Source organism: Lutjanus erythropterus, chromosome 2 (assembly GCF_056507025.1).
Source record: "Lutjanus erythropterus isolate fLutEry1 chromosome 2, fLutEry1.hap2, whole genome shotgun sequence".
NCBI classification, from domain to species: domain Eukaryota; kingdom Metazoa; phylum Chordata; class Actinopteri; order Lutjaniformes; family Lutjanidae; genus Lutjanus; species Lutjanus erythropterus.
In genome coordinates, this window is record NC_139318.1 from 8,435,556 (window position 1) to 8,556,370 (window position 120,815).

The 120,815-nt window shown below is 39.4% G+C and overlaps 3 protein-coding genes across 4 annotated transcripts; 1 reads left to right on the top strand and 2 right to left on the bottom strand.

The window, feature by feature from the left end:
* Positions 1-208: 208 nt before the first annotated feature.
* On the bottom strand, positions 209-15,949 carry LOC146331143 (solute carrier family 41 member 1-like). Its single transcript, XM_084727375.1, has 10 exons — positions 15,550-15,949; positions 12,955-13,062; positions 11,959-12,030; positions 10,033-10,177; positions 9,771-9,917; positions 9,197-9,341; positions 8,935-9,014; positions 4,682-4,816; positions 617-765; positions 209-513 (listed from the first exon to the last, which is right to left on the bottom strand). The coding sequence occupies exons 1-10, from the start codon at positions 15,742-15,744 to the stop codon at positions 334-336; spliced, it is 1,356 nt and encodes a 451-aa protein (XP_084583501.1). The 5' UTR covers positions 15,745-15,949; the 3' UTR covers positions 209-333.
* Positions 15,950-24,944: 8,995 nt separating this feature from the next.
* On the top strand, positions 24,945-27,986 carry ppp1r3db (protein phosphatase 1, regulatory subunit 3Db). The gene is made up of 2 exons (XM_084744019.1): positions 24,945-25,298; positions 25,502-27,986. Exon 2 carries the CDS (start codon positions 25,522-25,524, stop codon positions 26,434-26,436), a length of 915 nt encoding a protein of 304 aa, XP_084600145.1. The 5' UTR covers positions 24,945-25,298; positions 25,502-25,521; the 3' UTR covers positions 26,437-27,986.
* Positions 27,987-36,508: 8,522 nt separating this feature from the next.
* phactr3b (phosphatase and actin regulator 3b) lies at positions 36,509-115,903 on the bottom strand. 2 transcript variants are annotated; one of them, XM_084727385.1, is made up of 13 exons: positions 115,649-115,903; positions 82,206-82,364; positions 82,038-82,112; positions 81,772-81,912; positions 78,933-79,160; positions 78,648-78,855; positions 76,878-77,068; positions 73,852-74,005; positions 41,190-41,245; positions 39,015-39,076; positions 38,650-38,790; positions 37,528-37,604; positions 36,509-37,067 (listed from the first exon to the last, which is right to left on the bottom strand). In XM_084727385.1, exons 1-13 carry the CDS (start codon positions 115,755-115,757, stop codon positions 37,052-37,054), a joined length of 1,617 nt encoding a protein of 538 aa, XP_084583511.1. In that variant the 5' UTR covers positions 115,758-115,903; the 3' UTR covers positions 36,509-37,051. The 2 variants fall into 2 exon arrangements, with proteins under 2 accessions (XP_084583511.1, XP_084583518.1); XM_084727392.1 differs by lacking the exon at positions 115,649-115,903 and adding an exon at positions 89,104-89,380.
* Between the last annotated feature and the right edge of the window lie 4,912 nt (positions 115,904-120,815).

Genomic DNA, 120,815 nt, shown 5'->3' on the forward strand with positions numbered 1-120,815 from the left:
GGTTGAGAGCACAAAGAGCAGAGAATTAAAGGGAAACTTTTACTATGCACTTATGTTGATAATAGCAAACATACAAATGCATTTCCTGAGCACAGAATAGATTCGCTCAAAGTAAATTATTCTTTGCATAATAATTTGTCTATAAAATAAAATTTAAGCGCTTGCAAAAACATTTTGTTGTCCCATCACTCTCAGAGAAATGAATATAACGCCATACTTACCTCCTGTGTATCACTTTCCTTCTTAAATCCAGTGAACTTTACAGTGCGTTTCAGACACTTGTATAAAGACAACATAGAGTACATTCAGTGTGTACCGGACCACACGTCTGTGTCAGACTCCAGTCCCAGCAGAACTGAACATCAGGATCAGTCTGAAGCTCAGAGCCAAGAAGCCGGTCCCCAGCAGGTCTCCCAGAGCTGTGAGGTAGGGGATGGAGAAGTTGTCTGGATCCAGTCCCCTTCGCCACAGCCACTGCACCATCAGGCTGGCCACGTAGAGCAAAATCACCACCTGGATGATGACAATAGTTGGAGAATATCTCAGGTTGGTGTAGAACTCAGTTGTTAATGAGGTCTGGTAAGAGTATACAGAGCTTTTATAGAGTTTATCTGACCTGTAGCAGAGCCGCAGACAGGTAGCAGATGATGAAGGTGGGCGTCATAGCAGTATGGCCTCCGTGCAGGAGGTGGATGGTGTATAGGAAGAGAAGGTGACCAGGGACAACAAGGATGACCAGGACTCTGGCTGACTTGGAGTTCACATCTAGAGAAACAGAATGAGAAGTAACAAGATGAGTGTAAGAGTGTCCACTTTCAGTTCACGTGTAAAGATGTTCCTGTGTTTCTTTAGATTAACAGTTTTTTCCCGTATGCTGGGTTCTGTGTAGGTACTACATACTTTAAACGAGAAATTTAAAACAGAATTTTTGCAGAATGAGTTAGTGTCTGAAATAACTGACAATCTTGTAGAAGGAGTAGATGATTGTAACTGTTAAATTGAGCAAAATGTTAATGGAGTTTGGCAGACAGTGAGGCAGACAGCCACTTAACTCATTGTCAGATTGTATTTTCAGCACAGAGGACTTTTTTTCAGGATAACAGGCTAAACTGTACATTGACAGACAATTAACAGTTATAAACAGCTGATCATCATACAGTGGAGGACTCGTCATCACTTGTTACCATCAATTTACGAGGTTTACGAGGTTGTGTGCATCCTGTGCTATCGGTGCAGCCTGCCTGTCTCTGCTGTGTCTGGGGACGGGGAGGGCAGGGGAAAAACAACTTCCTTCAATAAGAGATCATATATTAAACAGAATTACAACCTATTTAATATACAATCATTGCACAACGCCATTGCACAATGAATGTGCAACGGCTACAGATTACAGTTAGCCTGCCTCTGTGTAAAGGTTACAAAACCTGTCAACCAGCAAAATGCTCACTAACATACCTCATTTACAAATTGGCATTTACACTTTTGTACAACTTAAACAAACTAAAAAACTGTTACCTTTAGACAGAGAAATTGTTTCCTCTTGTTTCTAGAGGTGTAAGAAAATTGATACACTTGAGTAATGTGATATTCAGTTTTGTGATACTGTATTGACTCTCAAAAACACTGTATTTTTTCCTGATATTATGATACATGGAAAGATTTGTGACAGTAGTTCATCTTGCATTTTGTTTTGAGCCCCCGATGGCTAGATAGCATTTTTGTTATCTATCTTCATAAATTAATCACACACACACACACACACACACACACACACACACACACACACACACACACACACACACACACACACACACACACACACACACACACACTATATTGAATGGTATTGTATTGTAAGATGCAATGCCAATACACATCCATACACATTTTCAGTCTTTGTTTTCAGATAAGCTAACCAGTTGTTGGCCATAGTCTCATATTTTCTTGATAGTTACTGATTTTCTCATCAAACTCTGCAAGAAAGTGCATTTCTCAAAATGTCAAACTATTCCTTCACTCATAATAAAAACAAAATTTACTGAAGAAGATCAACATGTAGATCTTTTTTTTATTACTCCCTCTGCCATCTGCTATTGCTTGAGGCTCTTGCTCGAGCTTAATTTCCATTTTGGAACTGCATCCTCATATTTTATGCCATAAGCGACCCAGGAGATTAACTACAACTCAAACCTGAGGGCACATCATCTCCAACACACACAGTAGAGGTCAAAGAGAGTTTTCTTGGCAGTTGTCTATTTTATATTTAATATACTACAAGAAGTTCTTAACTGGTAATGAAACCATCTCAATTTCATAATGATGCTTCTGTAAGACAGTGAGACCATGAGTGAGGAGGCTATTTCTATATACTTAATCTTAATGCCTGCCACAGGGTTGGATTCTCCTTTGAATGGTGTGACCTGTTTGCAATGTGTCAGTGTTAGACATGTCTGTGCAAAGAAAATGAATCCAATGGCACGTCTGATGTACACACAGTCACAGAGGGCTTTGTGGTTAATTTTCAACTGTCTCATGCTGGTTGCACAAAGTTTTAACAGTAGATCTACCTTGCGTAATTGTAGTTTGTGCAACACCACTCCAGACAGAACAGACACCAGCTACCTTCAGCAGGTTCAAAAAGAGTTGCCTGTGTAAATGAAAGATCTTCTGTACAGTACCACTAACTGTCATGACAGACAGAGCTTCATTCTAACTGGCACTGAGGCCATAATCACTTGTTGAAAAATTTATCATATTTTAGAGTGAAGTTATTGTTGCCATGACAACAATTAATTATGTTATGCATAGGCCATAACCAGTGGGTGATTTAAAAAAAAATCAAAGACCTCCTCCAGTAAAAATCACATTTTTAACCTTGTTAACATGTACATGGTGTGTTTTTCATGTGTTACAAGAAATAAGCAGTAAACACCATATCTGAGCATTTCCTGCTCCTGCAGTGAACAAGGACAGTCTCCAAAAAAAAAAAAAAAAAAAAGATTCAGTCAGGCTGGGTGTATGACATCATAAACCTAACGAACCAATCCTGTTAACCGAGGGTGTGGTGCTATAGATATTAGCAGGAGCACCCAGCCCTCAACAGAAGCCAGATGGAGCTGATCACCGTGAAACAAAGCAAAACGGAGGACAAGCCAGGTGCAGCTATTTAGGGGTAGGGGTGAGGTGTGTGTGGAGAGGGCAGGGACTATTTGCATATTCATGAATACCAGGCAAGTTATCAAGCTGCAAAGGTTGAACATTTTACCAGCACCAAAATCGCCAAAATGTCTGTTGAGTATATGATACTTCAGAATCGATATTCTAATGGTTGATATAAGTTGTTCAAAATTCCAACAGGATCATGACTGTTTGAGAAGAACCGGTGGCGTCTACGGCTGCAAGCTATTAAATGTGTTGACTGGACTGAGGACGCGACCAAAACTGCTCGTGTTTTCAGTGTTCCATTGACAAGCTGTTGTGGTCCGCCGCACTTCTGCTGCCAAAATGCACACGCAGTTTTCTCATTGTTTCCAAACTGTAGAAGGGGTCTATTACTTCTTGCAGAGCATTTTATATTGTTTAAAGCATGACTGGAGGTGGACTTTAACAGAGGGGACTGCCCAGTTGGGAGGGTTAAGGTCAGCCAGGGGTCTGGGGTGTATTTTCAGCAGCACAGATGCTACTGAATGATCATAGAAATATTATAAGAATAGTACAAGAATACCAGCAGCAGCAGTGTGTCATGATCTTCTCACTCTTCTGCAATTTCACGTTGCTACTTATCGTGTTGATCATGGAGGTGACACTACTCTATACAGTATATAGGCTAAATTACTGTATAGGACTGAGTAGTTATAGTACAACTGTAGAGTTTAGAGAATATTATAGATCCAAGACAAAACTGACACTGCCATGGATTTATCAATACACAACACAGTTAGACCACTGATATTTCAGATTTGAACAACCACAGTCAGATAAAAGATCTGGGATATGATGTGTGCAGATTGGCAAGTCTGCTGGTCATCTATACTTCATTCATCATTAACCATGATTACTGACTTGGCTTTTCATCTTCCAGTGCTTTAAAATTGTGAATTTGGCTGCTGAACTTTTTGGGGATTGAGGAGATGTCAAGGACCACTGTGGTGTGTAATGTTGCAGAAGACCTACTCATAAAATGTAAGGGAGTGTGGGGTAAGTTGATCTGGTGAGTAAGCTGACCCACCCCGTTTCTAGGAAATTGTGCGTGTACATTGTCATGCAACCATAAATTCACGAGGCACTCATCATGTCTATCAGACTGAAATTGCGAGAAGCACACTGGAGAGTTGGAAAGTATTTATTTACATAAACACAATTTCAAGTAAATGCTCGGCACAGCAGGTTTGATGGAGCTGGTTTTCTCAAGTGCGGCTGGAAACATGACTGTAAACAGGAAATGCACCGCAAAACCAAAATGAATGCTAAAACTGATAAAAGCTCAGTAGTGCTGCAGAGGCTGCAAACGATCTTCAGCTGAAGGTTGCTGCATTTCACATGTAGTTATTTGATTCATTAATACAGAAAACATTGATTTATGATACTGTACTATCACATGCCTGACTTGGTAATTATTTCTTGATCCAGAGCTACAGCTGAACACTGCTCCTTTAAATCGTGCATTTTTTTTGTATCTGACCTGGGGAGCAGAAGGTAGCACAGGGTCCAGGACAGGTCCCACTCATTTTAAATGGAAGAGCTCCAGGGACACTCCAGTAGTGGAGACAGGTGGACATCCTGCTGGCCTGGATGGCCACCAGATTTCCCCCTACGCCTGCATGGACATGGAAAATAGTGAATAGTGAAATTCAAATGGCATGATCATATACAAACTGTACTGCCACCATCAGCTGTTCAGCCTTTGTTCTCTCATTTTCTTGAGGCCATACAAGAAGCTGAGCCTTCACTATTGAATATAAGTGGAAACTCTTGGAAAAATGATTCACTGTCCAAACAGTAATTATGCCTGAAATGTATTCAGCAGTTATTCCTAACTCATAGGGTCCCACGGGGCTTTTTTCTTTGAGGGCTTGGAAAAGGCAATCTGGATGCTGAGCCATATTCATTGTAACTCTGCTCTGCTCCCCCTCAGGCTGATTTCATTAGAAGCAGAACAAAACCTCTTGGCTTGCAGAGGTTTGAAGCACATGGACCATTGCATTTAGACAGAAAGCAGGAGTGTTTCTGGCAGTGGTGGAATGTAATTTAGTACTGTACTTAAGTACAAATTTGATGTACTTTAGGTAGTTTACCTGCGTATTTGCATTTTATGCCACTTTATATTTCTACTCTGGCCTGGGAACCAGGACAAATCTACAAGCTCATGTTTCATTTGCGCTGGCAGACACATCTGGCCCCCCTCCTCTTCTGATAGATTTCAACCCGTCCTGGATGTGGTTCGGCCAATCACAATCATTTATCTAATATGGTGCTGGTTTGATGATTGTACAGAGAAGCACAACCTTATAAGCCGCGGTCACATCAGTATTCATCAGAAAATGACAATATCTGTCCTTTTTATTTTTCATTTCATTTCTATGTTGAAGTTTTTATAGGTATTTCTATAGACTTTGAGTAGCAGAGTGGTTCTACAAGCAGGTCAGTGCATCATTAGGTGGATTCAGAGAGTTACAAGGTTCTGTAAATGCATCGTGAAAACAATACAGCAATGCACTGATATTAGAAAATGTACTTTGTAATTTGTACTTTTGAATACTTGAGTATTTTTAAAGCAAGTGCTTTAGTACTTTAACTCAAGTAAAATTTTGACTGAGCAACTTTCACTTGTAGTTGAGTCATATTTGACATGGAGTATCTATACTTTGGCTGAAGTACTGGGGTTGAGTACTTTGTCCACCACTGGTTGTATGTCCATCAAACAGCCCTTAGAAAGTGAAAATGAACTGTCGGGCCATTTTGACTACATTTCATCACTGAGGGAAATATTGACATATGACCCCGACTTGACAAACTACAACATTAAAATGCTCTTACATATATTCTTTAATGATCATTTTAAAAAATCCTCAATAATATAATTATTACCCTGCAATCGCTTCCATGAGTAAATGTGACATCATCATGTTCAGCTCTGTATCAGTCCTCTGTGCTCTTCTGTAAAAACAGTCTCTAAATGAAGACAACATGTTTCTCACACTTAAATACCTTTAATTAAATTTCATCAAAGTCCTCACTTCATACATTCTGGAGTCTGAGTCGACACAGACAAATCTCTGCTCCTTTCATCTGGCAGCTGTGGTGACATTGCAGATAGGTGCTTCACCATCTGTTGCCTGGTGGGGATCTGCACTCTACTGAATGCACTCTTCTAGTTTATAAAAATATATAAATATAAATTGAAAATATAACGAATTATGCTTAAAAGGTCCAGTGTCTAAGATTTCTTGTCAGAAATGGAATCTAATGTTGTAATGTGTATAATATCAACTGAAGATAAGAATTGTTGTGTTTTCTATAATCTATAATCTATAATAATATAATCTATAGATCTTTTTACATTTTCACTGTCAGTGTTGTCCACTGCTAGATGCCATTAAATCCCACACACTGTTCCTTTGACAAGGCTTTTGCATTACTTTGATATTTAAAGTACATTTTGCTATTTCTATACTTTCACTTAAACTTTTGAATTCAGGACTTTAACTTGTAAGGGAGCATCTTTGGCCTGTGGTATTTCTACTTTGATTTACGTGGAAGATCAGAAAACTTCCTCCACCACTGCTCTCTGGTCAGCGGGGCAAGGGAGGAGAGCCTTGAATTGGAATGCAAATTCACTTCCTGTACTGGGATGGCAGTACATGCCAGAGTCTTTGGTAGCACCGAGGCTGGCAGAGATGCTGCACAAACGGGAGCCAGTGAATGCATAGTTGGCATTCTGATCAGGCTTGTGGTTTATGTAAAGACCATTGTTATTGCTCTCTACTTAGTATGCTGCTTTGTGGGCAACTAACTTGAGTCAGTGAAGATCTGGCCCCACACGCCTCTCTGACAGGGAGGAGACTGCTCGACAACTTCAGTAGCACTTTAATACTTCATGACTGATTCATAGCTCAAATTTGAGGCCGTTTAAATAATAATAGGATTAGCTGCTGGGCATCTGCATGCTCCGACAATTTCCATGTAACATCAATTGGCGAGAGGCTCTTTTTATTGACAATAATGAAGCTAATTATAAAGCTTAAACACTATTCTTCAAAGATCAGGACTGATGAAACACCATAACCCCAAATCCCTGCTCTGTTTACTCCCTCAGGAAAACATATCTGCGTTAATTTCTTTGCTCACAGCAATGTGGAGAAATGTCATAAATCGTTTCATCTTTAATTAAGGGATTATATCCACTAAAATATCTGTTAATGTCAGTTTCCTAATTTCTTAACTAGGAGTCTCTAAATGAGGATCCTGTCTGACAGAGTTCAACTGAGTATTTAAACACATGCCGTGCTGCTAATTCAGTGGTGGAAGATGTATTTTGATTTTGACTTTATTTTTCATTTCTTACCACTAAAGCATATGAATCCTATCATTTGTATGTAAATGAACCTGCACACCCAGAGTTTCACTTATGTTGTCTAATTAGTGCTGTGCTTGATTAACATCACCACTTAGTACAAGTACAGTGCAAGTACTGTTACATTACTAAAATACTGCTCAATTACAAGTAAAAGTACTGGTTTTAGAAAAATGCTTGAGTACAATTACAAAGTATTAATTTCAAAAACTACTTTTGAACACATGATGCATATATAATGATGTACAGTTATTCAATCAAAGAGGTTTCTGTTTCTTAAAATCACTTTAAATTCCTCCAGTCTCTGGTTCTGTTCTGCTCAGTGGCCCTCCAAACTAGTGTTGCAAATTTTGTGCATTTTCCTTAACCTGCAGTTGAAAACGCTGACATCAACATTGATTATTCTTAATATATACAGATAGATACAAAACACGTTTGTTTATTTCTCATTTTCTTTTTTTCATATAAAGTTGAAAAAAAAGGTCAGACAAAAACATGTCAAATGAGGTGCAATTACTGCCATTCCTACACTATTGATTAAATATCCATGAAAAGATTTTTAATTTGTTAAATTCTCAATGGTGATGAGTTGATTATTGATTAATCATTAACAACTGAAATCCTTAACCCAACCCTGTGCTAAGAATAGCATCCGCTAGTGAAGTGAAGGGGCATTTCTTTGTAATAGGAAAAAAGGTAAATCAATAACACTATTTTAACCCCAAATACAGCCTTTATAAGCAGCATGTAAATACCTACCACAATAAAACACTAGATAGAAATTGTAAGGAGTTATAAGGACATTTCTAAAAAATTAATTGTTAATAACCACTGAAAAACTGCCTCTGTGAAGTATCTGGAACTAGTGAATGTATAAAGAGTTAATGAAGATTTTTTTTAATGTATTATAGCAGAACTCCACTTTCTCTATACTTCTTTTTCACAGTCAAGACAACTGATATGGAAACAGATCATGACTTAAGAAGATTTGAATCTTATAAGCTACTCAATAAATTCCAAATTGTGACATTTAATCACCACTGAATAGTAGTTCAGAAATTCAGAAAGTCTTCACATTGCTCAAAGTCACTGAAGAATAAACCTTGGAAATGAACGTCTTCATAGTTTTAAACAACTTTTTTAAACCATCCAGTGAATATTTGTGCATTGTGTGAGTTAATAAATGCTGTATAACACAGATTATTATATTATGTTATCAAACATTCAAATATTGTACTGTAGTGTGTTATAAACCATTTGTATTTACATACTGTTTTGTATGTAGTGCTTTTAAAGGCTAAATAGGAGGTTAAAGTGTTACAGGTGCAATTATTTTTGCATAGAGTTCATGTTACACTCACCATTGATGAGTGGAGTGAACACAGCCATGCCTTCGTAGCTTGGATTGCTCACGGTCTTATCCAGAATCAGACCACCAATACTGGGAAGAAGACAACATACAGTATGTGAGTCTGAGTGGGACACATGTAAAAAAAAATGTTATTTATTTATTTAAATGAAACAGACATGTATTTTAATATTTTAAAAACACTGAGACCAGAGCATGAAAAAATACAAATTTGTTGGGCCCTCTGGTAGAGATGGTGTCACAGGTCGGCTCACCTGCTGATGGACATGGCCAGAATGACAGGCTGCCAGCCTGACTTTAGGACCTCTCTGATTGGTGGAGAGCGACGGGCAACAATGACCCACGCTGGGATAAGGAGCAGGAAGAAGCCACACACCGCAGGAGGCAGGTACCACATATCTGGAGGACAACACGGCACGGGACACACCTCTCAGAATCTTTTACTATACTTACTTATAAATACACATAATATAGAAAACTGGTGTTTGAATATTTTTTTTTGAACAAACACAACAAGGCAAGGAGATCCTGTCAGAAATGATGAGAGACAAGAGGAAGATGTTTAAGACGTTGGAATCAAAGGTGGACTCTGCTGCCCCCTGGCTGAAATACTACTCAATCACCTCTATATCGTTGCTATGCAGTTGTGTGAGTTTTGGTCATTGTTTGCTGAAAATCTGCTTTAAAGACCCCTTTACACTAATCCGGTTAGATTTCAACCTCTTTTATCAATAAACTAGTGTCCATACATGTAGCAGGTGCAGACAAACAGTGTTCTGACAGTGACTCATGGAGCGAGCTCTCTCAATGTAATGGGTGACCTCTGACCTCTGTAACAGAAAAAGAGACTGCTGACCCCAGCAAGCAGAGACAGAGTGGTGAGGTCTCCGAGGCTGGCAGCGATAGGCGTGGCCACATTATCTGGGTTGATGCCCACTTTTCTGGATCCAATAATGACTGCAACCATCACCAGACCTGACAAAGCACGAGAAGAAGATTTGATATAGAAGTTAAACAAGACAGTCAACTGTCCTCTGCGTTTTCTGTGTATCTACTGAGGCCTCTGCAGCAGTGTTTGTCTTTGTCTGACCTAGAGACAGTGCAGCGATGAAAGCAGTGGTGATGCTGCTGGCGCACAGGACAGCAGCCTGGGTAACATCCACTCTCCCTCTGGTCAGACCGCCGAGACCCACTGCTACAACCGCCGCCAGGAAGCCCACAACTGTGGCCTGGACCTGGGGGTGAAGGACAGACAAAACAGATATTTATCATCTTACATATTATCCATAGTACATATATATATATGTCATTATCCGTCTATCCACCCATCTGTTTACTCCTCTATATCTGTCTGTCTCAGAGAGAAGAGAAGGAAAGTCGATAAAACAGAGTAAAAAGTAGACTGTCTGGGTGCGGTGATTATCACAGCAACAGCTTGTTTGTTGATTCAGAATAACATTGACATTGTTTGAAATTGCTATAGCCAACAGGAGCTAGCTGGCTAATTGGCTGGCTGTTGACCTTGCTAGCTTGCTAGAGGCAGGGGACATGTGATTGGCTGACGAGAAAGAGGGTGGTGACAGCATCACTGTCATGAAGAGTGGAATCATGAAAGTAACACAAATAATGAGTAGAGTTTCAATAAATTCTAAAAATATTTCACACATCATTTTACTCATATCTCTTACACATTTGCTTCAAATTATTTATTTCATGATTATTTATTAAATATTGAACAATTTAGAGCTCCATACAAACACTTCAGTGTTTGTTGCTATTCATTATTATGTTTAAAATCAGTCTAATTTGACTGGAGGGACTCCACATCCAGAGTTCAACATCAGGTATTTTACCTACACATTGATAGCAAGAATAGAAGCATAGAAGAAAAAGCTTTTTTCGATCGCAATTCTGCCAAAGTGACACTGATGAAAACTAAACGATATCCCAGAGGATCTGAACAGGAGAGCAGTAAAATACTGCACCTGATCTAATCTTATTTCAGGGTAATCTCTTCTTATCTCCTTGATAGTCAGTCTTTAATTAAAACTACTCACCAGACAGCCTCTCCATCCTATTTTTACTCCACATTCTTCTGGTATTAGAAGTCGATAAGACTGAGGTCACCTAATTAGTTCTTTATCTGAAAATGTTGTTTCTCTGAACATTTGTTTGAGTTTTAGATGTGAATCTGCCAGTTCAGTAATTTTTTTTAACGTGAACTATCTTTGAAAGTGAATTGGTACACGTGGGCATGCACATATTAATCACCCACTACTCTGCTCACTTCACAATTGGGCTGCAAAGCCAGCCAATCATTTGCTTGGGAAATATAACTGAGAAATTAGGAATGCCAGTAGTTTCGCATTATTTATAGGTATCATACAATTTCTACTGCTCTTTCCCTTTAAATTTAAGTCTCACATATAATACAATATCAAATATTACTATGATAGCACCAAATAATTCTGTCAACATCATACTGATGAAGCCCCTTAATATGTGAGAATAAATTTGAGAAATGTGAGAGCAGATACTTTTTTCCATGTCTCTTCCCCTGTGAGACTTAACATCTTTACTGCACATATTTTAGAACATATAAGGTTTCCAGTCATTCCCAACTAATACTGACAAACACTACTGACTTTAAAAACTAAGGATTTTAGTGAAATGTCTTAAAAGTAAACACATAATATGTACCCTGCTTCATGTCCAAGCTAATAGAAATAATGTTTTGGCAGGCAAGGGAAGTGTAAGCCAGATTTTTTTAATTTAATGCTCCAATATCTTATCAAAATTAGCATTTGGAAACCATCTCCTGCTGTTATCTGTGTGTTTGATTGGCTGAGATGCATTAGTGAGGTGTTCTGAATGCGAGGACGATCTTATCTCGCCAGCAAAGCTTCTCGAGTTAAATGAAATTGTCTTGAAGCCAACAGAGATGGCACCACAGTGATTGAGAGTGTTATTAATAGTATGGAAAGTGGGTGGAGGTGGAGGTGGAGTACTGTGTCACCTGAATGAGAGCCAGATTACAGGACACCATCCTCCACTGCTGCTGAGCCTCATCCAGCTGGCCTGTGTTGGCCTGCGGACAGAAAGCAGTTTCATGTTATCACATTTCTCAATCACATGGTTAAGCAGTTTTCAAGTGTTATAATTGGCCTGACAAATGTTTGGATTTGTCCACAGTGTGCATAGCTAATGAGTTTCTATCACTCAGGCTGTAGTCAGGAGGTTGTTCAGTGAAAGTCATATGCTTTGATAATCAGTTATTATCTATGGATTCTGTAGTTATGGCAGTGGCTCCCTAAAACATGTAGTTTTCCTTGTCTTATGGGGAACTGGCTTCAAAAATTTGCTGATTTTAGGAAGCTGAGAGAATAATGGCATCACATTGTTCAGTCACAAACTAAAGGGGCAGCTCATCGCCAAAATCATGATGACATTTTTCCTCTTACATGTAGTGCCATTTATCCATTTAGACTTTTTTGCAGTGAGTCACAGAGTTTTGAAGTTATCGGCCCATAGAGATGTCTGCCTTCTCTCCTACGTAATTGCACTCAATGGCACTCTTTTTTTCTGCAGTAGAATCTACAGGAACTACATTCTTTCTACAAGAAAGAAATTACTTCCTACATGAAACTGCTACTGGGTCATCATTTTGGAGAGACACTGGTGTTGAGTTTTTCAAACAGATTTTTTTTGGGCTTGACTACAAGCCGAGTGCCATTTACTTCCATTCTATTGGAGAGGAGGCAGACATCTCTATGGTCACCATCTCAAAAAAACTGCAACTCTCATAAAAAAAAAATCTAGATGGGGAAATACTACGACAGGCCAGAGGCAAAATTTGGATTTTTCATTCTGGGGTGAACTATCTGTTTAAGAGTACACAGGAAGTGCTAATACCTGCTACCTACATACACAGTTATGCCAAGTGTGAGGACGTCATCTCTTCCTGTGTGTGAGTGTGTGTGTTCTGTATGTGCATGAGTGCGTTTCCACTCACTGCTGTTGACAGTCTGGATGCCAATGTCATCTCCAGATTCCCCTTCAGCCCCACCAGGGCTGGCACCAAGATAAACACCTCAGAGATCTCCTTAAATACCTCCCAGTGCTGAAAAACACCACAGTGGTCTTTTAATGCACCTTGTGGTCCAAATGAGAAGATACAAATAAATTGTTTGAAAATACATAACAGTAAAACCACCCTGTGAGAAACACTGTCACTTGCGATGCTTGAAGGAACTGCCAGACTCTTTAGATGCTAAATGGTCAACTAGGTTCTCTAGCTAGTGTCTTGACTGTGTCTGTCTGATGTGCAAGCAGTTCACAGTTGGTTTTTAGGGCTGTTTCTCTAAAAACATGACTGCAGTGGTCGAAAACAATGCTGTGATAGCGGTGAGAGTGAACCAAAAGGGTGAAGTTACTGGAGGACAGCAAAGCAGTGAGCTGAAACTCACTATAAATTCTGTGGCTGAGCAGAGCTACAGATTCAGGCGACAGTTGTCTTTAGGTTCATCATTATGAACAAGCCCTTTCACATCGTCTCTGGATACACTGTTATTATAGCAATATAAGTTACAGACACTTTAAATTGAAAGAACCTGCCAATGGAGGTCAATATTTCTGCACTGCAAGTGTTAATTATATTATTAAAACACACTGCAATGAGCCTCCAAACATTTGCCAATACTAAATGACCCTGAGACCATCTCCACGGCCTGAAAAACTACTTTCTAAATGACTGTCTAACTCTGAGTGATGTGGTCTGACATGAACATGTCACAATAGTTCTGCCACAGTTTAACTTATTTCAAAGGAGATTTTTCTGTCTGTGTAGTTTTGTCTGGGCTGTGAAAAATAAAAATGTAATTTTACATCTAGAGACAGGGTTTGCTTGACCTCAGAGTGATCAACCATATCTGTCAATAATACCTAGTTTTTTTTCTTCAAAACTAACATCACTTATTCAGTCATGAATATTTAATGTTACTGAGAAACAAAAGGGCTTTAAGACCGTTACTGAAGGCTATTATACATAATAGGTGCTATCATATATTAAATATGTTCAAAATGACTATCAGTCTGATTGTTTGACCAGTGAGTGTTCAGTGGTTTGATAAGTGCCTGTATTTCCATGCATCTCAGATGAAACCTAATCTGTCAGCTTTTTATGTTTCAACTAGCGGCTGGCCGACCTGCTGCATAATTCAGGGTGTCAGTTGTGTCGTGCTGTCGGCGAGATATTTACAAGAGGTTAAACAGGGATAAAGCTATTACGTGGCGCACTTCTGTCTGGCTTTGTTTCTGATGCTGCTGTCTGCCTCGCCATGTTTGTCTGCACAAGTAGTATCAGTCACTGGTTATGAAAGGACCAGATATTATCAGACGTGTAATTCTTCTGTATCATAACTTTTAGCCAAAAGTTGCTTGAAAGAATGCTTAGTGATTTATTTTGCATTTCACAACAGGATCTGTCAAAACTATTAGATGACAGATTCATTACATAAGCATCCCATTCATCCTTCATCTGCCTTCCAGCATCTCACCACAACTGTACCTCAAAGGTTCAAGTAGAGATGTTCTGATACTAGCATTCGAACAATATCTTGAATAAAACAATATTGCAATTTTAAAAAATTGTCAATACTATACTAGACAGCAATAATACGTACCATGACATTACATGTTTAATTATTTTATTTTATAAAAGGACTGCTACTGACTGCTGCATTGTTTTTGTTTGGCATTTTTACATATATAACTCCAATCTGTATTGCCAAATACAATTTGCGCCATTTTTTTGCACATGCTCAGATCAAGGTACCTAAGTTAAAAACAAATTTTATATGAATAAAAAATGCTGTGCACATTAGATGTACTATTTAAAGGCAAAAAACAAAAAAAAACAAAAAAAAAAACAATCCACAGACTGAAAATAATAACAACAATAATGCAACTCGATTATCACCTATGACCCATCAGAGGTGTGTGCCGGTGCATATGCAAAGACCCAACCATTTTCTGGTACCTTCTTATTTTCTAGTTATTTTGCTGTGATCAGGACACTTTACCAACCCCAAACATTGGAATCTGAGATACTGGGAATGAGGCTCAGCAATCAACTGTCTTTTAGCTCTGCTAGGAAAACATATTTATGGAAAATCTGACGGAGTTGGCATCTTAGAGAGTTGACAAAATTTTTAATTTTTTCATTTCACAGCACAGTTGTAGTGAGTAGACATTTTGTTTTTTAAAGTAGTTCTTTTAATGCCAATCAAAATCAACACTGCCATGTTTCAAAATGCCTTTCTGTTTTTTAAACGTGGACATAAGACAGGGGTCCTTTGGCTATAGTTAATGCTTTTTATGTCTGATTAAATCATGTTTTTGTACTGAATTGCTGTCTGGGACAAGGGTGTTTTCTGGCACAGAGCAAGTTAAGTATCGGAGGCTTTTCTGATACCAGTATCAGAACAACTGCACGCATGAACGCTGAATCAAATGTACCTTTCTAACATTTAGTGTCCTAACAAAGTGATATCAGTACAATTGTGTAATCTCACATGCACAGACACACTTTGAAGCACTTTTTCCATACTTGCACTATATCCATGACTATCCCAGCTGCCACCATGCCCAGGCCAGACACCAGGTATGGCAGCAGGACCTGGAACGCGATGCTCCACGAGCTCTCTGGCAGGAAGCCGTGGGTCGAGCGGGTCAGTCTGCACGAGAAGCCCCTGAGCTTCTTTCCCTGGAAACGCAGCTCCAGAGCCAGATGGGTCACCACCATGGCCGGTCCCTGTTAACCCATCACTGTCCGGAAAATACCGGTCGGGAGCGGGCAGTTTTTCTGTGCCACAAAATTTGGCTTCTGAACTTTTGCTCAGGCCAATTTGAGAGAGATGTAATAATCCATGTCAACTGAAGGAACACAAACCAGACACCTCACTCCAGGTTGTTTCAAAAGTCACAGGAGATGGTTTCTCTGCTGAAAGTTTTCCATAAAACTGCCACAGAGGGGGATTCAACAGGCTTGTTTTGCCCTTCACCTGTCACTCCAGGACTGGCAGGGCAGCAACACAAAGTACTTTTGCAAATGGTGGACGAGGCGGAGGGAACTGCTTTCATCCACTTGAATGGAACACACACACACACACACACACACACACACACACACACACAGGTCCACTTGACTGCAGGTCTGTGAGGCCTCTTATGACACTCTGCTTCTGACAGACCTCCACACACACACACACACACACACACACACACACACACACACACACACACACACACACACTCACTACAGCCATTCACACACACGCACACTTCCTCTCCTCATGCCTCACTCTTCAGCAGCCGGGCAGCCGAAGCAGAGCGCTGGAAGCCCGGTCTCTCGCGGGGCCTGAAGAAGGTCCAGGTTCTGTGGGACAAGGACATCCAGAAGGCCAGCAGCTTCTTCTCAGCCCTCCTGTGCTGCCATTCCTTCTCATCCTTCTCCCTCCATACTTCTTTCTCCTCAGCACTGTACTGTTGCCCCATGTGAGGCTCAGTGCTCTGGAGCCCCTTCCTCATCTTGATAAGGGGAATGCCGGGATGTCTGTCCAGGCTGCGAGCTGCGTGAGAGACACTAATGGATGGTGGCGTCTCGTCTGAAGAAGCACGGCGACTGTCGTGCGGCTGCCAGGGCTTCCCTCTGATTCCAGACGGATAGATGAGTCGTGACAGCGGAGGGAGGGACAAGACGGAGGACCGGGTGTATGTGTGTGTGTGAGAGTGTGTGTGAGTGAGGGGGATGATGCTGCAGACGTCTGCCTATAAACAAGGTGACCCGACTGTATCAGGACTCTTTCTGCCTTCAGTTTTCCTTCTGGTTTCTTTTCAGACTCAGTTCAGAGGAGACTGCAGTTGTGCTCTCCCCCCTCTGTGATAGCTCCACCTCTTGCTGCTCCTCGATGTCCTGCACTATAAGTGGGTGACGCACTCTGAGCAGCAGCAGGTGCTGTACCTGTCATGAACACGTGGTGCTGCTGCTGTCTGGAAAGGACACGGTTTATCCTCTTTGATTGGAGGAACCACACAGGCTGCCACTAACTGTCATCCCCTGGACTTTTCCAGTCTGTCAGTGTTTGCTACGTCACTCATGTCTGTTTTTGTCTGTCTTTGTTATGTAATTTGCTTTTCCTCATAAGAAATATCTGCCAAGATCTGGCAAAGATAGAAATCAACAGAATCTATGCTCACCTGTACTGCTGTTCTGATACTTTTTGGCCACTCTTTACTCCTTTGTTCACACTCTATAATGATACACATGTGAAGAACAAATGCCCATACACAACCCTTGGTAAGACCATGTCCTCACACACACACACATTAACAGAGATATGCACACACACACAAACACACACACACACACACTCACAAGGGCAGTGACTCAGCTGAAAAGTGTCCTTGAGACATGGCTTGGAGGGGGTTCTCACTCTCTGCAGCTCCCCCTTCTGACTTATGGTTGCAATCTGAATTGAGGCAACAGCTGCTAAAAACTGGAAAATGGAGGCTTATGGTGTTTGCTCACGCAGATTAAAGGAGTCAAATCACTCAATGGGACTAAAGGGAACTGTCTTTCCTATTCTTTAAGTTTGCCTTTTGTCTTATTTTGAGAAACTGACACTGGAAAAAAAAAAAACACAGTGGCAATCAATACAGTGTGAGAGGAGGTGAGATGCATCAACTTTTCCAGAATCTGAACTCAGGCGTCTACAGTCGCCACTGGTGAGGCAACCGTAAGAGCCTTTTCTCATTCCTGAACCTGACATTACTTTTCATATAATGCTTGGACTGGCCTCTGTCCAACTACGGTAGCAGCCAAAGCTTCTGTCAACATGTTTCAGTGTTAGTGATAATTCACTGCAGTACTCCTTTCAGTAAGTCATTAGACATAACAAAAAGGAGGAGGAAAACCCTTTAAAAAAAAAAAAAAAAAAAAAAAATCAGATTCCTTGCTTTTAGTCCAAATATGAGCCTCATTTTTCATTAGACATAATGGAGCCCCAAATAATATCTTAAAAAAAGAAGATATCAATATCTTAAAAAAAGAAAAGAAAAATTCATATGAATTAATGTAAATATGTGTAAAATATATTAATGGAATTAGTTTGTGAAACCATTTTGGAAATTTTGCACTTTTACAAAAATATTTTTTCTTTCATAATAGTGTTTTTTCCAGTGACACTTCTATTTTATGCCAGTTTTTAATTTATGATGTCAAACTTTTCAGAAACTCTTAAGTGAGCAAACTCAACAGCTGCTACAAGATTCACATCAGCTTCTGTTAGCTACAGCAGCAAATTAATTCTGGATCATCCATCAAGCTCCTACTGTAATAAAAACAATATGCACACAGAAACACACACATTAGCTAAACATGGATCCACAAGCTACCTACATATATACACATATTTTCCTTATCAAACAGAAAAATACACCTTCTACCTCCACAGTCCCATTAACCACCAACTCTGGTTTGCTTGAAATAAACCTGTAGTTCACCCAGTATGTGAAAATTCTAGCTCTTCTGTTGTCTGGCTTCCCTCTTGCTCCTTTCCCGCTTCACACCTGCCATGTCTTTGTCGTCCCTGGTGTCAGAGTCCAGGTCGGAGCTGTTGTAAATCACCTTGGTACTATGTTCTCTGTCAATGAACTGACCTCCGTCGGTCTCTGAGGCCGTGTTCACTGGGAGGGTCCTGAGGCCGGTTCTGTTGCCTGTTTGCCTGGCTCTGGGTATGGTGTTTGTTTGGAGTACGAATTTGACAGGCGAGTATAGCATTTTAATATTATTTATTATTATATTACTAATATTTATATCTGTCCAGTAATATTCAAACATTTGAGTCTGTGTGGCTTCCTGGGATTTTTTAGCAGATTCTTTTCACAGCAGATACTGCTGCCATCTTATTCTAAGCAAAATTGAGTTTGATTAACATTGAAAGTAGCAGCCTTCACTTCTATACTTCTGTGGTGTGAACAGAATTGACACATCACATGTCTGTAAACCCAAAATGAACACAGCGTACATATGGGGATCCTACTCTCCTCCTGTGGCTGGAGCTATGTTAGTTTTTTAACCACACATTTGTGTTTGTGTAGCGTTACTTTCTGAAGACCTGAATTACCATCACTCCAAATGGATGCAGGATACATGAGACAGGATGGATGAGTAGTGGTGCCTATCCATATCATAGTTAAAAGTAAGTATATGTCCGGTCTCTAGCTCTCAGACCTATAGTTCCCAAGATGTGAGGTTCACAGTTGGGGGGCTAAGCGGGTACATTTTGTAGCAGTTGTTGAACAAAGAAATAAAATGTCAAATTAAAAGTAAATGAAAGTAAGAATGATAAAATATCATTCTATTATAGAGTTTCTCCATTTATTTCCTAAAGTTTTGTTTCATCTAACAGTTTATTCATATGATTTATTCAATACTGACCACAGAGGTTCCACAAACATAGAATTTAATATTAAATTTTAGAATTTGAGAGATGAGATGAGATGAGATGTAGGGTTTCCATAACAAATTAACTACCTGTTTCTATTACTCAGTGTGCCTAAATTCACAATTAATATGTCTCCTTATTGTGGCCTTGTTTTCCACTTTATGCATAGCTGCACAACACTAAATTAAATTCATGTGTAGATGAACTTTATCTGTGAAGAGCTGTGTATTTGTTCCCATGGGGCAGGGTCACTTAGACCCGTTAGGTCACTGTGACTTTCAAACCCAAACCAGCAGCAGCAGCAGCTCACAGCTCAGTCCATTGACCTCAGAGGACATGAGGAGACATCAGGACTCCGAGAGATGAAGACACGGATGGACAGATATGCTTATCTTTTTGGCAGTCTTCCTCCCAGGTGGAATAATTATCTGATCATGTTCCTGTTACTGTGCGCTCTTTACTAGTAAGACTCCAAATAATCTAATCTCTCTCACTGCATCCGTTACCAAGTACACTGACATTAATGTAAAAAAAATAATTCAAGCAAAGACTTCCATGTTTTTGCCTTTGAATATGATTTCTGTTGCAGATAACCTTGGACCTGTCCTACTGTTGTTCAGACAATCTGCACTGGTGTCACAGAGCTGTGTGATTCAACTGTCACTGACCTGCACCTGGTCCAGCAGCATGCCGGCCGTCACCATGCCCAGCCCAGCCAGCAGGTATGAAGGCAGCACCTGGAGACAGATCAGCCTGGATGACTCTCTGGAGGAAACGTGGAGCTTCTCTTCCTCAGGACAACTGAGATTCATGTCTGGTCTGCTGTCAGCTGCCAGCTTTCTGTGCTCATTCAAACCAAACTGCTGCCAACTAGAAGAGCCTGAAACTGTTTGTTTTTCAGTCTGTCAACCTGTAATGCCCTGTTCTATCTACCTCCATGGTCATCACAGACTTGATATCATGTAGAAATTATATTATTGTTTACATATTTGATCAATGATGACAGTTCAGTACTTAATACTGATTTAGTATTGAAACAGTCAGGTTCTCATTTTGTAAGATGGTAAAAGAACTATTCAAAATCTTAAGAAATAAGACAAAATAAATGACTATTTAACAACTGAACTTTAACATTTAAAACTACTACTTTAACACTGAGACTTTTCCAATAAAGAATGTATTGAGGTCACATTATATTAGTCATTTAAAGCAGTGGCAACACTGTGGCTGCAGTCTTGATAAATGTGAGACAAACATTAGCTGTTAGTAATTTTTAATTGATTTTAATATTCCTACTGTATGGGAACATGAATTGTGACTTTTTGTGAACCACTAGATGGCATAAATACTCCCCACAAAACAGAAATCAGACCTTTCTCTCTCTGAAATATAAGACCAGGAGGTCAGTGGTCTTGTAACACCCCCTAAATGTGTTTTCTTTTTTTAAAATTATATTTATAATTTTCCATAAAAAATACTTGTTGCTTTGATGTATGAACATTTATGCAAATGTTACACTAAAAAGTTTGTCTTGAAGCTGTTTGCAGTTTCATCTGGTAGGCCGTTCCAGATGGAGTGACAGTCAAATCTAGAAAATTTTACAGCAAATGGAATTTTTAGCTGATAATTTATGTGTCATAATATGTGAAATACATAATATGGCTGCATGATATGGCAAAAAAGGTCATATTACTCATTATTATTTGACTTAAACTGTGAAAAATCTATCACTCCACAACTGATCATATCACAAATCACAATTTTCGTTTGCACTGGGGAAAAAACACTGTTAGCATCATGATGACGTTATATTTGCTGCAGTCTGGACCAAACATCTGGAGAACAAGATTTTTCCTTTATCAAAAAATGTCAGGGCTCTAAGATTTGGATATTGCACTTTGCCATACTGTGAGTTCAATAATATTGTGATTAGTTGTGCAGCCCTAACACATACTTTCATAATGACACACGACATGAGCTACTGCCTACTGCTGTTTATTAAGATAACTAATGGACTGTTTTTTTTTAGCAGCAGACATTTTTACATGCAATAGCAGACCAAACACAGGTGTTACCAATGAATCTAATTAAGGTCAAACAGTCAGGGTGCTGCTATTGTGCATGTTGGCCCACTGGGAAGGCTCTGCTACACTAAATGGAACAGGACCTTAACCCTTAAGAGGTCCTTTGATATCCTAACACATTTGTCCCTAATGACAAACAATGTCAGCTTCCCAAAAACTGCTCTAAAAATATTATACATTAATATTTTTTCCACTTTAAACGAGTCAGTCTTTTAAAAACTATTTCAGCCTGAAATATACATATCAAATATAAATTATATTTTTGGGATTTTACCCCTTTAAAGGCCAGTATGTAATAGAACAAAATCACAAAAACTCAATATACATAAATACAATTCAAGGAGTATTTGATTATTATTATTATTATCAGAGCCTGAGATGGGTCAATGATCAGCAACAACATTGATTTTGATGCATCATTATTTTTCCTGCAGTGTAATATTAGCCCATGATACACAGGGTGTATATCACATATGTCGTATCACAGGGTGTCCATAAAGTCTCTTTACAATTTAACAAATTTATTACAAAAAGCAAATGAATAGACAAATATGTGGAAATTATTACAAAATGAAAAGTACATATGGAAGTTTTTTTTTTTGCGTCATTTAATACACCTCTATATGAGCACCATTAGTTGCACAAAGCACATGAAGACAGTACTCGATTTCTTGCCATGTTCGCTGTAGCAGAGCCTCATCAATGGTGGCAATGACATCAGTGATCTTTTACTTCATGTGTGAAGCATGAATGTGATTAAAAACTTTGATAACCACTGAGTACATAGAACAAATGTCATCAACTGCTTTTGTAATAAATGTTTTAAACTGTAAAGAGACTTTGTGGACACCCTGTATGATGATTTTCACTAGGCCTTCTCCTACTACAAGTTAAAGTTTTTTTCCCACTAAATGCTTATTACTCTGTTGTGTTCTAAAAGGATGAGGAGTCGTCCTCGCACTCAGAGTGCAGAATCATTTCCAGACCCTCCTGTGTGCTGTAATGTCTTACTATCTCCAAAATGACTACTCCTGCAGTACTGCTCATACTACTGCAGTTCACCTGGATAAACAACCTGAGTGAGAACCAAAACAAAGGTTCTCGCTACTCATCGTTTTTATTACTGAATTAGTTTATAACGCAGTGTGGGCTCACACACCATTATCCAACATCAACTGCGACACACACTCATCATCTCAGTAGCAAGGCACCCTTGCAGAAAACAGTAAAAAAGTGTGAAATTTTGCAGCATGCTTTGAATGGGAAAAAGTAGTGCCATCTGGTGGACAAATAAAAACTAAAAATTGAAAGCTAGTAGTCCAAAATGAAATCTTAACATAAAGTAATGCATTAGTTCATGTTAAGATAATTGTGGGATCAAAAAGGGCATTTTCAGTGGTCTTCAATTGGACATTTTTTGTCATTAGGAACAAATGTGTCGGTTTTTGTGTTGGAAGGAAGGAGGAAGGAACTGAGATGACAATTCTAAAATTCTAATTTTTAAAAATGAATATCATCTGTTAAATATTAATTCAACACAGCCAAAATGACTTGAAAATAAAAAAACCGAATGGCACAAATGTCCTTTGGATCTCTTAAGGATTAATTTGTATTATTGGTAACACCTGTATTTACACTACTATTTCATATCAATGTGGCTGCTATTGTTACTTTTAAATCATTACATGTACAGAGATCAGTAAAAAAACAAATATTAAAAGTTTATATCACAGACAAACAGATAGTAACCAGTAATTTAGTCATTCTACTAGTAACCTGGTACGGTATGTAGTTTGTTACACATGAATTTATGTAAAACAGAAATCACATACTGTGATGTCCAGCTGAACTTGTCTCCGTCTTCATCCTTGTGGCACACAGTTCTGTATCACCTCCATCCACTTTGCCTCTGTCACACATGTCTTTCCTGCTCTGTCTCTGCGCTCGCTCCACTCGTGCAGGACTCTCTGGCTCATGTAAGTGAGTATGTTAAACTTTATGCTGCTATCAGAAACACATACTTAATTAGTTACAGTCAAACAGAAAAGTGTGAGTGACAGGAGTAAACATATCCCGTTGCAATTGTTCAAGTTACAACCCAGGATGCAGCATGTTTTCTGTGCATGCAGCAGGTGTGTTCAGCAGCAGCGCACCTGCATCTAATTAACGGTGATTCAAGTCGAGGCTCATGGTGCGTTCCAGACCACGCCGGAGGTCGGAATTTTCCCTACTATAAAAAAACTACAACAAACGTTGTTAAAAATCGTAAACCCTACTTTTTACATTAAAATCACCATCACATTGTATAAGCCAGTTCTGGGAAATCCTGCCTCCAACGTTGTCTCAAATGCAGCATCATCCCCATGGGCTAGTTCATCACGTTTTGTGATAATGGGAATAGATGCTAATGCTAAAATATACTGAAACCGACCATTTCAAGAGAAGACCGAAGGTAAGAGAAGTTGTATATTGTTATTTTCGTTGTAAACAAAGAAACAAAAAACGCATGTGTATATATATATATATATATATATATATATATATATATATATATATATATATATATATATTCCAAATGAAGAATGAAGAAATGTTTAGTCATTTATACAACTTAAGATGTGTCCATTTCATTTCTAGTGGCTGTGTCAAGGAAACAAAATTGCACTTTTCACAATATAATCACCTTACGATTTTATGCAAAAAAAAAAAAAAAGTAAAAAGAAATAAGTAAAATAAAAAACAAACATTACCACACTGTGGAAGCCGGTAACTGTGGAAGCTGAGAATGGCCATACTTACAAATATTTCACTATTATGAGATAACAAAGCTTGTTTTGTCATGATCAAGATAACTGGTTAATTATTTTGTTATCTAGACTAGAGAAAAAAAATCTAGTTCTCGTGTTAACTTGGGATAATTAAAAACATAACTGCTATCACAAGAAAAAAAACTTTGTTATCTCAAGATGATATAATTTTCTTGTGTCCTCGAGATAACAATTTTTGTGACAACAGGCTAATTATGTTGTTATCTAGAGAAAAATGTAATTTTATTGTGATAACTTGAGGTAATGAAATAACAACCCATTATCACAAGAAAAAAACTTTATCTCGAGATAATAATATGATTAACTTGTAATCTCATGATAACAGGATTTAAAATATATATATATATATATATTTGCAAGTAGGGCCATTATCAGCTCCCACACCATACAGTGACAGTCACCGATTAAAATTTCTACATTGCTCACTGTTTTGTTGTTGTTGTTGTTTTCTGGGCCCTCTCCAAATGAAAATAGTTGGCAATCTGACAACAGGATTTATGTCAGTACCTATAAAAAAGCAAGAAAGGCCCAGCCCACCACTATCTGCTATAAATATTCACTCTACACCTCCCATCTGCAGTTAGGGTCTCATGTTATATGTCAATGGCTGAACTCAAATGGTGGCAGCCATACCTTACAGTTTGTATTCCAGATTTGGTATTCATTGCAGTTACTGGCAGCTTTGTAGGAAGGTGTTGTTCATTAAATCTTCTTACTGGATCATCTACTGACAGTGGCTTATTATAACCTCATTACATTTTGCTCAAGATGTTGTGTTTGGTTCCCTGTGGAGGATTACTGGTATTTTCTGGCAATGGCAGGCTCTTGTCTGTCATCTGGTGGCAGTTGGGTTTGTAGCAACTTTGCTTGCAGACAGTGAACAAGGTCAGTGCAAGAGACCAGCTCAACAAGAGAACACAAGGAGTCTCTGCTGTAAAGGTTTGGTCCTTCTTGAACATGTTTAGCATGCAGCAACATTTGCATTATTTTACATTTATCTGTGAAATGTAGATTTGACGGATGGTCTTATCATAAAATTGCACTTTTGCCTAGAAAACTGGTGATTGTTACAACTGTTTGCATGTAGAATTTTAAAAACTAAATGCATTTTAGGTTATGCATTGGTTGGTTTGTTTCTCAAGGTGTGTTTAATGTGACGGACATGGCCTGGGCTTGCGGGAAATGGCAGCAGAGAGATTCTGGCAAGAATATGGGGTCCCAGCCTCAGTTCATCAGTGGCTCCAGCACTAAAAACACCACCACCATCCGTCTTCGGGACCTTTACGATCCCAAGCCTCAACCTCCCAAAGCCCCAGTCCGAATCCGCCCTCCTGCTCCGAGACCGCCCTCAGTGAAGGAACTCAATTTAAAGCAGAACTCACCCAGTGATCCTCCAACCAAGACAATCATGAGGAGGCGAACTCAGTCTCTTCCTTCATCTGCATCAACAAAAAAGGAACTCCGGAGCCTGCAGGTACGCTTTGTGGACTCACTGGGCCTCGAGTTAGAGGACGTTAAAGTCTTTAAAGTTCAGGAACATCCACTGATACCCCAACATGTCATGTTCAGACTACTGATGAGCTCTGAACTGGCTTTTGGGAAGTCGCTGGAGCTTTCCCTGCCTTACTTCAAACCATGTTTCCCTGAGAATATGGCAGCTCAGCCAGACTTCCTGAAGCGTCTCTGTGCTCAGAGCGTGTGTCTGGAGCAGGTCTTGTGCTCCGAACAGGGGATAACAGGCACTATACAAGTACTTAATTTGGCTTTTGAGAAAGAAGTCACAGTGCGCTACTCTTTCACCAACTGGAGAACCATCACAGAAACAACTGCATCCTGGGTATCAAGTGGTAACCGTGCTGAATGTGATGCTCCAGGAACAGATATCTTCAGATTACGTCTGCCTGTCCCACCTTTCATTCTGCAGCCAGGAGCCATTTTAGAATTTGCCATCTGCTACAAAGTAAAAGGACTTTGTTACTGGGACAACAATGATGGACTCAATTACAAACTGTCATGCCACAGTTACAAGGTGACTGTCCCAAGGGAGTGTGAGGACAGCATGCTGCATTTTACCTAACTGTCCACACGGGGGAGCTGCAACACCTGCACACAGATGTGGGTGACAAACAAGCAAAAAGGTTAACAATAACTATGTGTTGATGGGGAGAGTGAGCTACATGTAATTAGTTACACATGTTTACATATGTTTTGCAGTAACTTGCTGGTAGTTCAACTACATTCATTCTTGCATAGGGATTCAAGTAGTTACATTCTGTTTTGCATTTCTTGTGTAGTTAACTACTGAAACTAAACTAATTTTTGGGCCATAAAAGCACCATTGACTACTGACTGCTGGATAACTTAAATAAAACCAAAGCTGACATTCCATGCACTTTCCCATGAATAGTCGGGTTTTTTAAAAATCAGGATAAGAAATACTTTATTCATCTCCAGGGGAAAATTGGGTCTTGTTAGAGTTGCTCCCACGAAGCAAGAATGGAAATTAAGTACAGGTAAGAAATAGAAAACAACAGTAATAATATAACAAAAATATGAATCAAATATCAAAATAGGCACATTTTACATTTTATATATGACCTATGATGAGTGGGCATTTTTTGCAATAAAGTCAAATTGAGTGGCATTTCTTTCTGGCACGTAACTTTTGTGTTATATCTTATAATGATATTGTATCATGTGATTTGACAATTGACATGTTTTTCTGAGTAGCTTGAGTTAACCAGACTAGATTTCTCCCTAGCGTAGCTTTGCTGTAGTTCCACTTCTTTCAGTAAAAAAATCACTTGCAAAGCTTTGCTTTTAAAGCAGCTTCCTCACTGCTTTAATGTTGTACCTATGTTTACCTTTAGTAAAGTAAATTTTCTTAAGAACTCTGTTTCTATTATTTTGAGGTACTTTGCCACATATTGTGTTTCTCTTCCACTAAATTATATACTACAGTCAAATATTATTAGTAGTTTTTAATCCACCATATTTTAGTAGGTGTCAAGCTCCAAAAACACAGGATCCTTCCTTTCCCATAATGCAATTTAGAAGCATACCACAAACATTTTGGGCTCTATATACTGCCTGGCACACAGCGCAGCTGTCATTGCTATTTTCTGACTGATGCAGTTGTCATTTTCATGCCCAGTACCCATGTTGTGTTTGTACTTGTGCCCATTTGTGCGTCCACGGGAGTGTGATCATGTGTATTGTTGACGCACTGCTATCTTGAGGCAGCAGAAGGCGATAGCACCATTGACCAACACAAATCTGGACTAAAATATTTTCTTGCTATTTGAGGGACACATTATTCACATAAAAAGATGAGTGTACACTGTCATTGTAGGGCACTGTGGTTAATCTGACAGTCATAAAAATTAATCATAACAGGAGTTATATGTGGGTCAAATAGAGTGAAGACTGGAAAAAGATACCGTGCGCATTTACACACGAGGCATAGCAGCTGTAACTTCACTGTTTGTTTAAATTTGACAAGATCAGACAAGATCTAATGTTAATTAATGTCTTTTCTTCTTCTACAAATCTGAAACGTCTCACACAGTCAAAGTTTATACACTGAAACTGTTTGGAATAAAACAGCTGTATAAATCCTTTGGAGAATTTCCTTTGTCTTGTCAAGTTTCTAACCACGCTTTTTAGATTTGCTGCTTAAATATTAATGATATTTGCTGCAGTGACATCATTGCACACATGGAAGTGTTTGAGATAATTGTAGGCAGCCTCTCTGATCATTAAAGCATCTCTTGATGATGTTGAGCAGCACAAGTTTTCCAGGTGATTTGTTTATTTTGTGTTATATTGATGTATGAGTGTTTTCTCCCACATTTTACTTTAATATTAGAGAGAAGTTGCTTTCAGTAATGTATGTCATGTCAGTCATGCTGCTGTTCCTCATGCATAAATGTGTGCAAGGAAACACATCACTGTATTTCACTCACCTTCAAACCCATCCACTATTAATTATTATTACTATTAATCATAGGGTTTTAACAGTTAATTAGCAAAATGGAGATGGATATGCTCTAAATGCACTTGCGCCATGAACTTTATCCCAAAAAGTCATCAAGATTGGGCCTTTTGGCTTTCAAGCCAGAGCTGAGATAACCCAGATGATACCACCTTAGTACAAATAAACTAAATGAATAAACTTCATGTGTAAAACAAGTGGAGTGGCCCTTTAAAATATTCCAGCCTCCTCCAGGTCATGGAAGGATTGCTGTGTTCCTGCTGAGCTTTTATTTAGATGAAATCCCTGCCACCTCTGTACAGACCTACGGAAGAATTTGCTCACTGTGCACTTCAGCGAGTCTGGTGACCCAATTTAATGATCAACAGTCTGAGTTCGACAGACACAGATATTGTCGTATCAGAATTTGCACAAGGTGACAAATCCATATTCTTTGCTGATTTCACACAAATAGGGAGGACTTAATGATCCGTTGGCAACCTGAGCAGCTTGTTTGTTTGAACTGTGTACTTTCTGCTATGATCGACAGGGCTCGGCCTCAATCTTCTGAGGCTTGTTTTGTTTTTAGAGGAGGATTACAGGGAGCAGTGTTAGCTCCTCTGTTGCACTGTGACCAGTTACCTTAGATCCCCGACAGCGCTGACCTTTCACTAAAAAGTTTCCACTGATATGAGAGGCCGGATTCCAGAGAGCGCTCTGGCAGGCTGAAACGGTTGGCTCACAGGAGGGCATTCTTCCATCTGCATTAGTCACTGCAGCTGCATGGCATTCTTTAAACATGATAGCAGCTATCTGAGCACCCAAAACATTACTGAGCATGTCGGGGCTAAATCCATACCCCATCAGTCAGAGAAAACAAAAATAAAGTTGCTCATTAAAGGTGTAGTCCGTGACCCAAATGTGAGTGAAAGGTTAACCCTACCTCCAAAAATAAAAACAAATGAAAAATAACCAGTTATAACTCTTAAACAGCTCTTTAAATACAACTAAATCTAAGTTATAAGTTCTTCTGATATTATTATGATTTGTTTACATCAGTTTATGTTTATAACAGGCCCATACGATATTTTCAGTCACGATCTTGTGAGTTTGGAATCTCGTTTTTTGCCAGTGTGAGAAACTTTCTTGAAATAATGACCTAGTATTTCAAAATAATGGCTTAGTATTGCAAAATAACTACTCAGTATCACAAAATAATGACTCAACATTTCAAAATAATGACTCCACTATAAATGTGACTATAATTACAATTTATGGGTTAGAAAAAAAAATTGAGAAGAAATTGGAATTCTATGATTTGCTGTTAAATGTGCATACAGATTATTGATTGAAGTGCTCTTCTGCTGCAGCACTACACTGTACACTCCAGGAACGCTGACAATTTCATGTGCAATTTGAAGCTGTCAGATATTGCGGTTGTGGGACACTAGATGGCGCCATTGCTCACATCTAAGACTGTACATGTTCCATTCAAAATACAGAAAATGTCAAGGTGTGTTTGATTTTTGTGTTCAGAGGTATTCAGATCCTGTATGTAAAAGCAGCCATGGGGCAATGGAAAAATATTTCAATACAAGTAAAAGTGCTGCATAATTGCTCCTGTCAGATGTATAGGTTATTATGTTATTAGATTATTATTACTAATGCATAAACATATAAAAATAATTTCATAATTTTCGATGGTGTAGGTAGAGCTAATTCTGTCTACTTTTTATCCTGCAGGACAATTGGACAAATCCTCTTAACCTGCAAAGTATCATATCTAGTAAGCTGTCAGATAAATGACGTGGAGTAAAAAGAACACCTTTACCTTTAAAATGTGGAGCAGCGGAGAACTTAAGAACCAAGAACCTCAAATGTAGTAGCACTTGAGCAAATGTACTTTGAAATATTCCACCACTGTTTGTTTCAAAATAATTCCACGTAACAAATTGATGCAATTTAATGTGTTTTGTTTTCACAGTTTTCCCTCGTATTTAAAACCTTATGAATGCATGTTGTAAATGTCAGTCCTTTTGTTGAACTTTTGTCAGTTAAGTCAAAATACCTTTTCAACTTTGTTCTTCAAGGAGAAATCTGCAATATATTTATGGTAATGAATCATAAAATGATCATGATATGTCATCAGAGATCAAGGAAACATGTTAAGTTGAAATACTTGCATGTCTAACAACACCACTACAGCTGCAGAGTCCTCACTTGAATTTTCTGTTCTGGGCTGGAAAAACTGTTTCTCTGTTCGCCCGTTTCATTAATTAGAGTTCAAATTAATGCCAAACGCTCGCTGAATGAGTATGTGTCTGTTTATGAGTCGTAAGAAATCACTGATAATCTTGTAGAAGGAGTACATGTTTATAACAGTTAAATTGAGTAATATTTTAATGGAGTCTGGCAGACAGTGAGACAGGCAGCCACTATACTCAAAGTCCAGTGTGTGTTTTCAGAGCACTGGGCTTTATTAATAATTAATAATTCACAGAGTTATAAACAGTTGATCAACTTACAGTGCAGGACTCATTTTCAGTTTATGATGTAGAGCGTGTCTTGCACTCCTGCTGCCTGCCTAAACTTCTCTGAGTCTGAGGAGGAGGAGGAGGAGGAGGAGGAGGAGGCAGGGGGATACAACTCGCTTCAACCATAGATTGTGTGTTATTATTATTAGGATTTCAACCTATTTAATATAGAGTCTATGGCTCCTACTTGTTATTTGGACTGCAGTACTCATTTTTGCACATGCAGTTGCTACATATTCTTCCTTTAAATTGCAAAAAAAGAAACTTCTTCTTATGAATTAATTTCTCTTATTCCTGGCACTAATACTAAAAGTTCAACTTTATTCTCATAACTTCAACCTTATGTTCAACATTTGGACTTTCTTTTCAAAATGCAAAATAAAAAGATTTTTTTGTCAGTCATTCCTGGCCATAACACTCTTCTGTCAGCGTCATCTCTTATGATAGAAAAAAGTGAGTGTACTGTACGTATCTTCATTATCCCACACTGATTCTTTAGAGCGCTCTACAAAACTCTATCTGCCTTTAGAGACTTTTTTAATCAGTCTATTTATAAAAGTAACAACATTCTACAGCTGCAGGGCTCACAGAGGGCACTTACAACCCTTTGTGTCTTGCATTTGGCCTCTGTAGGTTGCTTGTACTGTAATTACTGGATTCATAGACGATGACTTATTCCACTGGAGCATTTATTGTGAGGCACGCTGGATAAAGGCATGTGCAAAAATGCTCTTAGCGCTGCGAGGCTCTGGTATGCCCTCTGCTTGTTCCTCCAAAACCTTTTACACCAGAAACAAACACAAACATGCCTTCGGTTCTCCGGGGCTGCCTGGTTTTCATTGCTCTTCCATGGCCTTTGCTTATGATGATGCTCTTCCTCACTAACAGTCTCAGCTGTCATGCCAGTGTGTTGTTGGGGCACACATCCATGCCGCCTCGCAGCGCTGTGTCTGCCTTTATTTGGGGCTGTCATCTTGTGCTTATTGCCGGTAGTTATATAAGAAAGCACCATATTAGGAGCCAGCCTGCTCAATAGTGACGTTGGCTCTGGGGACTGGCTGGGATTGAAATGTAAAAATTGATGCATCATTATGGGTCCCAGCGATTATGAGTTACATCATTAAAACACTATTATGGCCTGTGTGTTTCGGAGTAAAGGAACTGGGCCGCTTGTAATATTTCTTCATTGTTAGTCTCAAATGTATGATGATTCCTTCATTAATGTTTGCAGAAGCAACATTTTGTTAATATGAATCTAATGTGTGGTTAAAAATAACAGCTCTGGGTGCTCCTCAGAGACTAACAGTGACGTTCTGTGTCATTCTTATGCAGTGCTGCAAAATTACTGTCAAAGTGTTTTTCAGGAATGTATGGAAATTGGAAAAATGGTCCAAAATATGACAACTTAAAATCCAAAGCCTGTTTTTGAACCAGAGAGCCATCATGCTAACAGTAAACTAGAGACTGCTGAACACGTTCTATGTGGCCTTGCCAACCATCTGAGGGATACACAGAAATCCGGATGTCCACGTCACGCTCATGAGAGCATCCCCTTGTGTCCTCCCACACAGATCCACAGGTCACCGGTCAGTCGACATAAATATTTATAGAAGCAGTATTTTGTTAATATGAGGTTAATGTGTGGTTAAAAATAACAGCTCCTGAAAGACTGAAAGCCTATTTTTTCCTCAGTGTTGCAGAATAATGACTTAATATGTCAGAAGATGAATTAATATCACAAAATAATGGCTTGGTATCACAACATTATGGCTTACTATTGCAAAATAGTGACTTAGTAATGACCTACTTTTGCAAAATAAATAAATAATGACTTGATATCTCAAATATTGACTTAGTATTGGAAAATAATGATATAGTATTGCAAAATAATGACTTTCTGTTGTAAAATAAAGAATTACTAATGACCTAATTTTCCAAAATAGTGGCCTAGTATCTAAAAGAACTGGGTCACTTGTAATATATCTTCATTATTTGTCTGAAGTATATAATGTTTTCTTCACAAATTTCTGTAGAAGCAGCATTTTGTTAATATGAAGCTGATGTGTGGTTAAAAATAACGGCTCTCTGTGCTCCTCAGACTAACAGAGAGTAACAGTGACATGTTGTTGTGTGTGTGTGGTGCTAAATTACTGGCAAAGTAGTTTTCAGGAATACACAGGAAAAAAAATATGACATGACTTATAATCCAAAACCTATTTTTGAACCACAGTCATCACGCTTACAGTAAGCCAGAACCTTTGGGGCCTTCAGCCATCTGAGAGACACCCAGAAATCAGTAAGTCCCTGTCAGCATCATCTCGTGTCCTCCCACGTAGCTCCACGGGTCCCCGGCCAGTCCACATGAATAGCTGTAGTGGCAATATTTTGTTAACATGAAGCTAATGCGTGGTTAAAAATAACAGATCTGGGTGCTCCTCAGAGACTAACAGTGATGTGTGTTATTTTTATGCAGTGTTGCTAAATTGCTGGCCGAGTGTTTTTCAGGAATATGCAGAAAAAAATATGACATGGTTTATAGTATAATTCAAACGTTCAGTGTTCAGTGTTTAAACCAGAGTCATCATGCTTACAGTGAACTAAAATGTACTGAACATAGTGTGTGTTGGCCTGTACCAATATAAGTCAGGATACCCCCGTCACACCCATGATGTCTTTATATCAGAAATAATTGTATCACAGGCCAATACAACATTTTTGAGTATGATTGCTTGAGTATGGAAGCCCATTTCCATCAATGTGATGAAAAGAAAAGTCCTGCAAGTCAGTATGATGAGAAACCTCCCAAAATAATGACTTAGTATTGCAAAATAATGACTAAATTTCAGGGAAAAAATGACTGTTTCTCAAAATAAAAAAAAATGACTTGCTATCTTAAAAGTATGACTTGGAATCTCAACATAATGACTTACCTTTGCAAAATAATAACCTGATATCTGAAAATAATGATTTGGTGTTCTTGATTTATTATTTAGTGATGCTAATTATTTCTCATTAAAATGATGTACAGGATGTATTTTTTGTGGTTAAAAATAGCCGCTCTGGATGATCAGAGTGACATGTATTTTCCATATGCAGTGCAGCTAAATTGCTGGCAGTGTTTTTCAGGAATATATGGAAAAAATATGACGTGATTTATAATCCGAAGCCTATTTTTGAACTAAAGAGTCATCATGCTTACAGTAAGCTAAAAAACTACTCAACATATGTTCAGTGTGTGTTGGCCGTCACCCTTCTGAGGGATACCCGGAAGTCAGGATATCCCCTTCACACCTATGAGAGCATCCCCTTGTTCCTCCCACGCAGCCCCACAGGTTAGCGTGCAGTTCTGGACCGGACTGGCCTCAATCGGCCGCCCCAGCTCTCGGCCAGTAGCCGCTCGTGTCATTACTACGGACAGCGAGCGGTCTTGGACTACATCACAATTCAACCTGGAGCTACCATCTGTTCCTCCAACGGTGCCAGGACGGAGGCCTCGACTCACATAACGAGCACGTCTGATGTCAGTAAAGAAGCTAAAACCTGAACGTGCCTGACAGAGATGTTACCATGACCAGGGGTGATTTGTTTTTTTCAAAATTTAATATCAGTTAAGAGATTTCTACCTTCTGAAAGAGGCTTTCCAGTGACCTCACATGCACCTACAGTACCTATCATTTTAATGTGTTTGTCTGGGAATAATAAGCTCAGGAATAAGTGTGTAAGTCAGACACAATGGCTTGTTTGTCATTCAGTCATTAGATCAGCTTGCTCCAAATCGGACAAACGCAGTCAGGTGAACTTGTTTTCATGAGCGGATTTAATCTAACTAACCTGCTTAATACCCAACAAATGATGCCTGCTCTCATTTGTCGGAGAACAATGCACAGTATGCATGATGAGAAGAAACAGGTCACTGCCTGCATTTGTAAACTAACTGCTGCTTGATCTGATGAAGGTGACTTTATTATCTGCTTACTAAAGCACAGACATGCTGAGATCAATCTAAACAGGATTACAACCCATTTATTAAGTGTAGTCAGTTGTGTTATCACCTCATTCTGACCTTTGTGAGATATTTTTAAATACTACACATTGCTGTTATGCCATGATATTAAAGGGACAGTTCACCCCAAGATCACAAATACAATGTTAAACTCTTAGATGCTGTGCTGTTTATCGTGTTGGTGTTATTGGTCACATAGATGTCTGCCTTCTGTTGAACATAATGGAACTAGGTGGCACTCTGCATGTGGTGCTCAAAGCAGAAAAAAATGCATTTAAGTTACATCGAGGGTTCCTGCACCTTTTCCAAAGTTAAATTCAAGCACTTTTCAAGCATTTTTAAGTGTTTCCAGCAACTTAGAGCTGTGGCAAATTACATATAACACACATACTTTCATTTCTTCATCACATTAAATCAGATGTCATTCTGCTATTAACAACCAATATTATGTTTCAATAAAATCCCTTTCATCCTTTTTTCAATCCTACGCTCTTTGAAACAGCAACCTCCCGGCACGTTGTCATCTGTTAGCCTCCCACTCACTGTTCCATCAGAGGGCACACAAACAAAGACTGGTGGATCACACTAAGTGTAGTCCACCCTCTGACTTATTTTCTTCATTTATCTTAATAGTATTCACTCAGAGAACGATTTATTAAAACAGTAATGGAAACTACAATTTCAAGCAGTTTCAAGGACTTTATCCACAACCCAAGGTTTTCAAATCTTGAAAACACTGCATTAAAATGAGTGTTTTCAGGGATTTGTATTTGCTTCTCCATAAAAGAAATAATGACTGCATAGTAGGAGGCGTACCTCCACTCATGAACCAGCCTGTTCATAACAGCGTGAAATGTAAAAATGTATGGCGTCCTCCTCAGCTCAGCTATCACGTTGGCACCACTGAACTGAATCGCACCCTGAAACAGTTAACAGGTGTAGTTTGGTTAAAAAAAGTGTCTGTGGATTATCTTGAAAAACCAGGTCATGATTTCTGGAGAGACATTGCTACTGAGTTTCAGATGTATGTTTTGGTGCTTTGAGCACCACAAGCTGAGTGCCATCTAGTTGGAATGTAATTTTCTTGGCTGATTATGGTTTCCGATTTTTTCTTTTTTTTAAGCTTTGTCCTGCTGATTCTGATTTCCTTTCTTTCTAAAACTAGAAAAGACAGAATACACAAACATAAAGTTTATTGTATGTTCATAATAAAATACTACAAGATTCTCTGTCACTCCTCTTGATGCAGACAACATGTTGGGGTGTGTGTCTGGCTCTGACCAGCAGCACTGAATGTGGCAGTGATGTTATTATCTGTATCCCTGTACACATGACCTGAACCATCGTGTGGTGCTTGTGTGTAGATTTAACTGCCTCTGAAATGGATATCTGACACTGACTGGATGGTCATTGGTCACAGCTGCTCGATGGATGCATTTTGTATATTTGAGACAAAGCCAGTGTTTCTATGGCTGATCTCTCCAAAACTCTGCCACTTACTCCCAAACAATCTTGATGGATAAACTGCACTGCAGGTAAGAGGAAACATCTGCATTTTTGATTTTAAGGTGAACTGTCCCTTTAAAATATGCTACAAAGAACCCACCAAAATGACACTGTACACAAGACAAACACACAGTTTGTTACAAATTGAAAACCTGTATTGTGCAGACAATAAATAGTGCTTACAAAGGGATTTTTGTCTTCGACACAGACAAGGTTTCTGTTTACACTGTTGATATGAAACATCGTCAACTGAATCAGTGAGACTCAGACACAGCTCGGGGATGTGACTACTGATACTGGAGTGGGACTGGTCAACTCGGTCACATGCACATTTCCCCCCTGTGGCATCAAAAAGGACGTCGTTCAAAAGAGTCTGTTTACAAAAAAAAGCCTCCGCTCGTCTATGGCGAATACATGACCTCGATTCTTCCCGCTCCTCGGACCAGGTGAAGTGAGGGTTAAGGTCATGTTCCTCTGAGCAGAAGTGGAGCTTGCTGCATGCAGCATCCCTGTCTACCGGCGGCAGCTCCATTTCTAGAGACATAGCCTCCAAGGTTTCGCTGGACACAAATACCAGGATGCCCACTGACTGTGGGCCAGGGCGCTTTGGAAGACTCCGTGCAAGGTCTTCACTGACAGAACCAGATATCAGCAACTCTTCACAGAAGAAACCTTGCTAAGGCCGGTGAAACCTGCAAGGGGAGAGAAGAGGGGAAACCATGAGCGTGGGCTAAAATATTTCCATACTAGTGGTCATCAATCAAGAGTTCTATTATTAGCCCAATGGACAGTGCTCTTAAAAGCAGCCAATGGCCTTTTCTCAAAAATGGGGTCTTCTTGCGTAAGCACTACCTTGGCTAATTCAGGGTTTTTTATAGCTATAGAGAGTCTTGACATAAGCAAGCGTAAGCTAAATATACATGGACATTTATTATAGTGGAAAGGTGGTGCAAAAGGGTGCAACTTTCTCATCTCAAGGGGCCTGTTCGCAGCTAAATTTAAGCCCTACGCTGCAGGGTGTGCACTCATTGATGTGTAACTGTTGGATAATGCACCTTCGAGTCTTTGCACAAAGTCACACTGACCCCCTCAGACATCATCAGAGCGCACAAAAGGAGCAAAAAGGAGGTAATAATAGGTGCTCAAACTGACCTTGTCAGATGCTTGCTCGAAGAATGCACTTCCATCTCGTTACTTTTGAACTCGTTCAGCTCCTTCCGTATCGCCGCCTGCGGGAAACAAAAAGTGACAACGAGCGTTAAGCCCAGGTGTGTCCCCTCCTACATGGATGCAGTCGCTCAGGTGGTGAATGGAGAAGCATCTGTGGTTTAGGTGCAGATTATGTAAGCTTAACCGGGTTTAATGTCAAAGAAAAAGAAGCGTTGATGATGAGTTCGAGCGCTGCCAGCATTAACCCATTTTCACACCCACAATCAGAGTCTGTGACAACCAGGAGGTTGTATTAGAAATGTTCATGGTGACAGACAGGGTTTCTGCAGGGGTTACTGACTCACTTTCAATACAGACCCTTTTATTACGACACAGAACGCAATTCATGATCATTGCAGCCAAAGCAGGATGAAAACCCAGAAGGAATGATATGGACTACAATTACTTATTATATCACACTTTTCAGCACTTCTCAGACATATAAATAATTCCTAATGATATATTCAATTAAATTAGGACAGATGCTGTTGGCACCCAGGTGTTTGTAGTAGGGCTGGAAGGAACTATTTACACCTGGCCCTCTGATTTATTATTTTCAGGAGTTTTATTATTAATATTATTATTTTCAGTTGCTGCAAAGCAAAATTACTTGGTTAGGTTTAGGAAAACATGGTTTGTCTGCCATGTGGGTGTAAATAGCCACATCAGCTATTCCATGGCAGGTGCAAATAGCATAGCTGGCTACTGACACATGGGTACTAAAAGCATCTGTCTGAATTAATTCAACCTGGATTTAGATAGATTAAATGATCAAAAATGACTCATTCACATGAGTTCTGTTCTATGGCTGCTAATCTAGCTGAGATGGTGCTGACTGAAAAAGGAGCAAACAGCCTCCTGCAGCACAATCCTTACAATTTTCTATGGCCTTTTTAATTTTTGAGGAAACTAAATTTAAGACCCTTCAAGTCCTGCAGAAGCCCTGCAGAGAGGCTGACGCAGGACAAAGACGATGTCAGAGTATGGCCACTGAATCAAATTCTTGCACCATTTTAATATATACAAAGGTCAGTGTTGCTGATGTGAGATGGTTTTTATAGCTACCTTGTCAGCAGCTGACAGTCTGGTCCAGGGCTTGTCAGCCCGCCTGTCGTAGTCCTGAGCTTTGGCCACTTCCACATAGTCACTGAAACGAATGAGGATCTTTCTGTCCCGCAGCTCGTCCACCGTTGGCCGCTGGTTCAGCTGGAAAATAAAGATTTACTATCAGCCCCTCTGCTCATTGATGCATTCAAACGCCAAAGAGATGAATGGTGATAGAAGCTACATATCAAAAACAACAGCAGGTTGGGTATTAAGGTTCTGTTTTGGCTGGTCGACAGTCCCTGTGAGGGGCTGGTGTGTCGCCCAAACGTGGGATTAAGTGGATAAAATTGGAGGAAAGTGCTCAGATCACTGCAGCCGCCTACCTTTCTGTTGAGCCGCTGTTTGATTTCCCTCCTCTCCTCCTGTTCTGTCTGGTCATTTCTCTCTGTTGACACAAAAAAAAGACAAATATTAGGACCAAAAGCCAAAATCATCTAGTTATGATTATTCACTTAAATCAGGAGTATCTAGACTTTTTGTAGAGGCTCAGTCATTGTTGCAAATGTGGAGTAAATATACGGTCACTGTGTCTATCATGGGACTGGACAGTTGATGAAGTGTGTGATTAACTGAGCTAGTATGTCTGATCCTCCCCACCATCAATACTCCTGAGTGAGGTGGTTTGCTGAGGACTGACTTCAGCTCTGGATCAGTGCTGAATGGGAGTTAGAGAGTGAGACGTGGGCAGATTAGAGCACTAATAGGATTTATCTTTATTAGATGGAGCAGAAAGATCATTAGATGTCACTTCATTCATTTTTAATCTCTCTCCTTTTCCCATTCCAAAATTTTTTGAGCTGTTTGGCAGCTTAAAACGGGGCTGGCACCTGTCACCATCTGAGTGTATTCCACTCTTCTGGAACACATGATTGGAGTATTTGCATTCGGCGTTGAGTTTGTGGCCAGGAAACTGAGGGAATGAATGTGGTGGTTGCACAGGGGGGAGTGTTCAGCATGAACACATGTTCCCGTGCAGGGAGAGACGGGGTCAGTGATGAAACAGCCAGCTGCTCAGAGCTCACAGGTGGCCCGTCTCAACCGGGAGACACAGTTCTTCGCTACAAATGTGGGACTTCGTTCCTTGCAGGGCGGTTTCATAATTGTCCTGTGTTGTCGGGGCAGCTTGGCTCGTTTCACAGTTTAAAGTGCTACGATCTGACACCGTCTCCCCACAGACGTTATTCTTCTGAATAAAACAATGATGGCTTCAGAAGGGAGCTAAAGGCATTAAGGATTCAACTGAGATCAAATCCACTTGTAGAAGATAGTCAGCTAAACTACTGTTTTTGTTTTCACTTGTCCAGTCGGGCAAGTGGGTCAGAAATCTCCTTGTCCAGAGTCAGTTTTTTACTTGCTCCTGTACAAATTGTTTTGTTTGTTAGCGGTTAGCAAATAGTGCAAAGACTTAAGTTAATTGTCATGTTTTATCTAAGGCCACAATGTCTGTAAAATGTCCATCAGTTTCTCAAAGTTCAAAATTATGTCTTATAAAGTCTTGTTTTATCAGTCTAAAACCCAAAGATTTTCTATTTAATAAGATAATTAACAGAGGCAAGCTGGAAAACTCCATATTTGAGAGGCCAAAACAGCATTTTCTGCCATTTTTACAATTAAGTTATTATCAAAATAGTTAAACATTAAGTTCTTTTTTTTGCCACTTGTGGGATCAGCGAGTTGCTAGATTTACTTGCCCGGCATGGTATTTTACTTGCAGGGAATTCTTATTGCTGAGCCCTGGGGTGAATCATTTAGTGGACATGAAAGTAATTTGTCCATGTCAGTATGTGGATAGCTCTCTGCAAGTATGTTAAAAAAAATGACAGTGAGAAATTCTTATTTTTATTGATAATCTGCTGATTGATTATTCTCTAAAATTATTCATATTGTCAGAAAATACAAAAGACGGTCATCATAATTTCCCAAATCCAAAACTTAGGTCTACTGTTTACTTGTTTTTTGGAACAAAACCCAAAGTTATTCAGTTTACAATGATATAAAACTGAAAAAAAAAGAGTTGGAAAGAACTTTTGGAGTTTTTTCTTGAAAAATGACTCAAACTTCTAACTGATGTAATTTTCTCATTTTTAGTCATCCATTAATTCATTAATATACTAATTACTTCTAGTTATTTCAGCTATATAATCATGATTTAAAATTATAATAGAAATAAAAAATGTGTGAACGTTTTATTTTGAAATAGCCCCACATCCCCACAGTCACTAAGGAGATATTACAGATAAACATATTTTTAAAACAGAGGCCTGAACTACAAAGTCAACATAAACTGAAATAAACACCTCATTTCAATTTCAGTCAAAATTTTGAACATTAACTTTCTTTTCAAATTAAAAGTATATGATGGACTAAAAACGCAGCACGTCCAATCGTGAGATTTATCCAAATCCTCGTGTAGTGGTTTGTCATCAGAGATAATCCTAATCTTATCATTTTGGGCTGTGGAGATGTAACCTTGTAGTGTGGCTGGTTGGAGTACTCACGCTTTAAGATGTTCCGGCTCTCCAGCTCCTCCACGGCCGGCCTCTGGCTCAGTCTCCTGCGGAAAAACACCAGAATTACGTTCTGGACCATCTTCACTCCTACGCTGCTGGCCGGGGTTTCTCTTTTCACCTCCTCCGGCCTCGACACAAAAGTCTTTACAGTCTTTTCACTAATACTAGCAGCACTTTGGATGCTTGAGCCGGTGTGCAGAGCTCCAAGATCCGCACATCCAAAACGCAAACACCGCGTCCCACCTCGAGTCCAAACAGCGGCTTGTTTTGTTGTTATAACATTTAAAGCTCCACATCGGGAAAAAAGTCAGGCTGCGCGTTGAAATCACGCGTCAGAGCCAGTTTAAAGAAGAAAAAAGGGAGAAATTCCCCTCGAAGAATAATTTAAATGGAAATTCCAGGAGCGGAGATGAGGGAAGTTTAGAGAGAGCAGCGTTGGCTGCTTGGAGTCCCGGCGGCGGTGTGGAGGATGCTGAGCGGAGCTCTTTGAGCTGTGGGCTGACTGACTGAGTGAGTGAGTGAGTGAGTGGTGCTGCAGCACCGCCTTTTACCACACGCACAACACAACACTGTGAAGGGGTGGGACTGACTGAGGAGGAGATTCCCCGTGCGCGCGCGCACACATGCACACGCGCACACACACAAACCTGCTGCAGCAAAGAAAGCTGAGCTGTTTCTACAATGTGGTGGGACAACTTTATTATCAGAAACACACAACCAGGCTTGTAGTGAAGGGAAACCACCTAAACTCACTTTTTCCAATCTATCCAGTCTTTTTAACGCAAATTCACAGTATAGTATGAGTTAGATCAAGCATGACTGATACTGGAGTTTTGGGGCTGATACTAATAAGGATATATGGAGTTAAAAAAAAATCTGACATTGATATATAAGCGAATATTCTTTATGCAGAATATAATATACAGTATCTACAATATATACAAACATTTCTTGCAGTGATGACTTAAATGTGGTTATCAGACATTAGTAACAATGGTATGTAATGGAGGCAGGATATTTTACAGTTTAACAATATCGTCCAAAATGACATCAGGGCACAGAAACACTAAGCTTTAATCACCATTATGAGGAATTAGGCAATAAATAACTACATCAATGTATAGCTGCAGCTAAATTGCTATAAATTAAAAAAAAAAAACAACAGAACCAGAATTAAGAAAAGGGGTCAAATATACACAATACTGGCTTTGAAGCTAGCAAAAAACTGATGATAGTGTATGAGAAAATAAAAAGCAAATGCAATATCTGTGTTACTGAACAGCATTCAGATATAATGAACTGAGCATCAGCAGGACAGGTCTCCTTAATATTTAACAGCTGCTCTGTAGAGTAAGACTGCACCCAACTACTTTCAGTATCTAGGTTAGGGATGCACAATATTATATTTTTGCCAATATCAGATATGCTGATATTTTCCAGCTTATTTTGGCTGATTGCTGATGCCGATATACGCACATATTTTTTCCCCATCTAATTGCAGCCCTGAGGTTGTTATGGGCCTGTGTTAGTTTGTATGAATGCAGTTATGAAGACAGAGGTGACATGAAAACAAACAGACACAGTAGCATTTGTATTTACGTGTTAATCATGTGCAGCCTCCATGTTTAACTAGTCAGGGAGGTTTAGCACACCCAGATTTAGCCTGTGTTAACTCTCAGCTTCATTCCACATCACCTGAATTTTAGGATTCCTCACATGACTTTCCAAGATAAATCTCCACCCCACCCCCCAAACACACCCGCTGCCACTAAATTTGCCACACAGCTGTCAAGACAGAACTGGATTCCAAAAACAAACCTCTGATATCGCCTCAGGGAATATTGAACTTGTTTAGATGTTTAAATGTTTAGTTTCTGTTAAAAAAAAATAAAAACATTCCTTGATCCTCTGGTTTTATGGGTGATACAGACAAAACTGAGATTGCTGACTTCTAATGCCACTGGTACAGTGAAGGTTGCTAGTTTAAGTCCCTGTATGCTGGCAAAGGAATGTAGTCTGGACATTATGGAATTTCGGACACTTGACCTTTTCTCGCAAATTCCATAAATAAGTACTTCCAGGTCAATAAAGGCAATATATCTGTGTCATCCCGGTGTTGTCTGCCTCATTGGGGTAGACATGGATGTTTAGAAAAGTGAGGGGTAGAGTGTTTTGTGCAGGACACTACATGGTGGGGAGAGACATGCGTCTTTAAAATGCTGGTTTTAATCCTCCACCAGCAAAATGAGAGAAATGATCTTAAGGTCTCACAGAATATTTAGGGATTTTTGCAGATATTTTGACTGTTTGAAGGGATACACTCATTTATACAGTCAAGTGTGGATGTGAGTGCCATCTGGATTACCATTAGCCGTCATGATAATCCAGACGTGGTGTCTACTGACCTTTTTTTTTTAGACTTCTTCCAAACATTTGGTCCAAAATGGGTCAATCAAACTTTGGTACGTGCTATCTGTTCCCAGAGACAGATAAGCAAATCATGCTCATCTTTCTGTGCATTGATATCAGGTGCATATCTTACTGTCACGTGTCAGGAACACAGTGAGTCTATGTGACACCTCTGAATAGGATACTGCAAAATGGACAAAATATACGTCAGTGCTGATATATTTGTGATAAGCCATTATCAGGCCAATAATATGGACCAATACATGGGTTTCCAATCTTGGGTCTGGGCTTGTCCTCAGAGGGGGCGACTAACATCCCAGGGTTTTTGCACATGTTGGCTAAAATCACAATTTACACAAAAGTCTGTACACAAAACTATTTAAAAGGTCACATTGTTGGTCCCCACTCATAAGTAGTAGGCTACTTAGAGGGACCACACTTCTGTCACCTCTCAAACTCTATGATAATGAATCATTATTAATCTTTTGGTAAGAGATGAGTGTATAAAAAAATGTTAAGCTTATGTTAGAAAAGACACTTACCAAAGGTAAAGGTTCTAAGAATGAAAATATTCTTGAGAACAACAGCTTTTCTTAGATAGAAGTAGGGGGGCTCCAAGGAAAAAGGGTTGGGAAATACTGGCACAATATATGTCTGGCTCAACTTATTTCCTTTAACAAACTAGTTAAACTGGACACGAAAGACAAAAGAACACTGATGTTGGTAGATACCACAGTTTCTTCCAAGATTATCCAAAGGCGGAGCACAGTATCAACAGTTTTTTAGTTAGTGTGTGGGTTTTATTACAATTATTTTTGGGCTAATATAATCAGCCAAAAAAAGGCATGAAATGAAACCATTACAACAGTTTCCATCTGCTCCTGCATTTTGTCAGCCAGTCTGAAAAAATTCTCTCTTTTTTTCCCTAATCGACTGCTTTTTGTCTTTGTTGGGCAGAATTAATCATGATATTCAGTTGCCCAAACAACAACAACAAAAAAAACCATATAGGTTTACTTGGGCAGCCCACAGAGATAGTCATGTTCAGAGACATTAATGTGATGCGAAGTGTTGCTGATCACAGTTTGAGTGCACAGGATAACCCTTCCCTGAACAGGTTCAATAAAGATAATCACTCACGACTCACTGGAGAAAGAGGTGCGAGCTCGTAATAAAATCCACTTTTATAATCAACCAAAATAGGGTCAAATCACCATGTGTTCACACTAACTGTTGGGAGATGAAACTATGATTCACACCAGCAGCAGCGACAATGTACAGCAGAGCGGGTGGGCAGAAAATGAGATCAGATGTTGTTCTGACCAGCACAGGAGCTTAAAGTGCTGACCGAGAAAGGGACATTGCATTTACCAGGAACACAACGTCTTTTTCAGAGCAGGACAGCCCCCCCATCCTCCACATTATTGAAGCGGGCAGACAGTTTTTAAGGCTGGGTTCACAGCAGGGCCAGCTGGCATCATCCTTAAATTGTCAAAATGATCCCTGAAGTACTTACTGTCCCTTGAAATTACTCTTTCCAAGTCTTGTTAGAATAAATGTGAAGGGGATTTTGTCATCTAAGCATCAAGTCTTTAAAGTGACTTAACATAGGCTTGATAAGACATCTTTTAAATCACAAAAACAAATCGTGACCCGGTTGCTCACAATAATCCACGGACGCTGTTGTGAGTTTCATGTAGAACTATTTTCTTTCTGCAGTAGAATCTCCTGGAATCACTTTAGAATCTACTGTTCTTACATGAAACCACACCCAGATCTGAGGACTATCCTGAGTAACCAGGTCATGACTTATAAACTGAGTGCCACTTAGTCCAATTACATTGGAGGTGAACAGGGGTGAACTGTCTCTTAAATATATCTCAAGTCTGTAAGAGGTAGGGGGATCTACCGACAGAATAGATCACCACAAATGTGTTTTGGGTTTTTCACAGCCATCATAGATCCTCTTACATACTTGGAAGGGGAGGGTGAGGCGAGTGGTATTCAGTTTGTTTCAATCTATAACCTCATTGCTAAATGCCACTAAATCCTACACACTGGTCCTTTAAAACTGCCCTGCAGATTTATTGGAAGCAAAGTTTGTTATTCAGTGTTTCTCACTTACATGCAGTGTGTATTATTGAGGCCTAACAAGTGTGTTGAATGCATTTCTTTCCTCATTTAAAAAGCTGATTTTTTAACTAATGGAAATCCTGTATTGTTTACATCCATGTTTGCTAGCATGTGGTCTTTTTTTATGGCATTTTTTGTAGATCGGCTACATTTCTTGGCACATTACCACCTTCTACTGCAGAATAGCTTGAAACCATCTATTATGTTTTGTCCACCTCAGCAGGCCAGTGTTGTAAACCTTCTGCTTTATGACAGCCTGCAGTGCCAGCATTACATTCACTGTGAAAATCACAGTATGTCAATATGAAAAATTATTTGGGTTCGGTGTTGCGAGTGACTCTGAGTTCTGACATCTGGATTGACAAATCACAGGCATTTCAGACAGAGGTTGAATAGAGCTGCACCTATGGCAAGTAAAAATCATGGTTTTGAACATGAAAGCATGTAAACCTATTTGAGGTGAAACCTAAAAAGAAAGTATGAGCTTGAAAATAACATAAAATAGTGCAAATATTGCCCAAATAAAACCAGTCTGTGGTCGGGTTTGTGTCCTCATTTGCAGGGAGGACATTTCATTCCATGCTGAAGCACAACTGTAGAGTTATGAGTGGTATGAGTGTTCTCAAACAGAGTGATCTCTGCTATGTATATATTTATTTTTACAACACATACTGAGCATCGTTGGCTGAAGCAATTTTCTAAGTATGAATTAAGGCCAATCTTATTTAATTTTCAGGTCGATTTTGAGTGTGCACTGAGTTTGAGGCAAAGATAAGCATTTTGAGTTGACGTATTAAGAAGCTGACAAAATGTTACTTTTTAATTTCACAGCATTGTCATAGTGAGCAGCCATTTTATTATCAAAATACACAGTTTTAAACCATAATTCATATTTAGCTTTGATTTAGAAAAGCTAAAGAGTTGACATGTTATGGCTGAGACACGTGGTAGCAATATTATTTCATGAATTTGTCGAAAAAAATAAAAGTTTATTAGTGCTTTAGCAGTATTCCACCTTTAAACCAGGAAGTGAACAGAGGTCCTCAGGGCATAGCTAAACCTTTTTATGCCTGATTAAATCATATTTTTGTAAACAGACGGAGTTGATGGAAATCTGGGACACAACTTTAAAAGACCATCATTTTCCTAAAAAAAAATGTATTTAAAAGAAAGATGATTATAATAACACGTTACACCTATGTTATCAGTAGGTATTGTTAATTTTAGAATTTAGAGGTATTGATATTTTTAGATGATTTGTCCCACTTCTCAACAACGGGTGGCCTTAGTATTAGTAGTAATTTACAAGATACCTTTAACTGCAGGTCTGTTGTGAGAGATGAACTCTGGCTTCCTGCATCAAAGTCAGATATTAGCATCCAGAAAATTGCCACTGGACATACAGATCATGAGGGATTGTCCAGTACAACCATAATTCCTGGAGATACTGAGCTGGCTTTTATTACACCCCATTTTTAAAGCATTTTGTAACTGTTCCGATGACGTGATGCAAACTTTTTGCTGACGGACATAATAACCCAATTTTTATTCGACTTCAAACCAGCTGAGCTCAGGCTCTGACAAAGACAACATCATGGAAAACCGCTGCAACATTTTGTCCACAGCCCTGACAATAATGACGGGCGGATGGCACCTAGAGTGCAGATCTAAAATAAGCCCTCTGCCCTGTGACAGCTTCAGCTGGAACGGGGACCACTGAGGGCTTACAAAACAGGACCACGGACTTGGCATTACTGGAAGCTGAGGGGAGTCGATGTGCTAAATGGAGCAGAGCTGTAGTGGGATGTGTGGTCTGCAGCGGAAAACATTTCGGGTCAATAGCATTTGCCTCAGTTCACAGAGTGAAATGTGCAGCAGCCACACTCTTTAACTTGAAAACGATGCATCAGATGTATTTTACACTTGAAGATGTAAGTGCTGTTGATTTACCGCACAAACAGCATCTAAATACCAGAAAAGCCGGAGTGAGTCAGCCTGTTTCTATTTTGCCAAACAATCCTATTGGGCCTTTAGTCACAGCCTCCTGCAGCGATTTGCGCTTCACAAGTACTCACCCACTCTTCTTGGTCAGAGGTAAAAGTTCCTCGTTTGTTGGAGAACTCACCAGCATGTCAAAGCAATGAGCTGCCTGTGAGAGCAGGGGCTGATGGGAATGTCAGCCCATGAAAAGTGGAGGAGAATGGGATGAGTCAGGCGCCACGGGCCGGGCGGCGGCCCGCTACTGCCCACTGAGGTGTGTCCTAATTCCTCGCTCCTTCCCCTCAGTGACAGAGCCCGAGGACAGGAGCGCCACGGTCGGATGTGGAGTCGGAGTGAGCCCAGGATGGCCCGGGGAATAAGGGGTGCAGGGGGCAGTTGGGGGGTAGTTGCCAGGAATAATTAAAGGAACCTTCTTTAATCGTAGCCTACCAGAAGCTCTGTGTTTATGTAACTTGGTTGTGATTCAGGACTTGTTGTGTTTAAGTGCTGACCTGGATGTCTCGCGCTGTTACAACACGTCACATGAATATAAAACACTGTGGCTAGAGGACAATGCTACCTGGATATACAGTATATTTATATAGATTTGGACATATAGTTCTGAAAAAGCTCAGTAAGTCACAAGAGCCTTCCAAGTACCTTTTCAAACTCCCTCTGCTCAAAGTCTGGCTGTGCTATTGATGACAGATGAATGAGACACATTCAAAGACTCAGACATGAGACCAAGAATCAATTCTTTATCTAGCCAGTTGTTTGTCTCCACGGCCTTGCCCTTTAGCACAGGTCCACAGATCAAATAGGGGATCATGTCTGAGTCTTTAACAACCCGCTGGGAGCACAGTGTGGAGAAGGCAACTTCAAATAGCATGGTCCCACTGCCAACACTATAGGTTGCTCTACATAAGCCTTAAACTTTCACACTGAAGAAACTTCAGGTGGTTCTGCAAGCTAGAGGACATATATCCATTATGAATTACTACCAGTAAAGACTAAGAGCCATGCTACTGTTATTGTGAGGTTATATTTAGGCACAGTGGTGCTTTGAGGTACATGTTCTGACTGGCACACTAACTTGCTAACAATGTAAATGCTAATATGCATTTTTACCATGTTCATCACCTTAGTAGGGCTGCAATTAACAATAATTTATAATCAATTTATCAGTCAGTTATTCTCACGATGAAGTTTTTTTTTTTTTTTACCAAGAATTGTATATTTCATTAGTTTGAAGAAATTTTGAATTTTAAAAATAAATTATGCTTGATAATTCTGTTGTCACTCTCTTTGAAAATCCAATTTCCTATGGCACCATATCTTTTAACAGTACGACCCTCAGGTAACACAGCATTAACAGCACTCATTTTTTTTCCCATTCTTTCATTTTAGCAGGTCCCTTAATTCCACTGTGGTCACTGATAAAAATAGACTTTTCTTTATGGATCCATGGAAAATAGAACTTCTATCTCTGAATTTGTAAAGTTTGCCAGTTTCATGAATAAAAACGTCTGAACATATGGGGCAGGATACAGAGCCTTATATGCTATTTGCCCATGCATGTGCACTCAAATACGCACAGATGGACGTTTACACAGTTATCTGAAGTTACGAGTGTTTGAATCTGCATCTGTCGTGGCATGTTGAAAAAAAAAAACAGTAAGAGGAGGCTAAGATAAGAATACAAAATGCAAATCCAATGACTAATAAATTACCTTCAAACCTTGAACCAGAGGGAGTCTGTCGTGACCAAAATGAGTAGGATTCATCCTGTTGCACCAACTGGTCTTTACTAAGTCTGCTAAGTCTGCTAAGTTGGTCTTAGTTAAGACCAGTCTTTGGAATGGATTTAACATCGGATGCATCAACCAGACTTAAACCTAATCTTAACTATGCCTGGTCTTAGCCATGCATATTCATGTGAATACCCACAAAACTATGGCTGTCTTGCTAACTTGAAAGTAATTATGTCTAATTTGTGGCGATGTTAAGCAGGATGAAAGATTAAAAAAGCAATTTCATCATGCATTGAGGTAAGACACTTACCAGCCAGCACTAGAAAACACTGACCGGTGAGCAGTCCAACGTAATAACAAGTAAGAAGGCATTGAGAGAAATACCAAAAGACATTAATAATGGTTCCGACAGACAGATGTTAGAGAGCACACTGTTTAAACTGATTTTACAATTGTACTAGGAATCACAATATTTCCTGAATCCCTTAAAGTGCAAAGTTAAGACCAACTCAGCTTAAGCCCAGGTGTAAGTCCTGTTGGTGCAACCAGCCCCAGAGAACATTAATATTGGTACAAAATTGGACACTACATACAATAATTGTTGAGATATTTATGTCTAGAGTTGAACGGCTGATAGATGGACGGCTGGTCTGACCAACAGACGAACCCGTTATGCTGCTAGCTTGGCTAAAAACTGAGTTTGAATCGAGTGTCTTACTTTTCAAAGTTCACAAACTGCCCTGAAACGACACAACAAAGATTGATTTTCTAAAACAATGGACCTCCATTAGCCAACATGGCAGATGTAACCTATTTAAAAATCCATTTGTGATTCTGTTTGCATAATGAACTCTCTTACAGTCAACTGGGAAGCCAGAATCAATGCTAAAGATGGGCAATGGCCAGACTGGGAGAACAAACATACACACTTTATATATAGCTTGAGAAATGAAGCGGTGGGTGACAAGAAAACAAAATTAGCCACATATGTCACAGGTCACGTCTCTGATCACTGGTGATCTAGTCCTAATTCGGCACGAGGTTAGAAAGGAGAGAAAAACACCCAGTGTTCAGTGAGTGGGTGCAGAGGCTTTGAGACTTTTGACATGTCAATTAGAGGGTACTCGCAGTTAGATCTCTGGGGAAAAAAAAGCCATTGTATAAGACTAATTACTGCATGTGGGACAGGGGATGGTCTGCAGTGGTGACAACATGTAATTTGACTATTTCACTTCATGCCATATATGTGCAGGCTGTGTCATCCGGTGCTTACGTCTCTCCAACTGCTTCACAATATCTGCCAACTCCGGTCCTGTAATTGGATTGATGCCCGGCTGTGATGCTGCTCACTATAAAGGCACAAATAGAAATGGCAGAGGCACATCCTGCGAGAAATGTTCCTCGTGTGAAAGCCGCAGAGACAAAAACTACACGCTGTCTTCATTATTTTAACCCTCGGATGACAACAGACATGTTCCCATGTACAGCACTAACATCAGACAATACTGAATACTGCTCTTGAAAAGGGGATTTTTTTTTCAATGAAATTTGTAACCAAGAAAAGAACCCCACTGTGACTATCATTAGTGTTGCTGCAAAATATGCTAAATACATACACATTAAAATGATAAAACATCAAAATTATAAAATAAATAGTGTGACTCACTCACAAACACACTGATTCATATTTAGCTGGCTGCAGATTCTCTGTTCTTCAGTCCCACATCTATCACACTGAGCTACATAAAGGAAAGGGAAGTAGTAGCAACAGTCCAGACTTACAGATGTAGACAAGGGCTGCAACTAACGACTATTTCCATTGTCAATTAATATGTCAATCATTGTCTCTAGTAACTGATTAATTAAAACTGTATCAATCTTGTCAGTTGAAGAATAGGTCCGATGGTGTGTGTTTTAGATATGTGTTGGGATATGACAAGGTGATATGTTGTTACAATAAGAGAAGTTTCTTGTTCAAACAGAATGATTTTGTACATATTAACAAGAAAATTATGTTTTAATGTGACAAAGATCTTGTTATAATTAGGGATGTGTGCAATTAAATGTCCCCACACTTGCTAGTCGGCACCAACAATATTAGTCGTTTAAAATATTTATCAGTATTTCATTCATGCATGATGCCAGTTATCACATTAAACATTTTTGGTTATGACAGGCTGGGAGATATATCAAATATATGTGTTACATATATGATGTCTGGCTTAAAGCTGCGTTAATGTAACCTGACATGCCAAATAGTTTGTTGCACGGTATCATGTAGGAAGCCATCCATAGAAACTGTTGGGGAGAGGGCGGGCTCTTTCAAGAAAATGGATGTCATGTGTAACACAAGCTAATTTCAACCAATCAGATCAACTCACCGAGCCGACCGCAAAAAGAGCGAAAACAAACTTTCCGTTGATAAAAGCCTTTAGTGCCGTTCTTTGCCCATCTTTCAATGAAGAAGTGCTTTCCAGCTCTGATATAACCGATGCTATCACAATATCTACACTAACCTTTTCAGAAGCATCACCATTGTTTGTTCGAGACGAGTCATTTCCATGGATGTTTCTCGCTGTCGGCGCACCTAAAACCATGCCCGTTGCTGCCAGCAGTCCCTCTGAGGACACTGATTGGCTGTGCCATCTCTAGTGTGGACACAAATGGACAGCCTGGAGCCTGGCAAGATGGATTCTCGTGCGATCTCTGGAATCCAACTGCCTCACAAGGTAAGCATTCGTGAATATGTGTCATTTTACTGATGTAGATTTTTAAGGTTGACCTAATTTTATTACTATTTTTTATATAGTTGGGAACTGCATATTCTATAAGATCATCTGTGACTTATTTATCTTTATTTATTTTTATAGAAAATGTGTATATTGAGATACGTATCATTTGTTGCTTTTAGTGACAGTGGCAGCATTCTGCGGAGCGTAACCGCCTCCTTCTCTCTTCAAACTAACCAGGAGGGCCGAGGACAGACTGCACTCTTAAGCAGAATATATGCTCCACTTAACAAAAGCATTACCTTGAGCAGGTCAAACACACACAAACATGCACACAGCATTACATAAAAGGAAAACAAGACTGAAGTATAACACTCACTGCCTGGAGGTGGGGAAAGGGTCAAAATGGCAGCAGCTTTTACTTTTTACTTTAGAGCTGTAACGATTAATCGATGAATCGCTATTCTGATGACTGATTAATCTGTTTGAGAAGAAAAAAATGTTTAATTTCTCTGATTCCAGCTTCTCGAAAGTGAATATTTTCTAGTTTCTTCACTCCTCTAAACTGAATATCTTGAGGTTGTAGAGAAAAAAAAAAGGACATTTCAGGATGTCATCTTGGACTTTGGGAAACATTGATCAATATTTTTTCAAAATTTTATGGACCAAGCAACTAATTGATTAATGATCAACATAAACTTGAAAAGATTGTGACAGGATTGATTAATCGATTAATCGAGAAAAGATTGACAGATTAATCTACAATGGAAATAATCATTAGTTGCAGCTTTACGTTTCTTTAAATGCAGATGTCATTTTTCTTGCCCGACTGGTCTGAAACTGCTGGCCCTGGTTTTTGCATCAATTACATTGTGTATCCTCTTTACTTAATTCAATTTTATGGCCCAAGTAGGCCAAGCCTTTGCCATATCAGACATGACTGCGCTCTTCACTGCTGTGAGAGCCGAGCACTCAGACATCTCAGGATTTCGTGGAAGCGATCACTTTGCCTTGCTGAGTTTTCTTGCCCGCGGTAGGAAAAAAAAAAAAAAACAGGGAGGGAAACCCGAGCAGAGCATGCATTAATATTTCATCTGGGGTGAAAAGGATTATGAAACCGAAAATATTCTCTGCGAGGAAGAGCAGCCTGCCGCCATCTGACAGCCTTGGTTGCCTGGAAACTGCTATTGTGCTGAATGGCGTTAACAGAAATATAATTTTAATGGAAAGTGAATGAAGAGGGGATTAAAAATCATGCATCAGCTGCATGGAAGGAGACAGCCAGTGAAATGATCAATGCAGCCTCAACCTTGTTTAGTTTCTGACACTCATAGTTCTATTGTGGAGCACTCATTGGCTGAAAGATGACATTATTTCCCACCAAATCTAAATAAAGCATTGGGATTTCTGGATGCTAATATTGCTGTTTTGCAGTCAGCTGCTGTGGGTCGGTGCAACACTGATACTATTTATAACGGTCCTGGACAGCAGCTGTGGTCAAGCGCTGCTTCTCACCGTGAGTTGAGGTGTCAGCAGAAATTGGTGTGTGCCACAAATATCCAATTATTAGTTCCTCCATGGCTCAGCAGACTGTGGCAGATACTAAGCGGGCTCCTATCATCATCACCATCATGGCCGCGCGTCCTCCTTTCTCTTCCTTTACCGTCGCTCCTGCCGCTATCTGCCATGTAATACCCCAGACACACACTCGTACTTCACTGAGGCAGAGCTGGGAGGAGAGTTAATCTTGTTAGTGGAGTTACACCTCAGTGAGCATGACAAAAGAGGTTTCTTGCTGCACAAAATTAGCAAACTGTTTGGAACTGCAAAGGGCTGTAGTAGAAATTTAAATGCAAAGGATCAGTTCACCCAAAAATCAAAATACATATTTGTAACTGCGGTGACAGTGATGTCTGTCAGAGATTTCTGCCCTATCTAAAATATATTGGTAATTGATGTCTTTCTTGCACTTGTGGTGCTCAAATGCCAAAAAATACATCTTAACAACTCAAAATAATCTAGACGATAATCTAGGTCTAGACACTGTTGTGAACAGTTTCATGTAGGAACTATTTTCTTTCTACGCAACTACACTAAAACTGTTTTAACAAGCTAACAAGCTCAGTGGCACGGCATTAATGTTTTAAAGATTGCGCCTCTTGTCCATGAGTAGATGCACACTTCCCTCCGGGTGGTGATATGGTGGTAGGTGTAGTTCTGCAGAGAGAGAATAGTTCCTACATGAAACTTCTCACAACTTTGTGGATTATTTTGAGCAACGAGGTCATGATTTCTGGTAGAGCTGCAACAATTGATTGACTATTAAATTACTCACCAACTATTTTGATAGTTGATACTCTTGATTCCAGCTTCATAAGTGTGAATATTTTCTGTTTTTCTTACAATTATCTGACAGTAAACTGAATATCTTTGGGTTGTAGGCCAAACAAGACATTTGAGGACGTCACTGTGGCCTTTGGGATACACTGACTGACATTTTTAAGTTTTTTATGATATTTTCTGAAACAAACAAAAAAATTGAGATTAATCAATGATGGAAATAATTGTTAGATGCAACCCTAATTTCTGGAAAGAGGCGTTGCTGTTGAGTTTTTCTTTTTTTTTCTTTAAGTATTTTTTTCAGCTTTGAGCACAACAAGCCATCTAGTTCCATCTGGGCAGACATCTCCCTGGCAGATATCTTCTAATCAGACCAAAACTATCTAAATGGATAAACAGCACTACAGGTAAGATTGTTTTTCATGTTTTTGATTTTTAGGTGTACTGTTCCTTGAAGCAGGTCCAATTCATGAATTCATAAACATGATTTTCATAATCTTGTTACATCAGTCAGGTATGGTAAATAGCTTACATTGATACTTTCATGCTTTATGTCTAGACTGAGCTTGGAAGGTCAGACAAGCTAATCTAGTTAAACCTCTTTCACCATCACTGCTGGGCTCAATTATTCCTGTTAAAGCGCATTTTTGTTCTTTGCACTCCTTTACAGGTATCTGAAAGTGGTTGTCATGATTGAAAGCTTAAAGTTGACTACAGTTCACCATCTGTCTAACAAGCCCTTATCAGACATGGAATAGGTAAAACAGTTGGCTTCATATATCCGTTAAAAGGAAATGCCATCTATTTTACACATCAAAATCTGTTTACTGGTCCTGTCGCATGTTTGAGACTGTCCTCAAATGATGTCACTTAAGCCAGCGTTAGTTGGGGCTTAACACTAAAAGGCTGCTAATTTAAAAAGTAGCAAAGTTGGAGGTGTGGCGTTAGAAAGAAGTTAATCTCTTAAAAATAGATATCTGCATATTAATGCAGAATTTGGTTCCAGAAATGTTCTGGTTTCCATTTCTAGTCCAGGTAATACTGACCAATCACATTTCAGAGGGCTTTTGTTACATGCAGGCAAACAGTCCATGTGGACAGCAGAAGTGGAACACATTGACCAAAATGCAATTTGAGAATCGACTGGCTATGGCCTTGACTATCATTTATCTTTTTATTTGCTTTTCAAAAATTGGATTCATATGCAGATATCGTTTTTATAGAGATAAGCCGAGCTCAACTCCAACTCCAATCTTGCGACTAAAGTTGCAAATCAGTTTGTTAACAACGACTGGCACATAGAAGAGGAAGGATCACTACACCAGTCTACTGAGACTGCTATCGTGACATTTAGGAAAAAGTGACTTATTCAGACCATGAAACCAACATGTAAAAATTGCTCTCACACTGACGTAACAATGTGCTGAATGTGGCTGTAATTAGCCGCTGGTGTGCTATAGTCATTATGTTTTATGTTATCATCCTGACTTTGTCAGTGAGTCTCAGTCTAAAAATGGTGGTTCTTTGGCTTCACTCCTTTTACTTTAATTCACCCAGTGGGACTATTGTTGCCTTCAGAGCAGCTCTGCCACAAAACTATGTCTGTATAACTTAACCTCTGATCTGCACAGAAAAGCTTATAAAGAAGACCTTCAAAATATCTGCTTATCCTCCTCTTGAATTACTGTTACTACCTCCAGGTCCTCTCATCCATCATATGACAGGTCGAAGGTAACAAGCAATGGATTGAACAAGTCGCCCTTCTAAAAATATCCACACATTTCTACTGGGAATTCTGGGAATTGATGCTTCAGGGTTTTTTACTAAGTCATCAGACACATGATCACGACCCTCTCACAGCTTCACAGAGGATCAGGAGGGCTGCAGCAAATCTCAGCAAAGTTATAAAGGAACGTCTTCAGTGTCATTTTTATATAACGCCGTCCTCAGCTGAGGACACAAGCTCAGGATGCAATAAAAGCATGTAACAGAGGACAAAGCTTGGAGGTATACAGTGCAGCGTTGCAGCAAAGCGTGTCCAGCTCTCCTGAAGAGCCCCGCAGGGAAGAGGGGACGGTTCAATCAGAGGGGACCGGGGGAGGAAAACGCAATCCCTCTATCAGCGGGATCCGGGGAGGAGGGAAGGCAAGCTGGGCTGTGACGTACATAGGCCATTGATTATGGCTGCTGCTGCAGTGTTTCGCCAATGAGAGCTAAATTTAGAAACAGAGGGTTCCCTCTCTGCCATCCTGGGCCGGCCCACTGCTCTGCATTCTGCTGCAGAGTGCCGCGCTTAAGTAATGTAAATCAATGCTACATGCCATGTGCTCTTCAATATATAACAGCGGATGTGTTGCATCACAGCAGAAACAAAAAGAGCACTGCATAATGATGTTTTTGTGAGAATTATATTCAAGGCATTTTAGAAAAGTGGGCACGTTCGGTGGTGTTTTCTTTTGATACCTTCCAACACAAATATTGAAATCTATTGAAGTATGTGACATGAATAAAATAAACTGTGAAAAGAGGGAAGAAATTAATTTCCGAATGTGTTAATGTGATGATTAAAATGATTATTTTACAAGGTTAAGGTCACTGTTGCTTTTTGTTCCTTTGTGTCTGATGTAGTGTGAGAACGGTGTTTGTATCCAAGATAATCCAGAGAATGTCACTGCAGTGCAGCAATGCAGAAAAGTGGTTACACTTAATGTGGCTCTGAAGAACTTCTGCACACCACAGTAATGGTACCTTAATGGCAATGCAGAATCCTTCAGCAAAAACAGGTGAATAAGAAATGAAAAGGTGTACAACCCTGAAATGTGTGTAAAAGATTTCATTTTCACTTCTTGTGTGTAAAAGTGCCCCAAGAAATCTGTTCAGTGGAACCTTCACAAGCTTTTACATGTTGAACATAGTCATCAAATACCGAGAAAGGATCAGCCACGAACAGTTGATGAAGGCTGAGTGATTTGCCTACCTGGTGCCAATGTTGGGTCACTAACTGCCCTGACAGTCAAGTATCGGGGATGTTCATGAAATCATCATGAAATGTAATCAACAGATTCATGTACAAACGCTTTCACACTGGAGCCGGGGTTCAGTTTGCGAGTGAGATTAACATCCAATGTTGATTGTTGTCAAAGTGCCAAAATATCTTAGTTTATCTTTTTAAAAATGAAATAACACCAAAATGTAAATTTTGTAATAATGTTTTATATATTTATCAATATGCATGTCATTAAGCATCACATGTAGTAAACCAGAATGATTGCATATATTTACAGAAGTATTTTTCTGTAGGATAAAACATCAGTGATCTGATTCAAATTTTACATTAATCCAGAATTACTCAGAGGGAGAGATGTGAATGTATTTTATATGATCATAAACATGTTATTTTAATATTGATATTAACAAATTTCCACCTAGAACCATCACAAAAAATAATCACAGCTTATGGGAAAAGGCTGGAAATGAGTGCAAAAAAAAATCCTAAACAAAAGTTGAAATCGTAGCTATGTGTAATAAATAAGGGTACTTTGTTTTTAAAATTTGAGAGCTTTAACACAAAAATTCAATGCATTATGGGTGCTGAGACAAAAAAAAGTGTTACAACCATCCCTGGTCTCCCCTACTTTAGTTTTAATTGAGTTTTAATATGACCTCCTTGGCCGAAATTGGTAAAAATTATCACATTTTCTTTGACTTTTGTGCAATTTATATATAAAAAAATTTTTTAAATGAAAATACAGACACTTTTAGGAGAAGTTAGGTACCAGCAGCATTGCAGTTGTTAATATAACAAAGTTATTGCATATATAAATATGAAAGCAGCCCATGACCACCTTGGCTGTTCTAATGTTAAGGAAGTACTTACGATCATTTCTTACACCTAACCAGTGTTGGACAAGTTACTGAGGAAGAGTAATAAGTTACTTTTTCCTTATTACTCTTTAAAAAGTATTAACATTACTTTACTTATTACTTGGCATCAAAAGCAAGTAGTTACATAACTTGTTATATTACTTTTGTACCTTGTTTATGACCTTGTTTTGCTCCAAACTTGAACTGCTGATCCAGTGAACTGTTAACACTCAGTCAGCTTTTGTTGTAGCTGTCCAGATGTCGGCTGTCCTTCAAATTAGATCCCATCACCACGGATTCTCTCTGGAGGGAGCCAAACAAACTCAAAATAATGACAACGGTTCCACCCGTGGAAAGTATGACTCTCTCCCTCTCCCTCATCCTCCATCCTTCATTTAGTTTTTTGGCTGATGTCCTGTTCTGACCTGCTGCACCAACATGTCATGGAAGATCCTAACTAGGTCAAAAAGTAGCTCTGTAACTGTAATATAATTACTGTTTGGAAACTGTAATCTGTTATCACTACTTGTGACTGGAAAAAGTAATAACACAGTAATATATTACAGTAATATATTGCTGCCCAGTAGTTTTGTTGCCTAAACCTAACCAAACTGCAAAAATCATCTGAAATGTTTCTCAACAAGCTTTATTTTGAAACTGAAACCAGATGTTGCATTTTTACAACCTGTTATTAGATTGTTAACGGCATAACATAACTGTCTGCATGACTAACAATAGGATTTGACTCATAGTAACTAAAAAAAGAGCAGTATACTTATTTTATGCTATTAAACTACGAAAGACCTTTGAATTTACACTGACTGCCAGTCAAATGAGAGGGGTCGCTTTCACCTAAAAAGGGGCTCGACACAAGGGTAAAGTACTGTCTGTCGTCTCATCTAAGGATTTGATTTTTGGGAGTTAAATTGAGCTGAATGTAACACAGGCCGTACCATTTTCACCTGGTGCCGTCTGCACAGGGTAACTCAGATGAGTGCCTGAGCATCACGTTGCCTTGCATGTTCACTGTTGTTCTGCTCAAACGTCAAGGTGAAAATGACTGACTGTTCTGTGTTTGTGACGGAGCCTGTTCTGTTCCTGATGTTGCACAAAACAGCTGCGCCGCCCAAGGCCCTTCACAGAACTCAAACACCGCCACGAGAGCCTCAGACAGGACACGGCGTGCTCACCACCTCCACAAACACAGCTCTGTTCCATTCAGCACGACTCACTGAATGCGACAGATTCAGTATGATTCACTCAGTGTGTACACAATCACTGGTACAGGATGGATGTTTGCAGAGCAGAGTTTAGAGTGGCTCCCTTCAGCTTTTGTTGTTGCTGTGTGAGGAGGGGCTGGTCATGTCCTCTGGCAGACCATGGGGTCAGCAGGACACAGACGCTGGCAGACGAGCACATGGTGCCGTCACCCCCCCCGAACAATGGCATGTCTCAGCTGTCCATGGCTCTGTGTCACTTCATGTCGATGACTCTTGTTGACCAGCCAAGTCCAGCTGTCAGTCACAGTCAGAGCCGAGCACTGCACCACCTGAGAGAGCGGAGCGGAGCCGCGCCGCAAACACGGCGTCTGGCCGGGTGACATTCACACAAACTCTGCCGAAACTGTTACTGTTAGCATGGGACACTTGTTGCACAGGATTGTGTACTCATTCAACTGTCTGAAAACTTAAAGGTAGAATCAGTGAGATTTGTCAAGTGCAAGAAAGATAGTTGTAATTTTGTTGTAATGTTTTGGGTTGGTAAAGCCTCCCAAGCACAGCAAGATAATGAGAAAATAAGATGGTATTTGTGGAAGCAGGGTCTCTGCAGATGCACACTAGTGGTATATCACAATGACTGAGTGGGATCATTTTTGTATGAGTCTGTGTATTATTTGGGGGGAAATCCTGCACAGTTTGCCTTCATGTTGATTCCTCTGTGTACTAGAAACACTTCCCACAAGCTAAAATAAAACCTAAAGTAAGCCTTTTGCAAATAGGAGAAATCTGCTGTGTCTCTGTGCCTCTTTGTTGTGTAACCTCACTTTATAATGTCTGATTCAAGCTAAGTCCCTTTTACATGAAAACAATCCCACAGCAGCTGTGAAGTGGTATGTTTTCTGCTCCATCAGTGTCAAACTGCTTCACTTTTATTATAACTGGTAATAATCAAACTCCGTCTGCTGGTGAGATGTCTCCTACTTAGGGTGTGTCTGCAGGGTGGGTGAGTGTGTCACTGATAACCCCAATTATCTAATTCTTCACCTGGACTGCACCAGCACACATGAATTCAATATATGATTAGTTCTAATCTTTGTTTAAAATAAGTAAATCCAGATTTAAAACTAAGCAGAGCAAAATTAAAAACTAATCTCCATTTAGTAAATCCATGTTTAGTGATGCAAACCAAAATTAAATAAAGTGTAATCAGTATAGAGATGTTTGTTTATCCAAATTCAAATAAATAATGAGTGCTGTTGGGACCTAGTAATCAGTAAAGAGGGCTGGAGACTTATTTTTCTGGCTCTGTATTACTTAACATTACATTGTTTGCAAACTAGCTGAAAAAGGTTACACTGTTGAATAGTGAACAAAAAAAAAAAAATGCAAAAACATTTCATTGTTTGTTAGCTAAAAAGTTATTTGATGCTAGCCTAGTTAGCCTACTCATGATGGCTTGGCAGAGAAGCTCTGGTTTCTTCTCCTTTGAGAAAAACTTCAAAAATTAATGAACGTTTATTGACATCAAAATTAAAATTGATGAAGCAATATGGCCAAAAAAAGTTTCTTAAAGGAGAAATCTGTAATATATTTACTGTAATTTATCATAACATGACCCTGATATGTCATCAGAGATTAAGGAATGCTAAAATGTAATATTTGCTTCTCTGAGAGCAGAGCTACAGCCGCAGTCCTCATCTATTCCAGGCTGAAATAACGGTTTTAGTTTTCCTGTTTCACGTTAATTGTGTGTTATGTAAACGCCAGATGTTTGCCAAATTAATGAGTGTCTGCTTATGAGTCATACGAAATCATTAACAATCTTTTAGAAGGAGTAGATGTTTATGATGGTTAAATTGAGGAATATGTCAGTGGAGTCTGGCTGGCCTTTGTTTTCAGGATTATGGACTGACAGTTACTGACAGTTATCAACAGCTGATCACCTTACAGTGTTTGACTCGTCATTGCTTGTTAGAGGAGACGGCACAGAGAAACAACTCGCTTCAACCATACTCTTATATTAAATAGGGATTCAACCTATTTAATATAGAGTCTATGGCTCCAACTCACTATTTGGACCGTTGTATTCATTTTTGGATGTGCAATTGCAAAATTGCTCCCTGAACTTTCTTCAGGGAACTTTATTATTTTGCTCAATCCATCTCAAAAAGGCAGCCAGTAAAAGTTAAACCTCCCAAAGTCCAAGTTTAAAAATAATACTGGATCACACTTTAAATTGGAGTTTAAAGTTTTGGTGTAACAGAATTAAATTTAATCTTGATTTAGAGTAAAAACTAAACTAATCTTTACGGTAGTTCTAAAGTTTGGTGCAACAACTTAAAGTTAAACCATGATTTAATTGGGTTTAAAAATCCACCTTTATCAGTGCAACTTTAGTCTTTTGCTACTAAGAACATAAAACACATCACTTTCTTTGTGTCCTGACACATTTCCTGAGAACAAGCTACCAAATAGCTGAACTTAAATAGTGTGAACTGGATATTGGAGGATGGTTTACTGCTGTAAAAACTTTCCCAGTAATCACATGACATAGTCACGTGCACATTGCATTTCTTTCACTGTACTTCCATCTCTTTCTAGGCCACGAGAGATTCAACAGAATTATGTTACATTGTTGTAAACTTGTGACGGTTGTGATTAACTGGGTTAAGGAATAAAAAGTACACTCCTCTGCTATTCAATTTTAAACACATGAGAGGGGGAGTCGATGAGACATCTTCACGTGTCACAGTAGTAAAAACTAAATAATAAAATCAACGACTGCTGAATTGGATGTAGCTGTTTCTGTTGTTCATGCTGTCACACTGTCATGACTTACTCTGACACATGAATAGACCGGAGCCATCGTTAATGTTAGAAGTAACGACTGCGCTTATTCTACTCTGACAACTCAAAACATCTGCTGTGAAAAGGCCTGAAAGGAGAATCATTTTGCTTGTGTTCCTCGACGAATGAATTTCGGATGTTTCGTCCCACTCTCACTTCAACTGGGGGTGGGAGTGGGATGAAATATCATAGTGTTTGTGTGTGTGCCATTGGTAATAAAGGAACATGTCTTCCACTGCAACAGTGTGGGTCACTGATGTGTTTCTGATGGAATAGGAATACTGATATATATGTTCTGGGTCTGTCCATGTTTTAATTACTGGTGGACATCTATATTCAATATGCTTAATGACATCACAGGAATACAAATCCCCACAGAACCAACAGTAACCCTACTCAGGGACACATCTAGGACAAGAGTAAGAAAAAAAAACTCACTCTAACTGATTAGAATTATCACATACAGCAAATGTATAAGATGAATTAGTGTTATTTATACTAAAAGAAAATCAGTAAATCCTGAAGGGAAAAAGATTTGAGGTAGTGCTCCTTTTATATTAACATCAGTACTGAATCCAAATGTCACGTGGGAGTCAGACATGCTTGTTTTATACAAAAGTTGTTGTTGTTTTACTGTCTTTTCTTTGCATCCCACTTTCAATTAAACCAGTGGTTCCCAAACTCTTTCTGGCATCCCCCACTTTCAGAAGCCAAAAAAAAAAAAAAGCTTGTTCGTTGCACTTCACCATATAATTGTAAAGCAAAAGCAACTGATGAAAAAAGATTCAAGGTGAATTTTAGTTAAATAAAGATTAACAGGATAGCATCAGCAAACTCTTGTTTATTTAGCTATGTAAATCATATTTAACTTTGTTTATCTATATTTCTCCCCTGGAGATCCACACCCCCCTGCAGTGGCTCCACGCCCCCCCCGGGGGGCCCACCCCCAGTTTGGGAATCAGTGGATTACCATAACGAGACCTGTTAAGTTAATAACTGTTGTCGTAGACTCTTGTGGGAGGAATCATTGAACTAAACAGAGTACCTTTTCCATTAGTGACATATGCTCCGCCTCCTACACTTTAGCCACGCCCCCAGTCATAATTACTGAAGCGTTTGTCTCAGCAGAGTTCCCTTTTCATAACTCATTAGTCCTACCTGTTTGTTTTAGGCTCTTGTGGGAGTCCTTATTAGACTAAACAGAGTTTATTTTTAATTGGTAGCATTTGCCACGCCCCCTTTTATAACCCCATCTGTTGTAGACACTTGTGGAAGGCATCATTGAAGTTTTTTGGTGAAGAGTAGCCTAAATTTCAGTCATGCCCCCTTACATAACTCATGAACAGGCTGTCATAGAGCCTTGTGGCAGGTATCATAGGACTCGGAGTTCCATTTCCATTGGTGCAATTTACTCCCATCCCTTACACTTTTGCCACGGAGGTTAAGTGGTCATGTGTGTAGCCACTGTTTAATATCTGAAAAGTAGCCACTGTTTAATATCTGAAATATATTCCCATAGAAATAGGTATTAAATCATTGCATAATTTTTGCAGCATAAAGTAGTCACTGAGCTCCAGGGAGACAGGACTATGTTCTGGATGTTGTTTCATTACATATCCAGGACCATCACAGGTCAAAGCAGGGCAGATAAATAATGTCATACATTTCTAATTGATCTCTCATTACTGCAGAGCGCAGATGCTCCAGTCACTGCAGTAATGTAACACACTGAGTGAACCGGTTGATCAGTAGGCTCGCTGACCTGCTGCTCTGACCTCTGTCCTTTGCCAGCTCAGTGTACCCAATGTCCCAGCATTCCTCTGTCACACTTCGCCTCTTATGGCACATAATTGATCACTTCCTGTTTGTATTATGCAAGAGTAATCAGGAGTTCACTTTACATAAGTGGTTTGTTTGTGGTGTTTAGGATGGAGTTGTTTGGGCCCATCTATAATGCCCCCTGCAGACCAAAATGCTCCCAGGATTCTCTCTGTCATGAACAGTAATTAAGTTCATACTGCATAATGCTGTTTGCTATTCTGCAATTACCCGTTGGAATTTGTCCATGTGCGCACGGAGAAGCTCACATGGAGCGAGGCGTGTTTGGAACAGCTTTGGTTTATGATAACGTCACATACATCAGACACACGCACAGCCTCTCGGGCGATCCAGATTGACACGCAGCTGTGAAATGCCTTGGGTGAGGGTGTAGGAAAAACGCACATGGAGCAGCCTGATGCCAGGCTCAAAGAAGCTCATGAGCAGTATTATTATTTATCCCGCCTAAATGTCACCCTGCCTTACTCATCTCTCTAAGTTAACTTACAAAGAAGAGAGCAAAAGGCTCAGCTGTAAATTAATTAAGCTTCATCAAACTCTCGCTGGCCTGTTTCCCTGCCAGTGTGATCGGACAGGAACGGAAACCAGCTCTCGTTCTCTCTCAACTCAAAGTCTTCATCTCTCTAATTAGCTTCTTTGACCTGTGATGGTTCTGGGTATGTAATGAAACCACACCCAGAACACACGGGAGTCCAATCTCCCCAGAGCTCACTGACTCCAAGGCTGACCTTTATGCTGCAGAAATTATGCAATGAATATTATGCTGTATGTGTAGGAACTATTTCTACAGGAATATTATTTCAGATATAAACAATATCCCACGGACATCAAGTCCAGTTTCCCTATAACCAATTTTCACCTTCATTATGAACAATTTTATTTATGAAATGGCAAAAATTGCAGCTGTAGAGATAATTTAAGATGTTTACTGCCACTGAAAGTTTTTGAAAGTTTTATAGTGTTTGATACTTAATAATATAATCACTTAATAATAATAAAAAAGTTATGTTAAAAAAACATCAAATGTGCCAATTAATAATTCTGTTTCTGTATTATATATTTAAATGATGATCAAGGCAATATTTATAAAATAATATAATATGTGACATAACTGAAGAATCAGTAACAATTATGGATTATATCATTACAAATGTAGAGCCTTCTGTCTTGAATATTGTTAAAGGGACAGTTCACCCCAAAATCAAAAATACATATTTCCCCCTGGCCCACAGTTATATTTATCTGTCTAGATTTTTGGCCTTAATTTTGGAGATATCAGCTGTAGTGATGTCTGAAAAAAAATCCATAAACCAGTGTCTTTCTCTTTGCAGTAGAATTTACCAGATCTACGTTCTTTTCTACTAAAAATAAAGTAGTTCTTACATGAAACTGTTCACAACAAGGTCTGTGGATTATCATGAGTAAACAGGGTCATGATTTCTGGAAAGAAACACGGCCATTTAGTCTCCTTATACCGGAGAGAAGGCAGACATCTCTACGACCGATATCTCCAAAACTCTGCAGCTCACAAAACAACCTAGATGGATAAAAAGCACTACAGGCCAGGGGATATGTATGTTTTTGTTTTATATTATATTTTTGATTTTGGGGTGAACTGTCTTTTCAACATGTATGCAGCAGGGGAAATTAACTATATTAACTATATTAGTAACTGTATTGTAGTACTGTACTTAAATACAGATTAGAGGTACTTCCATTTTCTGCTACATCATACTTCTACTCCCACTACATGCATGTTGTACTTTTACTCCACTAGTTATCTGAAAGCTATACTTCTTACTTGTCAGACTGAGATTTTACAAAACCCCAATCTTTTTGGCTTTTGACCTCTTACAAAAAGTCAGAGCCTGTTGTCACATTCCAGATTAATGAGTTGTTTGCAGTTCCAACGTGACGTTTGGAGTGCTGGTTTCACGTCAATAATTATTCAAGGCCCAAAGAGGTAAAGTTATCCAATATTTCCCCCCCAAAAGACATGAAAACAGATTTTCTTTCCAATTAGTCACCTGACCATAGGAGCCTGACTGACTGAAATAGTTTAAACTAGCTCCATCTCAACAATAAAATGCTACTTATATATGCATCAGTATTTAACAACCTAATGATGTCAAACTTATGTACTATAGCGTCATTCACGAGGGTCAATTTACGGCAGATGTCCTTTATCTGTATTGAGGAAATTTTATTGATAATACTTGTTTACTCTCCTACTTTAAGTAGGATTCTGAATTCTGGACTTTAACTTGTAATTGAGTATTTCATAATGTAGTATTGGTACTTTTACTTAGGCTCTGAATTCTTCTTCCTCCAGTTCAGGTATGCAGGATAACATTTTATTGTTTATTCTGCACTTTACACTACTTTTAACCGGAGTTAAATATATGTGTGAGCATGAACAAACCAATGACGGAACCCATCTGTGATGTTATGTCACTTTCTGGAGCTGCTGTAGGGACAATGAAAGACAGACTGACTTAAGCTTGTTTGACTTCTTACAATTCAATGACTTTGATTTCACAGCGATGATTCTGACAACTCTTCTGTGGCACACCCAGAGGAAAAAAAAAAAAAAATCACATGGGTATCCACTGCAGAGTCTCCTACTCGTTGTCAGTGGGTGCATTCGGTTCACAGGCAGACTGTTTTGTAAACATCAGCACATTGTCTTCCCTCGATGCCCCCTAGTGATGACATTTGTCAGTCTGGTCTGGTCCTGAGCAGAGAAAATGGACCTGGGATCAGTTAAAGTGGATTAAAACCAGGAGCTCTAAGACAGTGAACATTAAGTGTTTTTGAAAGTGGACGGGAAATATTCATTAATGTCTGTATAAAACAATATAAATAGAAATAAAAGAGTGTGCTGAAACTCTGCATGTTTTCTATAAACTATACTATATATTTATTAAGGCTAATGATTCTTTATTGGTGTCAGTTTGTTATTCGTGGCGTTGCTCTGACAACAATACCAGTATAGGTATCAGTCTGACACTGATTAAAATGCTGGTAGCAAGTACTCGTGTCTATGCACAGATCCAATATTATACAATTTATTAACCCCTGAAGCAGGGGTTAACATGCCATTTTCCTGTGCGCCATTTTTTCCCCAGGATGACGAAGTCATCTTCTATGGTATTCATACTCTGGATGCATTTGTACATGTTTTACAAAGGGTTTAACCTGAGTCAAGCTATACAACAATGATAGCAATCAGATCACATCTATACAGAGTTAATACTGTACAGCTTAAAATAAAAAAAATTGTTTTTGTTTTTTTTGATATGCGGTATCAGATCAGTGCTTGGTAATGGGCAATACGCAAAGTTCAGATATTGGAGTACTGCAAAGGAAAAAAATGGCATCGGAAAAAAATCCCTACTTATTAGGAATACTTGGTTTTTTAACTACTACCTGTCCAACATGCAGCGCTGTAACTGAACAGACAGTAAAGGTGGAGGGAAGGATTTACCAGAAGAAAAGAAAAACAAAGGCACAAAGGGAAGTTATAACTGCCATTTCATCCATCTTTTATCTGAGCATTCTGTAAATTCTTCCTCTGCTCACGAGAAGACAACATCCTGAAGCAAACATTTAATAAGGGACTGAACGCACTGCTTTTGACAGCGACTTCCCCTACAAACAAATCCCGACTGGATTAACCAAACACAATCCGAGCCGCAAATAAAAAGTTTCTTTTAGGTCAGTTTCATACCTTCATGCCTCACATTCTGTGTCACCTGCTGCAGCCTGGTATCATGGTAAAGTTTAGACGTGTACTCCAGATAAGAATGTGCTACGTATGGACTTGCTTTGCAAAGTTATGACGACTAATGCAAACAAGTAATGCTGTAGCTGCCTGCTTATTGATTTTGCGTTACAGCCAACTATAATTTGGAGTAATTCGTTGTTTTGGCCACTTGGGGGCAGTGCAACAAACTGTAAACAATACTAATTTATCATCCAATTAAAAAAAAAAAAAAAAAAAAAAAAGATCATGTGCACAAACAGTGGCGTAGGAAAGCAACCAGCAGACATGAAGCAAAATTAGCACTAATTTGGTGAATCTAAGTCCAACATTCAACCTACTTTTTAGCTCTGTTTTGATCTCCACCACCCTCTTATAATTAGCTTCAGTTGCTCAATCCTCTAATATCACTAGCTAGCTGCTAAGTTTGTCCGTGTCTGGTGCCAGTTTAGGTACCAGATGTACTCCACCTGTCAGATCTTCTCAGGATCCTGCATTGACACAAGGCATACACATTACGCTTGGCGGTGCTTAGAAAGAAGCTATGACTGAGGCTGCGTTAGAAACAAGAAGATAAAAGATCACAGTTAATTGTTTCCAAGTTGTTCAAAAAATTAAAGCTTACAAGTAAGTACTTATACGGGTTTTCTAAACATAAGTTTTAGAGCGTTTTCACTGAAGCAGCTACCTGCTGTGGCTGCAGGGGTGAGACTGAACCAAGACAGAAATGTAAAAACTATGAATTACAGCAGCTTCAAAGAAATGCCACCTGCATCATGTTCAGATAAGTTGGATGTAACACTCATGTTCACAGTACATACAGTAAGATGTATCATACCAAGAAATGTCACAATATGCTGTGACACATCATGAAAGTGACACAAGCAATATTTACTAGTCTGGAACGATATGCAAATAAAATCATATTGTAACTACTGTTAAATAGTGTGACTGCGACATGAGTCACAATTTTAGTGGGAATGGTAATATTTGCATTTAATTTCCACTGGAAAAAAAATTGTGGCGATGTAATTTTTTCTGGTGTCTTTACCAAAGCGTCTTCCCTTATGTCAGGAGATTACAGTTTGTTGGCTACGGCATCTCTGCAACACCGCAGTGCTTCATTTATAACGGCAAGTTGCCACATTTTACCTTTATCAAAAAAATTGCAGCTCAGGTGATTTGGATATTGCACCTGGCCAACTTGTTATGTTAATCTGAGAAAGTAGAGCAAACAACATACCTTTTATCTTAGCTCAGCTGTCAAATTACTTTATGAATGACATAAATACAGTGGGTTTGATGGTGAATCCGTATCACACATATTATAACACATTCATCCCACATTTATAAGACACTGTTGTGAATTAATGAGATATTTGATGATGCAGATATGCGTTCATTACTCTTATGACATGACCTGGCATATAAACCGATGTTTGCAATGTGATGAACTCTGCCTTCTCCTTTTCCAACAAGCTGAAGTCAGTCAGAAGGCCTACTGTACCAGCTATTTTGAGCCGAGTCGTTTAAGATAATGATACATTTCAAAATGCTAATTAGTAGTTTGCGGTTTGTACGTCACTTGCTGAGAAAAAAAAGCGTCTGTTTCAACCTACACTGGCAGCTGAAAGCAGGTCAACCTCCACTTAAAGCACTCAGCAACGTTCAGCACACAGTGGAGTGTGACTGTTTTGTTAACAGGCAATTAACACATCAGCTCATTTTAAGAAAGGTATGAAAAACAACTAAACGTGTTAATAGTCTACAGAGGGAAATGTGCAAACAGCAACAAATGAGCTTTGTGTGAGTCTAAAAAGTCAAACTGTCGTTCGCTGCAGCAGAAGGCAGCCACATCACATCTGTATAAAGTCACTATACGTCCAAACAAAAGTGTTTTGACGGCATTCTCAGAGAGGAGTAAACCCTCCTCTTCCCACTCAGAGGGTTGCGTAAGCCTACCAGCAGCACACCCTGCCGCTGTATTATTTACGAAAAAAAGGAACCTGATTTGACTGTTAATCCTATTAAAGTCAACATAATAACAGCCTATGGCCTTTTACATAACACGACAAATACGATTATGTTCTGTGTTGCATTCCTCCTCTGCCTTTCAGAAAATCCTGGTCCGCACTCCAAAAATCAGACTGCCTGACCCAGAAAAGATACATCCACAGAAAGGAGGAACAGCAATTTAAATAAAACCTTTGTTGTGGCTGTTTGCGCCAAACTGAGTCATGAAAACATTTTCTGCAGATTTCCACTTATTACTCGAGGCTCTTTTTGATACGTAATTGCATTTTAGACAACCCTAACCCACACTGTGAGAGACACAGGGTGATCAAGCAACCACTACAGAGTAAACATGTTCAACTCTTTTAAGAGAGACACAATAAAATATGAATATATAATACACTTTATAAAGACCAACAGATACTTTGCCCCCGTTTTCTAATCCTGGCATAATATAACATCATTTTACCTGTTTACTGCTTTGTACTGTACTGTGATTTAAAGGATTTAAAGGTAGGATTAAAGGTGCTGTATGAAATTTTCTTGTAAACAAACAAAAGTTATGTTTGCCTTCAGTATTCTAACCAAAACACACACATTCTGTGTAGTCTTCAGGTCTAAATGCATTTCCCTTCTCATAAAACATTTGCAAAGCAGAATATTTGAAATCCTGCATTATTTACATATTATGTGTGTTTACTAGCGTGTAGTCTTTCTTGCCTTTGCTAATGCACTGCAGCATACTGTATGTTGGTGTGTCAGTGTCACCTGTACATCAGCACAGTAGAGTGACGCCACTGGCAGGAACGTGTATCGTGTCACCCACAAACAAAATGGGGACCCACCCAAAGAAAAAACTGCTACATGATGAAACTATAGCTAAAAAACTCAACAGGGAACCTTTAATTGCAGGGTTGTTGACCTGGGTTGTACTGGATTTAGCTAGATGTAGCTAGTAAAATTGCAACACAGTGGACTGGGGCAATTATGCCCTGGTTGTGTGGTAGTCAACAGATTGACCCAAGACTCCTAGGAGGCTTTAGGCCAGTATAAATCTGTATGAGGTAAATTAACAGTATGAACAATAGAACATAGTGTCAAAGTGATATAATGAGATTTAAATGTAGAGAAAGAAAAACAAAATGGACAAAAGGAATTGTTTAAAGGTGCTCTAATCGATGTTTTATATTAACAATGGATAAAATGACTGTGTGAAGTGAAAGAGGCTGCTTGCAGTAACAAACCCACATCACTAACTGTGTTTCAGCTCAGCTCATTTTAGCATCTTTCACCTCACTGTTTGAGTTATGGCTGCAGCTTTAAATGATCAGTGTGTAGGATTTAGTAACATCTAGTGGAGAGACTGTAGATTGCCATCAACTCAATACCACTTGCCTCACTCTCATTTGCAATGAACTAATTAGTTGTTTGGTTTAGTTTTTTTGAAAAACATGAAAGACTCATTCAAGAGCCAGTGTTTGGTTTGTCTGTATAGAAAACTGCAGAAAAATGACAGTGAAACATGATGGTTGTGCACTAATGAAAACATACAATTTCTGACATATTCTGCCTATAGATTTCCCTAAAGTGTACACACAGGAACACAGCAGTTGTGTTTCAGTGAGAAGGCTCTGTGCTAAATCTAAGCTCAATAATTAACGTGCTGTCTGCTTGTGTGTTTAACGTAAAAAGAAAAGCAAAAGCAACTATTGGTTTTATGGGGAATTTTGTGCTGGTCACAGTGGCCATGTGAAACTCCCCAAATTAAAGGGCTTCCCCCAAAACAGCGATGATTCAAATAATTGATTAAGAAGCTGAGTTGACTTCATTTTGTCAAATGAATCACTGCACTGCATGGAAGGCTAAAGACTTTTATAAAACGTCACTAAACTTTTTACAAAATGATTCAAAAGAGCCAGACTATAGAAGTAACTGTGATGAAGTCAGGGGGATGCAGAGTGACGCAAAACAGCACCACTGGTGTCTGTTTGCTGCTTTGATGCTCTCTGCTGCAGTGCTGAATGTTACACAGGTTGGCTGAACTGTTTTTGAACAGATGCTGGTACAACCTCCTCCTCTGCTGTCCCGTTTGGCTGACAGCCTGCGAGCAGCAGGAGAGCAATCACATCACAGATGATGAACACAGACATTTAAATGTGAGTCTTTAAGGTAAAAGATGAGAATCATGCAGGGTGATATAGTAGTTCAGTGTGGGGCGGTCGGTCTACAGGTGCACTGACCTGTTCTCTGACCGGATGAAGGCCGTGAATAATATATTTATCATAAATGCAGGTGAGGTGTGTTGAGGAATAAACGGCTTGAAGTGCCAACTCTGAAAATTTAATCAATCTCCCATCAAATAAACATCTGAAATATAACAGACATTATCTTTAAGAGTGCACTCCACATGTTGTCTGATATTCAAGTATATGTGTTGCTATAAGTTTTTTGGTATTTATGTCTTTATATGTTTATATATAAAATATAGATATATACATATAATATGCAATATATTGGTGTGGAAATAAAGCTTTGATTCAGGGGAAAAACGTATTTGGTATTGTTAGTTATAAGCAAAATGTATGTTTTTTAGTAAGAATTATTGATTAATTGATTGTAATTGTCACCAATGATCAAGTAAGTAAAATGCTTACAATTTGCAACCCTACCAAAGACATACTGCCCTCACAGTAAGGATATCAAGACCGAGTCGAACTCAAAATTCTGAAAAAGTGACAGTACTCATTTTTACACAATACTGTAGGTCCCACTGATGCAATTTTTCTGGACCTGATGGGGCAGCCTATACACCTACGAGCATTCTAGTCTATCATTGAACGCCCAAAGAAGAACAACAAAACATCGAAGATGGCAGCCTCATCAACAGCTCCGCCTCGACTTCGAAACAAAAAGCAGAAAGCGTCATGTAAGGAAGTGCTTTGCGTTCGAGGAGGATCATCAGGGATTAATAATCAACATGTTGTCATTTAACTTTTCAAACAAAAAGAGAAAACACTTACAACTTAGCAAACAACCTCAAAGACAGACATTTAGATTTACTCAAAAAAGTCAAGGTGTGCGAGTTTCAATTCATGTTAATGTTACGTTAAGAACACATCCAAAGCATTTCCCTGAGTGTGTCAAGGGATGAATTTCAGTGACAATAACACTTTGACTTGACTTTGACTTGAATTGGGTTTTGAGAAAAGAGGAAATTAAATGGTACTGGTATCTAAATTTTTGGTATCATGACATCCCTACCTCACAGTGAGCCATATCTGCTACTATTGGACCTGTGCAGAGCCCAAAAACAAAACCTATGCTCACAGACCACGTCTAGAAACACATGTTAACTACAAATACTGCACACAAGCACTCGATGGACAGTCATTTTTCAAAACACTGTTTAACCTCTTATCTCCTCCCAAGTGTCTTTGCTGCTGAGAGAAATGGTCAGTAGTCGAGTTTAGGTGGTTTTACCTTTCACGACATCTCTGCACATAAGAATATATATGTCATAATAATATTTCAAGTTAATATTCCAGCATTGCAGTGAGCATGTACAGTGAAAGCCTTTGTGATGTGTTTAAGGACTTTGTTAGGGGATGGTTGACACAAGGTTGGAAGACAAACAGCCAAAATGTAGATGATAGTGATGTAGTGATGAAACAGACATACATGAGGTGGAGAAAGGTGTGAGGGGGCTGATGGAAGGGGATTGGCTGATGACAGGCTGGTGTGGGTCCACACAGAGCCACTCACTTGGCCAGCTTCATCTCGATCTGCTGTCGGATTTCCTGCCGCTCCTGGTCGCTGCGGACGGGGAAGATGTTGCGGTCCTCCAGCTCCTGCTTGCTGGGCCGGTTCCTGAGCTTCACGGCCAGCAGCTCTTTCCTCATCCTGCGAGGGAGGGTCCCTGTTGGTGTTGAGCACAAATTAAGGTCAGTAACGACACAGTGCTTGTTGAGCTGCCAGACATAGTTCACCAGCTAAGCCCCCTGAACTGACGCTAATCAGCACACAGTGTACTTTGGTGCTTTCTCTGAGACTTAACATAATACCATATTAATTAAATGCATATCTACAGACTTATTTCAAGATGTTTAAGAATGAATGTGAGCAGCCGTACACCATGTCCCACGATCAAACCCTCCGCCCCTTTGGGTGAAAACATTAATTGTAAAAAACTCTTTATCACAAGTTAGTTAATGTTGTTATTGAGTAAATGTGTGCCCAGAAGAGTCAGAAAGAGCTGCTTTTGGAATGGAGTTTGGTTCAACAGTACCATAACAGCAAAATAAAGTGTCTTAACAATATAAAGTAACAGATATACACGAAATACATGACCAAAAGAGTCAATCAGGTACTTCTATATCAGGTTTGTCCACTTTGGTGGAAGCAGATTGAAAGGACCTCTACTTCTTTAAATTTTTTTCTATATAACAACCCTGATCCACAAAGAAACAACATAACTGCTCATCTGTCAAGCCAAAGGCTCCTAAAAGCTAAACAGTGATACGGTTTTCTTATTTTATGCATTTAATCTGGCAAAGGGCTCAGACTTTGTATTTACCACCAGTTGTTTTCAACCAAAAAGAGGCAGGGACATGATGCAAGAGCAAAGTACATTGATGGTTTGCTCTCAACCGTTGGGAAGTACATGGAAACCTTCAGCGTGTTTACATGTTGCAGAGTGGGAGGAACCATATCAGGGTGCATTCATTTTCCCCCACAGACAATGTTACATGACTCACAGCTAGAGCACTTCTACGTCTGGGATCTCCATGAAACTCTCCTGGTGGAATTATCAGCATAAAAGATGAAAAACTAAACTGTCAAACATGTAGTTAACATGTAGTTAACATGTAGTTAACTTGGGCTCTTGGGCTTGATAGCAAATATTCCAGTGTGACGTTGCAGAAATTGAGTAGAAACTTCAGATAACACACTACCCAGCAGTTAATGTCACCATGACAATGCTGACAACGATGGGTTAATTAATATGGTAAAGCCGCATTAAAACTGCATTTATCTTGGGTAAGGATCACTGTGAATGATCCCCAGCTACTGCTAAACTGTATTCAACATCACTAAAAACGTACTGATCAACAGAAAATGTATTTAAAAATAGAAAATGTTACACTTCATATTGTATTATATTTATTACACGAGGTATGGGGTGGGTCTGGATTGATTTGCCGTTCAGTTCCAATGTAGAACCTGTCCAGACTTTAAGACGTTCTAACCCATAGGACTGTTATTATCCGGCAGAAAAAATCAGTCTATTCAGATTTACAGCTGTGCGTACTGGTTTCAATTCTATTATAACTGACATAACTGCACTATGACAGATATTTGTTGCTTTGGAAATTTCCGTACATCCTTTCTGAATTGGGTCTTTTCTTGGTTAGGTTGAGATGTTCCTTTGTTGACTAACTGTCTTTTGTTTTTAATCAGGAATAATACCACAATACAATATGTAAATGGGCGCACCAAAGATAACTTGAGTGTGTTTCTTTATTTTTATTATTTACTTCTACTTCTTATGCCTACAGTATTATAAATACTGTAGATTAAAACTATTAAAACTATGAAATATGTGATTAAATGGAATTATAAAGTAAGAAAAACATGAAAACAAGATGAAATCCGTTTTTGCTTTTAAAGAGTCTAAAACATAGACTGTATTTAAACACGTTATCAAATATTTTATTGCAAGTGCAGAAGAAGGTGCACAAGAGTCTTTTTCACTTTTTATTGTCAACTCATGGTCCTCTCCTACGCACCTGTCCACCTACAGGTGTGCAAAAGGTTTTTTTTTGCCATTTGATATTTTATATTCTTCAAAGTAACAAACTTTTGCTGGCAGCTTTGAACATCGATGGTATAACCTGAACCATTTCTTATTGAAACCAAAGAAGGAACATTGAATGAGGTGTGTGTCCTAACTTTTGGCTGTTGCCGCAGGAGAATCTGAAGTCCCATAGGGTGATTATTATTCAAAGATATATACACTACACACTGACAATCATCTTCTGCGACACTACAGTTTACGACACAAAGTGCACCAACTCTCAATGTGTACAATTTCCTTTAAATGTCAGGATGTTGAACTGCTCTTTTCATTTGATTAACGTGGTCAGCCTTTAGGGGTTAAAAGCTAGTTTCATTTACAGTCACATCAGCTGATTTGTGATTATGGCCTACTGTAGCTAGCAACTGGTGATTTAGGGTGAAAAATAAATTCTTTCTTGTGCAGGGGGTTTTTTCACCCTAAGATGTAAGGTCACTAAAAGCTTCAGCTAAATTATCCCTGTTAGCATAATTGATAACAATTTTAGGTTCAAAGAGTGTAAAAAATTCATCATCTCCTCCATCGCACACTTGTAGTCATCAGATATTTGAATCACATCACCCTCGTGCTGGTGGCGTGCACATCTGTCAAGGCCATCGTAACTCCAAAGTCAACCCTTTTTAATATTTTTCCCCCCAGAGTCACAGACATGTCAGCCGCAGACAGCCCTGCACCACTGACCCACATGAACGGCCAAGAATTAGGCCACCGGAGCAGATGTTGACGGGCCGCTGAAACTTAACACCAGTAAGTCTGCTATTCGTCATGGCTGCAAATCTCCCTGTCATGCTCTCACTGTAAACAAATATCAGCAGAGATTACATTGCTTCATTATCCACTGACAGGGTGCCCAGATTTTTCTGGCTTTGTACATTAAGAGGCAGATAATAGCAGAGAAAATGTTACACCACGTGTCTCCTGTCAGTAGACCCACCAGAGATCACAGACTCGTTCCAGCTGTCCTGGTCACTCAAGTACTCGTCCAGACGCCAGTTCTCTTTGTTCTCGTCAGACTCCTTCTTGCTCTCCGTCTCCCCGGAAGGCTCCTTCTCTGTGCTGGACGTGCGGGACAGACGGCCGTCCAGCCGGCGCTTCAGAGAGGAACGGGCCTCCTTCGACTGGAAACTGAGATCACACATCATAATTCAAACCTGTCAGTTACAACTTTATTAAACCACGAGAAGTCTCAATTCTGGTTGGTAAGAAGTTGTGGATTAAATAATTGGACAGTATAACCGGACACATGTGATGAAGTGATTGGTTTGTAGTTCTGAATGTTATCAAGTATGAAACTACAGGTAAAGATGGGAACAGTGAGGCTAAGCTAAAGAGCTTATTTGTGGAACCACCACCAGCAAGAACAACTGAAAAATGGAATTTCTCAGCAAGAAACACACAATTTAATTTCATTTCAATTTGATATGAAGGGGGACCTAACTTCCCTTCTTGGTTTCAAAACTTGGGTGAATTTTAAATGCTGGCTTTGTCAGTCTCCTTCTGTTTAGTTTCATGTTGCCAAGCAACCCATCAAACAGAAAGTCTAAGGCCTAGGAACCATATTTTATGATATTTAAAACAGAAAAAGGAGATCAAAATCAGTTGTACGTACAAATTAAATTATATACAGTATGACATTTTGTTGACAAGTGGATCCACGACTACAATCATGGAACATACATACTGTCCCTCACATAAAGGCTTTTGATGATGACTGAGATGCAGCATGACTGACTTTCAGAGAGTTTGTTAAAACGAATATTTGGCACTTTTTATGTGGATGTCCAGTCAGTGTTGATGGTAACTGTAGTCATTTGAAACAATAAATTCCTCAGTGCTGTAATATTGACCACGTGCCTACAAAAGTGCTGAAACATTTACCAACATAAATCACCATTTTGTGAACGAACACATTACACACACTAACAGAAAATAACAAATCTGCATTAAAAACACTCAACAAAACACACAACAAAATGTAACTAATGCTTGTTGCAAGATAAATTAGCAAACTCTCAGCAATGCATCATGGGGATTATACAGATGAGGGCTGTCTCTCAGCTTGAACCTCACAACCCAGAATCCTACAGTGCCCAACAGTGGTTGAAGCTGTCATAGGACGTGACATAAACACAGTCCATCAACATCAACTGACACAGAACTTTTTACCACTAAACTGAAGTTCAGTTTCAGCCTCAGGTAACATTAGGCATAACAATAATAACAACAACAACAACAACAACAACAACAACAACAACAACAATAATAATAATAATAACAATAATAATGTTTTGCATGAAAAATGACAATTATCATAACTTAAAAATTAAAGTAAAATAAGCATGTTACTTGTTTTGACCCAGCCCCTCCAATAACCAGAATTGATAAGCAAAAACCGGAATCTGAATTGTTAAAATCCACACGACACCCAACCCTAACAATATGACAGTAAAATATAGTTCTGTAATTCTTTCATGTAAATGAAAATGAGCGTTGACCCAACGATATTCTGTATGTGTCATTTTCTTTGGCTCAATGAAACAAATTAACTGAAACACACTAATACATCTAATAATGGATGTGTTAATCATTTTGTAAAAATATAATAATAAACTCATGTGATAGCACCTACAAAATACAAAATACAAATTCAGGCAGCTCAATTTTTCATGTGTATGTTTAAGAAATGCTACACGTTTTATCTGACCTGTCCTGTCTGTGTTTGGTGGCCAGGGCTCGGTGCAGTTCCTCAATGATGCAGCTAGGGGGCAGCTGTTGGTGCAGTGCCCCGAGGTGGGGTGACCCAGTGGGAGTGGAGATCCTGCCTCTCAAGAGGGAGCCGTGAGGGTCTTTGGGAAGTGTGAAGTTCCTGGGTAAGGTGGCGGGGGACTTCTTCACTGGCACTGGAGGAGCACCTGAAGAGGAAAAACCATCAGAGTGAGACTCTGCTGTGAACCTCATCATTACATCAGGCTTCTCCTGCTGAACTCACAGTCCAGGCTGCCCAGTCTGGTGAGGAGTTTGACCGGCAGGTTGGGTGGAGGAGAGCTGGCTCGTCTCGGAGGCTGGGCCGCCGTCGCCTCCTGTTTCCCTTCAACAGCCTCCACCTTCCCCTTTGACAGCTCGTCACCGGGCTCGCTCACTGAGGTGGTCTCATCTCCTCCATCTTCACTCTGGCTGGGCTCTTCTGCTGTCTTTGAATCTTCAGTCATGTCTTGGACTAGAATGAGACAGCAGCAAACATTTGGTTTGATTAGGAAGTCTCTGTCTCCACCTAGTGGACAATCAGAGACATGGTGTCTGAAACTGAAGCTGCCGACATTAAAGCTGCACCAGTAAAAGTTGGGCCATTTAATCAACTAGAATCACCTATTTTATTACAAGTAATCAATCATTTTATCAATTCAAATCACAACTACAATAAAAATACATACAATTAGTGGATAAGGAGTATCCTATCCTGATTTACAACGATAAACGGGCTGTTAGGACAATTGTAATTTATTAATTTTGTTAATTTGACACACAATTCATGTGACCACACTGTACATGTAAAATATAAAATAAAAGAGCCCATGCTGCAGACCATTCTGGGTATTGACAGTTGTCAATAAATTTCATTTTATTGTTCACGTCCACTGAACGTCAAATGATGCACGCTGAGGCTGAAAGTCAGTCCGACTCTAAAGTGAGTCATGCGGCTCAAAAATCAGGTCAGAAATGGGCTCAAATTGTTCAGTGTGCCGGGCTTTACTGACAAGGCTGTGTCTGAAATGATTTATTCTTTCACTCTTCACCACACACTGAAGGGGAGAGGACTTCATAGTGTGTGAGATGGTCAAATAAAAAGAAAGCTTTTTGGAGAGCTCAGGTCATTCCTTTTATCCAACAACTGTTCAAATGTACCTTTTTTACCTGGCTAGAAAATGCATGATGTAGGCTACACTGATTCTCAGTAGGCATTTGAAGCCCAGTGGTGCAGTGGTTAGCACCATTTCTTCATAGCAAGATTTTTGGGTTTCAGTCTAGCAGCTATTGCTGTGTGAAGTCTGCATGTTCTCCACATGACCACCGAGGTTTCCTCCCACAGTCTGAAGCCAAGCGCTTTAGGTTCACAGATAACTGGTGTGAATTTGACTTTTAATGGTTGTGCGTAGGGTTGTAATGGATCACAGCTGTCCCAAGAAATCACCTGCCTAGATTTAGCATGCATGGGATCTGCAGACTTCATGTAATCATCATAGTGTGAAACGCTGTTCTACTGCCGCTATTACTTTTATTTAAGTAACAATTCCCTGTAATCTCAGTGCAGAGTTGCAGTGAAAACAGACAGACAGGCAGGTGCACACTGTGTTACTCTGCAGCTCATCTCTGCCATCACATCGCCTCGAGTGACATCCTGACCATGACTTCAGGCGTTGTCACTGGTGTAACTGTGCTGTCATCAAAGAAACAGATCATAAGACTGTGATATTTGTTGAAACTTTGGCGATATCTGCTGTCTTAACTTCTACAAAACTCCTCTCTGATCACTAGTGCCACTCTGCGTCTGTCTGTGTTGACTGGTTATTAATCGTGACTTCTAACTAATCACATCAGGTAGTGCTGTGGGCAGGACACTGAGCCAAACTACAGAGTGTAGTAGTGTATTATACTGTGCAGTGTATAGTATTCAAAGTATACCGAGTTATATTATAACATATATAGAGAGATCAAAGCCAAGAGCATTTTTAAAACAATTTTATCCTAATCCAACCTCTTTTTTCTTTTTTTTGCTGATATGAAAAATGATCTGATCAGTGACTCAAAATCATAATTTGATCCGTTTGTGATCCGTTGCAGCCCTAGTTGTGTGTCAGTTATATAACAACTCGTAATGGATTGGTTAGGCCAATACTAATATCGATATTTGATATCAATAAGGATATATCTACTGATAGGCTTTTTTTTTATTCTAATCAGAAGTATAACTGACCTTTTCAACCTTAAAAATTAAGAATTGTGGTGCTTTGTATGTGGGTGTAGTTCTGTCGAAAAAAAGTAGTTCCTACATGAAACTGCTCACAACAAGGTCTGTGGATTATCTTGAGTAACCGGGTCATGATTTCTGGAAAGAGACATTGCTGTTGAGCTTTTCAAATGTATTATTTTGGCACCTGGAGCGCCACAAGCCAAGTGCCATCTAGTTCCATTATACTGGAAAGAAGGCAGAAGGACTCTGTGGCTGAAATCACTAAAACTCTGCAGGTCACCCCAAAACAAACTTAACAGATACACCGCCCTGCAGGCCAGACACAAAATATGTATTTTGATTTTGATTTTGGGGTGAACTGTCCCTTTAATGTAAGGCCTGTATTTTTTCTCGTTTGCTGCTACAATTAAAACAGTTCTACTGTTATAGAGTAATATATGTTATGTTCTGCTATTTTTGACCATAATTACATTTTAGGCCTGTACATATTTTGTTTTCAACTATAGATGAAAATGTTTTCTATTTAACTTTTTATATTATATACATTAATGTTTTATGTTTTGTCACATGCTTGATTAAAAAAAATGAACAAAGATTCTAAATAAAATGAGAAAAATAATCAAATATGAGTAAATGTCTTTTATTTTGTGAGTATATGATTCAAAATATTATCAGAAATATCCCTTTTCCTGTGGTCATTCTATATGAAGAATTTATTCATTGAATATATATTATTTCTACATTGTGATACATCTCATTATGTGAATATGAAATGACCTGTAACAGGATTTGATATTTTGATCATATCTCACAGCCCTATTCTGAGCATTCTCTCTCAGACTACAGTGTTACACTCTACCTGTTGAGGCCTCTAAATCGCTGCCCAGGTCTTCACTGGTGCTGGCCAGAGGCGCCACAGGCTCCTCGTCTCTGTCCTCACCATCAGAGTGAGTTGGGGTGTCTGGATCTTCACCATTACCTCCACAGGCGAGATCTGACTCTGCATACAGACACACAGGGAGAGGAAAGGAGTGAATCTGCAGAGCAGTACAGCATCATGTGGCCAAACAAGTGAACTGAGATCAGCCTGGAGTCATGCGTGCGTGTTCGTCCGTCCTTTTGCACCTGTGTCCGTCTCCCCGGGGTTCCTCCTGACGGGGTCATCTCTCTTCTGTCGTACAGCTGTCTTCTTCTCCCCAGCTAAAAACAACACAAACATTAATCAGACTGGTTAAAAATGAGTGATCCCCAAACCAGCCACTGTTTACCGCCACCGCTGAAGGTCACACTCACTTGCTGCGGGCTTCAGCTTCTCGTTTTTCTTTTTCCTCCACTTCCAGGGCTTGAAGATGCGCCCCAGGCTGGCCAGCTTGCTGTTGCGGCGCACGGGAGGCGTACGAACCCCTGAGACCAGGCAACCTGAATGCAGCACCCTCTGCTGGTCCATCACATCTACAACACACAACACACAGAGCTTCCTTAAAATAGACCATCTTAAGAATCCATCCTGAGTACAGGCAGCAGTGACATCAATCGAAGGAATTTCTTGAATCACTTCTAACACAATCGACTGAATACTACGAACACCATCGTCATGTGAGAGGAGCAAAATGTGGGTCACTTGCTGTAAATGCCTTATTGATTCCAGCCTAATTTCTGAGGAGCAGCGAGTGGCGGGGAGAAGACAGAGAATTGCATTGTTGGTGTGTGACTCACATGGTTTCAGGGCAGCCAGACCTTCCTGGCCCCAAACACGCAGACAATAGGGGGCTTTTAACAGACCTCTTGAAAGACACACAGAGAATAAATAAAATCAGCTTCAGCACAACTGCCTTTTCTAAGGTCAGTGCAGACATCTGCAGCCTGCAATCCCCACTGATTTTATACTATTTTAAGCTGCGTACTCGTTGTACTTAGTCATGTACGCAGGAAACTACAGCACTATTTGATTTGATCGTACAGTAATGACACAATTCATACATGCTGCGACTCACAGACTGGTATTATTCAAAGCATCCTGCTGTGACTCCACTGTTTATTTTTGTTGTCTCTTGTTGTCCTGCATTTGTCATAATTTTCAGATATTGTTGAGAATTCATCTGTGTTTTGGAAGGCCTATTTTTGAGGAAAGCTGTCTTGCAGTGTTCATGTTATACCATGGTATAAAACCTGATGGTTATAATACCATATGCATTTGACGTTTGACATTTCTTCCATCAATTTAGGCCTGCAACTAACACTTCTTTTCATAATGTGCAGATGCTTTTCTCCACTAGTTGATTAATTGTTTGGCCAATTAAATGTGAGATAATTCTGAAAAGTGTCCAACTTTTAATACTGAAATATACTAAACCTGAATATATTCACTTTACTGCCAAATAGGGCTGCACCATTAATCACAATATTATCGAAATCACATAATGGGCAAGTGAAATGTCCAAAAGCATCAAAGTAAAAGCAGCAATTTTTTGATAAAATGTGTCACAAAACAACATTATAAAGTAGTACTGTAGTGCTGCAGAGATGCACTGGCCTTTAAATCTTGTTCTCTAAATGTAAGAAAACATGTTTGTTTAGATTTGACCCCAACAAATGTCACATCATCAGGATTTTTCTTTCAGTAAAAACAAAAACTGTGAAAAATTAAAAATCCTCATTCCCACTTATCGTATTGCATACGCCAACAGAAATTTTAGTCAGAAATAATCACAATATGACTTTTTCACTACGTCATGCAGCCCTACTGCCAATGACTTTCAACTTATCGTTTCAGCTCTAAATTAATCAAGTGGCAGACACACTGTCAGTTTGGTGCTGAGGAGGCGGTGCACAGTGGGTTTCTAGAGCTTCTTCTCTGAAAACAACTTCATGCTCTAGCTGAAAATGACAGCGGTGAGAATCAACCAAAATGTTAGGGATGCAGGATGTGGACTTTTTTCAGCCAATATGATAACCAATAATTACCTGCTTCTCATTGCTGATACAAATAACCGATAATTTCACATTTTTGTATTTTAAAAATAAGTTCATATAACCTGCGGCTGATGCATAGCTGAGGGTAAGAAAGGCTAAGATGTGGTGAGCAAAGATGGATGATTTAATACTCCACATCTCTCTGACCGAACCAAATCTAACTGACATCACTATGACAACAAAAACAAAGAACAGTTCTGACTCTTCAGATGGTTGCTACTGCAGCAGTTACAACCCATACAGTCTGTGGCGTGGTGAAGTTGAACATGGTGTATATGACTTAGCTGGCAGTTCAGCATGCCACCAAAATTTGAAGTATGACTATACTGCACGCCTGTGGCATCAGATAGATAATAAACACATAAAATACGAAAGGATTATTTCAGAAATGCTTCCATTCCAGAAAAAAGTTATCCAATTAAGTACTTTGTTGGTATTGGTTGTTGCTATTTTAAAGGTAGCGGTATCATAATTTTTAAAAAAATTTACCAAGCCGCAACAATGAGCTCAAGCTCACTATAAAGCTCTGTAAAGTTAAGTTGCAGTAAGTTGATAATTCTCTGTAGATTCATCACTTCAGATAACTTCTTGCACACTGTCACTGTCACAGTCACACTGTGACTGTTTTCACATTGTCATTTCTTACTTTGTTTTTATAAAAATGGGCACCCTGATAGCTCAGGTGGTGGAGCGTGAGGCCCATGTATGGAGGCTGGGTCTTCAGCAGCAGCAGCAGCTGTGGGTTAGTTACCACCTAATCGAATGCTGCCATTTGCTGCGTGTCTTCACCCCCTCGTCCTCCCTCATTTTCCCTCTGTCTACAAGCAAGCCTGCGCCCCCCTCAAAAAAAGCTTTAAAAAAAAAACTTAAATAAAAAAAAATGATATACATATGTGTGTGTTCATTGCTGATTTATCTTATTGTTTGATTGATTAATTGTGGTAAAACATCAGGAGAAAAGTCTGAAGGTGACATTTTCACATTACTTCCAGTTTATTATCATAGAAGACAAAGAAACACAAACATCCCCACATTGGAGAAGCTGGAACCAAATAACATTTGACACTGTTGCTCAAAAAATGACTCAAAGAGTAATTAATGCTGAGCTATAAATCAATTATTCGACTGATCGTGTTGCAGAGGACTATCAGTCAATGGCTATTCGTCTTAGCTGGTCCTCTAAGCACTGTTAACTCTGCAGGCTTAGCTGCAGAGGATGCATCACAGTGACAGACAGACAGGCAGAAGAAACACGGAGGCTGAGCGAGCTGACTTCTGCATCGAACAGCAGAGGGAGAGAGAGACACAGAGAGAGACAGGTTCCTTGGAGAAAGGACAGAAATAGGCTCTCCCACACAGTCTGGCTCCGACAACAAGCTGACACCTCGGGGAGCCTACAGCTGAGCCGTGGGCTGTGCACGGATCGCTCCATGAACGCTTTCATTTTCTGTCAGCAGCGTCTAAATCCACAACATCTGCTCATTTACATCCCTTAAGAAACTAATTACACACACTTATTTCCTGCCCTAGTCACATACAGTAATAAGAAGACAAAAAGAAAGCGTGTTGTGATTCACACTGAAGAAGCTCCACAGGTGAGGAGGGATCTGGCAGGTAATTTGATGCTGATGGTGTTGGCATGTAGAAGGTGGCAGCAGGCCGTATTCACAATGTTACATTAAGAACAAGGTCAAAATCCAACCAACATCAGAAAAACATTTTCTAGTTGTACAAAGTGATGCAGGCAGCAGCAGCAGCCAGGGATGTCGAGCAGCTGCTATATTTACCAGCACAGACACAAGCTACCACGTTGTTAACTATTCAACATCAAAATGTTCACAAGGAGGCTTTTCATTAGGGTTAGGCTGTTAACATCACGAAAGCTAAGCTTTAATTAATAATGAAAAAAAATCTATTTATGCCACTATTATAGTACAAGCCAAATATATTTATATTTGACTTTCAGGCTTTGTAAACAAAAATTGCACATGGCGAATATGACATAAATAACTTAAAGGTGCAGTAAGTGATTCTGGAGAAAGATGGTTGATGGTTGAATCTAATTCTCATTCAGAGCTGTCTTCTCTCAAATCACATGAATTACAATAAGCTTAAAGATTAATAAGGAACTTTTGCCCAGTGACGCCAAAAATAAACTGCCTACCACAACTTTAAATATACAAAGTCTATTACTGAAACATACAAAGAAATTACTGACAGGTGAGATACCAATAATCAAAGAGAGAATGTATTATGGCTAATAACAGGCTGATGGAAAATCAACTAAAGAAAATGCAAAGTAACAAGCTTTTCCATCCACCACCTTTATGTGAATATAGAACATATAATTTAAATTTGTTAAGTGCTTCAAGATTAAGCTGGTAGTGCTAATTCTCCACTCAGATCCATTTAGGGGGCGCAACAAGATGATTACAAGAGCACCAGTCTCCACCAAACCTCAAATGGCGGACATCCACATGAAACAGTGATGGAAATATGACATTTCTGTTCATTTCAACGAGCTGTTTTTATACAGGTGAATGGAAACCATTCATTCATTGTCCGTAACTGTTTATCCTTGAAGGGTGACGAGGGGCTGGAGTCTATCCCAGCTGACATTGGGTGAGAAGTGGGGTTCACCCTGGACAAGTCCCCAGTTCATCGCAGGGCTGACAGAGACAAACAACCATTCACATTCACATTCACACCTATGGGCAATTTAGAATCACCATTTAATCTAATTAACGCATGTCTTTGGACTGTGGGAGGAAACTGGAGTACCGGAGTAAAGCCACGTGAACATGAGGAGAACATCCAAACTCCACCGCAAACTCCCCAGCCAGGTAGCGAGCTGGAGGATTTGGAGGATCTGAACTCAGGACCTTCTTGCTATGAGGCAACAGCGCTTACCACTGCACCACCGTGCCGCCTGTGAACAGAAACTCCTCTAACAATTATGAAAAATCACACAATCATGATCAGCCAACTAAAACTGTGAAAGGCCTAATTAGGGCTTCAAAGAATGATTCATGTTCATTATTGATCAATCAGTCACATAGACCCTACATCTTCAACAACAGGGTCCTCAGAGTTACTGCAGGGGGGTCGCATATGATTCTTTTTAAAAAAATTAAAATATGTCTGAAAATACACTTTAAAATGAATCCAACATGTTATTAGCAAAGACAAATCTGACTATTTTTATTTTTTTTAAAAAAGGCTAACCATATATCCTTGTACAATCACGTGAGCCAACAAACCTACTAAATCACTGCACGGCACCCGTCCATAACGGCTAACTAGTTAGCTATATATTATTGAAACATACAGTATCATTATCCAAAGTGTTGTACAGACAGTCTTTGTGAGCAACTTTGGACCATTTCGTAACTTCATAAGCAATGAACTCCGGCATCCCCTCCACCTCAGAAACTACCAGCAAATGTGCAGATGTTGAGGCTAAGACAGCTAAGATTAGCCGTGCTATAGCTGCTGCTGACATAGCAGCTATAAGTAAGCACAAACGAGAGAAGAAGATAAATAATTCAATCCAGTATATGTAGTAGGGGGTCCCTGCTCCATTTCTGTATCAGCTAAGGGGTCCATGGCCTGAAAAAACATTGAGGACTCCTGGTTTAATCTACAAAAAGTCAGAAAACAGTGAAAGATGCAGATCAAAATCCCAAAGTGATATCTATAAATGATTTTTTTTTTCAACCCACGCTCTAAAACCCAGAGATATTCAATTTACTTGCACACAAAACAAAGAAAAGCAGCAAATCATCACACTGGAGAAGCTAAAGCCAGAGAATTTTGGGCATTTTTTTTGCTTGGAAAGCTCTACTTTTCATAGAAGCCAGAGAATCTAAAGACTCTGTTCCAGCTGTTTCATCTGCCAACAATTTATTTCACCAATCATTTTCACTGCTCTTACAAATGCAACTGAATAGACCTGTGACTTTGCACTTTTCCTGGACAATATTTTGCACAATCCAATCAAACTACACAGGTCTTTCAATAAATTAAACAGCAGTCACACTGTTTTATAATAAAACTTTTCATCTTACTGCTAATTTTCTACTTTCTAATTATGCTTCTTGACTTGCAGTACTTGCTTTCATCTTTGTTTATATTTCTCATACTGTGTTTGTACCATGGCAAATTTCTTGTATGTAAAAATCTACTTGGCAATAAACCTGGTTGTAAATCTGACAACTGAGTTTATTGATCCATGATCAGCAGCGTATTGGCGCCTTGGCTCTCACTGATGCCTGGCGCTTCTTGACCGTCAACAATGAGAAGCAGGTCAGTCGCCCAAGTCACGCGTGCCTGCTGGGGATGCGGTGAGGAATTCAGGTCAAGCCTGTAGTAGCTGCAGCAGCACACCCAGGGTCAGGCTGCCGTTGCCATGGTTACCACGCTGGATGCTGCAGAAAAGGCCCTCGGAGGCAGAGAATCACCACGGCATGAGGAATAGGGAGTTGCTGGGTGGATGGGAAGGCTGTTGCCACACGGAGAGACGGAAGGCCGTGGCCAATCACGGCTGAGCGTGTAACTATGCATAATGTAAAGTCAGGTGGAGCCGCTGTATTTTAAATTTGCAAGTTATGTTGAAATATTTATTCATGTTATTAGGGTTTGAGTGAACATTGACACGCTTCTTCTGCAGGTAAAGGAGCCATCCTTTCAAGCAGGAAAAAACGGTCAAACACTGTAAAGTGTGCTGGAACCTAAAGCAAAGGTTTAATACTGCAAATAATGAGCCAAACAACACAAAGCGCCAGGAAATATTACAACATCCTCAGCACTAACATTCCTATGACTTGTTGTCATGAGTTAATTGCTTCTGACTGTTAAGGAATCAAATAAAAATAAGTTTCACTCATATTTTAAGGAAATGATATAACGTAGGATGATAAAAGTCCCTAAGTGTATATTATAGGATTAAACCACCACTTTAAAAAAGAAATATTATTCCATTATCCTTCACAACAAACTCTCTATGCTAACATCAAGTCACTGTGGGATCATTAAGGAAATATTACAGTGATATCATAGGTGGAAATAGCACCGCTAAGAACCACATGGTCATAAAGTCAAACACTACAACTCCCAATGAGCACATTACATGAAAACTGTTATGTTGAGGGTAAATACTTGGCCGCATATTGACAATAAATTAGCTTAGTATTGAGCTACAAGCTAACGTTTCACTCACATATCATAGGACGCTCCGCTCTCCAGTCCTCCTCCTCTGCGCTCGGTATTCACATCATGTTCCCAGCAGAGCCGACGGGCAACACTCACCGGCGGAGACTGACGTTTCCACAGCCGAGGCGAGTTTTAGGGGATAAACTCGAATTAAAACACTCTTTGTAACAATAACGGAGTTTAAAAAGCTGTAGTTTTATCGGCAGCGGCAGCAGCCAGAGTGAGCGGAACATAAAAGTGTGGGCGACCGGCTGGTTACATCTGCTGCTAGCTGCTGCTAGTGTTGATGTGCCATGTGGACCCCGCCCCTCTGTACGGGAGGAGGAGGGCAGATAAACTGGCACACACCAACACGCTCATCCTTCACTACAAAACACAGTGTTACAGTAGCCTACAGTAGGTTACTACACACATACACACACACACATACACACACATACAAACACATACACATACACACGCTGTTGACAGCTGAATTACTGCTGTCATATTTTTGTATAAATAATAAATATATGGTTTTGGTTAAAATACACAGAAAGACAAACAAACATATGTTCAGTCTAGAGCTGATACATCAGATGATATATTGCTGTATTGGTCTATATCTATATCAGCGTATATGTTGTCCATTATGCACCAATATAAAAACTTTTTTTTTTAAAGAACATAATGCAGATTTTTTTTTAATCATTTTGTTTAGTTTTATAGACAACATTTTATGCATATTTGATCATTTTACTTAACTCAAGTTAAACTAAATATCACAAGTAGAATTATATTAGTATTTTTAATATCTTATCTAAAATATTTTTTTTTTTTTTTTTTTTTTACTTTATCGGTATCTGCACCAAAAATCTAGTATCAGTCAGGCATTAGTTCACTGATATGAATGGGGTGAACAAAATATTTAAGACACCTCTCAGTGTAATGCAATACAATTTACCACCTTTAAGTTGCTTATTTTATCTGACCGACACTCCAAAACCCAAACATGTGCCGTATACTATCCCATGAGACAGAAAAGGGCAGCAAATATCCAGATTTTCACCAAATAATGTCTGGTAATGGGGCGCCCTGTAGCTCAGTTGGCAGAGCATGCACTGTGCTGAGGCTATTAGGCCTCTGCAGTGTCACTAGTTCAACTACTGCCTGGGGGTCCTTTGTTGTGTATCATCCCCGCTCTCTACCCCTTTCCTGTCATATCCTTGGTTTTCACCAAGCCCCCCAAAATAATCTAGCATTTTTTTTTTTAAAGTCTGGTAATGTTTCTTGAAAAATTACCAAATAAATAAAAATAAATACATAAAAACACTTGCCTTATTTTGATTAATCGATTACCTAATGGATTAATTAACTAATTATTTCAGTTTAGCCACTAAAATGATCAAGTTGAATAAACACTTTCAACAGACAGTTGAGTTTAAATGCATCAGTTTTAGCTTGGTGTACCTAAAAAACTGGCAAAAGAACGTACATGTGAATATACATGCAATTTAACATCAACTGGATAGATCAATGTTTTTGTAATGTGGGTAAATGTTATCTTGAGTTTGTCATTTTGGTATAGCCTACTTTAAAAAACACCTATATTCTTTAGTATAATATGTGAATGTATTTCTTTTCAGTATGAGACCAGTGCTGGACTCAAAAAATAAAAAGGGCACCAGCTGTACGCAGTGGGGCACCAGGGTGCACAAAGTCACGATGCATTTATGGTGAAACAGTTGCAAAGCCTGGATAACATTTGCACATGTGTGATCAAACTATTTAACCATTTATTTCACAAAAACGCATGTGATGATGTCATTGAGAATGCCAAATTTTTTGACCCATATGTTTGTACCTGTTCATTGGTCACAATGAAAAGTCTACGTCCTTCATCATTCTTGCCTTGTCTTTTATCAAAAAATAGAGCCAGAAAAGTGAAATATGGACAGAAAGACTGCACAGTCTGCAACTGAGTGTTTTTATTGATTGTTGATTCCTGTGCTGAATTAAAGTGCCATTTGTCATGATCTTCTTTCTGCCTTTTCTATTCCATCTTTCTATCAAATTTAAATCCCTGTGGATACTTTCATTTGTCAAATCATGCAAGCACACTGTGCGCACCGTGTGTGTTCTCCAGCCTTTGCTACCTTTGTCTCAAACACATCCAAGGAAAACCCTGGAATGAACTGTATATTGAGGAGTGAGGGGCAGCATTCAGAGGCCAATGTATCATGTTTTGTCCACTGGAAGGACACCCTAGAGGGTACTTCATCATATTTCATCTACCACAGGAGTATCCAGAGAGCATTTCTGCAGCATTATTTTGAACATGGGGGCACAAGCGGGGGCAACTGTCCACCAGTATACAGGACAGTCTACTGGGTAATGGATGATAAATAAATAATGTCAGATATAGAAGGAAAAAAAATTGAAAGAGCAGTTCATATCATAGAACATGCGGTGTTTGTGTTAAGCACTTCTTCACATGATACCTCCTAAAGATCAAACCCCACCCTCTGGAAAGTGAAGCTTTCACAAAGGTACATAAGGGTCTGTAAATCAACATTATAGACAGATTAATTATTGGAGCTAATATAAGCTTATCTAAGATAAATCATCATCAACATATGTTACATATTTTGTCCACCAGAGAGCACTGGAAAGTTTATTTTTCAACTCCTTATCAGCAGGTATTTATTCATAAACCATAAAGTATTGGACATGTTAAAAGGAAAAATTATTACAAGTCATCCTGAGGGGGATATGAACGTGTGCACCAAGTTTAATGATAATCCATCCAACAGTTGTTGACTCGTTTCACTAAAAAGCAAAGATGTCACCCTCGTGTTCAATATTTTTGGGCCGGCACCCGTTTTCCAGGTCCCTTTCCACACCCTGTCAAATAAAATCTGGGCTAATTCTCTTCCCTGCATATTAATGTTGACTGTTATTCTCTTTTATATCACTGAAAAACCATGTCTCTGATTGCCAAATAACAGGTCTGATTTAACTGGACCGTTGGAATATCATTTTCATTAGTTTTCCAGGGAGGAAAAAAGCCACGTGAGTATTTTTCCAACAAACATAAAACTGCATAAAATCCAGATAATGAAAACATGTGTCAGTAGAGCTCAGTAAGTCACAGGCTTATACAACAGACCTCCCCATCCCAATATTGTTGGCATTTCATCAATTCTAGAAAAGCAACTGTAGCAAGTAAGTCATTATGTTCGTTCATATTTTAAGACGCCTGAAAATCTGGCAATTACAGCTGAAGCACGGAGAGCCGTTGCTATGGAGATGATACACCGTCTCCTGTAGTTGCATTGTTGTAAACTGACAGGTTTTCAGAACATTTGCAGACCTGTGCATGGCAAGTCGCCTCGCCACTCATCTCGCCATCAATCTAGAGCTTCAACAATGAATTGTTTATTAACTGATTAATAAATTTATCGCCAACTATTTTGATGATCAATTAATCAGTTTGAGTCAAATTTTAAAGAAAAAAAAGTCAAAATTCTCAGTTCTCTTTCAGCTGCTTAAATATGAATATTTACTGCTTTCTTTAAGTCTTTTCTGTAATGATTATTTTAATTATTGATTAAGCTGTGGATCATTTTCTCAATTGATCGATCGCTTGTTTGGTCCATAAAATGTCAGAAAATGATGAGAAAAGCTTAAGATGACGTCCTCAAATATCGTGTTTTGTCCACAACTCAAAAAAATTTCAATTTACTGTCAGAGAAGAGTAAAGAAACCAGAAAATACTGACATTTAAGAATCTGAAACCAGAGAATTTGGACTTTTTCAAATTTAAAAATGACTCAAAACAATTTATCGACTATCAAACTAAATGCAAATTAATGTAATAGTTGATTAATAATAGAATAATTGTTGCAACTCTCTGTTTTTTATGTTCTTTATTAAGTTTATTAGTTTGTCCAGCTGTTCCTTCCTATGTTGTGTGTAATTTATTGATTGATTGATTGATTGATTTAAAGACAAAAAATGGTGAATTTTCTACCAAGTGAAGCATTTTTTCACCAGAGGCCATGATAATGAATTGGTGATTGTGTGCACACTGTGCAAGGTGGTTTATCATTGTAAGCCTACAAAGAATTATAATTTTTACTTAATGTAACTGGAATCTGATTACATCCTTTTTTTATCTGTAAGAAAACATGTTTGTTTGGGGCATTCCCACGAATTGTCCACTAAATCAGATATCACATTTTGATCACAATCTGACTTTTTTTACCACATTGTGCAGCCCTAGTCTAGACCAAAAAGGTGGACTGACTAACAGAGAGACAGGCTGACATTACCATCCATTAAGACATTTTGCTAACATGGCTACAAACATCACAGCAGGTTAACATTAAAATACCAGGCTGCTATTAAAGGTCAGAAAATTATACCATCAAGAATACCACACATTAAAAATAAGAGAGATATGCTCACCCACTCAGGTCACAAACTCCATATTCAGACACATATACAATGAATGCTATTAGAATAATACAGCTTTCAGCAAAAAAAGCAAGCTACTTTTTAAAAACTCTCTTTAAATATATGTTTTTTTTTCTACTTGCATACACTCCATCACCATGGGAGACTAATTATTAATTATTCAGACAACATCACTTGGTGTGTAAACAAAGCCTTTGTGGTTTCAGATCGATTTTCTGGAGGCCACTCATACATTAACATCAGGGAGGGCTGAGCTACATCGGAGATGATAAAAGTCAGCGGCTGGATTTCCCCTCAGGGACGCACAAGCAGTAAGTAAAGAATATAAACAAAGGTGTAGGCCACTCGCTGTACATGAATCTCATTCAATATTAACAAGGCTGAGGATGGAGGGCGTGCCAAAGCGGTGCGCGCACAAATTGCGATCAGTTGATAAAAAAGCTGACTTATGACCTGAAGCTCGTCAGCTGGAAGATGAAGAAATGTGAGGCGGCTGCAGTAAAGCAGCATTCGCGTTATATAATGGATCAGTGGGTAGAGCCAAACAGACGATGTTTTTGGCATTCAGCTTTACTAGAGACCATTTTCTTGGCAAAGTCTCCTACAGCAGGACAAACACAGCTGTAATTAAATGCATTAATAAAAGCTGCATCACATTTAGGTTGTGTCAGAGCCTGGTTTTGTTAAGCTGGACACTAATCGTAATGTCATCAGTTACACCTGTGCTTTTCCTGCTCCTGGCGTGTTCACGTCATCATTTACACTGTAATTACAGTCAGCCAAGGCAGAAAAAGTGTTCAAGCCAGATGTTATGATACAGATACAGACAAATCACCTCATCAACATCATCAACAAAGTGCTAGAAACACGGCTACAAAAGCCACCATCGCTGGCAGTTACATCTAAATAAAACCCAATTTTAAGACTAATGGAATCAATCCAGCTAATGGATAAAGAACCATACTCTGTTTGTATTGGTTTCACTTGTTAAAGGTGAGTAAGCAATTCTGGAGAAAGACAGTTGATTGTCGAGTCTCATTCAACTTTTGCCTGTGCAAAAATGAGTACAACAGTCCAAATAGTGAGATGGAGCCATAGACTGTACATTAAAAAGGTTGAAATTCTATTTATTATACTTTCTATGGTTGAAGACTGTTTACTGCCTCAGGCCGGCATGAACACTGCAGGAGCACAGGATGCATGAAGCATCATAACTTTGCTATAAGCAAGGGATGACAAGTCCTCCATTGTAAGTTGATCAGCTGTTTATACCTGTCAGTTCTGTCAATGTAAAGTCTATCATAAATCATACATATAGATCATATTGCAAAGTCTAAACACCTACACCTTGTAGATTTTTATTATTTCGTATGACTTATAAACAGACACTTACTCAGTCGGAGAACATTCTGCATTAATTCGAACTCTAATTAACATGAAACAGGCAAAAAAATTACAGTTTTGTCCCTGAATGTGTGAATGAGTGTGTATTTCAATTTAACATGTTTCCTTGATCTCTCATGACATATCATGGTCATTTTATGGTTTATTGCAGTAAATGCATTACAGATTTCTCCCTTAATGAACCACTGCAGTTATGTAAAACAACTTTTACATAATGCTCCTGAATCAGAAGAATGGGAGGCTCTCCTGTTCTTCCCATTCTGCCAACATCACATAAATGCAGCATAATTTCGATTTTATCCATCGACTATATAAAAGAAGCGGATGTAGCCTCAGGGTCTTAAAGGGAAGCTAACGCAGAGTGTATGATCACCTGAAAATAAGAATCATTGCGTTTCTGTTACCTTAGAATGAGCTGTTTATATCTAAAGAGGGTGCTGGTCCTTTGCAACAGATGCTGCCATGTTGCACCGCCATGTTTCCACAGTAGCCCAGAACAGACAAACCAAACACTGGCCCTTAATACAGCCTTTTGTGTTCTGCGTGAGTTTCACAGCCACCGTAGGTTCGCTGGGAAAGTGACGCAAGGTGTTTGCAATCTGCAAACTCACTGCTACATCCCACGTCACCTGCCACGTCAGATCCACCCATCACTCCTCCCCAGCTGCACCCTCTCGTCCAAATAACTTCTGGCTCCAAAAAACAAAGATGCGACGGCCAAAAGGCCAGACTCGAGGTTTCAAAACGGTATTGCGTAAAACAAATAGGTGATGTCACAGTGACTATGTCCACTTCTTCTATTAACTCTGATTCTATCAGTGGGATTTTTAGTGAACACCATTGTGCGAGCCATGGGAAATCAATTGTTTTAAGTTTTGATTGAACTATATGACAGAAAAGATAGGTAATAGGTTTTTCAACCACACTGCCCAGGTCTAACAGCTCATTTAGCAGACCGGATACCCAGCTCATGGCAACTTTGTTGAAATTATGTAGTTAAATAAAGACATAATTCTGCTCCTTTAGCAACTGGACACTTAATTTGTTTAAGTCATGTTGCCAAAGCTTTATTCATTCAAGTGCAGTAACAAGAGAGATGGCAGAAAATAGAGAAACATCAGCAGTATAACAGCTCAGACTTGCAGTTACAGAGTGTCCATTTGTGGAATAATTCCCAACAAAGCACTTTACAATTGATTGCAAACTTCAAACTGCAAAGCAGTCACAGTGTCAGTGATGGTGGAGACAGACTCCATGTTTCTGAGATTAGTCGCAAAGTAACTGAATGAGAGGACAGTTATTGATCGTCTAACATTATGCTCAAAACTGAAAAAAGATGGTTCATTTATATTAGACATATTATAACTCAGTAGTTCTGCAGTGGAGGTTTAAACTGCAGTCCCATGCATTAAATATAAGAAAGATGAGATACTGCAAATGTCCATATAGCTTATGCAAAATCTTTTAAGAACCCTTGAGGAAGCACTCCTTGTAATAATACGTTCTGACATACTCAGCCTCGAGATATAGTTCTGCCTGCTTGTAAGGTATTTCTTTTTTTTTCATGAGTTGGGACCAAGTCTGTTCAAGTCTGCGTTCATTTACTTGCTTGTCATCTGTTAGTTTGCCTTTTGCTGCCACATCAAATTGTGATCCATGTTGCTTTACTGTCTGTGATGTCAAGATTCATTTTCCATATTTGTGTGATGTTATTGCTTTGATTGTCTTTTTGTTTTTTTATCAGCAGTCCCAGGAGTTAAGTTGGGCCTTAGACAGCCGAATAATGGTGGCACACATCTAGACACATCAATAACCCAAAATAAAGCTGAATAGTGTTTTCTCTGGGGTTTGCAATGATTAAGAAAATATGAATCAATAATTAAATTAATCACCAGCTATTTTGATGATTGATTATTCAGTTTGAGTAATTGTTTTCGGACCAAAAATTGTCTGATTACAGCTTTTTAAATGTGAAAATGTTCTGGTGTCTTTACTCTTTTATGACTGTAAACTGAATATGTTCTCTGTTTACAATCCCATGTGTCAGACACAGTGAATATTACACTTTTTAATACGTTGTACTAGGGCTGGGCTATGGATATAATGATTAAGCTAGAATAGTCTGGTAAGACAACACTTAAAGGGACAATTCTCCACAGAATCAAAAATTCATATCTTACCTTAGGGGTATTTCTCCATCAAGATTGTTTTGGTGTGAGTTGTCAGGTTTTGGAGACATCAGCCATAGAAATGTCTGCCTTCTCTCCAATGTAATATAACTAAATAATGATTGTTCTTTCCAATGGAATGAAAGTAGTTCTGGTAGATTCATAAAAAGAAAATAGTTCCTACATGAAACTGCAACAACAAGATCTGTGGATTATCCTGAGTAACCGGGTCATGATTTCTGGGAAGAGACATTGGTGTTGAATTTTTCAAATGTATTTTTATGGTGCTTTGAGCACCACAACCCCAGTGCCATTTAGTCCCATTATACTGGAGAGAAGGCAGACATCTGCGCGGCTGATACCTCAAAAACTCTGCAACTCACACCAAAACTATCTAAACTAGATGGATAAATAAGTTCTACAGGCCAGGGGGAAAACATGCGTTTTTGATTTTGGGTTGTAGTGTTTCTTTAAGCTGTAACATATACAGTATGTACAGTATATACAGTATGAAATTGTTACAGTATGTAACAATATCCAAAACCTAAATGATATCTAGTCTCATATCCCGATATAATATCAATATATTGTCCTGGCCTATAGTATACAGTACATATTGATAGGGTGAATGTCTGGTGTTACATTAATAAACATTAAGGGCGGCTAAAAAGACATTTACATTAAAGGCAAGATGTCATGTAATTGAAACGTGCCGATGACACAACAGCCTTCTGCTTACAACTGATAACATTCAAATAAATAAAAGCTGGGATCCACAGATTATAGCCCAGGATGTCATGTAAGGTTCATCGCTGCTTCATAAACAGTAACTAGGAGGCTGATTGTGTTTTCATCACGTGTTCCATATTTAATTCGGAAGCAAGCATTGCATTGTGACAATATACGGCCTGTTTAACAGCAATAAATGTATTTTACGTTCATAAAACCCTGCTGCTGCTCCACTCCAGTACTGTTCCCCTTTAAATCTGCTGAATCATTCATCAGGTGCAGCCACAGCCTGCAGCCTGCGAGCCAATGCAGCGTCACAGTGACAGATAGCGGGACTGTAGCAGTGGGGAAGACACAGCCTCGCCTGCGTAGAGGGCGTGAGCTGCAAACAAAACAGTCTCTGGGATTCCACTAAAGAGGATGCTTCAAGGCTGGGAAGCGGCCAGGTTTCTCAGGTCGGACTCTTTGCTCCCTGGGCTATTTATCTTTTGGTTTATGGAATGTCAGAAAATTGCGATTTCCCAAACCCCAAGGTGACATCTTCAGATTGCTTGTTTTATCCCACCCACAGTAAAAAAGAAACCCTAAAGATATTCAGTTTACAGTACAATACTAAAACAGAAAAAGACAGCCATTCCTCACATTTGAAAAGCTTGAAACAGAATTATTTTTCTTGATAAATGACACTGATAATGATATACTACAACAAAATCTGGTGGCTCCCTTTGAACAGCCATTATTGTTAGGGATGCATGATAATAAAAAAATATGTTCACTATATCCAATAAATGACTACTTTCATAATGAAAATACAACTGTATTTTGGATTCTTCTAAATCCAAGTTTTTTTCTCTTTTATTGAACTAAGACTAATTTCACTGCCTCATACAAATAAAATGTCGTGATTAGTCTTTCCACTGTTCCAATAATCGCCGACTCTGACTTGGTTGAAATAAATCCACAATTCAATGTGTTAGATGTGAAAATATTCCTGCTATACAAAAACCATAAAATTAGCAAGCAACAGGCAAAAATCCCGTCCCTCAAAAAACAACCCATCCAATCACTGATAGCCTATGTATTTGCCAAATCAACTGAAAATAAGATTCAAGCTTTTTATATCTACAAATGGTGCATGTGCAGTGTTGCACTGCCATGTGTCTACAGTAGCCCAGAATGGACAAACCAAACACTGGCTCTAATTAGGGCCTTTATACATTTTTTTGTGTGGTTCACAACCACCGCAGTTTCTCCTAAACACTAGATGTCACTAAATCCTTCACACAGGTCCTTTAAAATGAAATACTGTTATCGGCCCAAATTAAACACATCTACAGATACGACTAATAACATGACGTTTTAATTATGCACACATGACACAAGCATGTCTGCAGGGTTTTCGAAGTGTAAAAAACAGCTACCACATTTCTTTTTAGCAGTGATTGCTCAGTATTGATCATGTCAGGAGGAGCAAAATCACAGTTCTCAGTACTACAATCTTAAAAGCCGTCATACCGATCATTACAATAAATTTGTGAAGAGCAAAGACAGACATGCACCAGTGGGAAAAAAAAAACACTGTCAGCAGAAGAGCTGTCACAATACCAGAATTGTATACTTTATCTTAGTATACAATAATAAATTAAACTCGATTCCTCTTTCAATGCCACGACAAAAAAAAAAAAAAAAGAAAAAGGTCCTAGGCACAAAAATAGAATAATTTCTCTCTTTTTTTTTTATGAAGAACCTGCACACAGTGCAGACACAGAAATGAAGTCACAGCAAACTGTCTGGGTTTTCTGTGCTGCGAGCCAAATTTGAGACAGTACAATAAAGACTGAATTGAATACTTTTGATAAAGATCACTCCAAAATCAAAAATACACATATTTCCCCTGGCCTGTAGTGCTGTTTATCCATCTAGATTGTTGTGGTGTGACTTGCAGAGTCTTGGAGATATCAGCTATAGAGATGTCTGCCTTCTCTCCAGTATAACGGGACTAAATGACACTCAGCTTGTGATGCTCAAAGCACCAAAAAAGGTACTTTTTAAAAATTCAAAACCACTGTCTGAAAAAATCATGACCTGGTTACTCAAGATAATCCACACACCTTGTTGTGAGCAGTTTCATGTAGGAACTACTTTCTTTCTATGCTAGAATCTACACAACTACTTTAGAATATACTGTACCTTTTGTACACTTTCTGTGCTCTAGAAAGAAAGTAGTTCCTACATGAAACTGCTTTACAAGAAGCTCTGTGGATTACTGAGAGACACCAGGTTTGAATTTTTCTTTGCCCAGTGAATGTGCACTTTTTGAAAATGATTGCATTTCATATCTTATATTTTATATTTTATGTCCACTACAGGAGAAACTTGATGTTTGCTGTAATTAGGTGAGAAAACATGTGCATATATCAGCAATCAGCCATAATGAGTCCTAAAATATTGGCATATCAGATGCTGGCAAGATTCCAATCTTTCATCATTTTTAATTGCATGTATTTCATGAGGTTAGCTAAAGTGACATCAGGACATCTGTTTGCTGCTGGTTAGTAGCTTTCATTTCTTCTTTTTAGGGCTTCAAATCCAGCAGACAGATTTTTGCAGCTGCTGGCCCCACCCCTCCTCCTCCTCCTCCTCTTCCTCCTCCTCCTCTTCCTCCTCCTCCTCTCCCTTCTTTTTTCACTGCTGACAGACTAAAGTCTGTCAAAGTGATCACTCTCTCCATCCTTACTCTGAGCTTAAGCGTTTGCTTTAATTACATCTGCCACAGTGAGCAGAATATCTCTTTTTCTGATAAAGCTCTAACTGAGCTGTTTCTATTCCTTATCTCTGTGGGACGCAGGGTAGATTTTGTGAAAAAAAAACAAAACAAAAAAACAAACGACTCAGCCTTTATTCTCGCCCGCTCAGGGCATCCGAGTGGTCATATCACAGCTCTGTTTCCATTTGTCGGCCCTGCCTATCCCCTTGTTGTTGGGATGAGGATGTCAAAAGGATCAGCTGGATGCTCTGCTGTGTTCTCATGTGCAACATATTGCTTTTACTCAGCGCTGAAAGGAATTAGGTCAGCACATGAAACATTCATAAAAGATACATTATGTGTAAATGGCTGACAGCTTAAGTCAAGTAGCCCCCCCTCCCCGCCTCCAACATGCCTGGCCCAGTCGCTGGGTAGATCTCAGCCTCTGCCTACACACAACCAACTGTATTTATGTCTTAAAATAAAGCATATTATGGCATTTACACATCCACAGGAGGATGCACTTTTACTACAAACATGTGACTGCAATTCCAGCATATTAAGGCCCACAAGGACAGAAAGCAAAAGGGTACACATGCAGAACAGAATCCACTGAAATCCATAAAGGCAGTGTTGCGCAAGTACAAATCATGAACACAGAGAGCACAGTGGAGCATAAAAGCAAGGCTCTGCTGGGAGAGAAAACAGTAAGTTGGCTGTGGATGACATGCTGTAAACACAGGCCGTTCATCTCTTTGACCATGGCTTCAACACCACTCTCTTTTTAATTTGGGCTTGTATTGTTGTGAACTTGAACACACCACAGCAGCATTTTTTAAGTCCTACTGTATGTGTGACAGCCTTGTTGTTTACAGATCCCATGTTTAGTTGTTGGGGGAGGGGATATTGTGTGTGTGTGTGTGTGTGTGTTTGTGTGTGTGTGTGTGTGTGTGTGTGTGTGTGTTTGTGTGTCGCGGGGGAGGGGTTGGTACAGTTCACCATTTCTGCTTGTGCTGCCGTTCAATCAAGTCTGTACGTGGAGACAAAGAGTATCTATCTATGTTCATTTTTTTTTCTCTGTTGCCTGAAAGGGAAAATCTGCCTCGGAGCAGAATTAGCACATTATTACATGTTATTCCTTTGATGTTAATTACGCCCCGTGATATCAGATAATTTACTCCTGATTCATGCACATGTTCAAATGTATGATATCAACTCTTTCTGAGGACACACCAGCCCTGTAAATTTCCTCTGTTTCTCAATAATTTAATTTCAAACTCAAAATCATAATCATTCCTGTATTTCTCTTTTTTTCTTTGAAGGAGAAATCTATGATATATTTACTTTAATAAATCATAAACTGATCATGTTGTATGATCAGAGATCAAGGAAGCATGTTAGGATGAAATACTTGCTTCTCTACAGTGTCCTCCTTTAAAATTTCTATTCCAGGCTGGATTTGTTTGCCCATTCTACATAAAATAGGTTTCAAATTGATGCAGAACGTTCACCAAATGAGTTAGTGTCTGTTTAGGAGTAAGAAATCGTTAATAATCTTCTAGAAGATTCGTAGATGTTCATAACTGTTAAATTTAGCAAAATGTTAATGGAGTTTGGCAGGCAGTGAGACAGGCAGTCACTTATTAACTCAAAGTGTGTTATTTCAGAGCAGCGGGCTTTTATTTCAGCATAACAGTCTTAACTTTACATTGGCATTTATAAACAGCTGATCAGCTTATAGCGTGGGACTCGTCCTTGCTTGCTATCATCAATCTATGATGCCTCACTCGTCCTGCGCTCCTGCGGCGCTCCTGCAGCCTACCTGAGTGTCTCTAACTCTGGAGGAGTTAGGAGAGGAGGGGATGGGTGGAAACAACTAGTTTCACCCATATATCTTACATTAAACAGGATTTCAATCTATTTAATACACAGTCTGTATCTCTAACTTTCTATTTGGACTGCTGTGCTAATTTTTGCATGCACAATTGCTACACATCACTTCATTAAAGCCCCTGACTTCATATCAAATTTTGAATATGTCTCTATAACATCAAGTATTTATTATCTGCTCTATAAACAGATATACGCATATGAACGCAAAATCTGTAGGCAAGGGACAAGATTTTGATATCAGAAATGTTCTGATTTCTGTTTGCAGTTTCATCATGTTCTGTCTTACTCATTATTACCTGACCCAATATAAAAACATAAATAATGCACCTCTTATCTGAATTCAACACTCATTTGTCTGTATGTGCCTAAATCAATCCATTGTCAAGGCTGTTTCTAGCCTGAGCCATGATGCTTGCAGCTCTTTCTGACAGAACCTGTCAGTATGCTATGCAGAATGCTGCATTCATGGCATCCACTGTGTTGAAAGGTGTGCATGATATCTGTGCTAAGCAGTAAAATAAGTGTCCCCTATCCTGATGAATAATAATAATAATGCATAAGCATGTACATATGCGAGTGCATGAATGTGTGGTACACTGTTAGGGATCCTGGTTTTGGGGGTTTGCAAATATGGTCACCCTGTGTTTGTAGTCCGAGTAGTATTGACCAATTACATTTGTGCAGGTTTTGATTGCATGCAGCTTAACAGTCCATGTGGAGAGCATTTGCAGAAATGCATCAGCATCAGCTATTGTTTGATGATGAGTTAGCTTTTTTAAATTTATCTGCACTCATATACAGATATCTGTCTGTAAAGACTAGCCTCATTGTACATTCCTGTGTCTCAAGATGTTAATTGGACTGTAAAAAATGAACAGTGCATGGAAAAGGAAGGAATATTTGTTAAAACCTGGTATCCACATTACCCACAATGCGGATCGACTGCTGACAGTTCAGTCAGATATTCAAGTGTGTTATGCTAGGCATGGCTAATGTAGCCTGTTAGCCCTGATCAGAGAAGAGGAGCAGGCCACAGAGGTCTGGTAAGTTCACTCCACATCCCCGGTTTCTTTTCATTTTCAAATTTGTAGTCTTCAGCCCCAGCTAACGCTGACTCAAGTGACATCACTTGAGGAAATTGAGAAGACTTCACAAGACTTCCCCTGAAGCCATAAAAAGCTTTCACATATTCCAACTTTACAACACATGTTAACGGACTTTAATAAGTCACTCAAATCAGTGCAGTTCTCCTTTAAATCAATAAATGTGGAATTTTGCTATGTTTTGAAAACTTGACAGAGTTTGGTTGGGGGTTGTTAAGAAATCTTACAGTCAATGAGGTTCTGTTGGAAGAATTTGGACTCATGACCTCAGTATTTCCAAAATTCATGCTACAGCCCTGTATCTGCTCTAATAGAGTCTCCCATGTCCTTCCATTACATTGGTGCAGGGTGATGTCATGTTTTGTCCAGCCTCTGTGCTGCTCCCCGGGGCCCTGCAGTCAGTGGGACCCGGGGACGTCTCTGCATCGTGCATAATGGCATGAGAGATGAGTTGGCAGAAAAAAAAAAATGAGGTGCCTCTGAATTAGCCACTTTACCACTGTGTCTTGGCCAGCTAATAAAAAAGAATCAATGCTGCACCAAAGACTCAAGGGTAAAACTCAGTGATGGAACAACCTATTAGCATCTCAGCAAAGTCACATTTTCATTTACGGGGCCTAGATTAGAGTCACATCACTTCTGCAGTGCTCCACATTAATCACCATGCTGCCCATGCTAAATCCTTCATTGCTGTTTTCAGATGTTCCACTTTTGAAATAGACATGAGATCCAAAAAAAAATCTGAGGAGGTGCATCAGTTCTAAAAATAGCCAAAAAGGGGCATCGAGTTAAGCAAAGTTTGGTTTTCTACATGGATTTTTCTGATTTAACCTCCTCTGATTGAATTTCAAAGCTCCTTTTCATGCTGCCTGCACAGTGTTCATCCCAGTCTCACAGTCTGAGGGTTGATTTGGCATAAAGCGAGTATTCGTTTAAAGCACATCTCACTTAAGTCTAATACCAACTCATCTTGAACCATTGCAGTATAGTGCTGAGTAATCCTGAGCAAGCGTCCGTCCACTCACGCTCTATATGCAGCACGACCTTGGACGAACCGTTTGTCCCTATTCTTCGTGAGAGGTCAGCTGACTGCAGTGCTGGACTCCTTGTGACAGTGACAGCTTACCTCATTTATGCAACATCCATCCATCTGCCAAGTAGAGCCCTCTCGTGGCACTTTTCACCTACTGGTTCACTTTCAGCCGCTCTTGACCCCACTTAGCAGCATTTTTGGAACTGTCTCATTTCCTCGACCTCTCCGCAGGCGTTAAATGTGCCTTTCAACACTGCTCTATTCTCATCGCTGCTTGAGGCTCCAACTGCAGACCTCGCATCAAACATTTATATTAGTCCGATAAAATAATGTGTAACACATTCTAATATGTGCCTGAACTGTGCACTGCTTCTCATAGGTCTGTCAGCTGGTCTTCCTCTTTGGTCCAGACTCAAATATGTCAACTACTGGATAGCTTGCAATAAAACTTTGTACAGACCTTAATGTTCCTTCAAGGATGAAGGAGGAACATTAAGGTCCTTGGCGATCCCTGACTTTTCCTCTGGCATCACCATCAGCTTCACACTCGTGATAGACAAGTTAATCAGTCAGACGATTAATCAGGCTGATTTTCTGGCAATTTGAGATAATCAGCACCGGCCAATGTCTGCTCACGAGGCCAGTAAACAAAAAATACCTGTGGACACATCTGCAGGAAGACATATCAGTGTGGCTGCTGTGGAACAATGTTAGCATTCCCCCGATGAGTTTTACTAGGGTGGTAAAAAAGCCCTGTACTGTAACTCTCATGCATCCTAAACATTTGCCAAAATTTCCATCATCTTTTCTAAATGACCCCTCTCTCTTAAATATAGTCACATTCTGTAATCTGTAGCTTACCCAATGTATTTTTCTATTTCAGTCATTAATAAAAACTGCATCTAAAAAAACACGTTACTGGCTAAAATAACCCTGTGTATTTGATTGTATTGTGCATGGAATAATGGAATTATACATGACTTTTCCTGTGTTTTGATATTAGCATTATGTATCAGCCATCAAATCTTCTTCTCTCTAAATATCAGCATCAAGAAAAACATATTGGTCAACTACTAGGTCACGTTTTTGGTTTTTAGAGAAGTTTCTCAACAACTTCTGGATGGATTGTCATGAAATTTATACACAGGGATGAATTGTAATCAATCTGGCGCTCCTCTTGACTCTTTATCTTGCCTCAGCCATTTCATGTTCTGTACTAATTAGCAAATGGGCACTTTAAAGATCCAGTGTGTAAGATTTAGGAGGAACTATTGGCAGAATACTGCAGAAATTTAATATAATATTTTGAAGTATGCTTTAATCAGTGTCATCGCCAGAAAAAATAAACTTATATCTACAGAGGGAACAGGTCCTCTTACATGGAGGCCGCCATGTTGCACCGGCATGTTTCTACAGTAGCCCAGAATTGACAAACCAATCACCGGCTCTAGATAAGAGTTACACCGTAGGTTCTCCTACATGCTTGGATGGGAAGGAAAAGGGGAGTTGTTTGCAATCAGCAGACTCATAGCTAGATGCCACTAACCCACAATTTCCACCAGGCACGGCTGCATCGCATTACAGCCAAGCCGCGGCAGTTGGAGCTATTCGCCATTCTAGATAATGCTTATGTTTCCACCAGAAGCCCCATGGCGTGTTTCAGACGCTTCCCAGAAGAGGCTCAACGCTCCGCTTTGCAGAGAATGCGCACTGAGTCTATTTTTGAAGGATGCCGCGTCAATTGTCACAGAGCAGGTCGAGCGGGCAGGAACTCAGACACGGAAAAGAGAGAATCCTGTAGATTTTCAAAATAAAAGATCCCATGCAGACTCACAATCATAAAGACAGACAGAAAAGAAACCACGTAGCCTGCTTATCCACGGTAGAAGCACAAAGAGCAAGGAAAGAGAACCTAATCAACAAAATCTGAGCAAGTAAACATAATCAGACAGACAGGCAAAACACTGCGCTGCTGAAATGCTTCTGAAACACCGCTGGTGGGAACTGCAGTCACGTGTATGACGAACAAAACCGCGGCGCACACACAACGTCACAAAGCCGTATCTGGTGGAAACCCCCAGTAAATCCTACACACCGGTCATTTAAAGGTCTAAGGTATCCTTCCAGTGGACAAAAAGTGGTGCAGCACCATATAGGCTGCCCTTCATGCTAGAAATTAGTTGGCCACTATGTGCCTTTAAATGGTGACATATTTAATAGTTCCCTGGGTGATCTTATAAAGGACGTGTTGTAATTATAGTAGTTGTAGTTCACCCCTGCCTCTCAGAGAGCCTGAGTTTGCCACAGCCTACAAGGGTGTGAAATTTCAGCATTAGTAGTAAAAATTAGGCTATACTAGAACACTAGAATACATTTTCAGAGAGCTCCCAGTCTATGCCATGGATTTACTAAACATGACACGCCACAACAGTTGTTTTCAACTGACATTTCCATAGAGACAATTATAGACAATGGCGACAAAGTGACATTTTTCTATTAGCAGCTATGCACACCTTTCGTGCCATCTCATCTCTAACTGCAGTAGCTGTGAAATGACTCGTGGCTGTTGGGAGATTTCACACAAGTTCCACGCTGAGCTGAGCATGCATGTAGGAGTGAGCTGCCTTGCCAGGTGCCAGGTTTGCTATTCTCTCCGTTCAATCACCACTCTGAATATGAAATGAGACAAACCGGCTCATGTATAGGCTTCCTGATTAATAAAACATGAGGCGCCCTGATTCAAATAAAATGAATCCTAATCTCCTCATCAGGCCCCCTCTGCCTCCTCTGACTGAATGCGAGGGCTAAACGGAGGCCTATCAGTAGCTGAGATGTTCGGGTGGGGTGGCGGCGATGGTGAGTGTGTGTGTGTGGGGTGGGGGGGGGGGCGGGGGGGGGGTGTTAGAGGACAGAGCGGAGGAGTCCAGGGAGAAAGCCTTTCATGTTAGAGCAGCGTGTCAGATTAGTACAACAGCACCAGCTCAAATAGGGAGATGAGGGGAGCAAAGGAAGAGCCTCCTGCAGGCTCGAGGCAATGCCAGGGACTGACAGGGCACCTCCATCACTTCTCTTCATGTGCATCTAAAAAGATAACCACAGTCTGATGCTGTGTTCATGTGCTATGGCCTTACTGAGGCTACAACAATATCATCAATCATTGATAACATCAAGATGTCACAATTTTACTGTAGAAGGCCTAGTTATTGTCAAAGTATCTTTGAAAAGTACACTCCAAATAGGGAAATAAAAACAAATCTGTTTTGTGTGCTATTCATTTGGAATATTTCATTTAATTTAAAGGTTATTCTAATTAATTACATGTAATGAGTCTTGTGCTTTAGCTAGAATGAGCTTTTTATATCTACAGAAGAGGCTGCCACTTTGAACTGCAGTGTCCCAGAACGGCAACTATAATTTCTCCTACACGCTTGGAAGGGGAGGGTGAGGGGAGCGGTATTCAGTTGGTTGCAATCTACACAGTCAAATCCCACACACTGGTCCTTGCTAAGATTTAGAACATTACAACAAAAGCGCACACAGGTGTTGGAGATCAGAGCAGGTGGAAGTTTTAACTGTGAAGTTGTCTAATTGCAGTAAATGTACAGTGACGGTTACAGTTTGCCTTTGAATAAACACCAGACAGGAAGTTTAAGAAGTTCTTGTGTACAAACCAAATTAGAGTGAGATGCTCTCTGGCTCAGCAGCACACTCTGCGCCACCTAGGCTGTAAAGAGCACCTTGTTCTTGTGTATAAATAAATGTCTCAGGTCGCATTTATGCCCATAACACGCAGCTAATATGCAGGCCTGCACAGAGTCGGTGCAGACAGCTACACAGATTAAAATAATAATATTTCTTTTGCGTGAGACATGCAAGTGAACAATGTGTCTGGTATGCTTGGGTTAAATCTAAGAAGTTCACTGTCAATGACCGCTTCACTTTTATCGTTGTGTATATGGCAATTAAGCACTTGAGCTTAAGTATGGTAAGTCAAAGTTGAACCAGCAAGTTTGGATCATAATTTTACCATTCACCTAGGGCTGCGAATGCAATTATTTTCATCATCAATTAATCTGTCAATTCTTTATTCAATTAATTGTTTGGTCTATGAAATGTCAGAAAAGGGTGAAAAATGTTGAGTTTTCCAAAGCCCAAGATGATCTCTTAAAATGTCTTGTTCTGTCTACAACTCAAACATATTTAGTTTACTGTCACAGAGGACTCAAGAAACCAGAAAATGTTCACTTTTAGGAAGCCGCTAACAGAGAACTTTGACTTTTTTTTCTTGCTGGAATTAAGTGAAAAATCAATTCTCAAAATACTTGGCAATTAATTTATATATTGATTTAGGCTCAATAGACTTCTTTTTTAGCAACGCTGCCGCATTCTCAGATATTAGCAATTACTTTGGTGAGCACAGTGTTACAATAACCTGTGAAAATGACTAACTTGTTAGCAAATAGTTGCACATTTACAGCAGATATGGGTGTGTCTTGAGGGGATTTGTGCACATTTTGTCTTTATTGTTATACAAACAAACAAATTATATGTTTTTTAATGTAACAACATGCTGTTAAGATCTGGGCAAGTTTAGGGACAGAAGACACTTGCTTAGGGTTAGAGAAAGAACATGGTCTAAATTAAAATGACCACTGCAAGATCGTTCATGGGTCCAAGATGCAGACCAACGTTAGTATTCCCTTGAAATATTTCTGTCTGCCTGGAAAAATTTCCACCACTCCACTACTGTCTCTTTAGCTGTTCCACTATGTTCACCAGCTAGTTGTTCGTTCCTTGCTGTTTGTTGCTGTACAGATAGCGAAGTGGGTTTATCAGCGCTTTTTTCTCATTGAAAACATCTGCATGATGTGGTTAGAGACAATGCTACTGCAAGCGGTGAGAAAAAGTAAAGTTGTGAGTCATAAAACCAAAACAATGAGCTGACAGACACTAAAACACTCCATAGAACAGTGCACACCTCACACTATATATACTTTCATATCACCCAACCTTAGTGCAGCTTTAAGTCCAATTCAAACCTGTTAATTGGGTATATCTTATATGGTTATTGAAGTCATTTCTTGATGAAACAGCTAATGTGGATACACCCATTGGCTTCATTTTTCCAGATCACACTCGTCTTCACTGCCAGCAGACTGTAAATGTTGGAAGAGTTGGAGTCGTTCTGCCAAGTTCTGTTTGCAGGCACGTTAAGTGTCACATTGCACCCGCGCCGTCTTTCTCCTGATGAAAGTAATGAATATCCGGTTTGCTGGCTGATGCATATGCCAAAATCTGAATGCAGCACGAGTTCCACCTTTGGGCTACAATGTTTTGGCTGCACTGACTGTTCTGCATCATCTCGAGCAGAGCCAGTGATGTAACCCGTATGTGCTGAACAAGGCCGCTGCTTATCACCAGATCCAAATCAAACCATCTCTCTGTCACTCTCAGAAATTAAGGGGCTAACTAGAACCATAAATGGTTCTTCAGCTTTTCCCCATACCAGAACCCTTTTGTGGTTCCTTTACTATAGGTTCCATTTGGAAATCTTTCAGAGAGTTCTCCCTAGAACCTAAAACAAAGGACTATACGTAGAATCATCTGTGAAAGGTTTAACCTTGTACTCCCTGAGAGGTTTTACAGAGAAGCCCTCTGAAGTATAATGGTGCCACCTAGAACTTTTTATCTAATACCCATGTGGGAGGGTTCTACTGAGAACCTTTTTATATTCTAGGAGTTTTATCTAGAGCCCACATGAGGGGTTCTACTGAGAACCTTTTTATTTTCCTAGGGTTTTATCTGGAACCCAATTGGGCGGTTCTCCTGAGAACATTTTCATATTCCAGTTGTTTCATCTAGAACCCACCCAGAGGTTATATCAAGAACCCTTTCTATTCCATGCATTTTATCCAGAACAAACATGGACAGTTCTACCACGAACCCTCTTATAGCCCAAGGGTTTTATCTAAAACCCTCCCAAAGTGATCTATTGAGAACCCTTTTATATTCCAAGGGTTTTATCTAGAACCCAATGAGGGAGTTCTAACAAGAACTTTTATGTTATGGTCCAAAGAATACATGACAAACTCCTGACGAAAGAGTTCAACAATCCTTGAAGAACTCGTTCTTTCAAAAAGAATTCTTTGAATAAAAAACTTTCTTAATGGAACATTTAGTCTTACAAAAAACCTTTGATGAACCCTTTCTTCAGAAGCAAATGGTTCTGGTAAAAACCTCAGCCCTTCAAGAAGAACCCTTTTAGAACCCTTGTTTCTAAGAGTGCAGAGAGAGAGATCTGAATCCACAGCACAGTGGTTTGTTCTCAGTTTGCTGGTGGAGCACAGCACTGTGAACCAGGCTGTCAGGTGGTAGGTTCTGCGAAACATATTTGTTCTCTGTGTGCTTTATATGGCATCAAAATGAGCAGCACGAGAATCTGATTTGAAGGCATTAAGTGAGTCCTAAGTCCCAGCACAAATGATAAGTGATTTTACTGTTTTGGTTCCAGCCACGCGCCGCAGAGAAAATACTTAATTTTCTTCCAACGTCATTATCAAAGCACCACGATAGAAGAAGTCATTTGTACGTTGAGTCCAGTCTATTGTGCTGCTGATTCACTGTGACACTGCCCAGCTGGGTGCCATGATAATGCCACCATCAGAGATCTGTCACTCCCTTTTTTCTCCCCCTTTAATGGAGATGGTTCCTCAAGTGCCAGGATCAAAGCCGCAGTAGGGGTGCCAGAGCTACGAAAGGGTTAGCACTGAGCAGAGGGGATGGAGGATGGAGGGGGTGGGGGTGGTGGCGAGGGAGGGCAGGCGGGTTTTTCACTGCTGCATTGCCCGAAACGTGTCTGCCTTGATGCTGCATGGGAAACGTCAGCTTTGGATGAAATCTTGCAACGGTGCTTCTGGGTGATTTTCATGTAAAAGTTTCAAACGGTAATGAACGGTATATATCACAGGACAATCCTGCCAGCGCTGTCTCAGAGTTGCACATACACCAACGCTGTTACGTAACCATAACAACCACGACAACGTGACAAGCACTGGACTCGAAACCGAGGGCATGAACACAACAATATCCGCCGTTGGCAAGACAACTTGAAGATCCTTTCTGCATTATTGCTGTGGCCCTCGAATCTAAAGATAGCAGGCCCAGCGAAATGATCTGATGTTCAAACAGACTGTAACATCACACACAAGTGAAAATGAAAGTGTAGTGCAGTATGTGTGCCATAAAATGGAGCAGGACTGCACCATAAATTGAAATATTACTAAAGTATTGAATTGAATCAAAAAAGAAAGGCACATGTATGACAAGACAGCACTGTAATGAAGTACATTTTTTAGAAATAAGGGTTCCAGAGGGTTCTTCCTGAAGAGCTGAGGTTATACCCAGAACCATTTGCTTCTGAAGAATGTTTTTTTTTTGGAGAGAGGGTTTGTCAAGTATTCTTTGTAATACTAAGGGTTCCATTAAGAACCATTTTTATCCATGGAACACTTCTTGGAAGAAAAAGTTCTTCAAGGATTGTTGAAATCCTGTATCCTAATGTAAAAGGGTTCTCAGTAGAACCTCCAATCCATGGAATATAAAATGGTTCTTGTAGCACTCCCTGGATGGGTACTTGGTATTACACTTGGAAGGTTGAAAGGTTCTATATAGAACATCAGGGAGGTTTCAGGCTGGAACCATTACACCATAGAGGGGTTCTCTGTAGAACCTGTCATTGGGGGTTCTGGATGAAACTTTCACAGATTATTCTATGTAACCTTGTAACCTTGGAATATAAAAGGGTTCCCTGTAGAACCCCTTCCTGTTAGCACCCTTAGAAGGTGGAAAGTGTATGGACAGAATCCCCAGAGAGAGTTCTGGGTTCTGGGTTGAACCATTATACCACAGAAGGGTTCTCTGTACAACCTCTGATAGAGGGCTCAGGGTGAAACCTTTCAGAGATGGTTCTAGGTATAGCTGTTCATGTTAGATTCTAGGTAGAATTCTCTGAAAGATTCTATTGAGGTTCAACCCAGAACTATTTGCTTCTGAAGAACCCTTTATTTGAAGAATGGGTTCCTCAAGTGTCCTTTGTAGTACTAAGGGTTCCGTTAAGGGCCCATTTTTATCAAAAGAACCCCATTTGGAGGAAAGAGTTCTTCAAGCATTGTTGAAATCCTTGATTTTTTGTATGACAATATAAAAGGGGTCTCCGTAGAACCCCACAGGTGTGTTCTAGATATAACCCTTGGAATATGAAAGCTTTCTCAGTAGAACCCCCTGGGTGGCTTCTAGTTAAAACCCTTGGAATATAAAGGGGGGCTCAGTAGAGTCCCTTGGGTGGGTTCTTGTTAGCACCCACAGAAAGTCTCATAGGAGGTTCTGGGTAAAACCTTTCACAGATGTACAGACCCCATTAAATGTCACGTCATTTAGACTTTAACAGTGTCTTCCAGTGATGCAAAAACGATCATTCCCACTGATCATGAATCATATCGCAATCTTAATATCTGTCAAAATATTTTTTTACCATATCATGCAGCCCTTAAAAAAGGCCAAGACTCCTGTCTCATATATCAAACTGCTACCCCCACACACGTCAGACTGTGATTCAGTAACTGAGCCCCTCATTTGTACAGATACAACAGCGGTACAGTATCAACTTCCCTGCTCAACTCATCACTTTCTCTGCTGCCACTCTGTCATGAAACCACTTGAATCTCCAGTACGTGGGCGATGACGGCTGGCAAACAGCGGCATCGAGGGCCTGCGAGTTAAAACGAGTGATTTATCATGTCAATCCACCGCTCAATACCTTTCAAAACAGTATATGACTGCTGCCTGCTCGGTAGCTGTTGAGCAACAGCGAACGCCTGCCCAGTGATTCCCAGTGGAAATGTGAATCCCACCTCACAAATAAACACGATTCACAGTCGAAGTGGCATTTCACTTTGAATGGCTGGCTGCTGTACATCACCGAGTGTACTGAGGAAAAAAAAAAAAAGTAAGTGGAGCAGACAAACACCATGTCGGCTCACAGTCGGAGAGCCAAGTGCTGCCTTCTGCCATTTGGATCACCATGGAAACAGCCAAATACACAACCAGCACTCTCATCAGCTTCGACTCAACATACTGCAGTCCATGTGTGATGGCAAGTTGGACGTTCTGTCTTTGTGTGCTGCAAAATTTAACAAATGTGAAAAATAGTTCCTTAAAAATACATAGAGGACATTCAGTTTTGGTGCTGACTGTCATTGCAGTATCACTCTGAGAAATAAAGGTGCAAACTAACCATACGGGTTCTTCAACGTGTCACTATAGGAGAACCCTTTTTAGTACCTGGTAGACCCTTTTGTAATGGTTTTACTCGGAAGCTTGTCAGAGGGTTCCACCTAGAAATATGTAGAACCATCTGTGAAAGGTTCCACCAAGAACCCCTGATAAGACATTCTACAGAGAACCCTTCTGTGGTGCAATGGTTACAGCCAGAACCCTCTCCACGGGTTGTATCCAGAACATTTCCACCATCTAAGGGAACATGAACCCATCCAGGGAGTTCTACCGAGAACCCTTTTATGGTGGAAAGGTTTTATTTGGAACCCATTAAGAGGGTTCTACCAAGAACCATTTATATTATGTTACAAAGAACCCTTGACAACAAAGAGAATTCTTCTGTGGCTGGATGGAACCATATGGGTCCTATCCAGATCCTTTTCATGTTCCAACGGAACAAGAACCCATCTAGGGGGTTCTACCAAAACCCTTTTTATAGTACAGGGGTTTTTATCTAGAACCCACCCAGGGGGTTCTAAGGGCTTGTGCTTATGCTTTATGTTATGTCATGTTACAAAAAACCCTTGAGAAACCCTTGATAAAAGGGTTATACGTAGAACCATCTGTGAAAGGTTTCACCCAGAACCCCCTCTGAGAGATTCTACAGAGAAATTTTCTATGGCGGAATGGTTCCAACCTGGAACCTCTCTGGGGATTCTATCTAGAACCTTTTCACCTTCTAAGGGTGCTTTTATCAAGAACTCATCCAGGGAGTTCTATCAAGAACCTTTTTATATTCCAAGAGTTTCATATGGACCATTTTATGCTCCGAGTGTTTAACAAACCATTAACGAAAGAGTTCGTCAGGGACTTGACCAATCCTAGAAGAACACTTTATTCCATAAAAAGGTTCTTTGTATGAAAAGGGTTCTTAATGGAACCCTAAGTCTTACCAAGAATTGAGCCAAGATTGACCCTTGATAAATGAGCACTTCAAGGACTTCAAAGTCCTTGAATAACTCTTTGTTCAAAAAAGGGTTCTCTGGATGAAAAGGGTTCTTGATGGAGTCCTTAGTCTTACAAAGGACTCTTGACAAACATTTTCTTCAAAAAATGTTTCTTCAGAAGAAAATGGCTCTGGGTAGAACCTCAACCCCTCAGGGAGAACCCCCTCTGGAACCCTAATTTCTATGAGTGTGGTAGCATCACCTGCAGGTAACCAACATCAATAATGTTTGTTTATGAATGTCAGTCACAGACTGATGATAAAGAGGCAGAAACTGGGCAGTGAATGGGTGGCAGGAGGTGATGTACCACTACCAGTAAGCTTATGACTCTGCAAATGACCAGGAGGAGGGAATAAATGCACGGTGTTCAGACCAAACTGGTCTGACACCAGTTGGTCTCATATGTTGCATGACACAGATTTTCCTGATTCACTGTGTCACTGTGAATGACATTATTAGAGGATTTTGACATGTAAGGCCTTCAGCACAGCACAGCAGTGAGTACATGTATGGGATAGTAAATGACGCACGTTTACAACACAACCTACGTTTGTTGCATACAAATTCAATGGGATCACCGCGGCAGGCGAGATGTGTCTCCAATCCAGCCACCACCTGCCAAATGCACCAACTAATAACGAGCAGATGACAGACGTGCAACATGCGTTTTTCAGGCCCCCCTCTCCTCTCCTCTCCTCTCCTCTCCTCTCCTCTCCTCTCCTCTCCTCTCCTCTTTACCTGCTCTGTGCGCTTCACCCAGGCGGACCTCGGTGATGCTGCTCGGGTCACTCTGAGATCTCCCCCTCTGCAACACGCAGTCTTCATCCAGCCCGTCCGACGATGCCATGGTGGATCAAGAGGAGACGCAGGACTGAGAGGCGTAGAACCACCGTCAGCCAAGGTCACCGGGAGGCATCAAGTGGTGGAGCAGATTTAATGTTGTCGGACTGCTGCAGCTGCAGCTCCTGCTCCTGGTCCCCGATAAGGAGCAGCAGTGCTGGGGAAATCCATTACGCGCGCAGCATCATGCCGCATTCACAGGCTGCTCGTAAACCCCGGCTTTAAATTAGAGGTTCTCTTTTTTTCTTTGAAATTTTATTTATTTATTTATTTTTACCTCATTGAAGGACCCCTACAAGATAGAAAAACATACCGGGGACTCCACTCGTGTTTGCCCATTGGATTAATTCGACATAGGCTATTTTTTGCACTTCTACTCGGTTATGTATGAAAGATTTTTTATAATATATTGAAAATATTTACAGCATGTCCACACAGAATACTGATAACATACATACACACACGTTTAGAGAGTGTGTTTCGTTCTTGGTGCATATATAAAATAACATGAGGGTTCTGATTATTTAAAAAAGAATAACAGAAAATATAAAATAGGCCTGTTAAAAAACATAAACCGATAAAATAATTTATGGAAATGAAATAGTTTAAGTAATGATTACTGATAGTCCACTCTTAAAATATAATGTAGCCAACTATAAATAAATAATAATAATAATAATAATAATAAAACATTAAAATATCACGACAATTTAAAATGGATGAACCTGAAAACTTTTTGTGCACCTCTGAGAATCACAGCTTTCAACTAAATTTGACTGACAAGACTGCTTCAGATTCATTCATTATAAGTGCTCTCTCCACAGAAAGATGGATCCAGCAGTAACGATTAAGTCTATACTGTGGTGCCCAGCCCAAGAACTAAGTCTTCAAAAACATTATTTTACAGAGTCATAACAAATTAGAATAATATACACTTTAATATCTATCTAATAAAAATAAATCATCATTTAAAAAGAATATGCAGAGGAATTTAATGGCATGCAGACAAAAGTATCACTTTAGTGCTAGTTTTCAATATTTGTATTTTGCTTCATATGAGTTGTATAATTCTCATTCTTTAAAATTGTAATAATTTCTACTTACTCGGTATTTTTACATAAATTCACATGTACAGTGTTGACTGGCCTTAATGTATTAATGTGTATCGATATATTTCTATGTATATATTTATGTCATTTAAAGTATGTTGGTGTGGACCACAAGAGGATCAGCTGATTGCCATGGCACCGGCCAATGGGGACCCTTTAAATAAACAAATAAACAATGATTTAAATCTTCAGTATCTACACATAACGCCTGAGATAAAGGGATTTACTGTTTAATGAAGTGTACAGCTCTTGTTTCTGTCTGGGTGTGATAAAGGTTAGCAATTTCGCAGTTTGATGTCTCATCTGTGAGGCCAACTTTTAAATTCGAGATGTCCTACAGCCCGTGAAGGCAGCGTTGGAATCATGTCCGCTTGGGACTGGCTGAAAATGAGGACTTTCTTAATGACATTTTCCCACTGGGCTGGATCGTCTACACGTTTTGAATAAAACATGTGGGCCTATACAAATGATAGAAGTTGAATCGAGCTGAAGAACCACAGCGTGGAGGTTAACCCTTTAGTAATTATTACACAGTAAAGACATGAGATCAGTTACTGAAGTAAATGCTGTTCTTGAATAAATGAAACTTGACAGGGGACTCCAGGGAGCCTCTCCTGCTTTTAACGCCTAACAGAGATGAGCAGTATTGCACAAGATCCCACCAGAAAAAAGTAGGGTTTTTGGTACTTTTGGTATGGTACTTTCCATGGTCCTGTTTTTAAAGGAATAGTTCCCCCGAAAATCAAAAACGCACATTTACCTGTAGTGCTATTTATACATCGAGATAATTTTAGTGTGAGCTGCAGAGGTTTGGTTATGTCGGCCACAGACATCTTTCACTGTAATAGGACTAGATGGCACTTGGCATGTGGTGCTCAAAGTGTTGAAGAAAAAAAGAAAAGAAAAAAAAGGAAAAGAAAAACTCAGCCTCTCTTTCCAGAAATCATGACCTGGTTACCCAGACTTTGTTGTGAGCAGTTTCATACAGGAACTACTTTCTTTCAGAACTACTTTATTTCTGCAATTGAATCTACAGGAACTACTTTCTTCCTACTAGAAAGAAAATAGTTCCTACATCAAATGTTCACAGCAAAGTATGTCTGATATTTTGGTTAATTGGGTCTCTGTGGTCATTTCCGCAAAGAGAAACTCATTTTGAATTTTTCAAATGTCTTTCTTTCTTTTTCTTTTTTGGCACTTTGAGCACCACAAGCCAAGTTCCATCTAGTCCCGTTATACTGGAGAGAAGTTAGGCATTCTCTGCAACCAGTATCTCAAAAAACTCAGAAACTCGCACCCAGAACTATCTAGATGGATAAATAGCACTACAGGCCAGAGGAGAAATATGAACCTTTGTTTTTTTTCTGTACTTTTGCCCTTAACTTGAGTATAATTTTGGCCTAGTAATCTACTTTTTATCTCACTACGTTTGTCTTTTTTTGTTAGCAAAATGATAAAAGTACAACAGCTACATGAGGAAGTGGTCATTGTGCCTTCTGAAAACACTTAAAAACTCCTCTTCTAACCCCACAAACACATTGAAGTAAGATGCCCCTCAGTAGGTGAAAATGTAGTTAGCAAGCCAATGTTAGGTATGTTTATTTTTCATGTGTTACATTAATCCTTCTTGTTATTAGCTAGTGGACTGTTGGGTTTTTAAAATGATGGACTTTAGAAGGCATGTAACCTAACACAATGCTAATTTCAATGTAAAAGTTACTTTCACAATTGCAGTAAACCCTCAAAAATATTAAAATGAAAAGAACTTGTGCTTTTAGTAATTTATTAACTATGTACTCAGTTAATTTTACATGCATAATTTTTTTTCTTTTCCAAATAGTACTTTTCACTTTTATTTAAGTTTTTTTGTGGGTGTAATTATACTTTTACTTAAGTATTGATGTTCAGTACTATCTATTACTGTAGCCTGATGGAACAGTGTTAGCCATGGATGTATAATAAGACCTGGATACAGCACTGCTGTCCAGCCTTGCTTCCACTTTTGCCCAGTGGCCACTCACGCTATTGCCATTCTAAAAGAAATACCTGTAAACCTGTACTGCAAACAAGTTCAGTTATGATCCTTTTTATTATGAATTTTTTTTATCAATTGAGGTTTATTATTAAATTTTCATGGTTATGGTAATATTTGTAAAACTTTCTTCCAGCTGAGAAAAGCTGTTTAAAAACCTGTTAAATCAAAGGGTGGCGGGTTGAACAGGCGAAACACTACTGCACAAATTCAGTGGGCTGCATACCCCAAAAGTAAACCTGCGAACTAGAAAACATTTTTCATTTCTCACTGGATTGAATAGCTGCCATCTCTGGGTCCAGTATCCGGATCTTATTATACATCCATGGTTTCAGCAGTGTGTTAGGTATGCTAACTGGCATTAAGCTGCAGGCACAGAGTTGTCTCTCGCTGTGTTTCATTAGTGGTCCAACATGTCCTCGGTCACTTCCTCTCAGAACTTGCCTTCAGGGGAATCCCTGACACCATCATAAGTGTTGATCCATTTGTTTGAAAAAACTGAAGTGAACCCGTGAGATTGACCTTGGGGGAGCTGAAGAAGCGACTCAACAACAATGGTCACTGAAGTGTATATCATCGACAGTGCACTGCTGTCATGCATTCAGTGCAAAAAATATATATTGATTGATTTATTTACCAGTGACAATTCATACTACACATGGAAAAATGCATTTTTTTTTAAATAAGATATTATAAACCTACAGCAATAATAGTTATGGTAGTCATGATACAGGTCATAAACAGACATTTCTAAATCAGGAACAGATGACACTCTTTACCAAGTGCAGAATACACTTTTGCCTCATTGAAATGTGTCTGCAGGTATTTCTGATAATTTGTAAGAAGAATTATAAGGCTAAGCAACAACTGGCGGTTGATCCATGATAGTCTGGGCTCAAAGTGAACAAGGGTGAGTATGTTTCATTAAAAAAAAAGTCTAGAAGCACTCTAGAGCAGTCATTCTCAAGTACTGGGTCTGGACCCACAGATGGGTCACAGAAGATAAACTAAATAAATAAAAGACTATGGAAGAAATTCAGCAAATTTAATATCTAAAATATGCATACTGTTTTACTGATGAGAGGAAAAAATTAAAACCTTTTAATTCTGCCAAAATGCACTTATTTTGTCAATTTATGAAGCAGGCTAAAATGTCCTATATATTTTTCTTGATGCAAGGAAAAAAAGAAAAGAAAAGTAACTTATTCTTAATAAATTTATTTTTCATTTCTGAAGTATCAATATAAGATTCAAAATAAAATAAGGTGATGCAGAAATGGCAGTTCAAATGGTCAGGAACATTGATTTATGCACAAATTGATTCTACCCAAGATTTATTGTCAGTGCTTAAATTGAGACACGATGGTTCGTCATTTTTAAAAAGTGGGTACCCAGAAAAATCCATCTTCCCATTATTAGTAGTATTAATTATTATGAGTATTAAATAGTATTGTATTTTTCTTTATTTACTTATTTATGTATGTAAATTTACACTTATAGAGCAAACTTTCATTCATGCATACAGGCATGCAGAATACTCACAGCAACAAAAGCAACAAAAAAAAAATCAGAATCGTATTCAAATCAAAATGTTGTGTTAACGTTTGTGTATGACATAACTGTGTTCACAAAATAGTCTTCTCCTGGTCTACCTTTAACTAGATATCAATATGGGTATCAAACCTAGTGCCATGGAAAAACATGCAATACACCTGTCGGTCCACATGGGGGCAGGCTCTGCCAGTGTGATGCAGTATGAGGCTTCAGTATGAGTCGGCTTGAAATCAATTTTTCTTCTCTCAGTGTTCCTACTCTGAAGTACAATAGGTTGTACTCAATTACATACATTACACTTTACACCACACATTAAACGACATGTAAGAGGACACATGTATTAATAATGATCAGTAATAATATAATATAA

What these genes read in the sequence shown, in the direction of transcription:
- LOC146331143 (XM_084727375.1), bottom strand. Translation starts at nt 15,744, where the DNA reads ATGGTGGTGACCCATCTGGCTCTGGAGCTGCGTTTCCAGGGAAAGAAG. An exon ending in CATCGCTGCACTGTCTCTAG is followed by an intron (nt 9,918 to 10,032) that starts GTCAGACAAAGA and finishes GTGCTTTGTCAG; the next exon opens with GTCTGGTGATGGTTGCAGTC. An exon ending in TGCTACCTTCTGCTCCCCAG is followed by an intron (nt 766 to 4,681) that starts GTCAGATACAAA and finishes CTGTTTCTCTAG; the next exon opens with ATGTGAACTCCAAGTCAGCC.
- ppp1r3db (XM_084744019.1), top strand. Translation starts at nt 25,522, where the DNA reads ATGGCCTGGGCTTGCGGGAAATGGCAGCAGAGAGATTCTGGCAAGAAT.
- phactr3b (XM_084727385.1), bottom strand. Translation starts at nt 115,757, where the DNA reads ATGGCATCGTCGGACGGGCTGGATGAAGACTGCGTGTTGCAGAGGGGG. An exon ending in CGATTTAGAGGCCTCAACAG is followed by an intron (nt 79,161 to 81,771) that starts GTAGAGTGTAAC and finishes GTCTCATTCTAG; the next exon opens with TCCAAGACATGACTGAAGAT. An exon ending in GAGCCGGAACATCTTAAAGC is followed by an intron (nt 39,077 to 41,189) that starts GTGAGTACTCCA and finishes TTGTGTCAACAG; the next exon opens with AGAGAAATGACCAGACAGAA.